Raw genomic sequence first — 144,179 nt, 5'->3', positions numbered from 1 at the left:
AGCTCTTCTCCTGAGGGCTGAACTTCTACTTTTGAGGAAAGAAAGGAAGAAAGATGTACCAGTTGACAGAGCAGGGTAGAGAGAGATGAGATCATGGATCCTTCAAATCCACACCACTTCAGTCCCATGCCTTCCTGAACAAGGTAAGACAGTAAAAGTACAATTCAAGGCCCTATAGCCCTGTAACTTGATGATTACTTTTATATCTTAGTTTGCATAGAATTGTGCCCTTAATGAGAGTTAGAGGACCATCTAAGTTAAAATGCCCATCTAGTGGGAATCAGTCTGATGCAATTATGCTGTTAGGATCATATTCAATGGTATTCCTATTAAGAGTAGAACCACTGAAATTAACAGGAGTTAAGTTGATTGTTGTTGGATACAAACTTCAATGTAAGAATATAAAGACTCTGAATTAATAGTGTCATTTCTTGCCTTGCATCGTACATCTCTGCATTAGAGATTTAGTATACAGATTCTGAATCGGAGTGGATGGGGACAGCACTTTTCATACCCAATCCACATGCATTTGTTTGAATGCCAGAATCAAGCCCCTGCACTTGCAATGGTGTTCAAATAAATGGGCACACATTTTATTTATTTATTTATTTATTTATTTATTTATAACATTTCTATGCTGCACCCATCGCCAAAGCCTCGGAGTGGCTCACAAAGAAAATAAATAAACAAAGAATAGAATAACATTAAACATTTGGAGTATCTCGGCCATAATTTAAAACCACAAAATAAAACAACTGATTAACAATTAAAATATTGTTTAAATAAAAAGGTCTTGGCCTGGCGCCGAAAAACGAATAATGACGGCGCCAGGCAGACCTCTTTGGGGAGCGCATTCTACAGGTGGGGTGCCACCACAGAGAAGGCCCTCCTCTGGGTATTCACCCTCCTAATATCCTTCACAGAGGGCTCCCGGAGAAGAGCCTCCTCTGCCAATCTCAGGGGGTAGGAGGGCATATATGGACGCAAGTGCTCCTTTAGATAACCAGGTCCCAAGCCGTTGAGGACTTTATAGGTCATAACCAACACCTTGAATTGGGCCCGGACTTCAATGGGGAGCCAGTGAAGCTGACGGAGGACTGGGGTTATATGAGAACAATGCCCAGTCCCTGGCAGCAACCTGGCAGCTCTATTTTGCACCAATTGAAGTATCCGGACCGTCTTCAAGGGCAGCCCCACATAGAGCGCGTTACAGAAATCTAATCGGGAAGTTACCAATGCATGTGTCACAGTCGCCAGGCAGTCGTTCTCCAGGTAGGGATGCAGCTGATGGATCAGCTGAAGCTGAAGGAAGGCGCTCCTTGCCACTGCTGTTATTTGAGCTTCTAATGACAGCTCTGGGTCGAGAAGCACTCCCAGGCTGCGCACCCTGATCCTAAGAGGGAGTGCAACACTGTTCAGGACAAGGTCCAGATCCCCCATTCCAAAGCCCGACCCACCTACCAACAGGACCTCTGTCTTGTCTGGATTGAGCTTCAGTTTATTGGCCCTCATCCAGCCCATTACCTCGGCCAGGCACTGGTTCAGTACAGCCACCTCCTCACCTGGATTAGTTGAGAATGAGAGGTAGAGCTGGGTATCATCAGCATACTGATGATCCCACAGCCCACACCTCCGGATGACCTCTCCCAGCGGTTTCATGTAGATGTTGAATAGCAAGGGGGACAAAATGGACCCCTGCGGAACTCGATGGCATAGCTGCCATGGCGCAGAGCCATAGTCCCCCAGCACCACCTTTTGGAATCAGCCATTGAGATAGGAGCGGAACCACTGCAAAGCAGTGGTAGAGTAAAGCAATCTAAAGCTGGAGAGCCACTATACATAGAAGGGACATTGTGGCTCCCCTGACCCAGCTCTTAGGCAGCTTCCTTGTCAAACTATAGGGATTCACTATCTTTCATTCAGCAGCATCTTGAGTTCATGAGTGTTCCTAGTGTATGTAAAACACAGAAAATTATACTTTCCAACTTTATTTCTTCCTTGAGTATACTGCAACTTCTCATCCACTTGCAGTGTAAAACCAAAATCAAAATGCAGGTGGGATGACCCACCTTTCTAAGAATATGCAATAGCTGTTTCAAGTCCTAAGAACTTCTAAAAATTATCTGTACGTTCCAAAAATGTTTGGAAATGTATTGCTTTTAACAGTGGATCACATATCATGTATGTCAAAGGCTAGACCTGGCAAGGGCCATGCGAGAAACAAATAGCTTTGTTTAAAACTTCTCCAAGGTACCTTCCATTGATAATAGATCCTGAGAGAACTGAGAGAGAGAGAGAGAGAGAGAGAGAGAGAGAGAGAGAGAGAGAGAGAGAGAGAGAGAGAGAAACGGTGAAAAGAATGGAAAGTGGTTTGTTTCAAGTAACAGAAGCAGTGTGGCAAAGGAAAAAAGAGAGGGGTGGCTTATGGTTCCCAAGATGTTTTGCCCTATAACTCTTTGCTCTCTGTGTGGTCTCATGGCTACCGCTCATGGCCAGAATTATCACACCAGGTGATTTCACTGCCCACACTTAACTTTAAGCTAGAAGTTCTCAAGTGATGACGTTCAGCTTAGCTTCAGATGATGTAAAACAAATCTATTTATCTGTAGAACCAATTCCAAACTTACCACGGAGTGAGATCAGAGCTGCTTGAAGGTGACCGTATGAAAGGTCCATGCATATACAAATTGCACATACGTAGGCTTTGTCTGTGTAATTCTGACTAAGCAATCAAACAAACAAGCATTTCGTTTATTTGTATTTATTTATAAAATGTATATCTGATCACAAGATACATTTATTATGCCAATGAAATGCACAGTAACTGCTCAGGATCATACATACCATACCTAGTGAGAAGGCCCTATTATGAGTTCTGGAAATCCAAACATTATTAGGTGACAGTCTAAGAGAATGTGCATTCTTGCTAAATAAAAAGAAAGAGGTCAGGGCAGTATTCATAAGAAGACATGGTCTTATTTTCCTCTCCCCAGTATGTGCATTCAGTTGAATGTGCAGATGTGCAAATTACCAAAACCTGAAATTGTCAAAATTCTAGGAATTCCACCCTTGAAGAAAGTTATGAATTGTATGATGACTTTATTGTTTTTACATGTTCAGATTTGTTCCTTTTTCCAGATACATGAATTTATGGTACATTTTACTCCCATTGACTAAAGGGCATTTGTGTGCAATTTTTTCACATACATTTTTCTAGCATACACATTCCTGAGCATATGTTTTTGATTCCACAAAACACATCACATGATCAGAAATGCATGTATGGACTTAGACTGCAGATTGCATTTAAGTCCAGATTTGGTAACATAAGCTGTAAATAGAATATATTGTGGTTCAGATGAACTGAAACAATTTTTTCATATTGCACTAGTGGATTATGTAAAAGGAGCCATAATGGAACAGGGTAAAGGAGACAGAAGCCATGATTCTTCATTCTGCAAATGTTATACATATGCAAGTAATGTCTCTACTTTCATCTGTGAAGTTTTGGCGAGTATGAAGGTGTTCAGGTTCCTTTGGGCATTATATAGCTTTTATAAAACACCAAAGCCTATTTCAGAAGTAGGCTTCTGGCAAACTACACCCAAGGAAAATGTAGTTGTTACTGATGCAGGTGCTGGCAAACTCCAGAATGTAAAAATTTTAAAAACATCTTTCTGGTATACTGTTGCTTGTGAATATTCGTTCGTGAGGAATTGCAGCTTTGTGAATATCTGTTCAGACAACTGTTCTTACTTCAAACACTAGTATCATTCAGTTTCAGCAAATGTTCCTACCCTCTCTTGGAACATGCTGATTTTCAAGTCTTCATGCCTGTGCATGGAGCTATGTTCTCTTAAGGTGATAAACACCTGTTCTGTATCTTAGTGTAGGGCATTCTATTTGTTTCCACCAAACTACTCTGTTTAATTTTACATAATATATGGTCAAAAGCAGAAATGGAACTGGCACTTGTACATTAAAATCTGAGCTGAATAAGAATTGTTTGTGTAGACCCCTTCCCACCTCTTCCCCAACCTGCCTTTCCTTTCCCTTCTATCGCCACTTGTCAGCCTACTGGTGATGATAGTGCCAGCAGTGACAATAGTGTTCTGTCTACAGAGAAAGAAAAGGAGGAAAGTCTCCTTCTATACTCTCCTGCACCTAGAATAGTATGCTGCAGTACATGAAGGCAAAGCACCTAGGTGGGTTCTGGAAAATGCAGTTTTCTCAAGTACCTCCAAGACTTTTAATTTTGCATATATTTCCACAAAAAGCATCAGAGATGGGAAGATATTAAAGACTTCCTTTAGATTCCGCATTTTCCTGTCCATTTTTGTTCTCAGTAGAATAAATGTGCTCTTTAATACCTAGACCAAAGTATGTTTCCCTGTTATGACTGTTACACTTTTTGTGAAATCTTATTAAATATTTATCTTGTAACTTTTATCCAAATATTTCAATATGATTAACTTAGTTTTTTAAATGTTTTTATAGCACGTCACACAACTAAAAGGAATTCAGAAGTGATTTACAACAAAATAATTAAAAGCAAAACCAAAAAAAGAAAAAAATCACCCCACACCAAATATAATATAGAAGTATATGTTACTTTTAAACCATGCAAATTTGCAATGTAAAATTATTTATATAGAAAAGATTTGGCACTGATGTCATTTTTAAGGAAAATGAATGATATGATCAAAATATTTTGAATGGAATATCTGTATAATTTTTATATAGATCGAATGTACCTTTCATAAGCATTCTTAGTAGGACACTATGATTTAGGAACCTAAAGAGATTTACCGATAAATTTAATAGACATTTGCAGACTGTTAGTATTCACACATTTGACCTATATTCTATAGTACTTTTCATTGTTCAATGTAAGTGGATCAAAGCAGATTTTTTATCTCAACACTACAAAAAAACTTTTGATTTATTTGTTTTAAACATGCAATTATGCTATAATTCAAACAAGTATTTTGCTGAACTTTAAAAAAAACCCTTATTTTCTCAGGTTAATTTGATGGCCTTTGGTGTCATTATCTATAAAGTATTTCAACAAACAGCCATGATAAAGCCAGAAGTTAGCTGCTATGAAAACATAAGGTAAGTTTCAACTGTGATACATATTTTAAATGTCAGTAGATTTTAAAGTAATCTCACCAAATGTAATTCCTTAAATCGAAGATCTGCTTGCTATATAAAATGCATTTTTTCTTACTGACAAATGTCTAAGGGTACAATTGTATACATCGATACTCCATAAGCAGTGCTGAATTCAATGGGACTTGCTGTCAGGTAGGTGGATATAGGATTACAGCCTAACAGTGCAATCCTGGTCATGCCTACGTGAAAATAGACATTCCAGGGAATTCAGTGGGTCTCACTCCCAGATAAATGTCTAAGGTAGGGATGGACAAATCTGCCAATTCTGATTTTTCATTTTCCAGGCTCAAGTGGATTTGTATTGAGCTTTAACAATTTATCCAAGTCTCACTTTTAGTTTGTCTAAAACACAGATTTTTAAAAAGTTTGCATAAAAATGTGTAGGTCTTTTTGTAGACATTTCTCTGTACATGCATTTCATATGGATTTTTACCTATACACACATATTCATATGCAGATGGAGTTGCAGAATTTATTGCAACATTTGGAGTAAGAGGATAAATTCATTGAAGCAAAAATATTTCCAGAGAGTACAAGATGCCAGAAAATTTGAGTAAAAACTAATTTTTATTTCCCTTAGAATTTAAAAAAAGTTTAGTAAGGTTTGATAAAAGATTTTTAGGACTATAATTCTGCAGAGCTTGGATGGGGAACAGTTTCATCAAATAGAATAACCAATTTTATTCCTGATGAAGAATGAGATGTGTTAGATGTAACATGAAGCTCGGTTATGAATGTTTACTCAGAAGTAAGCTCCATTGAGTTCAGTGGGACTTACTACCAACTTAAGACCAAAACCTAAGTCCTATTTATTTCATTAAAGGGGACCTAAACACACATGTGCTTATGCTTTCCATTAAAATCAATAGGACAGAAAATGGTTACCTTTGGCTTTTGCTTTCTGGACAATTTACCCTTTTTCTGGGAGAATATATAACTGGGGGATAGTAATTTTTTCTTCCTCCAGAGTTATTTTATTTTATTTCATGTGTTGCAGTGATTTTTCCATCAACTTATTCTCTTTAAAACTGATTTATAGAGGCCTTGAAAACCATTTGTGCTGGAAAAGCTGGAGTGTGCTACAGGGACCATTGAAAACAACTTACTGTTTTTGTTGCCTAGGAACACTCCTGAAGTTTCAACTCACTGAACTAGATTTATAGTTAGGATTTAGCAATTCTTTGATTGATCACTTTTTCTCCTGTTCCTTGCCCTATCAGCTCACACAGTGTGCTGCTTCTAATGAAATCAAAAAATTATTCATGTTTGGAAGAGCAACACCAAAAAAGAGGCGGGAAGAAAGCTTCCTTTGGCAGAAGAAGCCCAGAAACTGCTGGATTGAAAAATAAAAGGAATAAACTAATAAGTGAGCCCATTTGCAAGCAACATGCTGTAATTTGTCAGACTGCATGGGCAAAGCTGGGCATACATATACTACTGGGAAACAAAGAGTGAGAAAAAGATCAGGCTGTTTGGAAAACAAGGTTCTAACCCTCGCAACAATGTAAAGGGTTTTTTGTTTTTTTGGTTTTTTGCATTGCAAAAGCAAAATTCTTTAAATTTAAAGAGAATGTCTGGTTTTGCAACCAATACTATCTCTGAGGCTGAAACTGAGAAACAGCCCCTTTGAGAAACAGATCCCTTTGATATCATGCACATGTGCTGACCTAAGAGCATACTGTACATTTTTCCAACGTTTCTTAGGGAGTATTCTTCATAACTGACATATGTTTTACCTTGGGGAATTAAACTAACAGTAGATTTAAAATCAAATCATATGGCTCTGCAGTACACCAGAGAAAATAGATTTGAAGATTAAGACAGCCAATGTTTTAAAACATACAGTTTTATTCATTGGTGATTTTGCTCTAAAAGGAAGAGGAAACGATCATTCTGTTAACAGCACTGTAGCACACCCTAAAGCAGCAACCATGTAACTTCAGTGCAGTTCTTGCAGATATTTCTCAACTGGAAAAAAAATTACTTGCTTTGTTAAGTGTACCAATTATTCAGAAAAACAAGGGGAACTTACTAACTCTTCTGTTTCTGTCTAGGTCTTGTGCACGAGGAGCTCTTTCTCTCCTGTTTCTCCTTGGTGCTACCTGGATCTTTGGTGTACTTCATGTCATCCAAGGATCAGTGGTCACAGCATATCTTTTTACAATATTCAATGCATTCCAAGGGCTATTCATCTTCATATTTCTTTGTGTTTTGTCACGAAAAGTAAGTTTACTCTTTTTCCATAGACAAATTCTCTCTCTCTCTCTCTCTCTCTCTCTCTCTCTGTGTGTGTGTGTGTGTGTGTGTGAGAGAGAGAGAGAGAGAGAGAGAGAGAGAGAGAGAGAGAGAGAGAGAGTTACAATTTAGGACCAGAAAGTGCCTCCTTTTTTGTCTAGATGTGGGAAGAGGTTATTTCTCAATCCTGAGTTTTATTTTTATTTCTTCTTCATGTTGTTCTTGTTTTAGACAAACCAAGGAAAATGTACTAGCCTAAAGACACTCACCATCCTTATGAGTATGTTAATGTACTGATGGACAACCCTGGGTTGATCTCCAGATGTTCTGAACTTCAACCCCAGAAGCCTCTGCCAGCATGGCCAATGGCCAGCAATGTTGGCAGGTGATATCCAAAAATCTGGAGTTCAACATTCTGCCCACCCATGAATTAGAACACAGTTACGGCTTTTCTACTTTTTGGTAAAAGTAAGCAAGGGTAATAGTTGCAAATTTCATCCCCATTGCCCAGTAACAGTATCTTTAGAAGCAGCGTGTGAGGAAGAAAGTTTCCTTCTTAAAAACAAAACAAAACAAAACTAGACTGGGCTGCAATCAACATGAAATCAATATGCATAGTTCTCTTAAGTAAATAAGAATCCTAAACAGCCTTGGCCATGGAAAGTGGACAGAGAAAGCACAAGCTTCCTATGCCTGTCACACTCCCAACAAAACTCTCTTCTCTAAAGTTATTTAGTTTGAAGGAGCTACCATTGACACAAAAAGTGCAAGACAGAAAACAAAATAAAAAACAAAAGCAACACACTCCTTACCTCAGTGTTTTATGTGACAGTTTCCTAAAATTAATAGGAAAAGGACCTAACTGAATTTTAGATGCATGTTAGCATTTAATGAAAGTAGGGCTTTACAAGAATTGCATGAATGTTCATAAATCATGCAAACATATTTCATTTGTAATTGCAAAGGCAAACATGAGAGGAGTCCTTTTCAATTCCTGAATTTATAATCATATTTTCCAAAATGCAGACTGGTTTTCAAAAAATCAACATTCCTTAAAATGTGTACTCTTCCAAAAATACAGATTCACATTTTAGTCAATCAGATAGGAGAATATACTTTTCTCTCTATTCTAAATGTTCTCTTTTCCCATTTGGAAGAACAAAAGATAGGTAAAAAAATTAATGTGACTGAGAATGAGCTTCAAAGTTATCTACCAAAAATTCAGGTTAGTTTGAGAATTGCTGGGTCACCCATCACAAAGTAAAAGTGTGGAGGCTTCAAACCTCCATAATAGGGTGATTTTTGTCAGAATTTAAAAGCAGTGAGGAAAGGGTTGATCTCGCCACCTGATCCAGATCAGCTCCAATACTGAAAGGCAAGAGTGGCAGTTTAAAACTGCAGGTATGTTAAACACCAAAATATCTATTGCAAGAATGAGCAATCTGCAGTCAGGGATATTGGTAAATCATCATCAGAGTCAAAGGCATTCAAATTTCAAATACTCTGATCTGTGAATTCTCCAGCTTTTCTAGGGCCATGCAGATTCTGTAGATGTACATACCATTTTTATTATTTCTACAATTTTATACAAATTTAGTTATAAATAAACATAAAATATAAAAACTAACAAAAGTACACATTTCCCCCACATGCTAAAATGTGGAAATATGCATTTTTGAGGATTTCCAAATTTGGGGGCAGAATTTATGCATTTTCAAGAGTGCACATTCAAACAAGTATAAATTTGTGCAAGGGTGTGTACAACTGTGCAAATCCAATTCTATCACTGGGAAGCTAACAGAATGAAAGTACCTGGCAATCTGAAAAATGTGGATAAAATAGATTTTACTACATCTATGGTCTTCCAAATTCTGTTGGATTCAACTCTCATCATTCTCAGTCAGCATGGCAAATAGAGATAATGCAGCATGTACTCCCACAACATCTGCAGGGTAGCAGTTTGTCTATCTGGAGCAGGCAACAAAGTAGGAAAGAATGAAAGTTTGATGCATTTTTAAGCAAAAGGAGATATAAAACTAAAACAAGAGAAACCAGGAGAGACCAGACATTTTTTAAAACTATGTTAGCCATAGTGAGCAGTTTATACACCTACAGTCATTGCTGATGGGTAAGAGATAAGAAAATTCTCTCTCCCTTTCCCTCAGACGTGGGACTGAAATTCCATATGCTAATGATGAATTTTGTAGGGAGCTATTGAAAATCTTATTTCTTCAGAAGAATCATTCAGGAAAGCCTTTCAGAGGGAGCATTGTGGTGGTTGTAAGCATGTGATCTAGGTCCCAGAAGAGAGAGGAAACAATCTAGGCTGCGGTAAAGAGGCTGGGCAATGCACACTACCATCCTAGAGAAATCAGCCTGGAAGTTCTATTCATTCCAAAGAGCCACACATTCAAGTAAGGATATTAAAGGCTACAGCTGTACATGAATGAAGTAATTCAAGCACATACCCAATTCACAATCATGTCCTAAGACTCCAAAATCTGACTTACGTCTCACAGATCTAGGATTTAAGAAGCAAGGCATTTCAGATGGTACAGCAGTAATCCTATGAAATAATTAACGAGGTTTACTAACCGTAGTCATCTGATTCCAGACTGAAGCCTTTACGCAAGTCTCTGTAGCCTGCATTCTGAAATCCCCCTCAGTATCTTTCCTAATCCCCTCTAGGCCACATTATGTAAAACCTTTATAAAAGAATAAGCCTCTGGAAGATGCTTAAAATACATATATTTACCTGTTAATAAGCCAATGCGTTCATCTAATATTTTCATTTCAGATCCAGGATGAATACTCCAGGTTGTTCAGAAATGTCCCTTGCTGTTTTGGATGCTTAAGGTAAATTGATGGAAAGCTAAGATGAGCAGCACCATGGAAGAAAGGAGAAAACGAGAGGCTTTAGAAAAATTGCTATATTGTGAAAGTATGAAATGAGCTACTGAGCTGTCATCTCTCTTAAATCAATTACTTTCTCTCCAGTATGGGTATTGTACTTAAATGTGCACTCAGGCACACTATATTGTGTACAAACTGCATAGCTGTACAAGACAGACTGGTTGATTATGTAACACATAAGGCTTCTGAAGGAGCCCAGGACACTTCAGAGCTAATGGCTGTAGCTCAGAAGGGAGTGAACTCGATGGGCAAAGTCATTTTGTGAGTAGTTTTGCTATTAATGTCATATCCAGTGACTTGGAAATGAACATAATTTTGCTTATTGCTGTTTAAAGAGAGTAAATGCCATTAGAGTGTTAATAAAAAGATTTTACTTTTATCAAAGCCCAGCAATCCTTGTTGAAAACAGCTGGATTAAAAATTAGATTGTATGCAGTTCTTTTGTTAGGAGGTTTTGTTATGAGAACCTCTCATTCTTTGAAGGCATGGAGAAAGGCATTGTGGGTCTTCCCCTCCCCCCGCCATGATAGCATGAGCTAACCACACATTCATCTGCCAAGTGTAGGGATTCTATGTACATGCACAGGGTTGTTCCATTCAGCCATTTCTTCTAGCATGGAAGTGTCCTATGCATATATGTCACTTTTTCCTGGTCTGTGACTGTAAAATAAAAGCTAACCAACTAAAAAAAAGTCACTTTGCACATTCAGTCCATTTGCACAATCACTGAGCGTACTTCTGTCAGAGGGATATGGCTGGTACATATATCCTTAGTAGGAAGGGCTAACATATATTTTCAGTGTGTGGAGAGTTTTATATGGATCTTCCTTTTGTAGAGCTGCTTGGGCAGCAACAGCACAACTTATACATAGTGGATCCTAAGATGTTATTTGGCAATGAGTATGTGGCCCAGGGTCCAATCCATATATTCAGTGGGCAGTTCATACCCACTAGCTCATTACAAACATTTTACATATATATATAACAGCATTATGGTTATGCATAGGCCTTAGTGCATTTCTTTGAACATCTGAAGACAGCCTACACAGAACTCCAAGGATCAAATTGCACATTAGTTCCACTCTTCTCATGAAAGCAAATCATGAAATGCTTACGTTATCAGACAGTTGAGAGAGTTGGATGTACTGTTATTTCTTTGATAGTTTACAGAGAATTAATTTACACTTTCATCATCAAATATATTTTGGAGTTGAGGGTGGCCTTATGCACCCCATTGAAGTGTGAAAGCACAGCAGATCAAGTCTATAGATCAAACTTTTGTGTACCTTCATTGCAAATTGGACAAGGACTGTTCATCTATCTGACTCTTTGTCCACACATTCAGAAGTTACATGCCAAGGAGAAATTTCTAATCTAGAGTCTTAATTCTGTTATGTCACTTTTACTGCACTTCAATACTAGACTACAAATCATGCATCCAGCTTGAATCAAGCTTCCTGGTTCAGTTCCTACCATCTCTAGGTAGGGTTGAGAAAGAACCCTCTCTGAAACTCCAAAGTGGCACTCCTGGTCACTGGAGACCACACTGAACTAGATAGACCAATGGTGGGAGGACCAAAGTAACTTAAGTTGCTTATGTGTGTGATTTTAAAGAAGTCAGCATGGCTGACATGTTTGCACCTATGGGAACTTTCTTCCAATTGCAGAAAGTAGGAACAGGTGAGTGACAATTTTGATGGGGACCACAGCATGGGGAAAGGGTTAACATTTCCTTCCCTTCAAGACACAGTTCTGATCTGGCTCACCCACCTACCCATCCCAACACACACAGACTAGATATTTATATTTAAGATATTCCCTATGTATGAGCCAATGCTGTGACAGATGTAACATCCCATTTGGTCTTGACTTCATATAAAGCAACTTCCTGAGAATGCACAAGCCAGCTTCTATAAAACAATCACATTTGCTTCCAGTAGGAACCTTTTATGTCCAATTTAATCACTGGTAGACTGATTTCAAGTAGTCAAAATTCATTTGAAATCTACAAATAACAAAGAGTTTTCAGAAGTGCATGGTCTCTCCAGGAGGGTTCAGTAGGGAACAAAATTTAGAGAACTGTGAAAATGGCGGGTGAACATAAATGCTTGAATTTAAGTACAAAAGTGTTTGCTTATGGAATGAAACAAACCCTTTCTATTAACACATCAAAGAGCTGTGATTGTTCAAAAACCAGAGCGTCTGAATAGCTGTGTAGAGTAATAAAAATATCTGCATTATCAAAAGCTTGATTGTCCTCAAAGTAATTCCTCCTCCTTTAACATTCCTTCCTGTATGTGAAACTCTTTCAAAGATTTTGCAGCAAATAAGGGACTAAGGGTTAATTATCCTCACCATGAACAAAATGCTAGAAAGTTCAGGTAACAAGGGTAGTGGTCCAGAACAGACCCCCTCTAATCATAGCCTGGTGCAAAGGAACAATTGTGTACTTCCACCAGATTACATTAAGGCCTAGTTATCTCTTAGGTGATAAACCTGTGTCTGGATTATCCCACTTGAAACCAGAGCCACGTACTTTGAAATAAAGAATTGGGAACCATGGAATTGTTTGACTGCTGAACTGAGTTCAAGAACCCCTGTACAAAAATCATTACCGGTCCCTGTTGGCTTTTCACATTTCTTCATTTCTTTTTGCATCTGTAGTGGTAGATTTTGTCCATTTCTGGTGACCAATGGTTACAGAGAGGGGATTTTAAAGTATGTTACTCCCTTTTTCCTTTTGTTTTCTTTTGTTTTCTTTTCTTTTTTGGGGGGGGGGGGGGGCGCAGGAGTGGGTAAGGAGTAGCATTCAGTTATGTAAGCCCAGATCATCAGTCTGAATTTTTATAGCTCAGCCACAGGTTTACTACCTCAGCAAGTACTTAGTCTAAAAGTTTCAATGTTTCTTTCCCTAACATCAAGTTTCTACCAAATGGGATCTATCCAGTATATGGTCCATTTATTTTAGCATTTAAGCCACTGGGCAGCCAAGGTATTACAATATTAATGTGAAGTGAATTTATTTTACCTTTAAAAAAGAACAAATTGCCTAGATGCAGTGTTGCAAAGGGATTATTTTCAATAATCTTCTCACTCACATACCAGTTCTGTGAATTGTACTTAAGCACATAGTTGTTCATATATAGTGCAGACTATTTCAGACTGACCCACCCCACTTATCCTAGCCAAGCTGTAAGCAACCCAACAGGGCACTTGCAGGATTCTCCACAGCATAATTGACAAACTCTGGTTTACAACCACATGTTTCACTTATGGCAATAGATCTTCGTTTGTGCAGATTGATCTGTTCCTGTGTGATGCCAGACAAATACACACAAGAGGGCATTTTTAGCTGTGGCATTCAGACAAAATATTCTGTTCCAAGAACCATTTGTTGATGCCATCCTTTTTGCCTTTGGATGAGGGGGAAAGCATTACTACCCAGCTGTGTTTCTGACCTGGACAAACCTTGAATTCTCTATATACAGCTCATCCTCTTTGCTGTCACTCTCAAAGAGCACTGAGGGGAAATTTGAGATACAGGACTAGCTTCCACTTGCCTCATATTCCCTCTGTGGGCAGCTGGCTGCATGGAGCATACAGGAAGATGGCAAGGAAAAGGAGTGGGATGACTGTCACAAAGAAGATGCTTCCCCACTTCAGGAGGGGGCATCCTGGCAGAAAACCGATCCAAAGTGCCTACACAAGTTGAAGCTGGCACTATACAGAATGTTGCCACCATAAATGCAATTAATGATCTATAGGCAGAGATCATTATGCCCATGTGAATGTATCCTACCAGAATATAGCATGCAAGAAATGCTAGGATCTGCAAACCTACACAAAAACACACATACCTGGAAGCCTACAATCTTCACCTTCTTAGCAACAGCTGGACTGTTCAATTAGATCAGCGTAAGTCAAGACATGGCTGTAGCTTTGCAGTTTGCCTGACTGGAAAAGCTATTTATAAACAAAATGAATAGAAGAGAAAATATAACATGCTCAGTACACTGACACTCCATTTATCCTTGTGTAAAGTGTCAAATGCCAGCCTAATAAAGTTGTCCACAGCATCCCACTTCTTCATGTTGTGCTACTGAAAGGCTATAAGCCATGTTGATCTTATTCAGTTACTTACTTTAGCAGACTTCCCCTAATCCACCTTGTACAAAACAATTTAACCATGAAAGTTACACACGATTTTCTTGTGAAATACAATCCTATCTCTTTCAAGAGGGTGTTTCTACTCCACTTCAAATCCAGTGATGATTCTTAGGAGGAGGAAATGTTCTGTGTACATAAGAACGTAAGAAAGGTCCAGCATTCTGCACATCAAGTACCAACCAGAGGCATATGGAAATCCCAAACGCAGAGCATGAATGCAAAAAACCCCTCTTACTCATGTTCACTGAACCTAACATATGGAGGCAAGCTGCAGTGTTACTGTAGCAAAAAAGTAGGCATCATGACTAGTAGTCACTGATAAATCTCTCTTCCGTGAATTTACCCTAATACCCTTTTAAAGTTGATCACTCTGGTTGCCATCACTGCATCTTGTGATATCAAATTCAGTTTTTTCATACCATGTACTGTGAAGGATTAATTCCTTGTATATATACTGAATCCCTCACTATTCAGCTTCATTACATCACCCTGAGTTCGAGTATGATGAAAAGCTCCTCCCTAGACACTTGCTCCACAGAATGCTGAATTTTATCCATTTCTTGAAACTTAACGTAAAGAACACAAAGATCATGGCATTCTGTCCTATCACTTCCTGGCAAACAGGAGGTAGTGACAGAATTTATTTTCTTGGGCTCCAAGATCACCGCAGACGGGGACTGCAGCCAAGAAATTAAAAGACGCTTGCTCCTATGGCAAATCTAGACAGCATACTAAAAAGCAGAGACATCACCCTGCCGACAAAAGTTCATATATTCAAGGCTATGGTTTTCCTAGTTGCAATGTATGGCTGTGAAAGTTGGACCATAAGGAAGGCTGAGCACCGAAGAATTGAGGCCTTGGAATCGTAGTGCTGGAGGAGACTCCTGCAAGTCCTTTGGACCGCAAGGCAATCAAACTGGTCAGTCTTAGAGGAGATCAACCCTGACTGCTCTTTAGAAGGCCAGATATTGAAGATGAAACTCAAATACTTTGGCCACCTAATGAGAAGGAAGGACTCAGTGGAGAAGAGTTGAATGCTGGGAACAATTGACGGCAGAAGAAGAAGGGGACGGCAGAGAATGAGGTGGCTAGATGGAGTCACTGAAGCAGTTGGTGTGAGCTTAGGTGGACTCCGGGGGATGGTGGTGGACAGGAAGACCTGGAGGAATGTTGTCCATGGGGTCGCGATGGGTCGGACACGACTTTGCAACTAACAACAAAAAATCATATCTTCCCCTGTCTTAACTGTTGCAAATGAGTTGGTCCCGGACACTTTTTAACCATTTTATAGCAATCTATATGCTCTGCTAATTACATAGCAGGTAGCTCAGGTTTTTATTTTTATTTATTCTTGCATAAGTATAAGTGGCCCAATTTGACATCATGGAGACCCCATGCTCCAGGAAAGAATGACTGAGCCTCTTCTACATTCTTCTCCTGAAATCTCCACCCCCATTTGTGGAAGGGTTAACACAAGAACAATGACTTTGATTGATCTCAATGGAAATTTTAAAAAAAATCCTCCTCCTATTAAAGGGAGGATGGAGCAAATGGGGAGCTGTCATATACATGCTGATGAATGAACTGACCATTCTAATAAGCACTGTTGCTAATACTCCATTATTTCAATTTTGGCAATTTGTGGGATCAAATAAAAACTCTAGCTCAGGAGGGGAAATTTTTTGAAGAATTTCCTTAGCTGGGAGATTACTTTACCTTTCAAATGTAGGCTGTTACTAGAGGAATATTTTACACTAAAAGTCCATGGCCTTCTGGAGCAGCATCACAAGGCTCTTAGACCAGACGGGAGCAGCATTTCTCAGAACGGTAGACTATGTGATATCACAGGCACTGTAGACATTGGGCAGGGCTTGAAGACTGTATGCTCAGTCCTGTGCGCTTGCAAGCAAGAGTACACAAGGTATATTTACCATAAAACAGAACAATCACCATTCTGTCATATCCTATGTTGAAAAGATAAAGGAAACCCCTGTCCCCTTTTCTGCTGAGAAAATTCTTCAAAACTCCCCCCCCCCCCCCCCCCGTCTCCTGAAAGAGTCAGGAGAAAACAATGTGTTTTTCATTGGTAGTGCAAGAATTTCCTGAGAGCACGGCGCAGGGTTCAATGCAACAAAGCTTTAGCGGTTGCAAAAAGGTGGTGACAGTTTATTCATGTATTTATTTGATTCTTATGTCACCCAATCAGTCCATACAATATCTGGGCTGTTTACATATAATCAGTGCTGCAATGCAATACAATAAAATCAATAATAATGGTAAAACCAATGATAACCAACCAGATAATAAACAATTAATAATATGGATTAAAAATTAAATTGTTAATAATTAAATGGTTAAATAATTAAATAAATCTGCAGTTAATGTGTGCAAAGGTATGTGTGCATCACACATGATGTTAACAAAATATTCCAATGATTTGAACAGATTTTAAATACCTGGAATTGTATTCAATATTAGTTTAATTTCCCATTCATTTCAAGAGCTCTGCTTGAAGAAGGACTGATATTAAATAGCAATCAAATAGAAGGGATTGTCAAGTTACTAAACTCAGCAGTGGTTTTTATTAGAAAATCAGTCTTGTTATAAGTTCTAGGGGTTTTCCAGCCAACCTCCAGAAGGAGGTTAGACAGTGATTAGTTGGTTGGTTTTATTTGCTATTGACTTAAACTGGCTAATGAAAGATCTGAAGTATTTGACTATGCAAATAAATTATATCTCAGGAGGTTTAAGATTAAATGAATGAATCTTATTGCAAGTGGAAGACATTTTGCATCAGAGAAATGGCACTTGGAGCATTGAAATGTGTGCCCTACACAGAACCATTTTGATGTACACAGAAGATTAAATGATATCCATTGTAATACTGCCTTGTGTTCTCTCAAGTATCTTTTCAGTGAAACTCTATCTTCTTCAATAGCTTGCAATGGTGAGAAGCACATGAAAGCTACATTCACAACACTCATGTAAGAGGGCCATGAAAGGTTGGGGCATGCACCACATTATTTCTGACTATCTCAAAGATACATGGGACAAGGTTGAAGTACTTTCTTTTATATTGTATCCTATTTTCACACATATTGAATTAGAAATAAAGATTTTCTTCAAGAATATTTCTGCTAACACCTTTATATGAAGGTCACCATCCATCTTCATAATTCTACAGATCTGATATTTCAAAATAAATTAATTGATGCTGAGAGCTTCTTATGTCCATCCAGCTCTTTAGGATCCCTCCACCCCATAAGACCTTGGTACAAATGCCACACCTTACGATGGCAAAAGTGTTTAAAGTGTCATTACTTAGTCACAGAGTGCATTATTTTATTTAGAGGAGTCAAGATTAATTTCATGGCATCTGCAGTTGAAGGAATAACTGATAGTAGGCATGATATGGCCTTCTGCCCGAGGAATGCAAATCGTAACATTGTCATAGTGCAGCCTTCCCCAGCCTGGTGCCTGCCTAATCTGCTCAACCGTACTTCCCACTATAGCCAGCCATGGTAAAAAAATCAAAACGCCTCTCCAGTTGAGAAAATGCTTCTCCTTTTCCTAATGTATTCTGTGAGCTGAATTCATGAAACAACCTACATATCATTTTGGGAGACATGGGAACAGTAAGCCCTGCAGAACTCTGGATGGACCTGAAAGCTTATGTTGTGGATGACTTTCTGTGAAAAACATCTGAAGATGCAAGTATAAGGCAATGCATTCCCTGACAGCCCTAACTGACCTAAGTCTAAAACTACAACTTTGGATAGATTAAGCTCAGGGATGAAGGCATAAGGACATATGGAGCAGTCTCCCTCAGTCTTAGACTTGCACCTAAGCTGCATTTCCAGGCTGAGCACAAATATCAAGAGGAGAGGGTTCTTCTTCCCCTGAAGGCACCAGAAGATCAATAGGTACAGATCAAGGAGAGAAAGAAGGGCAAAATTGTACTCCATTCATTGGTTTAGATCCAAATATAGACATATATAGAGTAACAGAGCAAGTCAGAAGGGGCCTCCCGGACCATCTAGTCTGACCCCTGGCTCCAGCCAGCTCCACTCACGACATGCCCACCATGTGCATGTCTAGCCTATCCTTGAACACCCTCACCGATGGGGCCTCAACCACTTCCCGCGGAGGCCCGTTCCATACACTCAGGGTCCCATTTCGATGGAGCCGTTTCATTGAAAGTATACAACATATTAGTTACGGCTGAAGTCTTGTATCAATTGATACAAGATCGATTCTAAGTGTGGATTCTACTACCTGATACTGCATCTTCCGTCTTCACAGGCAGGGGTCCTCAGGAATTCATTTAGTCATATTCTAACTAGTATTAACTCCTGCCCCAGAGCTAGAATCTTGAGTGAGGGCTAGAAATCATGGTCCAAATCAAAGACAGCACAACTGCCTCATTTAGAAACAGTTGGTCCTTGCTTGTACATGACAACAGGGAAGGGAAAGCCTTTAAGCAGGGGAGGGAGAAGGAGGAGAATAGATTTCTGAATTACTGGGGACATGTGAGATGCAGCATACGATTGCACTTTGAAGGGATATCTCCCCTGAAGCTAAGCAAAATTGAAAAGGCATCTACCGAATCTTAAAAGAAATTCCAGTGTTATCACATATTCTACCTTTTTAATAGATGATTTGTATGCAACACTTTCAAGAGAGATGAGGGCATTAGAAGCTACTGAATCAGACACAATTGTCTTGTAGACACAGCATGAAAAAGTTTTGCAATAATGGAGAAGTGTATGACCCTAGATTCCAGCAAGATTTCTACAAAGCCACCCATCCTTGCAAGGTTTCTAACATTTGTTGAGGCTTCAGCACATGCTTTTGTCTAGACCTTTTGCATTGTTCACTTTGCCTTTGTCAAACATACTAATTTGTGGAGCTCTTCAACAAATAATGTGCTGTCCAAGATTATGATGTTTATGACACTAATAGCACACTGATCAACTGATGTGCATTGGTAATTATTGACTTCACAGTAGTTAAACTAGCAGAACTTTAGGACTCAATTGTATTACTAACTGTGCAAATTAACGTGGAATATATGGGGGGAATTTTCATGAAATGTCCATGTCTGGATTTTTCTGATATGATTATTGAATGTCAACCCAAGACATTACTATGTAGGGATGTGGAATTGAAAGATATTCACAAAGATAATTATGAAGGCAGTGTAGGACAGGTTTCCAATGGAGGGAAATGCTGAAAAACAGAATGTGGTCTTAAAAGTCAGTTTTGACTACTGCTGGTCAGACATCCAAGCAGTATCTATCATTATATTGATAATAATCCTGAAATAAAAAGAAATACAGCAGAATTAGAATACAACCCCCTGTATAGCAACTCAGAAATAAATTCCATTGAATTCAGTGGGGCTTCCCCCTCCACTTAGTGAATATACGACTACAGCCTCACCAAATATGTTTCATTTTGCTTCTTACAGAATGCAGCAGAGAAAATGTCAAAACTGTAACTATTTTCTAGATGGGGTATTACTCTTATTTTATATACTCTATCAGTACCTATTGGTATCAGTTCCATTTCCTGAAAATCACTGTCCTTGGTCATGGTAATTGTGCTCAATAGAATAACTAAATTCTTCCTTCACACGGGATGGAAGAAGAATACAGAAAGCTAAATCTCCTACTTGATTACTCACCTGACAGCAACAGCTGACAGGGTAGAGGAAAAGACAGTACTGCTCTCTTAGCTAGTATGCTGACAATTATCTGTTTGTTTTTGAAGAAGGCAAATTTTTATAAGCCTCCTAAAATACAAAATAGACTTATTTATATATTTGCTGACTTCTTCTTAAAACAAATAGCTATAATATTTACAGTGAGATTTTATACACATTCACTCTGGAGTTGCACCAAGTTTCATGGGACACTCTTCCAAATAAAAATGCAAAGAATTGCTGCCTAAGCACTGGAATAACCTCAGAATAATTCTTTCCCCCTCATTTGGTCAAATCTGTTTTAAGGTATTTTCTGCATATATTATTGTTTCAAATAACCTTATAAACATTTAGAGCAGGTTTAAAAGGAAATGCAGTCTTACCCTTTCCAAGAGGCAGGGGGTTCATCCTTCTGTTAGATTTCCTTATTTCAGTGTTCAAAGAAATGTCTTTGTAATTCTTGACTACTGTTTCATGATAACTAGCCATTAGTTTACTGGGATTTCACCATTACTAACACTGTTGGACCTAAAAACCAAATTACAGCTCCCACATCTGTCTTTTATCACAGCAGCAAAACATCTGAAAATTCTGAAGACCATCTGGACCACAGTAAAAATTGTCTCCAGGGACAAGTGTGCTATTAAGGCTGATGATAAGGCTAACTAGGAAGGGTCATGTGCAACAAAAATTCTGTAAATGTAGGATGATGCTTCATATAACATTTCTTTCACTAGATTTGTGCTTTCAAAATTATGGCCCTCTAAAACAGTCAGTCCCAACCTGGTGCCCTCCAGATGTTTTGGACCATACATCTGGGACAAGACAGTTGGGAAAGGCTGTATCAAAAGAATATATGTAGGGAGACCAATTCCTCAATTGATGCCTATTAGGTGGGAATGGAGCATGTGTAAACCTTGATTCCACAGGTTACATAGCTATGTGAGCATAAACAGTTATTGCCATAGCTATGTATGAAATAATAATCATTGTACTAGACAAAGGCTATCACTGGAATAGCAGGAGAAGGACCTTTGGGTGCTCTAATGTATGGTTGGCATCCACCACTCATGGGATGGGGATTGGAGAATAAAGGAATATGACATGAGATGTTTGAAAGCCACATTATAAGTTAGCAATTTGGTCTGTTCAGCTGGTATGTGGTAAGCGTTGCCATTTAGAAAGGAATGTCTGAGTTGTAGGTGTTGTCTTGTGGAGGCCACATTCACACCATCTAGTTTTCATAACCTCATCTACTATTTCTCCCAAATTGCACATTTCTACTGAGGCAATATGGAACACATGGTGAGACCTACTTCCATTGTAGCCCCCTGCATAATGCTGGTCCTTCTCAGACAGAAAACAGTGCAACTCCCTTGTGTGCTGTTTAATTGCTGCATTACTGTTGAGAGTGTAAGACTCTTGGCGCCTCCGTGCCCATCACTGGATTCAAACATAATATTTCCTTTAGGTTCTCTTTAAAATTTCTGTCATGAGGCACAGTCCTCCTCCCCAGTAAATATGCTGCTCCAGACTTTCTTTTCACAAAGCTTTATTGTTACACATCTCTATTGTCTCTGAGTTCACCCAGAGTGAAATGCTGAGCCCTCTCTGACTTCTCCTAGTGTTTCTCCTCTTTATATTCCTGTCATCTGCACATCACAGAGGCAGAGCACTCCAAAACCTAGTCCTTTTGTGATTTTCCCACTTTTGCATTGACTGAATATCTCACCTATGCTGTCTCCTAGCAACTGGTGTCACTTCCTCAAGAGGAGGGATCTCTATGTCAGACGGGCTGCTCAACTCCTGCAGGTCTGCTGTCGGTAGACCGGGGCTCCTCTCAGTCCGTGCTGGCAATTTCTGCTCTTGTTCACCTATCTCTTTGTTCCCACAGGCCTGTTGGCCATTTGTCTCAGCTTCCTGGACTAACAACTCCTCCCCCTTCTCCCCAGACATCCCTTGACCTTGATCTGACTCTGGAGCCGAGAATCCACAGCACTCTCATCTTCCCTGCCTGAGCTTGCATTCCCATCAAAGATACAATCTGCTCGTGTGCATTCCAGCACTTTGCCCTGGTGCTCACACATGACAATTTCCTGCCTGCCTTGCCATGCCATTCTGCTCTCTTTCTACCCAGTTATGTATTGTGCGCTAGACTGGGTGACAAGCTTGAGTCCTTTGGCTGTGAACATGCATTCATTAGAGCCTTCTACACATAAGCAATAGACATTTTTGATGCACAATATCATGACTGGCGGACATAGCAGTGTTATTTTGAGAATGCTCTGGGAGTGTCTTTCAGAATATTGATTCTGCCGCTGGTTGAGTGTAAGATCAAAACTATGCTAAGCCAGAATTAGTCATTGTCCAGTATACAAGGATTGTGGCATCATTTTCTCTGAAGTGCACAACTGCACCAACCAAACAAAACAGGACATGGATCTGTATCCGGTGTAGTGCAGTGCATACTGTCTACATATTTCCTTGGGAAAGGCAGGGATGTTTCTCTTTAAACCTGAATGTTAGATGCATCTGTTCCATGTTTGCATGCTACATTTTTAGCTTGGCACCCGCAAAAGCCATTCTTACAAGAAAGATATGTCTCTGTTGCATATTTGTTTAAATGAGTTAAAAAGTTCTTTGCTTTCTGATGACTCCTATCTGTCCCCCACCCTATTTCATATCAATGGATGGTAATTTTCTAGCAGCAGGTTCAGTATCTTCTGGTCAATTTTACATAGTCTGATTTCCCAGTGGCTCATGACTCATCACTGACTCATAGTCACATGTTAGTCATATATATTTGTACGTACCAAGATTTTGAGATCTGCTGAAACTCACTATGGAGTTTTGGTTATATTGTTTCTGGAAAGGCTCCTATTCAGATAAATTCTACTTTGTCTGGAGCAGCTCTTGATTTGTAAGCACCCTCATTAGAGCCATGAACAATTCAGAAGTTCCTATTGCAACATCTAATACAAGCATGGGTAACTGCATAGTGCCAGAAAGGTTAGAACTGGCTTGTTTTGCAAGATAGAATTGTTGGTTTGTTTTATATACCTCCCCTAGCTAGAAAGACTCTCTGAGAGGCTTACAAAGTTAAAACATATAAGCAGAGACAAAAATAGCAATATCACAGTAACAGCTGATAAACAATAATAAGAACAACCCCAGGACAAGTAATCAAATTGGTACAAAGGTACAGCAGCAACATTTAATAAAACCCTATTAAAACTACAACATTACTTATTAAAATGCCTAGAAAATAAAAAGAGTTTTACCTGGTGCTGAAAGGATTTGGCCCTTTTAGGGCTCTGTAGCAGCAAGGACAGACTCCTGCCTAAGGGGTGGAGCAAATATGCACTACTAGCTTCCCAAATTTTCCCCGTCCCTGAGCTAGCATGAATCACTTTGATGTGGCTGCTTCTTGCATGCACCAAGCAATGCCATGGAAGGGCTGGCTGGTGCATGTATGTCTGAAATCAGTTATCCCATGACTCTAAGATATGCATTTGGCATAAAAGCAAATCCCGTCAGTTAGATAGATGTACCTCCCATGTGATTGATTATTATCTATTCAGGTGTCCCAAACCTTAGCCTACTGATCTCAGATTGAAGCTACAACTATTTGTAGTGGTTTTGTAGAGGTATATTGACTCTGCCAGTGAAATACTACTCAAAGTGATATGAAGTTAGTGCTGAAACAGGTGCATTTTAAGCACTACAGGTAGATAACCTAATCAAAAATTTAGGGTCCAGGTTATAAAATAGCATTAGGGTGTGAATCAGACTATATGGTGATTTCTTAATTAGATGAAACTACCGTTAGGACAGAATATGGAGAAACAGCATGGTTTCAATACAGACAAAAGCATCAGACAAGTTTTTTTTTTAATTTCATCTCTATCTGTTCAATATACAGAACATATAAGGGAAACTGGATTAGAATCATCAGAAGAAGGCACAACAATGGTGGGAAATACACCAATAATTTAAGATATACAAGTGATACCATATGACTATCAGAAAGCAGCATTGAACTGAAAGGACTCCTGATGGAAAGAAAAGCAGAAAATGAAAAAGTAGAAATGGAACTTAATATTAATGGACAAAAAGTTTTTAACAGAGTGATAGAAAGTCAAAAACTTCTGCTACCACCTTAAAAATCCTTTAATAAACCTGGTTTAAACAATGAAGATATTGTTTATCACTATCTATCTTCAAGATTAAAAATATTAGCACAGAAGTTAGATGATATATGGTTTACCTGCTTGTGCTTTAGAACAAGCTGCCTCTGGAATCCCTTGGCTGCATTTGCCTTGGCCATATCAGAGGCACTACAAAGCAATTCAGGACTTCCTTAGACTTAAGTACACTATATTAGCTGTTTTTCAAGTTTAGAATAAATACCAGTATGTGTTTTCTTGTAAAAAAAAATCTGCTTCAATCCTCCCTATATAACACTGAATTGCAACTAGCTGGTAAAGAATGGTCTAGTCATAAAATTATGACATTTGCAGATGTGATTAAAGGTGGCAATTTAATATTCTTATCCGAACTAGTCAATAAAACTGGAACAAGATCTTTATGGTTTCAATAATGTCAATTACAGAGCTCCTTGTTCAAATATATGAGATAGAACATTGTGTAATTAATTAAGTATATTTGAAAAAAACAGTCATATGATCATAGAATCAGGCAGCAGCAGAGTTGAAAAAGGCCAGAAGGCCATTGCGTCCAACGTCCTGCTCAGTGCCGGACACCAAGTTTAACCATCCCTCTCAGAAGGCTATTCAGCTGCATCTGGAATGCCTCTAGTGTGGGAGAGCCTAATACCTCCCTAGGTAATTGTTTCCATTGTCATATTGCTGTAACAGTCAGGAATTTTTTTCCTGATATCTAGCCAGAAGCTGGTTTCCTGTAACTTGAGCCTGTTATTCCATGTCCTGCACTCTGGGATGATTGAGAAGAGATCTTTTCCTTCGTCTTTGTGACAAGAGTTCCAAGTACTTGCAGAGTGCTATCCTATCTCCCCTCAGACTTCCCTTCTTGAGACTAAACATACCCAGTTCTTTCATTCTATCCTCCTAGGGCTTTGTTTCCAATCCCTGGATCATCCTTGTTGCCCTCCTCTGAACTCTTTCTTGCTCATCTGCACCTTTCTTAAACTGTGGTGCCAGAACTGGACACAGTACTTCAGATGATATCTGACCAGTAATGAGCATAGGGGAACTATTACTTCATATTATTTGGAAGTGATGCCTCTATGAATGCAGCCTAACATAGTATTTGCCCTTTTTTCAACCACATCACATTGTTGACTCATATTCAGTCTATTATCTACAACAATTCCAAGATACTTCTCACTTGCAATTTTGTTGATCCAAATATTCCCCATTTTGTAGCAATGCATTTGGTTTCTTTTTCTTAGGTGCAGAACTTGGAATTTGTCCATATTAAATTCCACTCTGTTGTTTTCAGCCCAGTGCTCCTACCTATCAAGACCACCTTGAATCTTCTTTCTGTCTTCTGGGGTATTTGCTATCCCTCCCAGTTTTGTGTCATCTGCAAAGTTAGAAGGGATCTCATCCAAATCATTAATAAAAATATAGATGAGCACTGGATCCAGTTTTGTAACCAACTGTAGATCTACCTGATTACTGTTCCATCTAGCCCACTTTTTGCTAGTTTGCTAATAGCATATCATGAGGAACTTAATCAAAAGCTTTGCTGAAGGTATACTATATGTCCACAGCATTCCCACAGTCCATCAGGGAAGTACCCAATCAAAAAATGAAATCAGATAAATCTAGCAGGATTTCTTTTTGAGGACTCCATGCTGGCTTCTAGTAGTCACTGCATTGCTTTCAAGCTGTTTGCAGACTGACTGCTTTAATAACCTGCTTCATAATTTTCCCAGGGATTGATGTCAGATTGACTCTGTAGTTCCCAGGTTCTTTTTATTTGTTTGTTTGTTTGTTTCTCCTTTCTTGAAGATAGGGACAACGTTAGCTCTTCTCCAGTCATCTGGCACTTCCCCTGCCCCCCAGGATTTGTCCAAGATAATAGACAGCGGTTCTGAGAGTTCTTCTGTAAGCTCCTTTGTGACTCTAGGATGGAGTTCACCAGCACAGGAGATTTGAACTCATTCACCCCATTTAGATGATCCTTGACCATTTGCCTATCAGACTTGGACTGCCATCCTGCTCCTTTCATCAGGAAATTCATAGATCTTTTGGCAGAAGATTGAGCACTTCTGATATCAATGTACCATCCATGATGAGTGCTTGAACTCCCTTCTCTTTTGCTTTGGATGTATTTGAAGAAGGCTTTTTTGCTGCTTTTAGCTCCCCTCACTAGTCTCAGTTAACTCCTCACTTTAGCCTTCCTGATACCATCCCTACAATTCCATGCTACTTACCTGCATTCTTCCTTGTAACCCAGTCTTCCTTCCACTTGCTATACATGACCTTTTTTGTGTTCATGTAATCTGTAAGCTTTTGAGAAGCCACGTGGGCTTCTTCTGTGGTTTTTTAACCCTTTTTCCTTTTTGGAATTGTATGTAATTGTGCCTTTAGAATTTCCTTTTTTTAAAAAAATCCCCCAATCATTTTGGACTGCTTTTCTCACTATTTCATTTTATGTAGAATTTATTTAAAGTTTAGAGTTAGCTAGAGTTTAGCGATTAGAGTCACTTCCCATGGGACTTAGTTATTCTTCTGAATTCATTAAATTGGTTTTCCTAGAATCCAGGGTACATGTTTGGCTGCATGTGGCTTTTGCATCCTTCAGAATCAAGTTCTCAATTATGGCATGGTCACTTTCCTCCAAAGTTTCTGTAGCTGCCACTTCGTCCACAAGGTCTTCCCTCTTGGTCAATACCAAGTCAAAGATAGCCATTCCTCTTGTTTCTTCCTCCACTTTCAGCCAAAATATAAAACTAAGAGATCGTTAGCTAGTTTTTATCCAATTTTAATTGCAACAGATACTGATAAAGTAAATTATTTTAAGTTAAAATGAAAAAAAGATATTAAAGATTAAAAACTCTTTCAACCAGTGGACCTACATATTTCACAATAGTCCTAAAATCTCCCCATGTACTAACCTAAAGAAAACTTTTATAAAATACTGTATTGTTCTATATCAAAACACAAAAGTTGGTAAGGACATATCCCAGTGTTAGCAGTTCTTTTTGTAAATGTGGAGAACTTTTTCCATTTATGATGGACTTATAAAAATATTAGAGCTTTTTTGGAAAACAGTTGTGACTCATGAGTTGAATGTTTGGACATCCCATTCTCATGAATCTCTTGCATATTTTGCTTAGATAGCTTAAAGATGTTAAACGTAAGCATGTGGAAAGGGCAGAAAAACTTCTTAATGATGCTAAATTAGGTATTGCTGCTAAATAGAGACTACCTATTAATTATTCTATAGAAGAATGGATTGATACCATATGCTACATCACTTATGGTAAAGTAAATGGAATTTGTTCACCTACAGGAAGATAGATAGAACAATTCTGGATTAATGGACAACATATTGTATATTGGAAAATTAAGTATAATTTGCTTGGTGATCATTAGTGGTATATAGGTTTTATTTGTAATTGTGATTTTATTTAATCTGGGTAATATTCTGTTTGTATAATTAATGCAATGATAATTAAAAGAAAGAAAATGAAAATCATGACTACTGAAGAATTGCTCAACTTGAAATGAAGGAGTTGAAATTTTGCATACCTTTGCTCAAGCATGAATTCAAAGTGAGACTTAAGGCAAGAAATTAGAAGACAGACTTGGAAGGGTAGCAATGGAAGAAGCTAGACAAGATCATCAACTGTAAGGATATTTTACTGGAGACCAAGGTCAAGATCCTCCACACTATTGTATTCCCAATCACTTTGTATAGGTGAAAAAGCTGACAGGAATAACACTGGTGCATTTGAAGAGGAGAGGAGAGCATTGACAATATGCTAGATGGCCAAAAACACAAAACAATGAATCCTAGAATCAAGGCAAATCTTTCCCTGGGAGCCAATTGATGAAACTGAAGCTTGTATACTTTGGCCACATCATGAGAATGCGAGAGTCACTAGAGAAGACTAGAGAAAGTCAAAGGAAAAGAAGAAAAAGAAAATCCACAATGAGGTGGATCAATGTCATAAAGTCTCAGCTTTGTTTAAAAGAACTGAGCAGGGCTGTCAAGGAGAGGACAGTTTGGAAGGCATTCCTTCATAGGGTTGGCATAAGTTGGAGATGACTTGAGGGCATGGAACAATGACAAGCAACCATTCCTTGAATTTATTTTTTAACAACTTTCATATTTTCCACATTCCTGTATTTTAATAGGATTACATCCCTTGATGAAGGATGAACTGAGTAAGGAAATGCAACACAAGAAAATATAAAGGCAAATCTAGAACTGAGAGACACAAGGCATTGTAGCATGTTTATATAATTAATAAAAATATTGTTTGTATGCCTGGCACCACAAGGACAGGCTCCCAGACCATGGGACATTGCATGCTAGAGTTCAGGAGGAGTGACCAAAGAACCTGGGCTAGCCAGTGTGACCGAGAGAAGATTGAATTCTTGCAGAGAAAAGGTCAGGCATAATCCAAAGAAATTCCCCCTTCAAGAAATAAGGCAAACTGACTCTGCAGGGTATGGCTACCATTCCTCTGAATGAGCACGATAAATGAGTGAGTAAAGCAAAGGACACTGGACACCTAGAAATCATCCCATCAACCTCTAGCAAACACAAACAAAGTACAGACCTCCTTACCCATAGAAAACAGACATGGTCACATAGCAGAAAACTATAAAGAGATAGCTATGGTCATCATGAGCAATCAAGCACCCAGCAAGCCATAAGTCTGAGAAACCATGGAAATGTATGTGCTCCCATGGAAGAAAAAGCACAAGAAGCTCAGATTTAGAAAATGGAGGTAAGTAAGCTCTGAGTACAGACCCGGTAACTAGCCAGGAATGTGGACTTGTTGTACCTGGTCCTGCCCATGCAAGCAACTGCGATCAAGAGTCTACAGCACAGGTCAAGTGACAGACAGAAATGGATTCCCTCCCTTCTTCTCTTAGCTTCTCTCTATAAGACTCATAGGCAGGAGGCTATTTAGAAGCCAAGAGTAAGACTGGTTATATAATAAAAATGTACTTACTACTTCCTTGGGACGGGGCATAACTTTTCCTGTAACCTGGGGTGGGCTTATACACATACACAATGACTAATACTATTAAGGGAAATTATGTACACCATCATCAAATCCTAAACAACATTGGGATAAGAATTTGGAACCACTCTATAGTTTCTTCTGAATAAACTTTCTTTAATTTTGTGTTTGTGTGTGAGTGTGAGAGAGATAGAATATATGGCTAAGGCATGTTCTCTCCGACAGTGCACGCTAGACCTCAGCAAAAGATTCCAAGACCCTCAAGGCACCAAGATCCAAGTGCCTCTTTTTGAGGGGTATTATTCCCTGAGTGTAATTCTCCCTGCATTGAAAAGCATGCAAAAAGAACAGCTTTCAATCTGAACACAGTTTCATTGTTATCAAATCATCATATATTTCTATGTTATTAAATGAACTTTTCAGCTTTCAACCATTGTCAATAGCTACTTTGATTCCCTGCTGAAACAAGTTATTACAAAGGAGACAGCGCAAGAGGTTTTTCCTGCATTCTAATAAGAAGTAAATTTTATTCAAACAGCATTTTATTTTGTCCAAAATGTCCTGGGGGGAGAGAAGGTAAAAAGAGAAGAATCGAAGAGAGATTGTATACAAGAGGGATCCCCCATGTGACGCTCTCCCCCACCAGGGCCAAGGGGGTCACCCAGGGCTGCTTGCTGCCTGCTTTTGCTATGCTGGTCTTCTGCCATCACTTGGCCAATTTGGACTCAGGAAGGAGTGGGAGATGCATGGAGCATGAGTGATGAGCGAGGTCTCAGCAGCCTCCAGCACTGGCAATATCATGCACCACTGTGCTGCCTTCCAGCTTATTGAAATGACAACAGTGATGGATGTGGGCTAAAATGGAGCCTATTTCCATCTTCTCAGACTTGAGGTAGAACCAGTCAAAGAACTGTATTAGCTCCAGGATGTTCCTATGGCCTTGGCAATAATAGAGCATCTCAACTCAACTAAAGACCTGACTTCAGGTGTGTCCAAGATGTTTCTCAGTTATCTTCACTGCATACTCATGGATAATGAGAAGGTGAACACAAGCCTGCACTGGGCCCAGGACTGACTCCTACAGTAACCGACTTGTTACCTCTCCCCAATTTGATATGGTACCACCCTCTTTGAGTCTGATTCTGTAGCCAACTATGGATCCACCTGATGGTTGTTCCATCTAGCCCACTTTTTGCTAGTTTGGTAATCAGTGTCAGAGTCCAAGGCATGGCAGCAGTAACTTATGAACATCAGGACCTAAACACGTTAAACCAAGTACTAACCAATGTCCAATCCAAATTCCTAGCCAATAGAGGTAAGCACATGAGGAGAGGGTACCTTTGGAGCAGAAGTGGGAATAGAAGCAAGGCCGAAAGGCAGGGACGCAGGCACAGAGTTCACAGCAAAGGTTTCACATAGTAACAGGAAACCTTCATTGTTGAGGCAGCTCCTGGAGCAAAGAGCCAGTTCTTCTGTAGCTCTTCCCTCAGAGCTCCCAGGTGGTGGTCATAGGGGCCCTGATAGCTGTAGTAGCCTATGGGTCCCATCCTGCAACTACCAAGGGTGTTATTCTGGCCTTTGGCCAGAAGATGGAGCCCTGAAGCTGCCTCAAATCCTGACAATCAGAATATCATGGGGCACTTCATCAAAAGATATACTATATGTCCACAGCATTCTCACAGTCCATCAGAGAAGTATGCAATTGAAACAAAACAAAATCAGATTAGTCTAGCAGGATTTTTCATATGTTCCTTCTCTGAGGACCCCTTCTCAGAGAAGTTAAGCATCTTCAACTCTGCCCAAATCTGCTGTGTCCCAACATTTTTTATTCTAGTTTTGTTTCTTGGCATTAGGAATATTGATGGGTTGACTCAAAAGCATGTTGGGCCAAGAAGAGTATTTGAAAATAAAGGCAAACTCCAGGTGGTCTGATTGGGAAAACTTCAGGTTGAATGGATTCTCACCCTTAAAAGACTGGTGGAAACCTTGCAGCTCAGTTTTCTTCTGCATCATCTTGAGATTTTAAAATGCAGGAGAGAATGGTTAAAAAGAAGGTTCAAATAAAGAAGAAGGAAAACTAAAAGGGGGAAATTGGGATGGACCTGATCCCAAACAGTTATTGGAAACCTGAGCTCAAGCTCTACAGTGCTGGTGCCATAGCTGATGGAAGAAGCACAGGCTGGCTCCAACTGCTGCCACTGAGTGATGGGAATGGAGGTGTAAAACTGAATGTGAGGGCGATCTGGCTGTGACACCTGTCACCCCATAGATTGCCAGGGTTAACTCGGCCAATCTGACTGGCAGGCAGCTGTCCCCATCCTCCCTTCATGTGCATCCCTCCTGAAGTTGCACACTTGGCAGAAGAGCACTCAGACAGAAGGAGTGTGCCATTCTTCAGCCAAGGGCAAAATTTATTTGAACACTGCAGGAGGACTTATGAAAAGGGGTTGATGGCATTCCTATTAGAAAATGGAAAAACTGGGTCCTTGGTTTTGTATTTTGAAGGTGTGCTGTGCTGAAGGATCTACTTTAATATGTGAAGTCCAATGAGATAAATTGGTTTAAAAGAGACAACCAAATTTTAACATAAAATGTGAAGCCATCTTAGTTAACTATTTCATTTCTGAGTTGTAAGGAGCCAGTGATATGTGCTACTGCTTGTGATTTGAAATCCCAGCCATTCTCAGTTCTTTTAGGCTTGAGCAATTAACAGTCAGCCCTATAAATGAGACTTGTCCAGGAATTAGATTTAGAACAGCTACCAAGCATCAATACAAATATTAAAACAAGGGATAACATCTTTGACTGAAGACCTCCCTTCAGGTTCTCGGTAGAGATTTGAAAGGAAGAAAGGCTGAGGAAGAAGGCAGGGTGGGAAGACTGGTTCACAGGACTTATCCTTTTATTTGCCTCAGAAGAACATTGTCAATCATACAAATGTTTGCACAGCTTATTTTCACCTTTTTCATCTTTCTATACAAACTTACCTGCTTCAGTAGGTCAGCAAGTAGATTCCTCTTTCTTAATTGTAAACTATTAAGAAAATCAGTGGCATATATCTTACTCTGGACAACCTGCTTCAGTCACCGTTCTTTTCATGCGAAGTATGAGGCCAGTTTCCCCCTGATTCCTTTGAATGGAACTGCTCTCAGAAGAATAAGTGTTTTTGCTTGTGCATTAAGAGCTGTCTCCTGAAGTCCAAGCTGTCATCGCCAATATATTGGTGAGGGCCTGTCCAGGTGCTGAACTAGATAGGACAAAAATACAAGTGCAACATTGCAGCAGCTATATTTTCCCTTAATGTAGTAGATGTGTAATGACCCCATTGGTATACAGCTATATGCACAGAAAACTGTATCCATGTCAAAGTGAATGCTGTTTTTTCCAGGGTACCTGCCCACACAGAGAAAGTTTCAGTATGTATGTATGTATGTATGTATTTCTATTTATATCCTGCCTTTTTCCTACAAAGGGCTCAAGGCAACTTACATCATTCTCCTCCTTCATCTTATCCCCACAACAACAACCCTGTGAGGTAGGTACTATGAGTTGTATTCAGACTTGCCACGGATTGGAAAGGGGGAGCTGCTACGTATGTTTACAAAGTAGATTCTGATCTGGCAAATGATCCCACTAGTAGGAGGAGAAGCACAATTTATGCAGATTCCCCGTTGCCCCCAGTCCTCTGAAGGACCTTTTCAGGGGTCTGTTCCTTTTTCCTCAGAAGGAGCATCTGTTCAGCACACATCAGGATTCTACTCAACATGAAGGCAATGACAATGTCAGGGGCAGGGACGGTTACTGCAAAGCCGTTACTGTACTTTACACACACCACATTACTGTACGGTTACTGTACTTTACACACACCACATTCATTTTGCCCTTCCATGATAAATCTATGGTGGAGAGTAAGCATTCTACTGAACTATGGAGAGTGCATGACCATTGAGATATTTGTGGACTCCAGCTCCCATTAGCCACAGCAATCAATGTCAATGATGGGAGCTGTAGAATCTCTTAACTCCTTAATTAATCATTCTAAGGCATGGAGTGGGGGTTTTTCAGAGACAATGTTATGGTCCCAAAGTCCCAGTCTACATTACCAATACATGCTTAACTAGTGCGGCTTTAGAAGTCATTTGAGGGATGATTATATTGCAGGGCAAATATGCATAACACATAGTAGGAAAATAAGAATCCAAGAATGCAGGACAAGCAGAAAATACCTGATGTGAGTGTAACATGAATTATGAGGACAAAAGAATTTCCCCACTTTTGCCTGAAATATACTAGAGTAAATCATTTCAACCCCCAGGGTTTGGATTTGGAATGTCTCCTATAAGACTTTTCCCAAGCTATTCTTGTCTAGATGCATCTGGAATCTGTGAATTTTAACCAACGACCTACTATATATCGCATCTAACTGCACGTATATGTATATATCTGTGTATATGTTTGGGTATGTGTATGTTAGGCTGTGCTTTGGGTGAAGTAAGTATGAAGTAGTAACACCTACAGCATTATGAGTTTGTATTATTTCAAATACATATTTCGGTACCATACAGGGCAGTCTCATACTCATGATATAGGATTTGAGCACTACAGACATAATTTCCCTTAATAGCAATAGGCACTGATTATAAAACCACTCCAGGTTACAGGAAGAGATATGTCCTACCCTGAAGATAATCACAGCTGCTTTTTAAATTTCTGATTTCATGCAGGTTCTTTATGTTACATATAAGCAAGCATAGCAAAAGGCTTCTTTCAGACAGATAATGTCTCCTGAACCCGTCACATATACACGTTTCCCCCATCTCAATGGAATGATCTTCCCACTTCAGGCTTGTCTGGCACCGACTTTACAATCCTTCCAAGTACCAAGCTGAGACTGTGTCCTACACCATGACATTCAACAGCATTAAATAGGAATGGGGGAAAGCAACATTGTTAGCTGGCCAAACTATATGAACCTCTCATAGCTGTTTAAATTGCTAAGCCTTGCATTACATGATTTATGCTTTATGTTACATTTTATTGTATGTTATCAATCGGTGTACACTGCTTAGAAAGTTTTGGCTGTTGAGCAGTACAGAAATAATTATTATTATTATTATTATTATTATTATTATTATTATTATTATTATTATTGATGATGATGATGACGACGATGACGATGATGATTCTTTTCACTCTTCAGTGAAAATAAAGCTTTGAAGGTGGCTTTATTTGCTAATGCACCTTTTCTCCCATCTTACACTCTTTCAAGCACAGAGATGTTTTGGCATATTATTTAAGTGCCATCTGCTGGACAATACTTATAAAACAATATAAAGAACATCGCTGTCACTGGAAAGAGAGTGTTCTAACAAACTAAGAGGAGTATCTACACTTGAGATTGTTATCATCATTATAATGTCTGACTCACTGATGCTCATCACGGTTTCTACCATTATATCCCAGAGTTCTTCATGCCACTTTTTTTTCTATATACGTGATTTTGTTGTTGTTGTTTTTTTCCCCCTGAGATGCATACATAGCATGTGGTAAACATGTGGCCCTAGTGAGGTGTGGGGGGGCAGTGGCTTCAGAGGACTGGTGGGTTCAGCTTCTGGTGCTGCAAGGAGACGCACCCTGGCAAGTGTTGACTCCACAGCAGCAACTTTGGGAAGGAGACAAGATCCATCAGCCTTCATTCATTTCCTACCTTCCCCCTCCACCCACGTCATCTCTCTCACTCTCCCTCTCCGACTTGCCCACCGACTGAACAGCTCGTCTTATGGCTACACTGCCCTTAGCAGCCTTGCTATATTCCTGCAAGAGAGAAATGGCTGCCATCCACATTCTGGGATCTCCGAAAAGCGGCTGCTGCAAGCAAACGGCCTAACTGTGTCAAAAGAGGCCTTCCATGGGCCATGGACCTTCTTAAGCAGGGGCTTGCAGCATTTGAAGGAGAGCAAAGGTAGTGCTGGGTACCAAAAGGAGCTAGAGCACAGGCCTATAAGGACCAAAAAAAAAGTTCATCCTAATTTACATATGAAAATATATGTATATAATTAAAATGTTACTATAATTTAAATTTTTATATAAGGCAAATTAATTAACCTTATGCTTGCTTTCAGAACAGAACTGTGGAATGTCCCAGGCTGCACTTGCGTAAAGCTCATCCTACATGCACCCACAGCTTACATTGGTTTTTTAGGCCCAAATCCAGATGGGGTGCTTGAAGTACCAAGGCCAGCAAAGAACTGCATAACAGCGTAACCTTTTATCAATTAATTGCAAGCTGAAAATGGCACAATGACAAGGGGCAAGGGGAAATGTGAGAAGGTTATGTAGACCATAAAACCTATGCAGTCAGCCTGCAAACTTGCGCAGTTAGTAGGAACACTAAACAAAATGGAATTTAACTCGGTCTAAATCTTCACTCACTCCCCTCTCCATCACCAAAGAAAGCTTGTAGGCCAAGCCCACCATCCACATTGATGAGTTCAAGCCTTGGGCAAGGAAGCCAAGATGAAAAGATGTCCACACTATCACTCACCAGACAGCACAAGCCAGAATGGCCAGAGCCTAGGCCTGGAGGATGTCGCTTTGCTGCAGCTGACCTCAGACAAGGTGGGGAGGTGGACAGAGTGGCTCCAAAGGATGCCTTCACATTATTATTCATCATTATCATTATTACTTTTCTGGGATTCTAGAAAACATTTTCACAGTTCTTCTTTCATAACTTTTCTTGTAATCCTGAATTCTACAAATAAAAGTTGCAGTACCAAATTTCCAGCAACTTCATCAAAAAGGCCTGATGGGTCCAGCTGTATAGCCACCAGGCAGGGACTAGAAGACCACAGGAGAGGTCAGAATCCCAACTCCAAGACTGGAGCTGGAACTCTGACTTCAGAGCACCCTCCCTCCTCCCTTGCAGCTGGTATGGAAAGAGCCACACTGGCTGCAGCTTCAAGATCAGAAGACCAAACTTGAAACCAGCATTTTCTGGGCATTCCAGGGCATGGAAAAGACAGAGTTAGGCTCTGCCAGAACACGTAATATCCTGACAGTGCCTTGGCATCTGCTTCTCATGGTCAAGGCATAAAATTTACATGGTCAGAATTAGCCATGTACGTATATCTTTTATAGGGTGGGGAAGCATGGATCTGACCTTCCAGTTTTGATAAGATACCCGTAATCCTCTGAATTTAGAGATTTATGGAGTTACTGAACTCAGCCGGTCAACACCTAGGGCAAGCCCGGGTGGACCCCAGACCCCAAGACAAAAGGAACCTGAGATGAGACTTAGAGCCAAAGAAGCTTTATTCTAGTGCACTATAGAATAAAAGGACACAGAAGGGGATATGCAGCCCAAAGCAGTGTCTCAAAAGTTGCACCCGGTATGTGTGTTTTATACCCTTTGTAAGCAATTAGATCACTTAATACATATGTCATGCATCAGTACCTCAATGCATGCATCCCCTTCCCTGCTGTTAGCTTCAAAGAGTCTTTCCTTCTGTCAGGGACCAGCCATTTCCCATGTCTATTTCTTATCTGCTTAAGATTCACACAGGCTTGTCATGTTCTTACTCCCTGCACATTTGCAACTTTCATGGCGGCTATAACCAGTTTCCACTGACCCTCTGATTACTGTGTTTGAGGTCAGGCTAGCTTGTTGGCTGTGGGTTACACAAAGTTCATTTTGTTCTTATCCCCCATCCCTTCTGAGCCAGGAAATTCAATATGGCTGTGGTTTTTTCCTAAGTGGCCTCTCTCTGGCCAACTACTTTTGGGGCCTTTGTCTGGCCAACTATTTTGGGGTGTTTTGGGGTGCTGCAATTGGCAACAATGGGAAGCCACAGGGACTGTGCTGTCCAAATACCAAAATGCACAGTTCCAAGAATAAGGAGCAGCAAGGAATCAAGGATGGCGTCTTTCAATAAAGAATTGCCAGGAGACCTTTGGGCAGTGAAGAATGGAGAAACTACAGAGTAATGTGTTATATTTTGTATCTAACAGCACAATTCCAAACACATCTGTTAAATCAATCCTATTACATTTTCAATGGGACTTATTCCCAGTTATGCATGTTCAGAAATGCAGCCTGTTAGTTTTATGTTTGTTTATTATTAAAAGCAACAAATCTAATAAGGCTGAATTCCTATAGACGCTTGAACCTCAGGTTCTTCATCAGGGCTCATCACAACAATTTGTTTTTAATAATAGAACTGATACCAAGTTTATTTGACACTATAAATATCTGCAGAACACCTTTATTCAAGTAAAATCACTACCCTTCCCCATTAGACAACAGTTAAGCCATCAGCTGTTTAACCGTTCATCTCAGTTGTTAAAGGGATAGATCCAGGAGTTCACAACTCTCTTTTCACAACAATGCATAAAAGAAGAAAAATAATCTAAGGGTGCAAGCCCATGCAAGTTTAGAAAAAAATAAGTTCCACAATTCCCCTCATGTTCCTGCCACCCATGGAGGATGCTGATAGTTGTAGGGTTTCTTCTTGCATAAGCAAACATAGGATTGGGCCCTTGTTTATTAAAATGTTTATCTGTCATACATCTCTGCAGAGCACTTCAACCAGTACAAAAGTACCTTCCAAATCCACTTCAAATTACATTTTAGAAGATAGATCAGTAATAAGTTACAGCATATGAAACCCAATTCATGAAATACGGTTGATCTTTTAACTTTCCAAGGAATTCTTGCAGCTTTACTGAGATTCTCCCCCAAACTGATTGTTTCGCTTCTTCACTGCCAGCACAATAGGCATTACATCTTTTTGAACTTCCCTCATCCTGGCCATTTCCTTGTGTATAGGCGGCCAAGTGCTATCATACCATTTGGGATGCTAAGGGTATTAGGAAGTTGAAATAGGGTTCTACTGTCCATAAAAATCAAGGCTCAGTTCTATCATGCTTCTGGAGTACTGTTCTTGGATGTTCTAGTGATGGCAAGGATAATGGAGGTTTTGGTGGACATAGCCCAGTCTTCCAGAGCTCCAAATTAAATTAAATTAAATTTAAAAATCCACTTTTTGTTTTCTTCAAAAGAATTGCCAAGGGGAACAGGGATACACTTTATTATTTTCAAGCTTTTAACTATGGCCCAGAAAATTCTACATAGCTCAACTCTGCCAGTTCTCAAAGGCATCTATAAATACCCAAGGCTAGGCAGCCTTAGGTGGAGGATGTGCTAGACTGGCCTTGGTTGTTTCATCCACTGCTGCCTGCACAAGGGGACTATGCCACAAGACAGCCCTCTGTTTGTAAGATGTGTGATCTTTCTACTTGTCTGCAAAAGAGGAGAGGTAGAAACAGGAATGTGCTCCACCTCATATTGTGTGTGTGCATCCCAATCCAGATCACCTGGAAATGGACACAGATGCATACACCATATATCCATTATATATATAGTGGATTTGCAGTGCATGCCACAAAACAAGGGCATTTGCTCAGGTACAGTTACTGGAGCTAGCAGATAATGCTTCCTGTGCAGAACACCTACATAGAAAAAGTACCAACAAAAGTTAAATGGTTATTTTCATTCATCAGACATGGAAAAATAAGTCATAGTGCACTGCAAGTCAAGCAAACTGTGCCAAAATTTAGGGAAACATAGAAAGAAACAGATCCTGTGTGTAAAGGAGTTTATCTGTTGGGTAAATGCAAAATTGCACATTCCTCTAAACTGAGGAGGAAATGACAAAGTATTGTTCTTTTCTTTCTTTAGTTTAGGTATCCAGAAGCTGTAATTTGCATTTACACAGTGATCATTGTACAAGTAGAAACTCTCTGAAACATATATTCCAGTTTGGGAACACATGTAAGAGTTGTATTACTGGTTACGATAAACTCAAAACTGAATATGTATCACATTGCATATGGGTATGGGTTTAATGAGAATTGAATCAAACATATCAGAGGTACAAAGATAAAGCATATTGTAAGGTTCAACCCATTGCTGTGCTAGGTCACCAATTTACACCATCCTACTCACATGACTGTCCACTTTTGCCTTGAATGTTTCCAGTGTGGGACAGCCCACGACCTGTTTCCACTATAACCTTGCACAATCAAAACTTTTCCTGATATCTAGCCTGAATCTGAGTTGTTGCAAACTGAATTGATTATTCCATGTCCTACTCTCTGGTATCAATGAGAAGAGATCTTGACCTTCCTCTTTGTGACAGCCTTTGAGGTACTTATAGAGGGATATCATGTCACCCTGTAGCCTTCTTTTCTCAAGGCTAAACATGCCCAGTTCCCCCAGCTCTCCTCATAGGGCAGTGTTTCTAAACACTGGATCATTTTTGTTGACTCCGTCTGGACCCTTTCAATTTTTTTCTGCATCTTTCTTAAATCTTGGTGCTCAGAACTGGACACAGTATGCCAGATCAGGTCTGACAAGGAGGAGTACAGGGGAACCACAACTGCTCATGAATTGGAAGTAATACCTCTATTAATGTATCCCAAAATAGCATTTGCCATTTTTGCGGCTGCATCATAGCTGGGTCATATTTAGCCTGTTAGCCACAATAACCCCAAGGTCTTTTTCTTTTTCAGTTCTGTTGAGCCAAGTATTCCCCATCTAGTATCAATGCATTTGGTTTCTTTTTTCTAGGTGGAGGACTTCACACTTGTCCATATTGAATCCCATTCTGTAGCTTTCAGCGCAGCATTCAAGTTTATCAAGATCACCCTGAATCTTCATTCTTTCTTCCTGGGTGTTTGTCATTCCACCCAGATTTGTATCATTTGCAAATCTGATTATCCTTCCTTGTATTCCCAGCCTCCAGAGTGGAACATTGAGTTATTACTGTGTGATTTCTTTGTACACAAAAGTGGAAACATTTCAAAACTTAAAACATATATGTTTGACTCCATTTGAAAAAGGTGCACAAATATATGTACTTTAAAATATACAAAAATGTACAGATATTCTTTCATAAAAAGTAATAAACATCTACACATCACCAGCATGGAATGGACATGAAGCAAGAAAAAAAGATGGAATCTGTAGCATTGGACTAGAATGATCGCCCCAACCCTAGGTAGAAAAGACCCTCATGGAAAAATTTAGGGGCTGGAGGAACTCAAGGGCTCTGAATTTTGCTCAGGTAGATCCTTTCTAACCTATCCCTCATAACTGTGGGCTGTTTTGATCCATCATGTCCAATTAGAAAGGATTGGATAGGGCATTTTCTGAAGGGACAGAGAAGTGGGTGGGGACATGAGCCCCTTGAGAGGTTCTACCCAAAGAATTCTGCATGGCTGCCACCTAGTCCATTTGACATTTGTCCTAAACCTGGCTTTTTAGTATTTGGGCTGCTTTGAGAAGTTTGAAGGAATTTATATTTGGCTCCTATGACTGCCCTTTGAGAGTTTTCTTTGTTAAAATGTTAGTCTTTGGTTGCTTTGACTTTATGCTTTTCCATTGCTATTGTAAACTGCTTTATGCAAGTTACAGAATGACGGGATAGAACTATTTTAATAAATGAATACAACTGTGGAATTAAAATGCTAAGTCAAGGGAATTTAGATAGCATGTTTTGCACAGCCAGTGGGCACTTCTGTAAGTGTCATGCCTGTCATTCTGCCACAGTGGAAACAATTTGTGGTACAAACAGAATTCTGTCCACCTGCTCTAAAATGCAGGGAAAGTACTTTCTCAGCAAAGTGACACATGTGGAGGAGAAACCAGAAATTATGTCAGTGAATGAAGTCAGTGATTGCTTTAGCTTTTTACCCATAAATGCTGTTGGGTCACCCTGAAATTTTACAAAAAGACTGTATGTCGGCAAACTCTGCTTTTAAGCAAACTTTCATCAAGCCACTTTGACCTGTTCTCTGTCTACCTGTCAGAATTATTTGTTCTTTCATGATGCCCAGAACAATTGCAGTGTAACGGTTTGTTTACTCTTTTGCATCCCATTTAAATCATTTACTTTTATCACTGTGCAAAGCCGTTCAAGGGGAATATGAGATGAAGATATAAATAATACTGACCCAGAATAACAGCTGCACATTTAAAATAACCAGCAACAGATTTTTAACCATTCCAGTACTACTAAATGAAAAGCTGCTACAAAATCTACTAAAATGTGCAATATAGTCACAAAATTAGTTCACATTAAAATGGCAATGAGTGGAAGTGAGGAAAGGCTAATATAGTTGCCTACCTAATTTTTTAATACATTACAAATGGCTGGTTTTCAAACCCATTTCTGGGATCTCATGTATGCAGCTATCAAATTATTATACATCTGTTGAACTTTCCATGCAACAGGTATAACCTGGGCTTCAGAAGAAAAGTAGGGCCTTTGAAGACCAGTGTCCATTAAGCTGTTTATTCTAAAACTGCCTGACCACTATCTCCCTAAACTAGAAAACTACCCATCCATAACACCTCCATCTCATTGCAACTAAGTTTTAGTTTACTGGCCCTTATCTAGCCCATTTTTGATCCTAGACACTGATAACAAGAAAAATAGAGGCGAGTGATACCTGATGGCATGCTGAGGACACTTGACACTGAATCTCCAAATTGCTTGTTCAAGTGACTTTGTTCACATGATGTGAAAACGCATGGAGGATTTTTCTGTTAACTTTTAATCTATCCAATAATACAATGATTCACCTTCTGCCTTGATAGTGTTTCACACCTCACATATATACTCTTCCCCTAATTTGGAAGAGCTCATCGGACAACATCATCATAGAAAAGCCTGAAGCATCTTGCAAAACTTATTTGACTTTCATTGGGAAGATACACATGCACACATGCACACAGAGAGACAGGGGAAGAGGGAGGAGCAGCTTTCATATAGTACAACAGGAAATTTTATGAGTTTAGTAATTTTCATACCTTCCACTGCCTAAAGTCAAAGAGAAATGATGAGCAAAAGGCAGAATGTGAATGCTTTTACTCCACTCCAGGAAAATAATTGATTGATGGTGCATGAGCTGCCCTCCAGGACACACATGGAATCATTGGTGGGACAGAAAGCTATGTTGTGGACATGGAAACAACATTCATGCAATTTTAATGGATAATTCTTCATCAAGGCATTCACCTGTTTACACAGAGCATCATTAAAAACTTCTCAGAAAGTGTAATAAGGAACAGATTAAAACCAAAGCAGGTTTCCCCCCTAAGCATGTGTAGCAAACATTGCATTAGGAAATCAAGTGTATCCTTAAAAACAAGCAAAAAGCAGTGGGCTGGATCCAGAATAATGTTTCATGAATTTCTGTGTACTCTGGAGGAAGCAGGTGGGAAGCCTTCTGAGGATCCCCCAGCCCTCTGGCAAAGCATGAGAGGTGATGCAGTGATTTTCAAGACAAAGGGGCCATCTGTGCAGATCACCTTTCCTCCTCTTTCCTCCTACAAATAGCTTCTGATGCTTTCTATGGACAGAATTAGCTGTTCCATTCCTGGTTGGGTTATCAACTGACTTCTGGACTCCGAATAACCTTTTCCATTTTTGTTGGGTTAGAGCATTTTTACTTAGTACAAATAAAAAGAGTTAATATCAATGTTTTATCCATTGATATGATCCTTTCCACAGAAATGTTGGGGGCTTATCAACACAGATATATAGCCATGTTTGGGTAACTTTGTGGGTCTGAATGTTACAATGTAGGATGAAGCTCCACATTCGCAACCTGCACCATGACCCTCTTTGCCTGGCCTTTACAGGCCTAGATGTGGCCCTTTCCTCATTAATCCAAATCAACACATGTCTGCCTCAGACATTTTTCTCCACGCAGACATGAACATGGCCATCCCACACCCCAACCACCACTAAACACACACACTCATAAAGAGAAAGGAGACAAAGGAGATGAGCACAGTTAAATTAAGGTAGCATAGTCAATTTAACTGTAGTATCTTTTGATCGGCTGCCAGATTTTGCTGTGTTTATGGTTACTGATGAACAGATACTTTGGAACATTTGGCTTTCTATTTAGTGCACATAAACAGATGCAGAAAGGTGTGTTAACTAGATCTTATAAAAACTTGGAATGTGAATGTCAGAAAGATATTGGAATATGTCTGTGCATATCAAATGCACTGTATTCTCAGTAATATAGTGGGGTTAGTTTTGTGTTGTTGTTTTCAGAAGCATAGATTTCAGCAGTCAAAGGGGAAAGGCCGTTATGCACTTTTCCCCAGTGCAATACGAAATTTAGTACCTAACACATCTCAATTTTACCTTTCCATCTTGCATTATTCTTTGTCATTTGCCATTGGTTTGACTTGCCTTAGCTTAAAAGTGCATGCAAAGCTTGGGAAACTGTTATCTTGACTAGCAGAAAGGGACACAGCTAGATACAAAAAAGCATGAAATACAGTAGGTCACCCAAATTTTACAGACTTTCATTTGCTTGAATTACCTATGGAAATTAACACAAGGTGTATTTCTGTCAAGCACCTGTGACCACTTTACACACTGAAGGGGAATGGTGAGAAATGTAAATACATTTCTTTCTCTTGATAATGCTTAGGAGTCCTTTGTTTCAGCATAAATACGGTGCATATGTTGTGTGTATCTCTTTATTATTTGAACATGAATTAAGAAATAAATATGAAGGAAAAAGGAAGCATTTTTTCCTTCTTGGAGGGATCCCAAAGTGGCTTATATAATCCCTCTCCTCCTATTTTCTCATCACAAGCCCTGTGAGTTGTGTTTGGCTGGGAATCAGTAACAGGCCCACAGTCACCCAGTTAGGGAGGATCTCCCAAGTCCCAGTCTGACACTCTAATCACTATGCCACACTGGATCTCAATTATCCATTTATTAGAGTTGTACACTATTGAATTGGCAAATGCCCTTGGGGTAGCTTACAATCATGGTTCTGCTAAACCACCACCACCATTGTGGGTGGGGATACCCAGAGATGAGGCTCCCAAGATGATCTTAGCAACCAGGTAGACATATAAGGAAGATGGTAGGCCTCCAGATAGACCTGTCCTAGGCCACTTATTCCTGTCAATATCAGTACTAATTCTTTTTAAATAGGCCCCGAAAATCACTGGCCACTCATTCAGCACTGGAGCAGGATGCTCAAACTGGCCAGGCGCAATAAGCAGCCCCACTGCTCCGTTCTCCACTAATTGAAGTTCCTGGACGATCTTCAGAGATAACATGACACATAATGAACTTCAGTCATCCGAGCAGGAGGTTACCATTGCAGGGGTAACTGTAGCTCAGCCATCTCTGTCCAGAGCAGGTCACTGCTGGTCTGCTATATGAGTCAAAGCTTCATATCAGAGAGACCTAAACTCCCTTGATTTCAGTGGAGCTAAATCATGGGGAAATCTGCATGGAGGGCACTGTACTTGTTTGCTTTTGCGTGGAGGGAAAGTGTGCTGGTTCCTATGGTGTACAAGACCAGGAGCAAGTGGCAGCACCATGTCTTCTCCCTGCCTTTTTTGGTGCGGAGGCAAAAGGAACTGTCATTTTTGTAATTTTAATAAAGTATCTCCACTTTTTCCGTCCTTTGCACCTGCGCATACCTAACTAGAGGACAAGCTTGCACAAGAAAAGACTGTACAGTGGTACCTTGGCTCACAAACAAAATCCGTTCCACGACTCTGGTCATGACCTGATTTGGTCATTAGCAAAGTCAAATTTCCCCATAAGGTTCAATGTAAATAAGGTTAATCTGTTCTGTAATTTTTTTTAAATCACAGGGAAGACAGGCACGATCGCAGGTGCACAGGTGGGGAGACGGGCATGATCGCGAGCACACTCAGGGGGAGATGGATGCAATCGCAGGTGCGCTCGTGCAGGGAAGACGGGAGCGATTGTGGCCACCCCCCAAGCACAACTGTGATTGTGCTCGTCTTCCCTGCACAATCATGGCCATTCACCCCCTCCCCAAGCATGACCGAGATTGGCCCCATGCAGGGAAGACTGGCGCAATCACATCTGTTACCCAATGTGGAGTTTGCGACCTGAGGATTTTTTTAAAAAAAATTCTGTTCGCGATCCAATTTGGTCATGAACTGAGGTGTTCATGGTACCACGAGGTAGCACTTTACTTGCTTGCTTTTGGGAGGAAAGAATGAGGGTGCTGCCGGTCTCACTAGCTTTAACCTTTATAATGCCAATTATAACGAAAACAGATGGCAATGTCAGAAATAAAATTTCTAAACCAAATAATGATGTTAATGAATGAGGTATAGCACAAAAAGAAGTTGCTCTAACTCTGAAAACAAAAGAAAGCCATCCCTTGGTTTTCTTCCCAAATTATCCTGAAACTTCTGTGAAGGTGATAGCAAAGAAAAGCTTAAGTGAGCATCAACAAGTACCCCAGGAGTAAGCCTGAGCAAGAATTCTGTGAAGGAGTGTGTGCCTCTAGTTCCCACCTGAGTGACACCGAACTAGCTTTGTCTCCCAGTGGTGGCAAAGCTTCCTGTGCAAGTTGTCCCTTGCAAGCAGAAGCTTCTGTTGCAAACAAACACCAAAAACCTAGTCTGAGTTTAGACCCTGCAACTCTATACTTGAAGAAATGGGATAAAGAAAGCAAGCAAAACAGTACTGTTACTAATAGAGATATCCTTGTGTTTTCTCCCAATATACAGCCTGTTGATACAAGAAGCATTTCAGGGGTTGAAGCACCAGGTGCAATAAATGTTCCCCTGAAACCTGAATTAAGCTCAGGTTAATCTGTTAACCTGAACCTATCTATAAACATCCATCCCCTTTTACATGCTGTCAGATTACAGTCACAGAAGGGTAGACAAGATCTGGAACTGCACCCTTTCTATATGGGCCCAAATGTTGCTAACACTGCACCTTGCCAGCACCATAGTGCAAGGTATGAACCCACAGTAGACGTGTGATGTGGATATACAAACACCAATGCTTTTGCCCTCCAGCAGCGCAAGTTAAAAGGAACCCAGAGCAAGCATCCTGCAAAACAAATACTCACCCATAGAACCTGTGCTGCTTGCAGGACAGGCAGTGAGATGGCTTTCAATCAAGCATTAATAACCTTCCTTTATTTGGAGGGTATAAGAAAGGAAGACCATGAAAAGAAAAACTCAGATTCACTCAGACTAACAGCTTTCGTTTCTCTAATGCCTTACCGAAAGAAACCACCAGCTCAAATTCAGATGCATCAGAGAAAAAAGCCAAATTGCAAGCAATGATTGGCGATGACCTTTCAAACAGATTTAAGACCCAGTAATGGAAAGGTGAGATTGTAAGGCAGGCCTCTACATAGGTTACAGGCATTTGGTTGTCCTTAGCAGGGCATGAGAAAAGGCCCTTCGAAGCAGGAAGACACAGGACGTGCTTAAATCAGGCTTAGAGTATCCATGCCTTGCAGTCCAAAGAATGGAAAGTGAAGCCCCCTGTTCCTCAGGCTTTAGCCAATGCAGTTACTCAGCTACACTTCACATGCACAGCATCAGCGTCCTTTAGATTAATCCCTTTAGTTTTCTTTGTTTTTGCCTTTCAAAACAGGTCCCCTTTGTTCTGGGAAGACAACATTCAGCCACCCCTCAGAGGTCCAGGATTAAACAAGAAACATCCAGTTCTAATTGGTCCCAAGCAACCAATCCAACTGCATGTACAGACTGGGAAGTGGAATCTTTAGTCTAAATCTTTGCAAAAGAGAATATGCCTAGATTCTTGTAGTTATTGTGCCACTGTTGGCCTTTGTTCATTAGTGGGAGGAGCCCTTGACCTTTTGTTTTCCTTTTGCTATTTCTTACCATGTAGGTTTTTGACGAAATCATCCTGACCCTGCAAGATTTCAGAAAAAAATCAAAATGAAAAATGAAGCCAACATGAAGGATAGTACAGATGACCAGCATCCTGTTAATATCAGTTACATTGATCTTGCAGTAGTCAAATACTTGCAGAAGACCATTACCAAGAAGTTTCTACTCCTAGAAGCACATCAAGTTGGTAGCAGCTGCCTAAGTGGGCATGAACTGCTTGATACAAGCCTGTAAGTTTCAGATTGTTTGGTTACAGTTGAGCAGAGGGCTTCTTCTGAAGTGAGTCATATAGAAAGATCTTGTTTGTAGACAGTTTGTTTTACATATGAAAGCTTTTATGTTATTTTTGCAAGTTTTGTTGTTTACAGCAGAGGAGAGAGAAAGCAACATTATATTCCCTTTAAATATAAATTGTAATTGGATGTAAGGTCTAATTAGAAATTGTCATGATTGGCTGTGTTTCCTACTCCCAACCTATAATGCCATTAACAATAAATTAGATTTATTTTTGGGAGTGTCATAAAGTAGCTCACTTTAGTGTAAACAGAACCAACTAAAATAACCTGGTTACTAAACCTGGTATCTTCATCCTCAGGTTTGGAAAGGTGACAGGAAGACCCAGGAATAGGGTTAAGAATATTAATAGAATATTAAATATTATTTAATATTCTATTAATATACAATATTAAACACTGAACATTCTAATAGGCTTCTTAAAATGCATTCCCCTAAGGCCAAGGTGGGTTAAAATTGAACAAACATTAATGTGTTGGTTAACAAGAGTGAAATCTCTAAGGCACTTGGTCAATAACCTAAAATGTTTTCTTCTTGCTGCACTCCAGCTGTGACACTTGTCTTTAAGGTGATCATTTGTTAGCAGAGTGGAGATAACGAGGGGGACCCAGTAAGACTTTTGTTTCTTGCACATACCAGACATTATCCCTAGGCATCCTGCTAGGGATTTGCAGGATGAAAGGACAGCCTAGTCTTTATCACTTAGCAGTTTCCTGTGCTTGTGAGTACTGTCTGGTTTGCCAAAAATGTAAAGTCACAGCCATGTTCTGAACTGGATAAGAACCCTCAGGTTTGGATAGCCAGGAGACTATACCCCTGCTGTTCCCACAGGCATGGGGCCATGCTGCTGAAATTACTGAGTTTCTCCTGTAGGAAAAGCACCATACTGAACTTACTAAAGGACTACTGAAAGCACTGGGTCTCTTGCTTGATAGAGCAAGGTTTCATCATTGGATGCCTTGCCTCCCATAGTCAAGGATTCCTGCATAGTCCTGAGATCAGATGTTCCAATGGTTACTACTTCTAGGCTGCAGGAAAGGACTTCAGCCCAGAGAAAGGTTCTTATCACCAAACTGTAGCTGCTGTGGCCTCTTTCCTAAATGTATGTATATTTCAAACCTTGGGAAGGAACCTTCCCATGGTCTTGAAAACTAGGCTTTAAGCCCAGCTTTTCTAAGAATGGAGCCAATTTTCCCATTTAGGCACAACTTGGTGAAGGCTGGATGTCCACAACTGTTCTAAGTATTAACAAATCCATTTGCTCAGTTAATTTCTCCCAAAATGAACTTGTACATTTAATACTTCATAAACCTCAAGATATGTCCTATTGTGGTGCTCTTCTCTTCAGAAATGTCAAGTGTGGATTCCCTCCCCCCTGGCCAAAATATGTGGGTTGTGTTGGAACATGTGCAAGTTCGTGCATGGGTGTAACAAGAATGCATTCCACTTATCATAATAGAGATTATGTTTGCTTCAGTTTCTAGTCAAGCTTAAAGATAGCTTCTAGCTAGCAGGAGCTCAGGTGCCACATATCTTAAAACACACTTCTTGTTTTACAGAAACACCATAGTTTTCACTTCTTGTATGAAGGCACTCATTCCCAGCATTGTACTAACTCAGCTTGGTGTATCGAATTGTAATCACACTTCCCAGTTCATTGTATTAGGTTAGCACCTCCTTAGGTAGAATAAGTCTGGAGAAGAAGAAAAAAAGCAAGACTCACCTCATCAAAAGGAACATTTGGGTGACTTATTAAAAGACCCCCTGTGGTATTACAAAATGCAGGTTTGCTGTCATCTGGCTTAAAGATCCTTTCAGAAACCTGTCATTTTTATGTGCGCAAAAGCAATTTCTCTACTTAAACACTTTGATTCGAGCCTGAATGAAATCAAGTGTTTCAAAACTTTTTCTGAGGTGCCCCAAAGGCTCACTTCTGTACTGTGTGATGCAAAGGCCTATGAAGCTCGCACATGGCTCCCTTTCAGTGAGGCTCATAGAAAATGATCCTTCTTCACTCACTGCCAAGTTTTTGTGAAACTGAATAAAACCAAGGGAGAGGAAAGTCGGAGCTGAATCCTTCTTGATCACAAACAGCTAAGGTAGGAGAGGCCCCCTAGAGAAACCTGTCTCCATGATTACCTGTTCTATAATGAGGTTAATATATACTGTGGCAAGCAGGAGTGTTCCCAATTAATGAGGAAAGGAAAGGATGGAGAAGGGAAGTAGAACAGTCAAATTATTATCTATTGCCCACCAGATATTTTGTTTTGTTGATTAAAAAAAAGAAGAATACATGACTGCATGACCTTCAGTCCTGAAATGTAAAAAAAAAAAAAAAAAAATGTAGAAGCCTCTATTTGCCCATTCTATAGCTTGTCAAGCTCCTTTAATTTTTTTGTCATATTATCTCTTTCCCGCAAGAGTAATCCTTTCCTGCAAGACATCCTGCTAAGCATCTTATTTTATTCCATTTTATTTATTCCATTTTGATTCAGCCCAAATAATAAAAATTCTCTGGGCAGCTTGCAAAACTTAAAACCATAAAATGCAACAATACAATAAATCAAATATGAACATCCTGAAAAATTCTAGAATAGGATAAAAGCTAGCACCAGAATAAAAGCCAGCAGCAATGTAAAGGTGTAAACACTTAATTACACCTTATTTTAAGAAGGATTAAAAGGTGAGAGATGATTAGCCTTCACCTGGCATTAAAAAGCCCACTGTATTGGCACTAGTCGAGTTTTCTTGGGGTGCCACCATGAAAAAAACCACCTGCTTCACCTAATTTGCCAGGAGGACTGAAGGACAGGGTCTTAGTGTCATAATCTTGTATATGCTCAACTTTGCACTAAATTCTACAAGTTTCTCCTGTCTAGTCAACTATATGTTGATCCCATGTATTACTGCTTGTAATATGTGCAGACTCACCTGTGTGCACTTCTGTCTGATGACCCTGTAATTATACAGCTCTTTCCCAGAGATATGGCTCACGTACTGCATGTTAAGACCTGTACTCCAGTAAATGGGGGTCAGGGGGCAATATCTTCTTTATAGGGGGAAAACAATCTTAACTGCCGCATGGCTCTTAACAATGAGGGAGAAAAAAGAGGGAGAGAAAGGAGAAGGTGGAGAACTGGCATTTGCAAAATAAGGAATGGGAACACAGCAGGGCTGGCCCAGAGCTGCTGCCTCAGACAAGACAGTGCCCCTCTCCCACTCCATCTACAGAAGGTACCAGACTGGCCACTGAATCTGATTTCAACAACTGCAATAGCACAACTTCCTCCTCCACCCCAGAAAATGTTAGGCTGATTTAGGGAATGAAGAGCAGGTCATTCGATGAATTCTTTCTTCCAGCATCTTGTGTGCCATTGCCCAGCATCTGCTGCCCGAGGCAGGTGCTTTTCTCTGCCTAATGATCTGCCCAGTCTGGGAAGCTGTCTATGGGTTAACCTGAGTGTTGATGGAAGATGGCGAGCCACTCAAGGAAACAATGCATTGATCCAGAGAAAGATCAGGAGAAAGAAATGAAATAGATCCAAATCAGGTATGTTAATCTGGTTTCAGATGAATAGCAGACCAAAGAACTTCACATCATTTCTTTGATAGTCATTTGCTGGCTCAGGTTCCTCACTTCCTTACAGACTCCTGGTCACAAACTAAGAGTGATCATTTAGCTCACACAGAAGCTGACTGAGATGAAATACTAGCCCATGTAGCATTCCCAGAACAAAAGTCTAGACAGTGCCACATATGGCACTGTGATGCCAAGTACAAACTTCACATGTCTCTGTTTCTCTGGACACAGAGCCAGAAGGTTGCCTAGCTCTTTTTCTCTGTTTCCCATTCACTCTTTGTCTCTCTTGAATGCACATGAATGCAAGCACCTGTACACAGACAAATGAAAGAGGACTTGATTTCCAGAAATACAGTTGAAGGAGAAGAGTTGGACCTGCAGTTCCCAAAGAGGTGGAAGATGCAGAGGGATGCACAAAATGAGTCTACCAGTTCCCCATCCCTGATCTAGAATAAGGTCTCTAAAAATGCCAACACTATCCTTTAAAAAAAAAAAAAAAAACAAGAGAAGGGAACATGTGGTCCTCCAAATTTTGAAGGGTTGCAACTGCTGTAAGTCCTAGTAAGAATTGCCAATAGTTAAGAATGTTGGAAGTCACTGTCTGACAAGCATTCCCTATCTCTGGTTTAAAACCTGTAGAATGCTGTCAGAATTCCAGTGTTTTGTATGCAGGTAAATTTCCATTGTAAATGTTGCCAGTTTTTTCCCTAGTAAATCAGAAGCATTTTTCTCTAGTGAGTCCAAGTGTAGCATAGTCAACCTTGCCATTTTGAAAGCTTCTTAACTACTAACCTGCAAATGCTTGTATGGCTCTCTCTTGCCCGCTAGCTCTCGCTCTCTCTCATTTCCCAGGTGACTACTCTGGATTTCCAACCACTACTTTAATACTACCATCTTTTCTAAGCTTCATTAACATAGAATACTTGTTATTCTTTCAATAGGTGCATTTTAGGTATGAATATGTGCTCTGCCATAACTCCCTTTTATCACTTCTTACAGATTTCCCATAAGTGAATGGAAATGTATAGATGGAGCCGCTGATGTGCTTTCATGTAAGGCAGATTTTCTTTTACAGTGATACATTTCACATCCATGTTTCTTCCTTTTGCTCATCAATTACAGTTACTTGGCATCTTGAAGATGAGATGTCCTGGGCTTTTTCCAAATGACATTTCTTTGTCATTTTTGTTTCCAGGGAAAGTTCTGGCTTGATTTAAGTTGTTCATCTTGATTTGCAAAGATCTCCTCCACCAGAGGGTTTGGATGAAACCTAGTAGAATATGTCCCTGAGGCATTTACAGACTTCCTTTCATGCAGGGCCCAGTCTTAGAAGAAACACACAAGCACTCACAGAATGAAGGTTGTGCAACCTTGTGCTTTCTTCCAGAAAGCTTCTGCCAGTGGCACGGAAGATGGAAACTGCTCATGCAGCAGTCATGTTGGCCTCCATTCCTGAAGAGCTCTGCATGAACAAACTTCTTCTGGATCAGGTGCAAGCAGCAGCTGGTCAAGTGCCTTCCAACCTGGTAGTCTTAACTTCTGCCACAATCTCTTGCTTCATTTTGGATTGTTTTGTCACAGGGTTTTTAGGGTAAGGAATGCTTGATAGTGCTTTTCCTTTGTTTTCCTTTTCACAATATGAGTTCATCTGGGTTTCACTGCCATTATTATGAAAGCTCCTCCATCAAAGTTGACTTCAACACCTGCTGCTGTCCAATAGCCACCCTTTCAGAAGATTCTCTGCCACTAGAACTATTAGAGTTATCCATTATCTTCTGCTGACATTACCATTTTTCCTGACAAGTTTGGATGCATCTTAGTCTGGTGTCTCAGCTTTGACCAATTTGCTTTGGGTGATCCTGCTGAGAGACCAATCTAATGAAAGAATCTGGCCTCCTGGCTGCATTGCTATTGGCTGATGTTAAGGCATGAATAAAGGAGGAGTTGACTATGTAGTAATATAAATAAAAGTACAATTCTTCCATTTCATTTCCTCACAGAAAATAGCATATTTTAGAGAGAAACAATTACAAGTAAGCATTATATATAGCAAGATATATGCAAGTTTTCCCCAGATATTGCCTTCTCAAGTGAGGACACATGCAGAGGGTCAAATATTTTCATTAATTTATTTGTTTTCAAAATTAATAAACCCTTTCTTTATCCCCCAAAGGATTTCTGGTGTATATACAATGCCTAAAAATAGTGCAGTACAATGAGACAATTTAAGTCTCAACAAATAGAGCAGCATCATATCATGAGACTGCAATATTATGAATAAAGTAAGATCACTTGCACCATCATGGATAACTACCTTGCAGTGGTGAAAGGGCGTGCATAGCACAAAGAAGCTATGAGCTATGCCATGCAGGGGCATCTTCATTGCACACAACAATCAACATGTGTGGTGTTGTTAGCAAGACTTCTACATTCAAAGTTCTTCCAGGAGATACATGAGTTCTCACAGTGAGAAAGAAATGATCTGGCGTGGAGGCTATATTATGGGTCACAAAAAAAAGATGAGGAAAGCGAATCCAAAGACAGTATTATTTGCAATTTATATTTCTAGTTTAAGACTTTTTTTAAAAAAATGGTCCTGGTTGACACCTTAGAACTTCAGAATAGAAAGATTGACTTGTTTCATTTAACCTGCCCACTTAAACCTTTGCTAATGCAATGAAACTTTAAAAAGTCAATAAATCAATCTAAAAAATTAAGTCTGTAGACATCCAGTCTTCAGATTAATTCTGGAACAGTTTAGGTACTTCCATCAGCATACACTGGAATGTGGATTGGGTCCTCCTTAAAAACTGAGGTGGATATTCACTATTTTGAAATTAGTGAATCTTCTAACCAATTTGAATAATATTATACCATTTATTCTATTACATCCCAATTACAGATGTTATAATATAATTGCTATTAAATGGAAGCAGATGGACACTAAGTAACAGTAAGATTCAATAACATTATTAATAATTGGTCTGTTTTATCTAATGCCCTTTCAAAAGTACAAAATAACTATTTTATTTACTACTTTACCAACAATTCATAATTTGCTTTTTCCATTGCTGTAGAGCTTATATTTAAGTAAAGCTGTTCCATGGATATCAGATGCTTCTTGCAAAGCAAATGATTGTTTGATCAATCAATACGAACCCAAACTTGTTAATCAAAATATTTTCCAAGATTATCATGTGACTGAATGTGCTTCTATATGAGAGGTTGCAATCCATTCAGCTTTACCCTCACTTCCACAATTAAAATTTTTAGTTATAGCATTGACATTAACCCTTGTGGGTAAGAAAAGATTTATAATCTATCACAAAACTAACTTTGCAGTCTTAATGCAACTCAGTACAGGTGCAATTTTGATTCAAGTACAATCTAAACCCGTTCATAATATCTAGAGTTCTGTATTACAGCAAGTAACATGAAAATCTTGATAACTGAATAGAGAAAACATGAAAGTCTACATGAATAAAGCAACATTTTTTAAAAAAATGACCTTTCTGTATTTTTGGGTTGATGCACTCTGAGGAAAAAAATTAAGTAATCATTTTTTTTCCGGCATAACTATACTTCCTGTATTTTAACTTCTTATTTTCTTTTTCCAGATTATCAGCAACAAATCACTCATAAATATCTTCCTATGCCAATATTATTTTTCTTCTAAAATAAAACCAATGTGTTCAATTTTAAAATCTGTTGCATCATTTTAGACATATTTAACATAATATTTTCAGCATGTTGCCTATTTCTTTTTCCCCCAGGAACTGATCAAACTAGAAATAGAGTTTTATCATTCATTTATGAATTTGAAGTTTTAACTAAACTTCCAAGAAATAAGTCTTCAAGCACTGGAATAAAAGTTAAATGTAAAGTGGAAATTGGTTATCTTTCTCAAGATCAGAAAGTTATATTGGTAAGACAGTAAATTCAATTTGAAAGTTAACTTTCTCTATAACATTTTAAAGTTTGGTGGAAAATAAATTTACTACACATTTTGATGTCTCATGTATAATGCAGGCAACAGTCTTATTTTTTATGCATTGACCTAAATTCTTTTCACACTTTACCAATTTCTACCCACCTTAAGCCAACCTAAGGCTTGAAGGATTTGTTCTGCTTTGTGACCAAGCAAACAATAGCATATGATTTCAGATGTACAATAATTTATTGCTGAATAAATTCAATTGTTATCTAACTGTAGTGCCTAAAATTATTTAATCAAGTGAATTCTGTAGCTAGTAAACAGTTATATATTTTCCAAAAAAGCTAGATGTAACTGCACCTATGCAATAATTTGTTTAATGTAACAATTTCAAAGCTGCAGAATGCAAATTACAAATTATGTTCAACTCAGCATGTTTTAAGCTAATAGTTATATTTCAAATAATATATAAGATGCTTTCTATAAAAAAATAACTTTCCTATAAGATGATATATATTTCTAGGTATTTAAGTCTCTAGAAGTATTCAGTTGTTTCTTAAATTGTTGCCTAGCTATTTAAGTTGAAGGCAGAAAAGTAAAGAAGCATTCCATTTAGCTATGTAGCCAGAGTAGGTAACATTTTGTGGCCACATTTGACAATTTGCAAACTTGCCTGGCAGCCCCACAAAATTACTGCCAGGGGAGGCACAATTAGTCATGAAGCACATGTAACCTGCCTAAATTCTGAGCATCTGAGGCATAGGTAGAGTCTGAAACCCAACATACTAAACAATTCATTTCAACCCACACTGCTGGCCCCTACAGAAACCTATTTAAAACAAAAAAATAGGTTTTTTGGGGTCGGGGGAGGCAGTGCATTGCCCATTCCTGATCTAGAGCATAATCCCGCCTCTTCCCTTTATCTTGCCCTTGTGCCAAACATGATGCAACTGAGGTAGATGGCTCTTGGGTTATGACCTGGCGCACAAAAATAGGAAATGTGTTAAAAACTGGTATTTGTTGGACTGTATTTAGTTTGATGGATCAGAAATTATGCAGGTTTGCTTTAAGGATGAGTGCAGATGTCATGTAAAACACTCCTTCATTCCTGCTGTAGCCAGTTCATTCTTAAGAGTGTGAAAAATAACAAAGCAGCTGCAGCAAAGTGCCTGAAAAAGCAGAAAACTGCATTGTTTCCATCTCAGGAACCTGAACGTTTGTAGGACTTTTTATTAATGTTCTGCCTCAAGTAAAGGAATAGGAGAAAGCAACAAGAGTGGTGGTAGGCAATTGCTCTAGTGAGCAGACAGCAAAGGAAACAGTGCTTTGACTGTATTCATCAGCTGAATAGCAAAGTGTCCTCAAAGCAGAGTTGAAGAATAGCCGTTTTATTATGTTCGGTTTGTCTTCACTAGAGGGATTATTGAAGTTACACTGCCAGAGACTAAGTCAATGAAACTAAATGGCTTGGGTAGCTTCAGTTCAGCATCATTCCTAAAACAATTTATGATCTTCCGCCCTTAAGTAACCATTTCCTCTTACAGATCCTTTTAAATATAATAAAAGCTAAAGATTATGACCAAAAGCTATACTCAATATGCCAGTAATAGGATTTATGGTAGAGTGCAGTTTACATGACATGCCATGTTATCTGTCTGAGGGCCAACTATAGTTATACAAGAGTATATAATGGATTTCCTCAAGTATTAGTTTTTATTTGAAAGAGAATAATTGGATTTTTTAAGTGCTGCTTAGGAATAAGTACAGAACAGGTGCTTAATCTAGCTTTTGTGTCATTTGAAACATATCAGTTGCTTATTGAGATCACCTGTTTGTTTGTTTGTTTGTTTGTTTGTTTTTTCTCCTCCAGAGCTAACAAGCAGCTTCAGGGTTCATACTGGGAAAACAACTGGGGAGGAAAGATTTAAATAACCTCTCTGCTAGCAGAACAGATGCAGCACTAACTGGGGGCAGCATTGTAAGTGAGGCACTGTTGCCATTCTGGGCCCAATTTAAACTTTAAGTGAGCTATCCGTTTTACTAAAGCTGTTTAGGGAACAGAGCTTGGCACCGTGAATGGCTACCAAAAAGCTCATACTGAAACCTAGAAGGGATACACTGCCCTACTGACAATGGGACCACCAGACTTCCTTGAGCTGATCCAATCAAATGCGGAACCCCTGAGAGCTCCCTTAAAACATTAGGACTGCAAATCTCCTGTGTGATGGGTCCTTTGGGGCACAACAATTGCAGCCAGTAACCAGAGGCAGGCCCATGCATTCTTTCCCAGTTATCCCCAACTCATTTCAATGTTTCAGTCCTGGTCTTTCTAAATCAGAATTTGTGGTTACATACAAAATTGAAAATCCTGCTTTAAGGCTGGTTTACTAACCAGAGTCTGAGATTATGGTTTGAGATTAAACTAGAGTTCCCCATTTCTGATGTAGGGGAATTCTGGATTGATGTGGCAGGAATGAGAGGCCCAAGCCAATATGTGAAAGGAGTGTAACAAGAAAGTTCATTACTGTCTTACTAAAGCATACACTAGCAAGTTAATCCAAACCGGTATAATTTGATTTTTTTTCTCCTAAAGCCACCATTTCTCTAGAATCTTCTCCTCAACAGAGCAATCAAAAGCCATTTCATTCCACTTACTGATAAACTAAATAGATACATCAAACTCTAGGGATGTCAACCCGAATCCTTTCTAGGATGTCCTTTATTAATGAAGTGAAATAGTGCCCTTTTCTAAAACAATATTTATGATTCAGTGTGGCATATAAGACAATAAAGTTATTTCTTGTGCACCTTTATGGGCTTCCTCACTTTTTTCAAAAAACAAAGATACCGTTTCTGTGAGAAAGTACAAAATGTACAAAACCATCTTATATTTTCTTTTCATCTTTTCTCCCTTACTCATTTTTACATGACCATTTCTGCACAGTGAAATATAGATGCAAGAAACAAATGGCAAATAGTAAGCTAATAATCTTGTGGGGCCCAATTCAAAAAACCTAAGTGTGTGTCTGTATGTGTACTTAAAACATCCAAATTCATGTCATTTGGAGTCAGCTGGGTGGAATAACAGAAAATCTACTTGGCTTTTTTGTGTGTTTGTGACAGGCTCACTCCTTTGAAGGATTTGAATACAATGGTATAAATCCACTGGATTACTATGTTTCATCAAATGGATTGACAGATGTCTATGCAAAAGAGATTACAAGCATAGCTAAATTTCAGCAAAGGAATGGGAATATTAAAGATACCAAGTTTCCACCACATACCTCAAATTTTGCTTGTAACTTCTATCTTGAAATAATTAATGCTCTACATTATACCACTAACACTGATCAAATCACCTTCAATGTAAAAGAGGTAAATTTTTAATTTCAATTATATTTGTGATACTATTACTTTTATTTTTCCTTGATTTCATACTGTGTACTTAGGACTTTCTATTTTATTTATAAGTAGCATTGTTCACTCTCAATGTTACTTCGCCAATAGCCAAACTCCAATTGATGTTACTGTATTAGGAGTGGTTCTGTCAGGCTGAAGTGCCATACTATTTACCATGTAGTCACCATGACTTACTTCAAAAAAGTAATTCGAAAATGCACCTTCAAGGGAAGTCAGATATTTAGAGCACAGTCTAGAACACCGTATGCATATCCAAGGCTTTTTGAAATCAAAGATGCTCAACAGTGTGATCCGATGCATGTCTGCTCAAAAGCAAGTCCCCTTAAATACAGTGGTAGTTATTGCTCAGTAAATGTGCACAGGATTTCATATTTAGTACATCTAATGCTGTATTCTGGTCTTAGAAATATATACCAGGTTTTCTTCATTTATTTTTGCAAAACAAAACATGACATTCTTTTGAATAGTTGGGTGAGATTGAAACTGAAATATAGCTTTGCCTGAGGCTAAGTTCATGACTGAGATTTGAACCCAGCACATAACTTATGCTATTATTTTTATTTTAACTTGATTTCATACTGTGCACTATGTTAAGTAGACTCTTCTGTGTGACAATGGAATTTGAGCCATATAGACCATGGACGCATATATACAAAATGGAGGATACAGGGAAAAACACCCAAGCTAGAGCAGTTCAACTGAGATGAATGTTGAAATTCAAATCCTAAACAGAAGTTAATAAATAAGCTCTCATGCCAACACAAATGTCAGGGAACAAAGTATATTTGCAGTTGTGTTTGCCCATTCTGTACTGAATGAGGAAATCATGGAGAATAACAATCAAACAAAAGAAGCATGAGTTCTGATTTGTGGTGCTCCAACATAGAGGCTGGGAACCTCATCCTGGTTGTATGTGTTGGCACTTTGGTGACTTAGCAAGAATAAGGGCAAAGGTACAGTACAGTCTGAAAGATGTCTTTTTACAAGCAGTAGTGGGCAGGGAAGGTACCCTGAAAGTAAGCGATGGGGATTCTCAAATGTTAGACTGTTTTTGATCAAAACAATCAAATGACCTGATTATTGCTAATTAGTATATTATTTGATTTCTATTTGTGGGCACTTGAAATTGTATTGTGCTCGAGCTTTATAAAGGAAAAGAAGGCAAGAAGAATTAAATCACTTTTAAAGCACTTACTCTCCTACAGAATAAATATGGCTAAGTTAAAACTGTATTGGGGGATGTAAATCTTTAACAGAATGATGTCAGGACTACACTGTGCAAAACTGTAATTGGGCTCAAACTGACCCCAGGCTGTCATTAATTTTCACTTTTACATATATTTATATTAATCATGCCAACTTTGATTTGGATGTTGATATTCAAAAATGCTTGAAATTATTTTTGCTACAAGATTGAAAACAGAGCTAATTTAATTTTAAAAACAAATAATTTAAAATTATAATATTTGGTTTAGGAGAATGTTTTGGCACTAGTACCAGTGTTCTAGATTGTATTATACATTTCTTTCTATTCCTGCTATTTTTAACATCTTACTTGCATTAAGAATGCATCAGAGAATCTCATATAACATAAGTAGCCTGACCTTCCAGTTGGCTCTAGTATAGTAGCCTTCAAGGTAGGGGAATTAGAAAGCAATCCTATGACTGCTAGGCAGTATCCCAAGGGCCATAGGATGCCATGTATATATTTTTCTGAGGCTGAAGATGGAGCTCTAACACTGAAGAGGAAATTGACCACAAAGGACTGAGGCCTTCCAACAACATGGAGACCTCCATAGTGGCTTTCTCACCTGAGGTCAGATGTCCAGCCTCAGGAAGTGGGGAGAAATGGGTGAGCAGGGATATGGGAGTGGTCAAGTAGGGAGAGGCCATAGGACCAAGGGCTCCATATTTTTGAACCATATACCCACCTCTGAGACACACCTCAAAACACATCTAATAGTTTCACAGGAAAGAGTACATGGTTAAGGGCTAGGAGGCTATGCATTTCATGGGTTCCAACCTCCTATAAGGAAGTCACTATGGGGGTTTCAATGGAGGCAAGAGAGCCTTGGGATCCAATGTCGGAGCTCTGTGTCCATCCAGCACAGTTCTGGGTGGAATTTATATTCAATGACATCAGCTTTACCCACTTTATTATTACTAATTGTCAGCCTCTAATTAGATCAAGCAGGAGCAGGCATATAAAGCCTACCATAGGGTTTCCACAGGCTTTTCGTGTAGCTCCTGTTATTCACTGAGAGACAGCTTGCTTGGAGAAAGGAAGAGGGGGCATTTGGTGGCCAAATGCAGTTTATGTTGCACTGAGTTGCTTGAACAGACAGCATAGTGAAAGTGGCAAAGTGTCATTCCAATGCAAAATATCCACCACCCCACCCATTTCATTCAATATTGGGCAATTAATGAGGGTACTGATATGTCCTGGAGTGGTGCAATTAAGCTCATTAACTAATGGACATCATAAAACTTATGGACAATGCAGACTTGAAACACCTTGGGGGGAAAAACAGAATTTAAACTTAGTAGAAATTCTGATCATATACCAAGATTGCCCTTTGTATGAATACAAAATCATGTTATGATGTTAAAGATCTGAGTGAAACCTGCTAATGTAAGAAAGAAAGTTAAGATTCCTCAGTTCTTCAGCAGTGCTTAATTATTGCTCCTCTTCTGGCACATCTGCTCATCTACAATTCTAAGGCTTCTAACAGAGGAGTATGTGAGTTGCAGATTATGTGTAATGGGATTTTTAGGAGCAAAGTGTTAGGTCTGACTCTGAAATTTCTTGCTTTTGAGGTTTAATTCTGACTGATCAAATTATTTCACCACATTTTTTATTAAATTTTTCAAATTATTCTTCATTTACAATAAGTCCTAATTGGAAGTGAAAAAAGAACTTCCTACTGGGACAAGATATGACTCTACTGAAGTCTGCAGGGGTTTTTCAGTGATCTTTCAATAGAAGTCCATGTTTGAACCTTTGACAAGAAATGTATGTAAGAAAAAGAGCAAAAAGTGAAGAGGTTGATTAAAGGCACATATTAGAGCAGGATTATTTTAGGCAATTCCACAAGTGGATGAATATTCTTCATAAGAACCCATCTGTTTTATTTATTTATTTATTTTTCAGACCAGTAAGTGCAACACAACATACTTTGTGCCAAGTTTCAAGAATAATTAGATCTTCATTATCAAATCCAAGAATTTGAATGACTGTGATGAAAAGATTAGGAAAGTTGTTGGAGCTGCATATGTTACGCCATGTACAGGGTGCTCAAAGGTCAGTGTACTGTCCAGTTCAGGTATGTAAGTAGATCATTGTTGGTTGTTGTCCCATATTGCTATGTTAACATTACCATCTGCATATCAGTCCTTGTTGAATTCCAGAAGGGTGAAATTAAGGGAGAATATTATTATAAAAATTGCATTGTCCTTTTCTTGCTTTTCTAAATAAAAATTACAAGAACATACTTCTAGGAGTACTTGAAAGTACACTCAAATCATATTGAATCCTAAATAAGGCTTGCAAACCATGTGAAATTGTAGTCAGTATGGTGCAGTAGTTACACTGCTGGACGAGGCCATGAAACTTATTGGGTGACTGGGTGTGCATCTACTCTCAGCTTAAGCTACCTCAAGGGTTGTTATGAGGATAAAACAGAAAGGAAGATTATGTAAACCACTGTGGATTCCTTGCAGGAAAAGATGGAATATAAATATAATTAATAAATAAGAATGTAAATATTCAACTAAATATTCAACTATCCCTTGGACTGCAAGGAGCAAACCAGTCAGTCTGATCAATCAAGGCCAGATACTGAAGATGAAACTCAAATACTCTGGCCATCTAATGAGAAGGAAGGACTCACTGGAGAAGAGCCTAATGCTGGGAACAATAGATGGCAAAAGAAGAAGGGGACAGCAGAGGATGAGGTGGCTAGATGGAATCAGTGAAGCAGTTGGTTTGAGCTTAGCTGAATTTCAGGGGATGGTGGAGGAAGACCTGGAGGAATGTTGTCCATGGGGTCACGATGGGTCGGACGTGACTTCACAAGTAACAACAACAACAAAAGCTGAGGATTGGTGGGAGTCGTAGGATCTTTTTCCATCTCAAGGAGCATAGGATTGCAGCCTAAATGGATTCAAAATTCAAAACAGAAAAGAGAGATTAAGACTGAACAAACAATAGAACGCTCTTCTTGGACTATCCCTTTCTCCCCATAGCTCTTTTCCTTAGAAGCAAAATGTGATAGCTGTGGATGCAAAAGATCTCAGGTTAAATGCCTGGTATCCTCAGATCCAGGTAGGGCAGGAAAAGGCTGATCCCTGAAACCCTGGAGTGCTATTGGCAGTAAGCATAGGATCATAGAATAGTAGAGCTGTAAAGAGCTGAAGGGCCATTGGGTCCAACCCCCGGCTCAGTGGAGGACACCAAGTTAAACCAGCCTTCTCAGGTGGCTCTTCAGTTGCATTCTGAATGCTTCCAGTGTGGGATAGTCCACGACATTCCTGGGTAATTGGTCCCATTGAATTACTGCATGGACAATACAAATAGACCAGCTTTAATACTTGTAATGCAACACAGTATGTTTCTGCATTCTTTCCTTCTCTTGCCAAAGGATGAAAAAGCCTTTATAGAGAAAATAGGCTGGTTTGGAACCCAGAAAACAGAAAGGACTATATTCAGCATGTGCTCAGACAGCATGTGGTCTGCTGAACATAAACAGCACTAATCAGAATTACTGCATCCACTTACATTGTATGAATGAATAATACAACATATTGCATGCTGTATTACATGTTTTAATGATACGACTATTATAAAAATTACCTTCTATTGTCATTTTCTTGTTTTCAAGAGAAATACAAATTTCCAAGCCACAGCTACATTCAACTACAGAATGAAAATTTGACAAAAGAAAGAGAGAATAATGCAGCAGGTTGATATTCGGGAAAATGGGCAGCTGTTGAATGACTTAAATGGAGGAATTGCTGAAATTGATTCCAGGTAATCATACATCTGTATAACTGCTCAGGTATTACAAATGGTTTTAATTTATCACTTGATAATCTAATCAAACTTCCTGAGACTTCCTGTCAACATCTACTGTACTGTGTTTGCTAGAATTTCCTTTCATAACCCACAAATGATCCTAGAATGTCAAGGTTAGCCATAAATCTGAAGCATATGAAAAAAATAGCCAAACCTTTGCGAGCAGGTTGCCAGCTTCTGATTCATTTATTGCAAATGGATATTATGTGATGCATATCTTAAAGACATATATAATGCAGTTCATTGCAAAGACTACATACTGTTATGTTTGCAGTAAAATAATTTTAAACATGAAAACATGCTGGAAAGGAGGCCCTAAAAATAGTAGCAATAAAAATATCTCTTAGGGCCAAACTATATGCAATACTGTGTGTTCAAGCAAGGATGCTTAACCTGGCTTCCTTATTTAAAGAAGAAGCAGCTGAAGGGCCTTGATCTGCAACATGTTCAAAACAGGGCTCCTTGCCAGTTTTCTACTGAAAATCACCTCCTGCCTGGTTGCTTTTTGCCTGTTAAAGTGCTGTTGATATGAATAATATCATGTGTAATTCGGCCCTAAATGATAGTTTGGAAAACTCATCAGTCAAGAAATAACTAAAAAGTGTATGAGTAAAATGATTAGTTAAAAATACTTAAAAGATTTGTCAGACTCTGTCTAATATTGATAGTGTTTGAAGTTTCAGCAATGCATTAAAACTGAAATATGAGATTGAATAAAGGACAATAATATTTAAGTATGGATTATATATGTGCTGGTTTACCTCAAGCTTTTTCCCTTGAGGTAGGAGGAGAAATGTCCAGTAGATCCAATAGATAGTTTCATTACTATGAAATCAAAAATAGAGGTGGGGAACCTCAGGCTTAGGGGTCATATCCATTTATCATTCAAAAAGGTTGCAATGCACCTCCTGAGGATTAATAGACTGGCGATAAGAGCTTTAAGCTACATTGTATTTCTTGCTGCCGCCACTGCCACTGCCACTGCTGCTGCTGTGTGTCATTAAGTCATCAACTTATGATGACCATATGAGCTCAGTTCTTGTTAGTCCAAGGTTGTGACTTTCTATATAGAGTTAACCTGATCTAGAACCAACTTGTTTGTCTTTTTTCATTCCAGGGTACTTTCAAAACTCTCCTCCAGCACCATGTTTTGAAAATTTTCTTCTTGTCATCTTTTTTCCCTGTCCAGCTTTCACAGCCGTACTTAGTGATCCTGGCCTTGGTCTAAAATGAAAAACCCTGGTACTCAACAATCTTTTCTAGTTCCTTCATTGCTGCCCTTCCCAGTTTCACTCTTCTTCAAATTTCTTGGCCCTAGTCTTCATTTTATTGATGACTGAGTCAAAGTATGCAAATCCTTTCACAATTTCAATTTCTTCATCATTAACAGTAAAGTTCTAACATTTTTATGAAGTCATGTTTTTTGTTTTCTTAATATTCAAATGCAGTCCTGCTTTTGCTTGCTGTTCTTCCACTTTCATCCAGAGTCATTTCAACTCATTGCTGCTTTCTGCTAGTAAGATGATATCATATGCATATCTCAAATTCTGTCAATTTTCCTTATGATGGTTCAACTTACAGATTGAACATATAGAGACATAAAATGCATACTTCACTGACACTTTAGCCCATGGGAAGCCATTTGTTTCTCCATATTCTGTCCTAACTGTAGCTTCTTGTTCATGGTATATGTTACTCATCAGGACAATCAAGTGCTGAGGCACACCTATGTCATTCAGGACAATCCATAGCTTCTCATGATCCACACAAAGGCTTTACTGTAGTCTATAAAGCATAGACTGATTTTCTCATGAAAATCTTTGATGTGCTCCAACATATATTTGTGATATATTCTCTAGTGCCTCTTCCTTTTCAGAATCCAGGTTGAACATCAGGCATTTCTCACTCTAGATCAGGGGTCTCAAACTCAACTTACCTGGGGGCCGCTGGAAGTAGAGTCTGGGTGAGGCTGGGCCGCATCGAGTATTCCACCACCGCGGTGGTGGTGGACCGCTCATCCCGCAGCCGGCCCTGGAGCCACCGGCGCTTTGAAGGCCGCAGGGCCCCTCCCCGTGCCCTGCCCATCCCGGAAATTGGCCCACGGGCCACAAGTTTGAGACCCCTGCTCTAGATAGAGTTATATTCTTGTTGCAACACCTTGAGCATCACTTTGCTTACATGGGAAATTAGTTTAATGATCCTATGGTTGCTGCATTCTTTTGCATTTCCTTTTTGGGAAGTAATGTATATTGAATGTGTCCAGTATGTGGGCCATGTTTTGTTTTTCTTATTTGTCAGCATATTCTTGCTAGAATTTCTGAAGTAAAATACTTTGTGTTTGTCTGGCTGAAGATATCTCATTCTATTCCACTTTGGTTCACTCTTAAATACTCACAAGTGCAACTACTTTGAAGTTTAATCATTCCATTTCTTGCTTTACTGTTTCCAGACTGCCTTGATTCATACATCTTACACACTGTGTTCCTCTAGTATGTGTTATGGAACATCAGAATTTCCTTTCACCTCTATGCATGTCAGCCACTAGACATACTTTCAGCTTTTATCGAGTTGTTTCATCAGTGAAAGCATGTTTCTCATTTGCTCTTCTCCAGTACCTCGTTGAGTGCCTTCCAACATGGGATTCTCCTCTTCTGGTGCTATCTCTTCTTTCATTTTGGACTGTTTAGTCATAGGGTTTTCAAGGTACGAATACTCAGAAGTGGTTTACCATTGCCTTCTTCTGCACAGTACTAACCAGAGTTAGCTTGAGCATTATGGTTGTCTGTACAACATCCCCTGCTAGCATTACCTTCAGCTACAGCTGTTGCCCAGTGCCTGCCCTTCAGAATTTCTCTACCACCCTTATAGATATCTGTTCTCTTCTGCTGCCGTGACCTGAAGAGGATGGATGCATCTCCAGTTTTATCATTCTGCCTTGGGTGAGCCTGCCTAGTTAGACAGTCTGGCCTCCTGGCAGGATTACTCTCAGCTTCTGTGACATTCTCAGAGCCCTTCACCATGTCAAGGTGTGCCCCTAAGAAGGGACATAGCACTTTTTATACATGTGTTTGAGTGGATGACTGTGCGCATGTGTGTATGCCCTGCTTCTTTGCCTTTGGCCTCATCTACCATTGTTGAGTGGCATCTGAGAGCTTTTTCAGAATTGAATTCTGCCGTCAGGCTGCAAGAGGACTTTGGCCAGCTCCTGCTCTAAATTTCACGGGGTCTTTCTTCTCTAGGCAGAGAATGAAATTGATTGGTACCCACAACAACTTGCCACAAGTGCCTGCTGACTTGGAAGCAAATGGGCCACCTTTCTACATTTTTGGAAGTGAATTTCCTTCCCTTCCTATCCCGTTATTAAAGTTGAAGAACACCTCAAAGAAGGAGGTAAGGTTGCAAATCCAAATGGAATTTTGGTAGCATATTCATTGCTCAATGTCTTAAAATAATTATTATTATTCAACAGATTGATGATATATTGCAGTACTTGGCAGTGCATTCATAGGGGAATCCTGCCAATGACAACAACAACATAAAATTCCTGCAGCTTGTCACCTTTTGCGCATATCAAATGAAACAAATATTTTTGACTCATTACATAAACAGCACGCTGATGGCCCAAAAAAGAGGTAAGAGTGAACAGGAAGTAGTTTCATATTTGCAAAGCATAACTAAATCATATCTAAATTAAAGTGATTAGTGCTTGAATTCGACTGCTGTGCTTTTCCTGCAGATGCCTCATATTTCATTCAATTCCATTTGTTGGTAATGCCAATGCACTTAAATTCCTAAGGTATAAGACCGACCAAGGAGAATCAGCAGCACTGAGGCAGCAGAGATTCTGCTTTTGTTCCTTCATTTGTGCATTGCTTCTGAAGATGTCTTACAAGAAGCAATGGGAAGTGCATCACAGATTGAAATACTTTGTTTACTCTTAATAGTGTGCCTTTGTGGTACAATTCTGCACATGCCCACTCAGAAGACTCACTGAGTGCAATGTAACTTGTTCCCAAGTAGGTATGTATAGGACTACAGCATAAATTAAATTGCTTTTGCTTTCTCATTTGCAAACCTTGAGTGGAATAACTGAGTAAAACATCAAAATTCAACAGCATATACAATCAGCATTTTGAGATTATCTGTCAAATATGCATTTTTTTCTAACACTTCCAGCCCTCATCTTGTTCTTCTTCCAATTATATGGATCTTAGCTGCCTTACCAGCTTAACCTTGGGTCCAGTGGTGCTGTTGTTGAATGTCTTGTCAAACAACAAAATCACCTTCAGTCATGATTTTATGGTGGAGGAGAGGTGTGTATTACTGGGATCTGGGTGGGATAAGCTCTTCCTAACTGAGCCATCTAGATGCTCAGTGCAGGACAACACTGGCTGGAATGTCAGGGTTTGGGTTGCTGTGCTCTTTAGCAATTCCATCTCCCCCTTTAGGGTTCCTGCCCATTTAAGTGCCAATCTTGTTTCATTACATTGATTTGCTTCATTTACAAAAAATGGCAGCTTACAATCATAGATCATAAAATAAAGTATAATTAAAGAAGTAATGAAACAAATACATTAAAAATAACAATAGCAAAATTAAAAGCAAAACATTATTTCAATCTTCTGTTGAGTACCCAGGACAGATTAAGAATTCTTCTGATGTACCGCACACCTGCTGCTCTTCACCTTCTCCACCTGAGCTGAAGGAGGTGGTGATTCATTTATTTATGTAATGCAGCTGAGCACATTTTAAAACTTGAATAAGCAAGATGAACATACCATATTCAGTGTTTTGTAATCTTCATTGACTACTAGTCCAGTTTTCAAAATGTTAATACTAACTTTTAAAGACCTAGATGGCTTGGAGCTAGGTTACCTGAAGGGTTATCTCCTTCTGGGTAAACCTACCTAGACCCTAACATAGCCTCCAGAGGCCCTTCTCTGGATGACCCTGCCAAATTACTTGATCTGAGTGTGGCTTGTAAGGACTTTTCCTCACTTTACTTCATTTGGCAGGGGCATCCATGCAGCACCTGGTTCTGCTGGGAGCTCCTCTGAGATGCTTGTCTGCTGCCTACATTTGTGGTATTTGCACTTGTTATTTCCTCAAGTATTTCAGTTTTTTTAGTTCCTATTGTTTTAACTCTATTGTATTTTTAATTCTTTGTATTGCTGCTGCTTTTTTATTTCATACTGGAACTTTAATTCTTAACATTTTTAACTACATTTTATTGGCATGTGATTCATAGATTTATTTGACGCGAACTGCCCAAATAGTGGTAAAATAGATGAATATCTAAATTAGCTGAAAGTCCAGGTGTATAATATGGGGAAAAATACTGACCTGGGTAATAGCCTGCTATAGGAAATGCTGAGACAATATGTTGAAAGAGTTACTGGGTGCACTGGAAAAACTAAGAGCTGCTTTACAGATTCCAAGCAGTGTAATTATTATGTCTTGAGCAATTTTCTCTGCTTGTGGCAGCAAAGCTAATCACACTTCCAAAGCAGTGAGCACCACTAAACTTTCTGGGACCTACTTCTGGGTAGGTGTGTCTAGGAACAGGACTGCTAATCCCGGATGGCTGTTAATCCATTTGTAGCTGATTTTACTGATGCATATATTAAATGTGTGCAAAACACACACACACACACACACACACACACACACACACACACACACATATATATATAACCCAGAGTATGGTCTGAAGACACATAAGACATCCACCATGTTAAAGCTGAGCAGGTCTGGTGCTGGCCTGAGCTTGGTTTGGGGAACACCAGGGAATTACATGGAGCCACTTCAAGTTCCACTATGGCAGAAAGGTGGGTTATACAGATAAGAAAAACGAAAGATTATAGATCTGTTTATTTCCCTCTTTAATGATTAATTATGGCAGCGACCAACTGTTCTCTCCCCAGATCATTGTGACAGGGGTTCTCAAAGGCCCAGCAAGTCTGTATCGCTCAAGTATTGCCTTGGCCTATGGAACATTGCTGCACAGATATTATGTTGACTCAGGAATAAGCCCTGAAAAAATATAAAGGTGTAACAACAAGTTTTATTACATTTCTTAACCTAATAAATACAAAAACAAATAGCTTCCTCATCTTCTATTTATGAACCTTCAAATGAAAAGTTGTGTTTTGAGTACAGTGTTCAGTTTTTTTGCAACTTATTTGAACAAATTCCAAACTTCAATTTGAGAATAAATCAGTAACATGAGATGAAAAACAATTCTAATTAATTCCATAGCATGCTTTTCTGAGAGGTTCTCAAGATATTTACATATTATGGGCTTTCCAGTGGGTGTACATAGCACTCATGTACATTGCATCATGCTATCACTAGGAATCTTTAGCCCAATGCCAATAGCCTTAGATAGCACGATGGCATTTCCTAGAAAATTTGTCCTGCCACTTAGTGCACATGCTGCTACATTATGCTATGCTCAAAGTTACAGCACAACATAATTTACATTAGTGCTAGAGTCCAGTTGAATTCTGCTACCTGTGGGTTTATATAACCAACTAGCAGTATTATTTATAATTAGGGATATAGTATCTAGCTAGACAAATGCATGCCAGTCCAGCCTGTATGGACAGGAAGGAGAAACTCATCTGGAACATATGTGCATGCCTAGGATGCTGGTCATGCCAGAAATCCCTATATCCACCTCTGAACCCAGAGAAGTAGCCGTGTTGATTATTGTTGCGTATAGATTCTCTATGTATGAGGCTAGAGAATAAAATGCCTTGTGGTGCACTCATGTTTCTGGATGATGACTACAGACTGTTCATAACACTATCACCATAAGTTAACCCAATAACTTTTTGAATAGCCTCTGACTGGCTATTTGGAAAGTAAAGCAGTTCAAGAATCTCATGCAGAAGATCTTATCGTGCTTCCAAAGTCCTATGGAAATGTGGGAGTGTCAGTTGTCCTGAAACGCACCATGAAGTTCATTCCAACATCAGCTTCTTCTGCTGATTCAAGAATAGGCCATAATGCCATCTTAGCACTAAGAAATCTGGGCAAGAGATATCATCTGCAAGTAGAAAGAAGTGTATGGGGGTTTGTTGAGTTAATCGCATTAGAATCACTATGTAGCTATCAGTCATTTTTATATTGCATTTTTCTTTTCCAAATAGCAGTTGTAGTAGGACAGAATAGCTTTAACTTTTTCTGAAAGTGTCCAGAAAAAAGTCACAATATGCTCATGCATCCGCTCTTTCACTGCCAGTATGACAGTCTATTTAGGCATGCAATTAGATATAAAATCAGAACTCATATGTCTTATCACAAGGAATCAGTATGATGTATTGTTTTGCACATTTACAAAAAACTGGATGTCTAAATAACTTCAAAATCCTGTCTCAGGATACCTTATTAGCAGCAGTTCAAAACTGCCTCTCTTCTGTAACAGCAGAAACACAGAGGTCACATTCACACTTGATGCTCAACCATCCAGCAGTTTCCATGCAGTGTGCTTTCTTACCTGGGTGAGCCTGTTAGAAAATAGCATGTTTTCCACACATGTGTGATCCACTGCCTTCCCTTCCACTATCCCTTCCCTTCCACAGGTATCCCATCAGCCTCTGCAGTTGAAATTCTGTGCCAGGATGCACTGCTTCTGCCTACATTGCCTGCTTCTTCCTCATTTGCCCCCACACTCCCCTGGGAGTGTCCTCAGCCAGCTGCTCTTTGTCGTGCCGTGCCTTGTCTTGTCTCTTCAGCCAAAGCAACTGCATACTCACTAAAGTAGTACTTTTGCCTCTGCTGTCCTGTCATGCTTCATGCCAACCTAAAAGCATACCAGCTACTCACCCACACTCCTACCTGTTCCCTTCCCCTCCCTTGCTGCAGATCTTCCACGGCAAGACATGTCTATGCTGCCATGGGCTGTCTCCCACCTTCAGTCGTGCACATGCAGGACATCAGTCCGGACAGCCTGTGCCCTCGCTGCCCCCAACCACACCACAGCTGCAGCCAGAATCATCCAGTGCCCTCACCTCTGCCCTCAGAAAAAGCTGCTCCCACCTCCCATCTCCAGGCTCCCTTTTACATGGAGGCAGCTCTGGCTGGCACCGCCTCCTTTGTGCCTGGCTGCTCTGTGAGCGGCCTCATCTGGTGCTGCCCCTCGCCCCTCTCCATAGCCAGGCCTCCCAGAGGAATCACCCTTGTGTTGCAAAGTGTTCTGTTTCTGCAGCATCACAGGGACTTGGTTGCAAGAAAGGCTGGCTGTGCCAGAGAAAAAACTGTGCCTTGTGTTAATAAAAGCTAGCACTCTTGTCTGACAGTGCATGGGCTCTGCTGCTGTACAGCTGTACGCATATACTCACCCTGACAGCTGCATAGACATATGCCTGCATATGTGCTAGGCAATCTGAGAGCTGCTTCTGGGGCTGAAGGGTGTGGGGGAGAAAGGACTTGTGCCATGGCCCTATCCACCAACCCTACATCTCTCTGTAGGGTAGGCAGAACGACCTGACTGGCACTCTAGCATGAATACTGCTAGGAATTAGGCTGGCATCCATGATGGGATGGAAGCTACGAACTACCACTGGAACTTCCATAAATAGTTATCCCGGAGTGGGGAAGTACTGAGGGCTTGTCAACAGTCCTGGGGAATGCAAGGGACAAGGTTGGAGTAGAGAAGAGGGTGGGAGCCAGAGTGGAGCTCATGGGCTTTGGTGTGTGATCACTCTTTTGATGCAGCCCGTGTGCACCCTTATGTAGGTGCAACTTTTCAGAGGAGAGGAGATGCTTCTGCTGGGAAAGCAATGACAGAGCTACTCAAGAATTAAAAATCTCCATGTTTCCAGTAAGCTTTCCAACAGCTGTTGTGGTTTTTTAACAGTTCTTCCTTATATAATATGGCAAAATGCTGCAATGTGTATTTTTATCCTTTTTATTTATCTATTTATTTATACACATATTTATAGGCTGCCTATAACTTCTGAGGCTTTCCTAGATGGCTTACAATGGGAACTTAGGTTAAATGCTTCTAGTCGAAGAAAATTTATCAGAATTTCTGCTGCTTCCACAATAAAACTATGTTTGGAAGCCAAATTCATGTATGTAATGGTAGCAAGAAAGAAACAAATAAACAAAACACCTATTTTTTATCTATTTTTTGCAGGTACAAGTTGCTATTCTTTCAATAATCATGGATCACAAAACTGATGTTGTAAATCAACTGCTTTCTTACTTGATTATGTTTGAAACCAAACCCTCCCTTCCTTGTTGATTATCTTGGTTACTGCTACTTTAAATGAAACCAGCATGCAGGTGGAAAATTTCGTCTACACTCACCTGTCTGCATTGGCCAGATGCACAGATCCTGATTTCCAAGTGATGTACAGTTAATAAGAACTTTAATTTCATTTGAAAGGAGGAGCATACAACAAACTGAAATCACTAATTTGAGTGTAGTTTGATTTTATCTTCAGGGCTATTGCCAGCAGAATTTCTCTCAGAATACTAAAAACAAAGATGCAACAGCCAGCTGGTAAACGATTTAGCTGAGTATTCTTCTATGGATTATTCAAAGGTAAGACACATTTGTTCAATTATCATATATTACTTCTAGCACACAGCAGTAGCTTAACAAGTAAGGGGGGAGCCAATATTTTAATATTAATTGCTGTTTGCTTCAAAATCAAGAAAGGCATGTATCTTTATCTTTTGTTAACCTGGCATCATGGCATCCTCCTTATTTAACTTCTTCTCTAGTGATCCCTACCTGAGAATCAGCTGTGACAATTTGCTAGAACTGAATCTGTCTCTAACCTAAGCTATATCTAGGCCAAAATGTATATAAGCAATACATAATAATCCAACTTCACCAACAGATTTTGTAACTTAATATAAAGAAGTGATTTTAACATCCTTAACAAGTAAAAATGCAAGTTGCTTCATAGTTGCTAAATCAAGAGAGTTGCTGAATGACTAATTCTTTTCTGTTATTTAGATAAAATTCTGAATTTTATGCTGCAATCCCATACACGTTTTCCAAAGAATAAGTATTATTGAATTCAGTAGGATTTACTTTAAGACAGAGTGCACTAGACATACATAGCAGTGTACTCTTAAAACTGAGAAAGAAAATATGCAGACCTCTACCAAAAATGTACACTTTTTAGGCAACTAAACAACTATATAGCTGTAATATAGTTTTATATAGGTTTTGTTATAGGTTTTTCTATCCTCATATCTATAGTGTAATACCGATGATATGTTCAAAGCACTTTATAAACATTTCTCTATTTACCAAAGGAAATGCATGCATATAGCACTATAAACCAACTATGGGTTAGAAAAGGGGAGGTTGGAAGCAAGCCAAATAAGAAAGCTGGTGTATTCCAGGCAAAATTCCAAATATTTTCATAAAAGAAACCCTAATGGTAAATGGCCATGAAAACAGTAGAAATGTGCTTTGTATCTGTTGAATTCTCTCTCTCTCCTCCCCTCTCTCTCAATATTAACCTCAGTTTCTCTCTCTCTCTCTCTCTCTCTCTCTCTCTCTCTCTCTCTCTCTCTCTCTCTCTCTCTCTCACACACACACACACACACACACACACACACACACACACACACACTCTTACTCGGGGGGGGGAGAGAGAGAGAGAGAGAGAGAGCAGTAATGGGCATATCTTTTAATTTTACTTTCTCTTGCATTTACATATTTATCAAAATATATCTTTAGTTCTATCCATTGCAGATAAAAAGAAATGTACTGATCTGGATAAATGTCTATTTTAAAAAATAGAGCAAAATAAAGTGTTTAGCCATTTATGCAAACCAAACTCAGGATCCTGTAAAATTCTGCAAATAGGGTGAGCAACTCCACCATAAATGTCTCACCTGAAAGCCCCCTAATGCAAACAGGGTTGCAGTCAGTATTAGTTTGACGACAGTCCCAATCCTAGTCTGCTCTAGGAGAATCATTAGATACAGCCTTATGACAAGCTGAGCACTGCCAAATATGGCAGATGCATGCCTAATAAGATTTAATCTGTATCATTTCACCCTTGTAAACATTTATTTGAAAACTTGCTGGCACTGGGCAGTTAGTACCCATTTGATTTGGCATTACAACAGTTATATTCATCGTGTTAGATTGTTAGATGGTTTTGGAATTATTTGGCACACCAATGTATATCTTCACTTTGCCTTGAATAGCACATTATTTTGTTTCTCTAAAACTGTTAGGAAAGGTAATAATCTCTTCCAGTTCCTTATTCCTTCTGTTATAAGAAATGAATTTCTGCTTTTATTTCTGTTATTTATAGTGGTGATGATCATTATCATGAAGATCATAATGATAAATACCATTTCTTACGTGCAACTAGGTAAGAAATTCATTTTGTTGCCATTCTATAGCAATGCAGCAAATGTGCACCTCCTGGGTCAATAAGCAAGGCACGCTTACAAGTCTGGCATGTTGGGAGGAAAATTGTGCACAAAAATGTGCACACTAGAGCTCATTGCACATATAATGTGTACATTGGAAAAATATGAATGAATCACATTATTTCAGAGCAAAAGCACCTGCTAAATGTGTATACTTGAAAAATGAGCACATTTATATCCCACATTTATATCATAAGGAAGCTTGCATAGCTCCATTTTATCCTCACTACAGGAACTCTGTGGGGTGGTTTAGGCTGAGAGTGAGTGATTGGCCCAAAGTCACCCAGCAAGATTCATGGCTGAGGGGAGACTCGAACCCAGACCACTCAGGGTCCCAGTCCAGCACTCTAACCAGCACTCCATACACTGGAACAAATCTATTTGAAATAAATATTCAGAAAGAGATATAAGAATTTCCATGTAGACTTTTAAAAAGCCCTCAAACATATGCAGCTTAGAATAAGCTTAAACCTGAAATTCAAGAATTTCAGTGCTACTGAAGTTAATAGATCTGTCCATCCCTAGTTTTCACTAAATGTAAATACATCAGAATTATTATATAATCATTAGACAATAAATAAATGAGTGAACATATATAGGAAGGTGCTGTGTATTGGGCCATCTAATGCAGGGTTGTGTAAACAGTGTCATTTAGTAATTTGGGATTCTGAATCGGTTGTTTTGTGGCTTTTCCTCCTTAGAATGCATTTCATTTACTTCAGCATAAGATAATCCATACCTATTTCACTTGGAGGCATTCCTGCCCATTGAGCAGAATGGGGCCATGGATCTTTGCCTAAAGTAAAGGCCTAAAATTCAGTCTGCAGCAGCTCTGCAAAGTCTCATGCCTATATTATTCCCTGCCTTGTTACAGAGGAACCTTTTCAATTAAAGTGGTCAAAGCATCTATGCCCTTCTGAGCTTTGCTTCTTTCCCAGGAACTGCAGATATGAATATTCTAATACATCACAATTGCAAATCTAGCAAGAGTCCCAAGCCCAACTCCATCAAGTCACAGTAGTTTCTTCTTGCTATCCAGTAGGATTTATATATGGTATTTCTGGATTTGTATAATTTTATTGTATTGAACAATCCAGCAATTGAATAAATTAGTATTTGGAACACCTGTTCAGCTCCTTGGGTATTCTTTTATGCATCTTTATCGAATCTCTTCTGGCTGGTGCAGCAGTGAAGACTGTCCTGCTACATAAAGATGGGAGCCTGTTTCCAATATTCACAATGGCTAAAGCCAAGGCAAATATTTTCAGCAACATCTTTTATCCTCTGGAGGGCATTATTACTAATTACCTTGTTTCATCACTGCTCATTTATAATCTCTTCATATTATATCAGATTGACATCAACCCTATCTCTGTCACCTAACTACAGGACTATTCCATTAATAGGTGGCTCTAGCAACAAACATTGGGTACATTGGCCAGATCTATCAGGCTGCAATACTGTACATACATGTCATTCCTTCCTCTTCCTTGTTCCTAGAAGAAATATGATGAGCATCATATTTGATCTACATTCACAGTTAGCAAATGCTAACTTACTAATTGTAAGTTCATTCAACTGATTTTGGTGATGGTATTCAGTTGATCTTCAATATCAGATTGATCTTCCCCAATATTTATGGGCCTTGAATTTATTTCTGGAATGTATGTGTTTATTTTAAAATCCATTTGATTTACACTTATTTGTATAATATAAATATTCTATTATTCATAATCTGACAAATGCCATGCATAGCTTTTCACTTTTTCAATAGGTAACCACTTTTGTTTATTGCTTTCTAAGTTAATTCTTAGTTATGTAGAATTGACTCTTTCAGTAGACTTTTCAAAAATCCTTGGAAAAGGTTTAAATGTGTTGAGGCTGTTAGCTTCTATATACTTACCAAGAGTAAAATCCATTGAAAAGTGTAGAACTTCATTTTGAATAGACATATGTTGGCTCACTCCAAAAGTGCAACTGTTTAATTTGTAAAACACATGCAGAGAGAGTTTGAGAGAAAGAGAGAGAGACCCAAGAAGGAACACATCTCTTAACTGATTGAAGTGTTTTAACATAATATAGTGATCTAGTTTATATATAATATTTCAAACTCTTTTTTGCAGTTGTATTTTTTCTTCCAACACAGATGGGCATGGAATCTCGAGGAATGTTAGAAAAGGCATATGCAGCACACAAACAAGTCAAGACATCTCCTGTTTCACCAGAACTTCAAGAAAGGGTAAATGACAATCAAAAATATACAGCATTTATAGCTTTAAGGGAATATTTAAAGCAGCAAATGGCTTGGGCCCAGAATACCTTCCATACGAGCCTGCCTAATATGTAAAATTTTCTGTAAATGCTCTTATTTGTGTTCCAATAGAAGCTGAGTAGAACATTGGAGAAAGCATTCTCTATGGCAGGGGTATCCAACCCATGACCCTCAGGCCACATGCAGCCCAGGATGGCTATGTATACAGCCCGACACTAAATCATAAACTTACTTAAAATATTGAGATTTTTTTGTGATTATTTTGTAACTTGATTGAGCAGTTCTCAAGTGTGAACTTTGTAGATGGCAATGCTGAGTCACAATTTTGTGTAAAATAAATGTACATATGCTATTTGTACGCATGTGTGGATTCAGTTTTATGGCGGTTTGCAGTCTCCAGTGTGTTATGTTCCAAGCACAGACAGTTGAATTGACACCATCAGAATTATATGTGCTCATGGTGACTTGGCAAGTGAAATACAGCTATTATCAATAGTATTCTATACATTTTGACACTTTGTCTAAACACAGTCCTGTGAACAGCAAAAAAATATATAGCCTGGCTTTTTGATTTGATAAAGAATTTGAAAGCAAATTTCAAGATTTTCTGGAATATCTGCGACTATTTTGGAATATCTGCGACTCCATTTTCAGTCAACGTAAATATGTTACCTGTCAATTTTCAAATTGAATGCATGGAGCTGCAATCTGACATTCAACTTAAAAATTTGGTCAGGGACTTTTATAGGTCCTATCTTCTCAGAAACAAATATCCCTTGTTTCATAATAACACCTTATTCATGTTTTCAATTTTTGGCAGCACCTACATTTGTCAGCAATTCTCAAGAATAAAACACACTAAGAGTAAAATTAGAACCAAAATATCTGATGAGCACCTTGAGAACTGACTGAAAATTGCAGGTACTTCCATCAAATCAGATATTGTACATTCATTGTTGTTGTTTTTCAAATACAATGCCAAATATCCCACTAGTTTTATGTTGCTCTCTATTTCTTTTATATTAAAAATATCAAAAAAAAAAAACAAGTTTTATTTCTTAGAAAAAGTTGGGACCAAATGAGGTGCTGCATAATTAGGATTAGAAACAGAGAAACAGAGTGAGTCAGAAGGGGTCTCCCAGGCCATCTACTCTGACCCCCAGCTCCAGCCAGCTCCACTCACAACATGCCCTCCATGTGCATGTCTAGCCTTTCCTTGAAAACCCTCACCGACAGGGCCTCAACCACCTCCCAGGGAAGCCCGTTCCATACCCTCGGGGTCCTAACTGTCAGGAAGTGCTTCCTGGCATCCAAATGGAACCTTGGTTCCCTGAACTTTGCTCTGTTGGAGCACGTCCTGCCTTCCTCTGCAGGGGAGAAGAGGTCTCTACCCACCTCTGTGTGACATCCCCTCACATACCTGTATGTTGCCAACAGATTCCCTCTGAGTCTCCTCTTCTCCAGGCTGAAGAGACTCAGTTCCCTCAGTCTTGTCTCATATGACATCCCCTGCAAACTGGCCACCAGCCTTGTGGCCCTACGCTGCACTGACTCCAACCTGGCTATATCCTTTCTGTAATGAGGGGCCCAAAACTGAGCACAATACCCCAGTTGTGGGAGCACCAGAGTCATGTAGAGTGGCAGTAATACCTCTCCCGATCTTGAAGCCACACTTCTAGCTATGCAACCAAGGGTGGCGTTCGCCCTCTTGACCACCGCATCACACTGCTGACTCATGTTTAGCCTGCAGTCAACCAGCACCCTGAGGTCCCTTTCACAAGTGCTGCTCTCCAGTCACTTGTCACCTAACCTGTACTTATGACAGCTAGTCCTATGCCCCAAGTGCAAGACCTTGCACTTATCCACATTGAACGCCATCCTGTTGTCTCCTGCCCACTTCCATAGTCTGTCCAGATCCTTTTGCATCTGGAGTACCTGCTCCTCAGTTGTGGCCACTGCTCCAGTTTTAGTGTCGTCTGCGAATTTGATCAGCAGACTGTTCACCCCTTCTTCCATGTCGCTAATGAAAAGATTAAACAGGATCGGCCCCAGGACAGAGCCCTGGGGGACCCTGCTTGTCACTGGCCGCCATCCCGATGATTCCCCGCTAATGGTTACCTTCTGCTTTCAGTCAGTCAACCATGCCCTAATCCGCCGGACAGTGCTTTGGTGTATCCCAAAACTGCTCAGTTTCTCCACCAGGATATCATGGGGCACTTTGTCAAAGGCCTTGCTGAAATCCAGGTATACCACATCCACTGCATCCCCTCCATCTAGCCATCTCCAAACCTTGTCATAGAATTCCACAAGGTTTGTCTGGCAGGACCTGGTTTTGCGGAAGCCGTGTTGTTTGGCTGTCAGCCTCCCTTCCCTATCTAGCATCACTAGATCTCTCTCTATTATGAGCCTTTCCATTGTTTTTCCTACAATGGACGTAAGGCTAACCGGTCTATAATTCCCCATGTCCTTTCTGCTACCCTTTTTGAAAATTGGGACCACTGACACCACCCTCCAGTCCTCTGGAACTTCACCTGTTCTCCACGAGGCCTCAAAAATGGAGGCCAGCGGGCATGAGAGAACCCCTGCCAACTAAGTACTCTCAGGTGGAACCCATCAGGGCCTGGCAACTTTGTAATGTCCAGTGCCCTGAGGAGCCCCTCGATTTCTAGGGGGGGTGACTCTAATCTGTGCCCCTAAGTCCCCAGCTTCATCTAATCTCCTATGCTAATCTCCCCTGTCCTGCTTTGGGGAGAACACAGAGGCAAAATAGTCATTTAGCCTCTGTGTCTGTTCCCTCATATCAGTCACTGGATCTCCTTCCTCCTTATTTAGTGGTCCCACCATTTGTCTCCCCTTCCTCTTCCTATTATTATGTGGATTATTATGAGAGGACTTTTTTTTTTTTTTTTTTGCTTATCTGTAGTGGAGGATATCATGAAAATTATGCACAGACTTTTATCTATTTATGCATTTCTTTTTGCTCATCAGCTTTTGTTAGTGTTTGTGTATTGAATGTGTGGCCCAAGACAATTTTTCTTCTTCCAATGTGCCCCTAGGGACTTAGGAAGTCTCCCTGTGGCCCTCTTTGTAGTAAGACTTAAAAAAAAATCAAGAGGCATTTAACTTGCCAAGTAGAGGTTCTTTTGGTGATTCCAACAGCTATACACCAGATCCTAGGTGTTTTAAATTGGTTTTATCTGAGCTATCTACTAATTCTGTTTTTATTCTTTTGTTCAAGTTTAATTTGGGCTATTTTGGTTTTGGTGTTTTTAATCACATACTGTCCTACTGCCTTTAATTGCATAGTGCCGTAATGAAAAGGCAGTGAAAAGATATAGTGTGTGTGTGTGTGTGTGTGTGTGGGGTGGTGTATTTTAATGAACAAAACTTCCAATATGCTTTCATTTCTTGTCACATACAGTCCTCTGACCAGACAACAGCACCATTTGAACCATTTATTGAATTATATTTGAAAATATTAGACCAAGAAATCATTTCTGGGATGATAATGCCTAAAACAAGCCAGAAACTACCACAGGTGCCTCACTTTCATTATCAAACCCATAAATATGAAATTATTTTCCATCCTATTTCACCTTTTATTTCATTAAACCCATGTACATTCTTGCTTTAAGGATTTTCTTGGTTTTGAAAAATTTGGTTATTTTCCTGTTGGCACCCACCCTCCCTTCCCACCAATAGACAGTTGCTGCTATGGAGTGGTATTCAATTTCCCTTTGTTTAAAAAGGTCAAATCTATCTTTGCAGGCATACCATGGAAAAGTGACCAACTCCTTCATAAAATATTTTTTAGATGTCCTTAAAATGATTATAGATTTCACATGGAAAGGTATTTAATTACCATAGAAATGTACCACATTGTGCCTACAGGCACTGGACTTCCTTGGCCAACAGACATGATTCATTCCGCACATGAAAATCTGGATGGAAATGGAAAGGCAATATCATTTTCCAGGTCCACTGGCAAACTAGAGCTCCATATAATTCAATATAATATAATATAATTAATATAATATAATTAATATAATATAATATAATATGAGCTCTAGAAATATATATAATATATTTTGCTATAAGAATGTTACCATCTCTTTCAAATGGTGCAAGTAATTTTTGGGAAAAATATTACCCAAGCAGAAAAAATGTGATTGTGATCCTGAACACATTTACTTAGAAATTGTTCCATTTCAAATACCTTGTGAATCAAGATTCCATGGGAGGAAGGGGAGTATTATGTTAACATTTTCTAAATATTTGGAACACTTTGCTCAAATCAGAAATAAATGGGGTTCAAGCATTTCTCATGGCTACCTGCAGAGCAAAATAGAAAACTTTGTGAAAAATTGCAGCTTGGAGAGAACATTTTTTTTCCAGAAAAAGTATCCCATTTTTCTCTCCATAGTTTCCTTTGCAGTAAAGAAAAAATGGCAGAAACAGGAGGTTTACCAATGGAGGATGGCTTTATTTGAACCTGTCCCGCACCCCCATAAAATTCTGGGATTTAGGCTGTGTGATGCACAGTACAAAACTCATCTTGCCTGGAAGCATCCCAGTTGTAAGCAGAAGTTTTGTAGAATTATACTTTGTGTTAGGGAAGCGATTGGCATTATGTATATTTTCTCTTCTCCTTCCCTCTTATCAATTTTTTGAGCAAGAAACAACTATATAGAATAGTAGAATTGTATATGTGCATTATTGTGTATATACCTTACTTTACATAGCATTTTACAGCAGAGGTCTATTTTTATTTGCTTCCTTTTTTAATAAGTTTTATTCTTAATAAACCTAACAAACAAACAAAAACAAACTAAAAACAACATCAATCATCAAGAACATCGGACCCGCTGGGTCAGCCCCCCACATTTTTTCTTTTTATATTAAACTATAAACATATTTAAATCTATGCGTAGTCCCATTTCTCTAGCCAATGATAAAAAGAGTCCCAGGTTTGATAGAAGTCTGTATCTTCTTTCTCCTTCAGAGACAAAGTCAATCTGTCCATTTCTGCACAATCCAAGATCTTTTTTTAGAATCAGTTTGTCAGTAGGTGGTTCTTCATTCTTCCAATGTTGGGCAAATGCAATCCTTGCCGCTGTAGTTACATGTAGAGTCAAATACATTGTTCGTTTGTTAAGATCATCAGGTATAATGCCTAATAAGAAAACTTCAGGTTTAAATGTTAGAGATTTTTGTAACATTTCCTCAAGCCATTTGTGTATTTTAATCCAATACTTTTTTGTCTTCTCACAGGTCCACCACATATGATATAAAGTACCTGGTTTGTGTTTACATTTCCAACATTCATTTGACATATTCAGGAACATCTTAGCTAACCTATTTGGTGACAAATACCATCTATAAAACATTTTATACAGGTTTTCTTTATATGAAGTTGCTAATGTTACTTTAATATTTCTTTCCCACAGCGTTTACCATTTCTCTAACTCAATATTATATCCAAAATTTTGTGCCCATGTTATCATAGTTTTCTTAACCTGTTCATCTTCTATTCTCTTATCATCAGCAGAGGTCTATTTTTATTTGCTTCCTTTTAAACAGTTCAGTTAGAGGTTAATCCTGAGCCAACATCACTTCTGACTTTGCCTGACACAATTAAATTGAAGACAGGGATAAATCTCAGGTAAATAAAAGCATTGCTACATAAAATCATCAAATGCAATGTGAGGTAAATGTGTCCCCAGGATGCATGGACTCTTGCATCAACAGGAGTCATTATACCTGAAATTCAGGCATTGTGGCACATTGTCTGTATATCTCTCTGTGAATGTTGAAGTTCTTGCCAACTTTAAGGAAAATACTTGAAATGCCATCCTGCAATCAGGAAACTGAAATAAGGTAGGTTCAAGAAGCTACCATTTCCCAAGACATCTGAAATTAGTTGTTCTTTCCTCTTTTGTTTCTGTGCATTACTCAGTGGGTCATGAAAATTAGCACTGATCTTCTTATCTGGTGAATGAAATTTATTTTAAAGTTAAGCACCATAGATGAGCAGTTTCCAAATGGACAGATTTATAAGAGGACTCAGTACGTTGAAAAACCTGTTTAAAATGATTGGCATGTTGTCCTACACATATCTACACCAAAATAAGCCCTGCTGAATAAATGTAAATGTGTATAGGAACGTACTTCAAAATTGGCTTGATATGTATTGTCTCTGTTTTCTCATAGCTGATGTACTTGCACAGACTTGTTGTATAACCATATTTTCAGAAGCATATTTTTTATACTACACATAATTTCTTAGCCCTTACTGGGTCTATATAAGTAGTTTGCTTTAAAATGTGAAAGCACTCAGAGTTTTTTTTAATAGTAACACTGGACAACCATTTATTTGTTCATTTAAATACTTTTTAAACAATATTTTGAATTTAAGTGTGTTAATACAGTGAACAGATATGTTTAACAGTGTGCTCAAATAGAACAAACATTAGGTTGGATCCAAGCTTATTTATCATAGTGAGAAGATCCACTAAATGAGGCTTAATTTAGTAGTGGCTACTTTGACTCACTGATTTCACTATACCTGCTCTAAGTACGACTGTCTCTGAATCCAATCCCATATAAACAGCAGCAGACATATCAAATAAAGTGGTCAGTGTAAGAATAACCTCAGGCTTGCTTTGTATTAAAAAAAAAAAAAAAAAAAAATTAAAAAAAAGGGGAAAGGTAAAAAAAACCTCAGGGTTTCTTTTTAATAAAAAAAAAAAAAAAAAAAAGCTCAGACAAATAAGGTCACTAGTCTGTTGCATTTTGACCAAGACAGCATTACTAGCACTACCCTAAATTTAATTTTAATACATTTGAAAAAGTCCAATGCAAATAACTTTGGCTCACATGTGTATCTTATTTGTGAGCCTGAACACAAATGTGACTTATTGTAATATCTGAGAGCATTTATCTTTTTTGCAAGCCAACCTAAGTGTGCTTGTGTATAAACTGTGAAAGTGTTGAAATCAATGCATACAAGGTCAATATAATAACATTTTTGTGCAACATTATATCAAACAACAGATTTTTTTAAAACAATCAGAAGAAAGTACATTTTCGATGGGAGCTCCACGGACTTGCCATATTAAAGGACCTCTTTGTTCCACTTTGTTTCTTTATTCTCCCTACTATTATTGTCCCCTATTGTCATAACACTTCATCTTTTACCTCACTGACATCAGTTCTGTTTAGTGAGAAATATTAGTCTGGCACAGTATGCTCCCTCTTGGCCTTGTTTGTTCAGTAGTTAATATAAAGCCGATACATAACCTAAACAGGGGAATGCATTGAGTTTGATTCTCAACATTTACTATTCAGTCTGCTGAAATCAGATTGATGCAGCCCCTTCCATTCACAGAACACGCCTAGGTACAGCAGAAGCTTCCTACGTGTAGTAGAAGATAGCAAGTGCCAATCTTTCCCATGTTTCCCAACAGCCCTCCTATGTCGTTTTTCATACCACTGTGGAGAATTCCAAGCTATCTAGACCAGCCAAGGGCTTCATGGGGAAAGTTTTACATGCATTTTTTCCCTGCCCATTTCCTCCAGGCTGAGCTGAGCTCACTGAACACTTCTCTGGATCTCCATTTGAGGGTAATGGTTGCCACCAATGACAAATCGCACCCAAGTCTCTGTGTAGTGATATATATTGATTAAAACATTTTAAGCCACTATTCATCCTTGTAGATACCAAAAGTTTGTACAAGAGTGTAATTAAAATTATGCAGAATGCAATAAAAACACTAAAACCAGATAATCATACTCAAAGGTGGTAGCTAATGCAACAAAACAGAGAGATCCTGTGATAATGGAAGGTCTGTTTTTGGTGTTTTTTTCAGATGGTCTTTTCATAAAGGAAAATCATCAAGCAATCATTCAGTTAGATCCAGACTAAGTTAGGAAATTAGTCCTGACTAAGCAGCCCCAGTAATTTCATTGGGACTAAAGTGTTATCTTGATCCAAACTATTAAATTAAGAGCTTTTAAGGAAGCCTCTAATGGGCCATTTACCGGCAATATATCCATCTATTGTATATCTGAAATTTTAAAGTGTAATTTAGGAAGTTAAGCAAGTAACTTTAATACATTTATACCAGTTGCTTTCAACCGCCAGTCTGCAGACTGGTGCCAGTCCACAGATTTCCAGCCAGTGGCAAAAAAAAAAAAACCCTGAGGAGGAGCCACAGAGGGGTGGCATATAAGAGCAGCAACTGAAGCTTAGCTGCTCTTCCCACTCACTCAGCACTGCTGCCTTCTCCAGGGGAACTGATCTCTTTCCCTCCTCCTGCTACGATCTGCTCGCTCGGTTTCCCTGGTGATGGCAGCAACCCTGAGAAGCTGAGAAGAGCTGCACTTACATGCAGCTCTGAGAATACCAGTGCCATCACCAGTGCCACCCCCTCAGGACACTGTGCAAGTGGCCCCAGGCTGCCTGGCTCTGGTCTTGCGCTGCCTGACAAAGGCGAGTGGCGCAGCCACCTTCTAGGTGTTCCCACTGATCATAGCTCCTTGGCAGGCGGCGCAAGCCCAGAGCCAGGCAGCCTGGGGCCACTTGCATGGCATGCTGAGGGAGTGGGGGCAGTAGCAGCATTTCCATCCCTTTAAGGTTGTCACCCCTCTAGGAACAGACTATTATCTGCATATCAGTCAGAAATCAATGTTCCTTCCATCACTGTAACAGTATACTGGGCATCTATACCCTGAAGATCGGTCTAGTATATGGCAAAGCACTTGTCCGAGGTGGCTCAAATAGCACCTATACCCTGAAGAACAACCCAGTATTGTGGCAGAGCCACACCACCTGTCTGAAATTTTAATAAATGGGCTGGCATTTAGAAAAAATGAATTTTACCCATGGAAATATTCTGCTAGTACAGGAAAATGAACAGTTCTTTTATCTAGGAAATGCACAATTCTCTCTCTTTATTTCCTCCCTTGAGCAGCAATCACAGAACATAGAAACTTCCATAGTTACCTTTAGGTTTAGCTTGTAACTTTTCCTCTTCCTTGTTAAAACACCAGAACTGGCTATTTAGTGACTTATGTTTGCGGTGTTGTGCTACTGTGTATAAAATGGCATGTGTCAGCAGTGATACAACTGCATTTGTTGATTCTCCGTGGGGAAGAATTGATCATCCAGTGTTGTTAAGAGGCAAAGGTTCCTATAGACTTTTAAAAAACATTTCAAAATACTAAAACAAAAAGCCTGAGCGATGGAATTCCAATGATTTCTGCCTGGAGACATGGCCTGCAATGTGGTGAATGTGAATAATGTGAAAATAATGTGAAAGCCACTTTCCTTTAATCTCTTCTGCCCATTTCAACTATCTTAAAAATGCAAGTTGATTTGCAATTCCTTTCATCTGCTCAGTTTGTCTGAAATAATACTTTGGTTCTGGTTTTTTTCCTGAAGGTTCTAGCTAGGCTTAGCATGGGATGTGACTGTCATGCCCTTTACTGAAACAGAAGACTTGGAAAGAAATCCCACAGGGTAATACTGCATTATTTATTTATTTTCATTTGACAAAGGTGTTCCATATGTAGTGCAACTGCATGCTCTCTAAGTACTCCCAACACTATAGGCACCAACTGAAAGAAAAGCGAGAAAGATAAAAGGAATGCAGATCCACCTTTCAGACACAAAAGATCAGGTGTTCTTCAGTTTCATCACTGAGTGTGAAACAGATTATATACTCGACATGAGGATACCAATTGCCTCTCAGTTCACAGCTAGACAAGTCTCACTTCATCCTATCAGTGTTCTCAAAACAACCCTGAGGCAATAGTATCAGTCACTTGTGTGGAATACTAAAAGTAAAAATGTAAGTTCTCCAGTCTAATGCCTCTCAGGGATATTCTAACCTTGCTCCACTTCATGGAAGAGTGAAACATCCTTCCAGCTTGATCTGAAACAAAAGATAAGCTGGCACTTCATAGAGTCTGCCACTGTTCTCATACTGTGTCCTATCTTCATTTATGCTTCCAAAATAAAACTTGCCTGTCTGTTAAGGCTTCACATATAGAACCTCTTGCTATTTTCTTCTCCTCATTCCTTCTGGCCTTGGTCAGTTTTCAATATCTTTCCCTTTGTGGCTTGGACTTATTAGCTACATGTGACAGGGGCTCCCAATGCTGCAATTAACTTCAGGTGAACTAGCAAGAATCTGTGTACTCCCCCTCCCTGAAATATATCAACACTTCTTTCCCCTTTGATCATTCCTGAGTTTGACATCCGCCAGGGCATTAATATGTTCAGTTCTTTAAACTGCTAGAGAATAAACGGACCACTAGTGCTGCACAGTCAGCTCTCTTTACGCTTACTTAACATGTGGATAAATCCCACTGAACTGAGTTACAGAAGCTTGTGAGTAAACATGCAAAATATATGGCAGTGACATGGTGCGACAATATATTTTCATGTTTAGTAGGAATGACTTGTATCTGTTAGGTGACTGCTGCAATGAATGATATTGTCATGTTAGCTGCTCACCTTGGTATCCAAATAATTCTTAATTTTATCTTCATCATGACTCTGTGGTGTAGCTTAAGCTAAAAGAAAGCAACTTGTCTACAGCCATCCAGTCAGTATCCTAGCTGCAGCATGAGTATTCAACCCTGAATTTTGTACATCAAAACTCAGTACCCAAACCACTAATAATATTTCTAGATAATAGAAATATCAGCAATGTAAGCTCTTTGGCACTTCATTTTGTTACTTTAACAAATTAATAGACTAAGATTTTCCTCCTGAAATAACCTTCCACTTGCACAAACAGTATAAAAATGTTCATTTTTTGTTGTTCCAGGCTGGGGAGTGGATTAGGCACTTCTCAAGAACATCTCAAAGGGTTTATAACAGATGCTCACATAGTCATACCTTCCTACTGAAGCTTTTTCTTTCTGCATCTTTGAATCCATGTTTTCTGCGGAATTGACCCAAACAGGATATACATCCACCATTGAGCTTTGGAATCTTGCAGCCGAGTAATCAATGAAACCCTGATGTGGGATTGAATACATCTCAGTGGCTTGCTCTTTTACTTTAAAATGAAATTAACAGCTGTTAGAATCAAATGCCATCCCTGACACTAAATGAAATGAAGTCTAATAATGTCATTCGAGATAAACTACACTATGTTGATTTTGCTTAAACTAGGAATAGCCATGGCTAAATGTACAATTTGTAAAGTAATTCACAAGGAATAGTATTTGCTGTCAAGTCCATATTGCAATACATAACTCAGGTCTTTTTAACATCCTTGTGCTGCTTCTTTCTGTTCATCCTGAAGATTTAACACATCTGCTATCACTCATAATATTGAAGAGGCACCAGTTACTAAGTCAACTCCTGTTTATTTTCCTGAAACAACTTCTAACATGTTGAAGCAGCCCTTTGATTCTTCATCCACTGAAGGAAATAAAAGAATAAACTTTTTAGATGAACTTTTTTTTCTTCAAAAATGGTGTAATACTTTTATAGAGAAGAGAACTGGTGTGTGTTTTTTCTATTTCTGTGATTTAAAAATAATAGCAGAAAAAGCCTTTTCATCTGTATTTTAGTTTGTAATTAGTCCTCAGTAATATTTCTTACTGAGTTGTTTAATTTTTTAAAAAATAATATATTCTAGGCCAATTCTCAGAACAATCAGAGTTTTTTGTGCGATTTTTTAAAAATATTTCAGTGATTAAAACTGGGGTGAGATTTGTGGAGTTGAGTTACTCATTGTTTCAGGGAGGGATATATACCAAGTAAAATAAATGGTTCTGATTCAATGAAAAATAGCTTTGACTAAATCCTAATTGGGTGGATCCAGATGTTAGGGTAGACCCTGTGGATTGTATCCAAAAGTGCTATTCCACTGACAGTGGCACTAACATATGTGGAACTATGAGGGAGAGATCCCACTTATCCTGGCTCACTGCAGCTCTGAATGTGCTCTCAAATCTGCCCTGGAGGCTGGGAAATCCTCTGGAGCAATCTTCTGGATGGCGTAGAAGCGTGCAAGATGGGGAGAGAGGGATTAAAATACTGTTATCCCAATCAATTTAATATGCAATTTAAGCCATTGGAATAGTAAGTGCATGACTAAGTCTGAATCCAACCCATGATTTTAACAGGTTAGGACTACAGGGCGGTACTTATACTATTCAAGCTGGATGTAAATCGATGAAGTAACTTATACTGGAACTGAAGTGCTGATCACAGAACTGCATTTCCTCAACCATCGATTCATTCACAGTTTTATGGCAGCTACAATCCAGTTAAATTAATGCTAATTTGAGAGATAAACACACAGTCTGATACAGTCGGATATTTTGTCTACTAATACTAGAAAAGGTATGTTGCCCACCCAGGACACAGTTTCTTCAGAAACCAAGACAACAGAAAAGATTCATTCACCAAGGCAGTCAGAACATCATTTAGCTCACCTAAATAAGTGCTTTGAAATCTGTACCTTTGGATGTAAAGCTTGCATTGAATTTTTATATGCTGGATGTATTGACAGGGGTTCTCTGTCCAACATACTTAGTGAACATGCTTTAAAATTAAGCAACTTGCCAGGTAAATCTTGATTGTATTCTACTGTGTGTTGCTTTATGTGGATATTTTGAAGGTTCAGAACATAACCCAAGTTTGAAGTGCTCATATGTGTGGCATTATAATAACACAGCACAGCAAAAAGTATATGTCCTTGTGGTCTCACATTTATCTAAATGCAATGTCATACCCTGGTGTATTCTGAAAAGATTGATTCTGAAGAGTCACTGTTTATGTATTGCTGGTCTTGGACATCCAGGCTTCAGATCCTTAATAATCTGAAGTAAATCTTTGGGAATATAAACAGACTATGCTGGTGGACAGCAGTAGTTCCTCTCCCACAATCCTGTTTTGATCCCATGATTAACTTTAAGAAACTTATTTATCAGCCCTTGCACCACCCGAAAGAGCTCCGCCGGACGGCATTGTGAGGAGGCAATGGAAGCGGAGAAGAATTTCTTCACTGTCCTCACTGCCACAGCATAGGCCTGATAATGAGCTCTTAAGTGTGTTCGGACGGATTCACCCCATGATCTCCTCCACCTATGCTCTAGACGTCTCCCAACCTGCTTCATCGCCCGTAATTCAGGTGTATACCAAGGAGATGAACAGGCTCTGCCAGGTGGGAGAGGACGCTTGGGAGCGATCGTGTCAATAGCCCTGGTCATCTCCCCATTCCACAATTCAACCAGGGCATTGACAGGATCACCAGCCTTGTCAACCGGAAAATCCCCCAGAGCTTTCAGGAATCCATCAGGATCCATCCGGCTTCAGGGGTGGGCCAATACAGTCTGGTCTGCACCCTTACAGAGGGAAAGGCCGCTCTCGAGCTCAAACCTTATGAGGAAGTGATCTGACCATGACAAGAGCATCAAACTTAAATTCCTCACCCTCAGATCACCCTCTTCCTGCCCCGTCGAGAAAACCAGGTCCAGAGTGTGTCCACGTTCATGAGTCAGGCTACTGACGTGTTGAGACAGCCCCATGGCTGCCATGGAGGCCATGAAGTCCTGAGCCGCCCCCGTTAGAACCATCTCGGCATGGAGATTGACCAACATCCTGGGAGTCCTCAACACCAGGTCCGAGACGATCTCCGTCAGCTCAGGCAGGGAGTCTGTTGGGCAGAAGGGTGCATGGTACACCAACAGAATCCCCAATCTGTCTCAGTCACCCAACACCAAGTGGAGGCACTCCAGCCCCGGCCCCGAGAGGACAGGAAGCCCCACAAGGGAAATAGAAGCTCGATAAACCAGAGAGACCCCCCTCCCTTCCAGGCGTGTTCAGTGCTGGACCAGGTACCCAGGCGGGCACAGTTGTGAGAGGGCGACATCCGCCCCCTCACCCGCCCAGGTCTCTGTGATACAAGCCAGGTTGGCCCTCTCATCCATGATCAAATCATGGATGAGTGTTGTCTTATTTTGGACCAACCTGGCATTAAGCAACAGCACCAACAGGCCTGGGAGGCAGCTGACAAGTCTACCTGGAACCCGCTAGTTGGGGGAATAACCAGAAAGAGGGACAGGTGTTAACCATCTGTCCCTCCTTCTTCTATGCAGACCTGTTAGAGCCCCAACGCCATAATGTCCATTGCCCATCACCACCCCAATGGCGGCGCCCACACGCTCCCCAGGCAACATCATAGTACAGCATGAGATGCACCAATTAAAAGCAACCTAAAACCAACAAAATTACTAAAAACATCCTACTTAAAACCACTGCTAGCCCACAAACGAAACCAAGGCCAACTACCAGAGCCCCAGGCCAGCCTAGCCCCCCACTCGGCCCCCAAATGGCGGCGTCACCACCCTTAGGCCATCGCCTAAGTTTATATATATAAACTTCTATATATCATGACCATGTGCTAGTTACTATTGTCTCAAAACATCAAATGGACTATGACATGGCCTATTGTCAGAGATACAAACCCCCTTTCTGTAAGAGTGGGGTGAATGTTTGAACTTTGTTGGTAATATTTCCATAGCCATTAAGAGGGAAGAAGTAACTGTAACAAAAACTTTTTAAATGCAATTTTACATAGAAACTGAATTAATTATACATGTGTAGAAGATGAAATGACAGCCCTGTGAGCATTATTTGTCACTGTTTGCTGTTTGTAGCATACTCCCCAGGCTGGTCGTTTCATCTGCACTTGTTCTCTGTGTAGCTGTATGGCATGGTTGAATTGTCATCTAAAGTTGTCTGTGTTGGCAAACTACTGTTGAAATGCAAACTTGTACAAAAATAATCTGAATATAATATGACATTGGAAAGGTTTATTGCAAAGAATAGCAAAATGGACTTTTCCTGTGCCTGAAAGTAAAAATTGCAATGCAACCATGGTGGTCAGAAGTAGTTCATAATAAATGATACCCCACACCTATCAACAAACCAAAGTGGTAAGGTTCATAAGGAAAATGCCCAAAGGCTACATTTGAGAAATGTTCATTTGTTGGATTTATTGCTAGTTGCAAAGTCACACCCGACCCAACGTGACCCCATGGACAACATTCCCCCAGGCCTTCCTGTCCTCCACCATCCCCCAGAGTCCACTTCAGCTCACACCGACTGTTTCAGTGAGTCGATCTAGCCACCTCATTCTCTGCCATCCCCTTCTTCTTCTGCTGTCAATTGTTCCCAGCATTAGGCTCTTCTCCAGTGAGTCCTTCCTTCTTATTAGGTGGCCAAAGTATTTGAGTTTCATCTTCAAAAACTGGCCTTTTAAAGAGCAGTCAGGGTTGATCTCCTCTAGGACTGACCGGTTTGATCGCCTTGCGGTCCAAGGGACTCGCAGGAGTCTTTTCCAGCACCATAATTCAAAAACCTCACTTCTTCTGCACTCAGCCTTCCTTATGGTCCAGCTTTCATAGCCATACATTGTAACTGGGAAAACCATACCCTTGACTATACGCACTTCTGTTGTCTCTGCTTTTTAGTATGCTGTCTAGATTTGCCATAGCTTTCCTCCCCAGGAGCAAGCGTCTTTTAATTTCTTGGCTGCAGCCCCTGTCTGCGGTGATCATGGAGCCCAAGAAAATTAAATCTGTCACTACCTCAATTTCTTCTCCGTCTGCCAGGAAGTGATAGGACTAAATGCCATGATGTTAGTTTTCTAAATGTTGAGATTCAAGCCAACTTATTGGATTTATTACAAGCTATTGCATGAGTTTTTTCTATTTATATACTTTCAGCTGATATAAAATTGAGAAGTTACAATTGACTGTTGAAGGAGGTGCTCGTGCTGCTGCACAGTTGGTGCATTTGTTGAGAAATGGAAAAGAAGAGTTAGAGAAAAACCCAATTCAGGTACATCTATGGTGTGTTTTGAAAGCAATGCATTTATATGATCATGGGAGGATAATATCTAAATCTTATAAGGGCTGCAACACATGTATTTACAGGCTTAAAAGAATATTTAAAAAATATTAGTTGTACACAGTCTGAGTGGGATGTCTTAGTCACTATTCTTCCAATATAATAATGTACTCACATTAATTTTGAATAAATAAGGATTTTGTGGATCATGGAAAAATTCACTATTGGAAGGATATGTTGGTTTATCAATCTATATTAAGTGCGTCCTTATAACATAAATATTCTGGATTGGCCATACATATTTTTATCCCCCAAAAGTACAAAATAAATCAAAAAGCCTTGGACAATAATATTGCAATAAAAATGCCTGGAAAAAGAGATATATGTTTGCTTGACAATGAAAGACAGTGTGGGTACCAGGCAAACGTTCTTGGAGAGGAGATTGCATAAATGGGGTGCTACAATGGAAAGAACCCTATTTTCTCAGGCTATCCACCTAAATTCAGTTGGAGGGAACATCTCTGGGGGAGCCTCCAAAGGTAGGCCAAGTTTACAGGCAGATAAAAGGGGTAAGAGGCATTTGGAATGATGACTCTTGATTTTGATTTGTTTGTTTGCACATTGAGTTGTTGCACATTCAGTTCTTTAAGGCCTCAAGTTCTTTTCATTAGAAATATGAAAAAAGTGTGAATTCTGGAAAATCCATATGGCAATCAAACAGAACTAAAATTTTCCCCCATCTGTCCCAATTGAACAGATGCAGCCTAGATGGCAGGTGTGTATAACATGGTCCATCTTGGACCTACCTGTCATGTAGCCATTCAAGTATATGAAACTAGGTACACATAATCTCACCCATGCATCTGGAAAATTTAAGAAAATCATAATTCTCTTTTTCTGGTTATGTCCCCTGCTAGGACGGAAGGAACGGCTATCACTCCTGTGAGGGTTCTGACAGTTCCATGAGCAATGATTCGCAGGAGTGGGCTTTGAAGCAAGCATCAGTTGAAAAGGGTGGACAATATCAGCAGCAAGAACATGATGAGAAGGACCAATTTAACCGAGAACATTTTACTAAGACAAGTAAGAAGGCCTGTTCAGCTGCTGAGATTAGCAACAGCAGTGGTGGTGACAGCAGTCCCACCACTAGCAGTGGCAGCCACAGTGACAGCAGCAGCAGCGCTGACAGCAGTGGGAGCAGAAGCAGCAGATGCAGCAGCAAAAGGAGTGACAGCAACTCCAGCAGCGATGGCAACAAGAGTCGAAGCAGCAGGCACAGCCACAAAAGCAGCGGCAGCAGCAGCACTGACTCCAGCGGCGGCAGTGGCCACAGCAGGCAGAACAGACTTGCAAAGAGAAGAGCACAGTGCAAGAAACATGGCAAGGCTGATTCAAGGCAGGGCAACGTGGAGAAGGGGCAGGCACACCAGGCAAATAAGGAAAGCAGCACTAAGGACAGCAATAGCGGAAGGCGATCAGAGCAAATCGAACATTCCAAAAGGTCAGACAACCCTATCTGGAATGTTTTTTCTTTGGCAAGTGCTTTTTTCAAAGCTGCTTCCAAAAGTCAATTTATCCATTTCTTCATTAAAATGCATTTGAATCACCATTGTTTCATGGATTTTTGCAGCATTTTCCAAAACTATCTATGCTTAGTGTCAAGAAAAGGCACTTTAAACAGGTAGGTTCAATATTTTTGATTCCGAGAATTGATTTCCCTGTAAAGGAAGATAAAAGAATTTGTTGTATAATTCATCCTTCCAATTTAACTAAAATAAACAATATTTTTTATTTTTAGACCTTTTGCTTGGAATAATATTTGCTCTGGTCTCAATAATAACTAATATACTTGTTATTGGCATCCTTTTTGAAAAAAATGTTTTGTATTTAACCTGTCAAAGCATAATCCCTGCCTGTCTAGCCTCTTTCTGTCTGTCCGTCTGTCTTTTAATTTATTTATTTATTATTTTACTATTACAAAGCAAACTCACAGTAGCAGAGCCAACCCTAACATTAGACAGGCTGATGTAGTTACCTCAGGCAGGTTCAGTGGAGAACAATGTCTCACCATTAGTATTAAAGACAGATTGATTTGCCTATCCAGATAGAGTTAGTACATGGAATGAGAAGCAGGCATGCTGTCTGCCTTAGGCAGCAAAATGTCTTCATGCAGCCCTGGCCAGTAGATAAAAGCAAGTATTTCATCTTACAGAAATACAGATGATATTAAAGAATAATAGCTTAAATTCAAATCAATTGAATTGCCCATAATAATAATTAATGTTGTACTAAATCCTGGACTTTATTATCTCAAGATAAAATAAAGTGATGCAATTTTCTATAAAGAAACTGTTTACTGATCTCTCTTTTATGAGGTAAATTATATTAGTTAATTTCATCATCCAGGGAGTATCCTAAATCCTCATATAGTAACATCAATTGTTGGAAAATTAACTCATTTTCATCTATACATTATTGTCATCTGGGCAGTCATCAGTATTTAAAGAATAGTTCTGACTTCATCACGTGGGACTATATTTTTAACTTTTTCCAAATGAAACTATCAATATTAAATTAAAAATGCTCATCAACAACAACATTTTTCATAATTTCATCCTATGTCATCCTCCAAAACTTACGACCATAAGGGCCATAAATCATGGCATATATTTGAACAACTGGAACCACATCACCAACATTTTCCTTTTCCTGCCTAAAGACTCCTAAAGATAATTGTTAACTAGCATTGTTTATATAAATTAAGTAAATTTATAAATTTTCTTTTATTTGTGCTCAAATGTGTTAAGTGATTTACCTTCCTTTTTCCATTTAGTCAAGCAGATGTTCCTTATTTTAAAGTTAACTACAATATCATAACATTGACTGTCTCTAATGTACCCCATTTGATATTATTGCTTCAAAGCTAGAGCAATCTCTAAGAGACCAACATGTAGATATTAAATTGGATCTTCATGCCTAATCTTGCATTATTGAAAAACTGAGATACAGTGTTCTATTTCCCTAAGCATGTAATGATAGCTTTTTAAAAAAGTGACAATTGTTAAAGAAATTTCTGAATTCCGTTATATATTTACCCTAATAAATTATTTTCTCCTAAAAATTCAGATTACTCAATATTGTTTTATATTAAACAGGAGTAAAAGTTGGTAGTCCAGAATTCACTTTATTCTTATAGAGTGAATTATCTATTCACTCCATTCTTATAGATCTATTCTATCTATTGTATAGATAATTCATTCTATTCTTATAGAGTGGATTATCAGATTTATATAAATTGCTAATATGGAGGCTTCCCCTTATCATTTCTATATCCTTTATTATAAAACCAGAATGTGTTAATACTAGTCACTCATTTCCTTTGGTCTATCTTAGTTCCTTTACCTGATATAAGCCATGATTTTAGGCAGCAAAGAAGCAGTATAATGCCATTTAATACGGTAAGGTGCTAATAAAATATTGTTGCACTAATTGTTGCCTTTTTGCTGTCTGATATTATTTTTGCCATTTATTAGTACTCCATTCATCAACAACAGAATATGAAAAATTAAAAAGTATTCTTGGCCATACACTATTTTATTTGTTGATATTTTCCTAGCCCAATACATTCTGCTCCATGGCAATTTCTCAAGATCAAAATCAATTACTTGTTCATTGTTAGTATAATTATAGGCTATGCAGTCTTTCAAGATAACCATAATCCATATACCAAGATATTTGACCGGGGGATCTCTTCATAAGAGTGAATATATTTTAGCTTCTCCTCCTTTTCTAAATATCTATTCAGATATAAATAAATTGATTTTCTACCCTGCTACTTGACTAAAATGTTTAAACAACCCTAGAAATTCCCCAAAACACCTTCAGAAGATCCTGTAGTATCAATGCAATATCATTAGTATACTAATTAATTAATTTTACATGATTAATTAATTTTACATAAATTTAACTCCTTGCCTTTATTCAGAAATTTACAGCAAGAGTTTCCATTCCATAATGGAAATCCAAAATGCACATGCAAAAAAGAAAGAAAATAGTAGTAGATAGTACATATCCCTGACAGATAGTGGTAGTGGGGAAGATTTACACTATATCAATTTACATGCACAGAGGCAGTAGTATTTGTATATATTAATTTGACCCATTGGTGGTGCTAATGTGGCTGCCCATTACTCTCTGAACTCAATTGATTACAGGTGTCCTATGGAGGATTAATGGAGTGCAGAGGCAAGAGTTGTCATCCTTACATCCTTTAAAACAGCTAGACAGCTGATTTCCATCAACTGCAAGAAAGTGGGAAGGTACTCCAAGTGTGGAGCCAAGCTTAAACACTGGAGTGAGTTCCCAAGAATGGAGCTGTGCATTGAATTAAAATTTTCCCATAAACCAAATTTATGCAATTCTTGGTGATAATCATCCCATACTATATGTTCAAATGCTTTTTCAGCATCTAAAAAAGTCATATAGGATTTTTATTTGAATCAATTAGTCACTGAAATTGAATTGCGCAGACTCTGAATATCCATTTACAATTTTTCTTACTAAAGCCTGTCTGATCCTTTCCAATTTATCTATTAATTATGCTATTTAGTATGCTTTTAAGAATATTTGTATTTTGAAGTCTTGATTAAACAAAGCACCAACTGATAGGATTCAGTTTTAGTTAAATCTGCATCATATTTAGAAATAATTGTGCTGTACTCTTGCCAGGGCTTTGTTTTGTTGAAATTTATATCTGCTCAATACTACATTGCATAAACTTCCCAATATAGTATTTTAAGAAATTTTGTTATATTCTGCAAACCAACTTACTGATTTTTGTCAAATGTGCCAGAAATTGTATTTTTCTCCCACCTAGTCTATCTCCTGAGCCTGTGGTACTTGGACTATTCCAGCTATTGTTCATTGAGTAAAGAACAAATGCTATAAAGAATCTCAGGAATTCTAAATTGGAACTTTCAAACAAAGTTACATATTTAGGTAATCCAATATAACATTATAACTGCATAAGAAAAACTATGAGAAGATTTGCCTGAGGCAAATTAATGGAAAATAAACTATTAATCTGATTAAAACTAATTTGTCTAATCAGATCAGCTAGAGATCCATACAAGTGTCTCAACATGCTTCTCATATAGCTTGTGTGAAACAGCGCTGATAATATCATTGCATATTTCAAAGCTTTATTTATTTATTTATACATGTATTTATAGGCCGCCTACAACCGCCAAGGCCTTCCTAGGCAGCGGTTAGATGTTTCTGTCTTGTGTGAAAACTTAGCAATCCTGTAAATATTTCACAAATGCTCACAAAATTGTATTCTATCTGGACCTTAGCTGCTTCAAATTCCATTCTTCCTTCATTCTATTTTGTTATACATCAGTATAAAGACCAAAGTTTGCATATATTTTGTTAGGCATTGGTATAAAGTCCAAAAATTAAAAGCTAATCTATCTGACATGATGGTGCTCAGAAACTGGTAGACCAACAGTTATGCCAGTATAATTTCATACTATCAAGTATAGGTATAGATGGCTACATCTTTAGAGTGCTAAAAGTATGTTTGGGTCAAACCCTGTTGCAATCTGTCTCTCTAAGCATTCACCAGCTTCCTATTGTGCTCAGCCTATTCCTATTGTGCTCTCTTCCAAAGAGAGCCACTAGGAGAGACAAAGTCCTCAACATTTGATGAGCCCTGTTGCACAACCAGCAACTTTCAAATGGTGGCTTTCAACTCAAATGCTGGCTGCTCCTCATGCAGCCCCCCAAACTGCTCATAGCATCACTCTTGTGCATAAGAACCAGCCACTCTAACTGCCCGGAGTGTCACTCAGTATTTGAGAGATGCTAGGAGCAGTCAAGGAGGCTACACCAGGAGCAGCTATTATTTGAACAGTTTTTCCTCATGTGCAAGAGCACTGAGTAGAGGTCGATTCCTTGCAAACTCCCCACAAAGAGTGGACACCCTCAGCATGACTGTAGACTCTGGGTTGCTGGAAAGTGGACTGGATTGTGGGACCAAGTCCTGGTACTCCAATGGATTCCCACCCCAAGAGAAATTACTCACACAATCCTGGTCTGCAATGTTGTCATAAGCCACTAATGTATCTGCAATGTGCTTTCAGAAACAAGAAATGAAGGCTTGGAAATGAAATAATATTTAACTGGATAGTTTGACAGTTCTGTATCACAGTGTTCTTTCCCTTCCCCCTCCCCGCAATCTCTCTCTTTCAATTTTATATTCCATCAGGCAAATCAGGAACAGTCAAGTAGTTCATCATTTGAAGAAAAAAAGCACCTTTTTACAGCTGAAATTGGACCTGTTCCAGCAATCTGTCATTTGCATTCTGAAAATAGGAATTTTGTAGCAGTTCTTCCACATCTAAGTGTCCAATCAGAGAAATCAGAAGGACCCAGGATAATAATATGTTTACACAAACACCAATTATTTATTTCCAACCTAATTTAAAGCTTCCACCTCTAGTAGCTATCCGAGTATCCCCTCAACATGCAAGCAATTTAAACATGTGGTTACATGTGAACACCAATGACTAAAATTATAGGGCTGTAATCTTTTCCCCCTAGTAATCAGTGCTACTTGTTCTAAGATTTGCCATCTGTACCCCAGGGATCAATTCCATGAAAAGCTACTGGTTGGGGCATCTAATGAACTGCTCTTTGAATAAGAATGTATGAAGCTCAGTTTCACTGGGGTCCAAATCTGAAGTCATTCTAGTCCAATTTAGCATCCTACTGCAATTATGTTTTGAGGGCCAAATGAAAATTACATGGATTTTTGTGCACATTTAAAATATTTTTCTCTGAAGGGTTCCTTGTTGGATAAAGCATATTTGCTAATTTATGTATTTTTGCATATTTTTGAAATATATGTATTTCCTGTTCACATGAGTTTTTCCTGCTTTTTGATTTTTTTAAAATATATGTGTTTGTATGTACTTCTTTGTGAACTCTATGACTTCAGAATGTGCAACAAACTTCATACCTGTATTTTTTAGGTTCAGGAAGTGTGAATTTAGCTCTGAATTGTAAACAAATTTCTCATTCAGCCCCAGTGATAAGTATGAGATTTTAAAGAGCTTTGTAAAAGAGGGAAGGTTAAAAACACCCACTGTAATAATCTGCTTCAAAGACTAAACCATTGCACAATTCTCTGAGAGGTTATCTTAGATAGTCAGCTGAATAAGATATGCGTTAAAGCTATGTCATTTTGTGTGCTTGTTTTTCAGACTAAAATCCATGAAGAGTCACTTATACCTTATTTAACTGTTGTGGCTGAAGCAGTTAGGACTGACAAGGAAGAACAGGGCTACAAATTTTCAGTGTTCACAAAGAAGGAAACCTACAATATTCACATCAGACTGGTTCCAAGTGAACTTGTTGAAAGTAACTTTAGAGCATGTTTAGATGGTATTGTGTCACCTTTCTCATTCCAGTTAATGATGTAATTTTTATTTTACTATTATTTATTTTTGTGATTTCTAAGTTACTTTTCAGCAAACTAGCAAAGATGCACAGAATGAATGGTTGAAATTCAATGAAACAAATTCAAAGCACAGTGCTATTCCCCCCACCCTTCATGTATTCTATACCCCAAACAAGATGCAGGCCATGTCTTGTGCCTTGCTATTTGGCCAGAAAACTGTTTTTGGCCAACTAGAAAAAGTGCAGGAGAAGGGGAAGGAAGAAGGCTGGGATGTAAATAGGAATTGCTGTTAAATCTTTTGCCCCAGTCTCTCCCCCCCGCCAATCCACCAGCACCCCCATTTTCTACTCTTTGGGGCACATTTGCATCAGCTGACAGTTCTTTCTGCATCAGCTGTGAGAGGTCTTAGCCTTCAGAGTCCCAGCTTGGAGACTGCAGAGCTAAGAGTACTGAACGTTCTGGTAATCTCTAAATTAGATTCCTGCAATGCACTCTACATGGGGTTGTCCTTGAAGATGGTTCACAAGTTTCAGCTGAACGTATAAGGCACAATCTGGCCCAGATGCATTGGCTGCCAATATGCTTCCAGCCCCAATTCAAGATGTTGGTCTTACCCTGTAAAACTCCACATACCATGGGACTGCAATACCTGTCGGAGCACCTATTCCAGCCCTGATCAACCCAGACAGTGTGCTCAGCCTCCAGGGCCTTCCTCCATGTGGCAACCCCTTGAGAGGCTTGGAGGGTGGCAACTAGGTTGAGGGCCTTTTCTGTGGTGGCCCACCATCTTTGGAACAACCTTCCTGTTGTGGCCTGCCTTTTGCCAAATTTGCCATTTTTCTGGTGCCAAGTTAAGACATTCCTCTTTGTGGAGGACTTTAAAGTGCCCTGAAAGAATTATCCAAGTGCCTTACATTTATTCTTGGCCAGGTTTTTTTTATTGTCTTTTAATGTATTTTATGCCGTTTTCAATTAATTTTGAATTCTTGTTAATGTCTTATTTATTTACACATATTTATAGGCCGCCTATAATTGCCAAAGCCTTCCTTGGTGACTTGCAATGTAAAACATACCAAGAGTAAAAACACATTAAAAACCAATTAAAACATAATAAATTAAACATCTATAAAAACAATTTAAAAGGGTAATAGCATACAGGCTAAACGTTAAAAAAATTCCTAAAAAGATATATTTTATCTGTTGTATTTTATTCTTTGTATACTTTGTTCTAATCTGCCCAGAGAGCTTTGACTATAGACACTATATAATTGAAATAAATGAATAACTAGATAAATAGATAGAAAAACGACAAATAATCCTATGTCCACCCCACTCACCCAGAAAACATCAGGATCAAGCCATTACAAATCACATCAGGAAAGAATTGCTACAAAACAAAACATGGCAACAGCAAAAATGTCAAATAACAATCCCTGACTGGTTAGTGAGTACAGATTAATCCAGACTGAATATTTGCATAACCTTCCTAAGCCTAACATTTCAAAAAATAATTTTTAAAAAATTATCAGACCTGAAATAGTTCATATAGCCCATCTCCTTTTGAATAGTCATGTTGACTATTGAAAAGTCAACTAATAGTTGACATGTTTTGCTTCATCTTGTCCTCCATTAACTTAGCTAGTGTGTGTGTGGGGGGGGGGGGCAAGGGATGGGGGTCCATGCATACATGTGCAACCTGCTGAGCTATCCCTTTTACCCCTTCTGATCTGAATACAAAAGCAAAACACTAAGATAACTGGGTTCCTGGAAACTTTCCAGCTCTTGAAAATGGCTCAGAAACTGCAGCTTGTGCAGAATGTTGCACAAATTAATAACTGGGACCCAAGGGTCCAAACATAAGCCCGTTTTAGCCTGTTTGCACTGAATGCCTGTTTGCCTCTGAGCACAATTCAAGACCTATAAGGTCTTACTTGGCTTGGAAGCACAAGCACACCTCTCCCAACCACAATCTACAAAGGCACTATGCTCAGCCTCTGGGACCTCCCTCCAGATGCCTACTCTTGAGGGAGATTCAGAGGGTGGCAGCAAGGGGTGGGCTTTCTCTGTGGTAGCACCCCATCTGTAGAACAATCTCCCCACTGCAGCCTACCTGGCGCCAACTTGTCATTTTTCAGTGCCACGCTATGCCAAGGTCTTTAAAGATTTATTTGGCAACCCAGGAGCGTCAGGGGATTACCCATCACAGATAATCTTCATTTTTTATGTATGTTTTAGCTGCTTAAACGTTGTTTTAATGCTGTCTTGATTTTATTATATTTGTACTGTATTGTACTTTTTAATAGATTATTGTAAACTACCCAGACAACTTCAGTTATGGGACAGTATAGAAATACAAATAATTGATCCTGATAGGGTTGGATGAACACTTTGAGAATCTGTCCCTCCAGATTCCATGGATTGTGATTGACTCAGTCCTGCATAATGAACCAAGTCAAGAGGAAGTTCACAAATGTTCACACACCCCAGTTGTGCTGCTGGAAAGTTTCATTATGGGAAAGTCACAATCCACGTATTTCCTACAGATGTGAGTTATATGGAATAACAACATAGGACCCACAGTTACAGTTTCAAAATCTAGGAACATTATGAAGACACGTTCTGCTCCAAGCAAGCCATTAACTTTGCATTTCTTTCCTATAATATTTGTTTTACTTTCTATTAAAGAGTTCTCTGAGTCTGGGAAACAGATGCCGGGATTACAAATTTGAAGTAAAAGCTTCTGAAGGTACACTTGAGAGGCACAGAGCCTTCTAGCTACTCATAACATCCGCAAAGGTGCCATCCATACTGCAAAAAAACATTCTTGGTATATCAACCATATGATTACTCATTCTAATTGATGAACATTTGGTTTAAAACAGTAAAAGAAACTGACTCATTCACAAAATTCATATCTTGATATCTTCGAGGGCTATGGAAGTCCTTCCTGGTCTTGCATATATTCATGGTTTCTCAGCAGGTTATCAGAAGAATCCTTCACATGAGCTTCTTTTGAGAATGGTTACATTGTCTCCAGATGCAACCGCTGCAATCATTAAAATTCCTCAGGCATGAAGTCATTTCCCCTTTTCTCTTTTCTTTTTTTTTTCTTTTGTGTGTGTGTGTGTGTGTGTGTGTGTTTGTTTTTATTTGGCTTTATTGGATCAATTCAGTGGACACATGTAGGAAGATCCAGGGTTTTCAAAGAATTAGCTACTGAAATCAGTGTAGAGGTACAAATGGCAAACACTCGAGCCATGCTCTGAATTATCAGTTCCTACTGCCCAGAGCTGGATTCTAACATGCTGAGGACAAAATATATATCAATAGTATTATATGCATGCCCACACACACGCACACACCTAGAGAGAAGGAGGGAGATAGGGAGATAGAGAAGACAATGTAAATTTATTTATCATTTATATATTTAAAACTTGTGTAGACTGTCCCATTACTGAAGACTCAGGGTGGTTTAACAATACAAATGTATTTTTTTTAAAGACAGCATCCTAAAATTTAACCAATAATAAAACCTCAATTAAAACAGTCAGGTCTTAAAACATTGGGAAAATAAAAAGGTTTTGGCCTGGCACCCCCATTGTGGAGTTCGCTCCCCAGAGAGGTTCACATTTTTTTCTGTATTACTGCCTCCTCGCAGGATTTTCCTCTCTCTTTTCTCTCCTATGGTTTTTTTCCCCCCCTTTTGGTGTGGGATGCAAAACAGTTCACCTCATAAATGTGCTTTTCCTGGAAAGAAACCTGAAAGTTTCCAAAGAATAGATTCGTGAATATTTTGAAATACAGCTCCCATACTTTCCAGGCAAAGTGGCTATCAACTATGCTAGGAACTATGGGAGTTGTAGCCCAAATAAATCTGGAGGCTATCTGTTTAGAATTATGATTCTTCAGACCAGTTTAAGAATTTTTCAGGGGAAAATGTGATAAAGTTAAGGTTGGAAGGATGTCATTTCACAGTCCCATGTGTGTGCTCTTCCCCAAAAGGGTTGGGTTGGGGACCCATGGTAAAATGTGCCCTAGGATTAGAGAATGGACCTATTAGTCAATCAACCATATTCCCCATCTTCCTCCCTATAAACACACATTATTTTGGAGAAATAATGAAAGACACTATTTATAAGAGGAAAAGCAATTCTGAACACTTCTGAACACAGAATGGTAACAAAGCCATGCTCTCTACCAGTTTTGATTCCAGTATGGAGGGCAGTCCAGTTTGCCTTGAAAAACACCAAAAGTGACCTAGTTTTGCGCAGGGGTCATTCAAATCCACTGCACACTTTTAACAGAAATATCTCACTTTCTGCAGATTTTTTTAAAATTCTGACAGAAGGGATGCTTTGTTTCCCAGGACTCCTTTTTGCTGGAGCAGTTAAAAATATGTCATTAGGCTTGTATGTTTTTTTTCCCTTCATCCCTGACACGTGTTGTAGAAATGTGGGGCTGGTATAAAGGAAAGGTGAAATCAGTTCCCCAGAAAAAGTAGGCTCCATGAAGTCTTTCCCATTCTACCCATCAATTGTAGATAATCTCATTTGTAATCTGTGTAATATGGACTAGCCCTTACGAAGTTCTATTGAACATCTGTTACTGAATGCATGAAAGAAAATAAATCTTACACGGGCTTTTCTTGCATTTAGATAAAATTGAGTGGTTTAGCTTAAGCACTAAAACTAGGGCTTTAGGCAATTCGAAAGATAGAAAAGGTTTTTCTTTATGAGATTAAGAGCATGCTGGGCAATGCGTCTTTTTCTGTCCAAATATGCCACCTGAACATTAAATCAAGGTAAGATTTGTCTACAGCCATATTGATCCTAATGTGTTTCTTATTTGTTTTCTAGGTAACTTTTTACAAGGACAACCTCTGTTCTCCAGTTTTCTTCTCTGCTAGTCCAATGCTATGTTATCAGTCTCCAGAAATAATAAAAAAAAGTTTAACTTTTTATATTCATTTTCATTGTTGGCCCATGCAGATCAAGGTAAATAAATATTTATTTGGCATTAAGCCACTATTTGAACCTTATCCTTAGCTTTGTGCAGACATATAGGACTTGATCCTGACTTCCTCATGGTTAGAGTAGACCCATGTGAAACAGCAAAATTAAAGTTAGTTGTAACTAATTTAAGCCCTACTGATTATACTGTATCTAAGCATGACTAAATCTGGCTCGAACATACTATTTCTGCTTCAACACCAACACACACCAACTTATGTATGTCTACTCAAAGGTAAATCATTTAACTCGTTATACTGCTAAGGCAGAGTGTATGAAATAGAACTGCAGTAGCAGAGTATTCCTTGTCATATTACTTAAAGTACTTTTCTTGTGACATATCCGTGTAGCAGTCATTCACATGCCTAAATGATACTGCGGAACAAAAGGTGATATATTGTCAATCACAAAGAATTTGTTGTTCAAGTTCATCCTGGTTGGAAAGTATACAACTTAAGAGACTATTCTAGACTTTTCACCTGGCTATTGCATGATTATGACTGGACATGTTCAGAGTTGACTGACACTTATATTAACTATCTTATCAGGTGGGTAGGTAAAGAGAGAATTACAACTTTTGACAAGACAATATTCAGAAGTACTGTTGAAAATAATGACTGTGACCTTCTAGTAGCTCAAGCCTGCAGCAAAAATGCAAATTATAACCCACAATTCCTTATATGGACGACACAGATCAGCCCTGATCATCCAAGGAAGGTTATGCTCAGAGTGTCTTCAACCTAAGTTTTATTAAATGTAACAAATGTATCAGATGAAAAGGAGCAGGTTTAGATTATTTCTATTGGTTTTTCAGGACATTTTAAAAATAATAATGCAAATAATTTTTATTGTGAGCCCAGCCTATCCTTAGAGTCAGTCCAGGCATTCATCATTACAAGGCTTCCCAAGATTTTAGTTTCTAATTTTTCACTTTAGTTCCTCTGCATGAAATGAAAATTGAGTGATCTTATATCCATGAATCCTAGAATATCAGTATCCTTGCTACTAGTAATGGTTTCAGAATCTGAAACTAATCAAGATACAGCTAGAAAGCTCATATGACTATGAGAATCAATGTTCAAATTTCAGATTGGCAGCAGGGTTGGATGACAACTGCTATTATCTCTGATCAGTAGCTGTATTTTCTGTGGCATCAATTGGCCTACAGTCATGCTTGGAGCCCAACAGGTAGCCTACCTATGGCTTAGACAAATCATTGCCTCTAGGTCCGCCCAGCACACAGAGTTGTTTTGTGACTCTAACAGCACTTTGGCCTTCCTAGGGGAGGGGCAGTGAACAAGATAAGCAGGCTCTCTTCTCTGCATACTGCCCCACTGCCTACAATAGAGTTCAGACAATTTACAAATGTTTTAAGACTGAAAGGCTCTATTTTCAAATGTTCCTTGAGAGAAAATTGGAAAATAGCAAGCCAACTATATATGTGTGTGTGTGTGTGAACATTATCTGCTGTTAGGATGCTTAGTTGCTTTGTTAAACTATATAGAAAATGGACCTTATATAACAACTTCTATAAACCTGGGAAAAGTGCTACCATGTAACAATTTATGATTTAGCTATTATTCTTGTTTGTTCTTATTGGTGTTATTAATATTGACACCTCTGTGTGTATCGCTTTTCAAAGAATTAAAGAGATGTGTGCATTCCATGTTCTTACATAATACACTTTTTGCTTTTCCTATCTTTCAAAGTTGTATTAAAATCTTGCCTAATTTAGAAAAATTACATGTGTTGTGTAATGGAAAACAAATGCTACCAAATGGACAGCTGTGTGCGAACTGTGCAGGTACTTCATCTTATATCTTTTCTTAAATCACACTATGTTCAATTCACCTGAATTAAGTCTAGCTACTCTACTAATTATGAAGTGATCCCTTAGCTTATTATATTCTTAAAACCTATCATTTAACAGGTCTGCTATAAGTATATAAGAAAATACACAATGAAAGCAAGATGTTTAGTTAGTATTGATCAATAATGTTGCACCTATTGAGCCTACTTCCTACAAAATTGATGAACAAATATGTACAGTACTGGCAGTACAGGTTATATCACTGAATATAAGACCATCAGAGAAATCTGGAGGGAAAAACAAAACGTGTCTTGTAATGAATGTAAAATGGCCAAATGTAAATGAAACATGAATGTGTTTTTATGTTCTGCTGAAAATTATTATTGCTGTAGAATTAGGGATGCCATTTTAAATTACTCCATCTCTTCACAGAGAACATTGAAATTTGCAACATTGACAACACTGCTTGGGTCATGGCTCTAGAATATGGCCAGGTAAATGTGACTTACAATGCTATTGCACTGAGTGTAAGTCCTAAATCTCTTGTTCTAGAATTTTCTGCTTCTTTTCTTTCATGGGAATATTCTTAACGTATTGCATTATATGGAAATACACATGAGCAACTGCAATAAATTTTGATTATTCATACAGATCAAAGTAACTTCAGAGATGAGAGGCAAGATCTGTGGGCTCTGTGGAGACAACAATGGAGAAATAAGGAATGAAGGCCAGATGCCAAATCAGCAGCTTGCAGTGAGAGACATTGATTATTTATATTCCCGGAAAGTATCAGGCAGTTGTGCTACAGGTCAGTTAAATCTGGAAATGGCAGCAGCAATTCATAGTGAATGCTTGATTCAAGAGGAAGTATTATCTGTATTCCATATATATTGTAAGGTTGATGTTAGTACTTTAATAATATTGACCAGTGATGCTTTACTTCCAGAATGTCAAAACAAAATCATTACTTCTGTATTAGTGATTTGAAGGAAAGAAAAATTATGAACTAAATCAGCTCTGTCAATACACTGTCGATGGAGAAAAAAAATATTGGGTCCTGCTTCCTGACTCCTTCAGGGAATATGCAAAAAGTTAGACACATTAGAGAAGAGTTCCTACACCATCATTCTTACCAGTCCCATTCCCCCTGCTCCCGCAACCTTCCCAGAACTTACTTTAGTTGTGAGAAAATGACAAAAGAGAAGACTGTTAGGAAGGTCTTCACTAGTGACAGAGGGCTTAACACCAGGTCCTGAATTTATTTATTTAAAGTTTTTTATATGCCGTCCCCATTGCTACACAGCCTCGGGATGGCTCACAACATAAATAAATAAAACAAATAGAATAAAATTTACAATTACAATTTACAATTAAAACTTGGAAACACATTCACTGCATAATTAAAACTATAAATATTAAAGATTATTAAAATACTGTTTGAATAAAAAGGTCTTGGCCTGGCACCAAAAAACAAATAACGACGGTGCCAGGTGGACCTCTCTGGGGAGCACATTCCACAGATGGGGCGCCACCGCAGAGAAGGCCCTCCCCCGGGTACTTTGCTTCCTAATATCTCTTACGGAGGGCTCCCGGAGGAGAGCCCCTGCTACCGATCTCAATGCTCCTGAAATTTTCTGTGCCTGTTCAGGAGCATCTATTGTAGCCAGAGTGCATGAGGAAGGAAATTCTAGTGACTTTATGCTTAAATGAGTTGAGCCAAGAGACATTAGTAAACTTTTCTATAGACACCTTGGAGACTTTCTGGTAATTCTGTGTAGAAGAGATGACTACAGCATATGAAATGAATTCATTTCTGAGACAGTTTGGTAGGTATATTAAAATGTTTTTTGCTTAAACACTCAGCTCCTTCTTCTTATCATGATTTTCTAAGGCTACAATTGGATCACATGTTGTAGGTAATACTCTTGCTGCTTCCCCCCAGCATCTGCTGCCTTAGGTGCCCACTTCATTCTGCTTACTGTAGGGCCAGCTTGTTCTCACCAATACAGTGTCTCTCTTCACAAAGAGACCTTTCCTAGAGCAATTCAGTCCAGTTTTTGCCTCTGCACTCATTCTCTGAAAAGAGTGGATAGTTCAGACCTGTGTGTGAAATTCAGCTGCCATTGCACCACTCCCTGGGGGCCTCTTGTTGCCTCTTACAATTTTGCAACCAAGTGGCTGCATTGTTGAATGAATTGCTCTTCAGCAAAGGACTACATCGCTTGCTAAAAATGCAGTGCAAAGAACACTGTGCAAAGCCACAAATCAAATATATACACACACAGAAACGTATATAATTATTTTAATACTATAGAAGCATAATATTGCTTACTATATTTATAATCACAAAAAATGATTGGTGACTCTATAGTATTAAAAGCTCCTGATGAAACTGAAAGAAAATGAAAGAAGAAAGTGAAAAAACAAGACAGCAACTGAGCATTAAAAAAAAAAATCATTACTACAGAAGAGTTGCACCATTTTAAGGTCAACAATTAAGAAATTGAAATTGCAAAAGATTTTCCATTTCTTGGCTCAGTCATCAATTCAAATTACTCCAATTCAATTCAAGTTACTCCAGCCAAGACACTAGAATACTGAAACTTGGAAAGGCAGCAAAGAAGAAATGAAAAAACGATCATTAAATCATCAAAATGATCATTTCACTGGAGACCAAGGCCAAGATCATCTGCAGTACTTTATTCCAGATCATTGTTTATGGGTGTGAAATCTGGAAAGTGACAAAGCTGACAAAAAGAAAATTGATGTGTTTGAAACATTGCACTTGAGCGGAGCTTTGTGAACAGCTTTCTGGGCCAACAAAAAGATAAGCAAGCCAGGACTTGCCCTGGAACCAAATATTACAGCACTGAAGCTGTTGAAGGCAAAGCTCACTAAAGAAAAATACTAAGAAAAACCAAAGGCAGAAGAAGATCAAATATTAGATGGCTCAGTTCTATAAAGAAGCAGGGTTGTCCAGGAAAGGACATTTTGGAAGGCACACATCCATAGAGGTTATCAGAAGTCACAGATAACTTGACAGCGTGTAACAAGTATTAAAAGAACCCAAACGTTCTATTTTATTATCATCATTTCTTGGTTATTTCATTATTAATTAGGTCATTGTCACTAAATTCAAGGTGGATGTATCACTGCTTATTTTATAAAAGTGTCCACAGTCCTTAGAATATATATTGCTTTGGATTCTGTCCGCAGTTTACCAATGGTGCTTTTTTTTTTTTTTTTTTTGACAGAAACTGAAATGACCTTGTCTGGGTCTGAGAAGACATTGGCAGTACAATTCTGATGACAGACAGGGCCTTTCGAAAAATTGCCCTGACACAATACTTCACATTAATCCTTCAATGCTCAAATTAACTGAACAACTGAACAGACTCACTAGAGTGCTATGAAAACACATTTGCATTAATTATTAATCCAAACTGAACTAAAATCAAGAGGGCTGTGCATTGTATGATTTTCCTAATAAATTCACTGCATCAAAGGTATATGCATGGTCTTTTTATGCCCAAAGCAATCAGGCTGAAAATTTTTATAGAGAGATAGAATCATTTAGGATATGTTACTTATTGTCAAATCCAATGTTTTTCAGACTAAAGGCCAGTTAATATAGTTTTCTAGTATCTGCTCAATAAATTCCTATGGCAGACTGACAAGGCATAGCATTTGCTTTTATTAAAACAGCTATGGTGTTATTTCCCAGATAAACACAGCAATATTACCACTAAGTCATAATTTATTGTAATATATACAAGTTTTAAAGACATACACTATCACCAATCCTTCCCCAGTACAGCCATGAAGAATTGCTTGGAAGAATTTGTTTTCAACTAACTACAGTTTCTTATGTCTGAACAGGGACAAAACTAATATTAGTTTTAACTATAGCTTATCTAAACAAGTCAATTTCAAATTGGGGTTGATGACCCTAGCTTGTTTGGATAAATTGGCTAAAAAAATTGAGATTCCAGTTTGGCTGACATAACAATTTTGGTGAGTTAAAACTGAAAGCAAAAGTTTCCAGTCTCACAATTCTGTTACAGGAATAGTGTGGAGGAATGAGGACAGTGATGCATGTCACAGTAAGCTGTGGTTTAGTATTATGGTCACACAGGTCACCTGCTTGTCTCTTCCATTCAGGAGACATTCCATTTCTTACTACCAGACAACTGTGATTTTTTTCAATTATTTTGGCCAGTTTTGCCTTGTTTGGTTACACTAACAAAACCAACGTATGTCCCCCAAGGCATTGTATAGGAGGCCATAGGTTTCTTCAGATTCCCAGATATGATGACAGAAATAGAGCTTCAGCCTCAGAACTGAAGACCCACACTTTGATTTCCCCACCTATCACAGGCAGTGCAGAAAAAAACACTGGGTGATTTTGTAATTTGTGTATATATCAATAGTGGCACCAGAACCATAAACTCCCAGACCAAAACAGACTTGCAGGCCAGGACCTTAAATTCAGGAAGAAGGACCTAATATCCTTGACCAGTCTGTGTGAGAGAAGAATGAAGGCTGAAATTCTTGCGGACAAACAGTCAGGCATTTCCCCTATAAAGGAAATTAGACAAAACAACCCTGTAAAGCAGATGATCCATTGTCCAGAAACACCTGGAAATTACCTTATTTATAACTCCTAGCTAACATACACATAGGACTCACCTTTTAGCCAGCAAAACAAGAGTTAAGACCATGAAGAAGCCTTCAAGTTCCATTCCAACAATTAGCATAAGCTTGGGACACTTGGGATCCCATAAGCTTGGGATCCCATAAGCTTGGGATCCCATAAGCTTGGGATCCTTCCCATAAGTCAAATGTTCATAGAGAGATGGTACAAATATCAGGGGTTAAAAGGATTCCCTCCCTTTCTTCCCTTTCTCCCCTGCAATTTTTGTGATACTCGGGCCCTACTGCTAAGGAGCAGGTAATGCCTCCCTGTGGCTCTTCTCTGGTAGTCTCTTTCTATGTTAGGCAGGAAGCCGTTTCCCTCTTTAGAAACAGAGAATAAGATTGGGATGTAATGGGAATATTTGCTGTCTGGCCCACATGGAGCTAAAGATTGTGCCTGCTGCATATTTTTTTCTGATGAATGAACTTCCCTCTTCCTTCCTCTGTGTGTGATAATGTGAATGCAAAACCAGGGTTTGTTCTCTCTAGCCACGCATGTTAAACCTCAGCAAAGGTCCCAAACCTTTCAAGGCAATCTGGGGAACAAGTGACTCCTTTTGAGATGCATTGCTCCCCAAGATTATCTGGTGCGACCGTTCTTCAAAACTGTAGAAATGACCCCAATGAAAGTTCAGGAAGGGGAGGAGCCCGGCATGACCAGGATATAAGACAGTGCTTCCACCTCCTGGCAGTGCTTCCATCTCCTCCCCTCTTCCTCAAAAGCACCAGCTAGCCAATTTTCAAGGAGGTGGAGGAGCAAGGTGGAAATCACCTCCACTTCTTTTCCTATTCTCAAAGGATGTTTACAATCTTACAAGGTCAGCAGTTTACAGACATAAATCTTTTTCCTTTAAGGCACATTGTCATTTTGCAAAAATCTTAGTTTTATATCGTTTAAAATCTGTGTCCACCCCAGCATATTACATTGTGAGTGTTTGAAGATTGATATGATTATATTCCATTTTCACTCAGATGTGCAACAAAAAGTATTTCATATTTAGTATATTTAAAAGGGGGTTGATCTGAGATGGATCAACTTGGCCTTCCAATGATTGGGCAATATGGAACACATTGAAAATTACCATGATTCACTGCATAGATATAATGCATAGACTATAGATTAAGTCGCCTTGAGTTCAAATGGGTTTAATCCCAGGTATATAGGTTCCTGAAATGTCTCAGGTAAAATCCTGGTTTCTCAGACCATGAGAATGCAAGCTTGGATCCACAGGGAGACCTCTATGTTACAAACCTCAGCAGTTTTATTAGTGCGAATATCCAGAAAAAACCCTCTGCAGACACAAACCTACAATAGTGCTGCCAGGTAGAGGTGCACAAACCAGCTACAAGTTTCCAGAACATACACAGAGTGTTTTGTAGGTTTCTAGTCACATACGTAGGAATGAGGCAGATGATGAGGGAAGAATCGGTACATACCAACAGATAAGGTAAAGCTTCAGGGGAAAAGGCTGAGAATGCTGGTTTTTTGTTTTCCTAGGCAAGAATGACAGAGACACTGCAGGTATGATTTTATATCACAAAGGCACATATAAGCAAGCTTTCTTTTTAAAGATTTACTTGGCTTTCCCTGACAAAATGCAAAATGAGCAGTAATCACAATCATCTTTCATATAGAAACAGAAACATAGAAACAGGGCAAGTCAGAACGGATCTCCTGGGCCATCTAGTCTGACCTCCGGCTCCAGCTGGCTCCACTCATGACATGCCTACCATGTGCATGTCTAGCCTATCCTTGAATACCATCATGATGGGGCTTCAACCACCTCCCGTGGAAGCCCATTCTATACCCTAGCAGTCCTAACTCTCAGGAAGTGTTGTACATGAGCGCTCAGATGAGATTCCCAGGTGCGCACAAGAGATCAAGGGCTCTGGTGGAACGATGGCTCAGGCTCAGAAGAGGGGGAGATGATAGTTGTCCCAGGAGTGGCTCGGAGTTCTCACTCTGATAATGGAGTTGTTGAGACTAGTGAGGCCCCAGGTAGCCAATGCCTCCTTCGTGGCCTCTTCCACCTCTACTATTCTATGATGCTATGATTCTATGAAACATGGCACAGGTGTCGCAGCAGCCAGCAACACCTGTGGCTCCTGCCATGGCCACCTCCTGGTCTGACCTAGGCCACCCTTCGCAGCCCCTACCTACTTCCCCCACCTTGTCTGTCCTACGCTACCCTTACCTGATTTTCCTCACCTTGTTCTCCCAGAGAGAAAAATACAATAAAAATAGAATGAACAATTGAAAAAAAATGACCCAGGGGAAGAGAGTCCCCAGACAGCCCAGGCTGCAGCTAAGGGATGGAGGCAAGGGAGGAGACCCTTGTCACATCGCCCTTAGTGCATCGCCTGTTGGCGGCTCCCCCCACCCCACACTTTGTCACACGCTCAGCCTCCTTGCGCCTCATGCCTCCCTCACTCCACCTCCCCCCGACCTGCAGTCCAACACTTACCTTCTTCCTGGTTCCCTCACTGTTCACACACACCCTCCCTGGTTTGTCCGCACGAGGCACAACGGCGGCAGCTGCCTCCTCCTTTCAAGGCCTGAGATATTAATACATGAAGCTATTGTATTAACACAGTTTCTCAGGATCATCTCAAAGCACCATGTTCACACCAGGATAAGTCAAACTGTATTAGATGTGCTATGAAGACAGTTTTCAGACCACACGCAATTATCCCTCAGGAGTATCTACTATTCTGGTTATTATGAGGAAGGAAAAGAATCATCAGAACTGCTCTGAAAATATACTGCTTTCTCCCTAAACATGATCTCCAAATGTTCCAAGCCACATGGAATGCACGCCTTTGAATAATACTTCTCTCTCTCTCTCTCTCTCACACACACACACTATCCCGATCCCCATTTACTTCTACTCTAAAACTGTCTCCACTGTTACCTTAGTAAACTGCAAGCTTGTGAAACTTCACTTCTTTTGTTTCTTGGTAATTTTAAAATGGAGCTGAGCCCCTCAGCATCATAACAGAAATCCTGCTGAAATGCAGTAGTGAAGCAACATAATTGTTTTATATTTATCTTATGGCTTGTCCCTGTAGTTTGCCATAGAGAAAGTAACTATTTGATTCTCATTCTGCCAAGTTCACTGGGAAATGCTATCCAGTTAGCATGGTTCATTCAGAGGCTGAGCTGGTGCATTCAGAATAAATGTAACTTGGAAAGCTCAGCGACAGCTAACTGGTTCCAAAATAGAGGTGAAGAGAACATGCTGAGAGGAAATAGCAATGATGCAGCAGTTGCTAGTTTTACCTTTAGTAAATCCACTCATTTCCAGTCAAGCAAGGTTGTACTCCTGAAGTGACTTCAAACAGATTGGGGGTGAAGGGTTGGGGAGTGGCTTCCATGTTCTAGGGAAAAGGGCATTAACCAAGACTGGTTTGCTTCCTTGTATTCCACCCAGGACTGATCCACATTATTTGGCACATTTCAAACATTATTCCCATTTTTAAAGAGCTGCTTTCATTTTTTTGTTGGCCTGTCTGAAGATGCCTATTCACGTTCATTACTGGCTCCATGCTGAGATAGCTGAGCATCTATGAAAAGGCAGAAGAGATCCACAGATGCTTCTGGCTGTAAAATTCAAACATAATGAAATCTAGTAATGTGCTTCAAGCTGGATGAGGAAAACTCCCACAAAAACCTGTCTTCCTGAAAGATTTTTAAACCATACTGGTGTTAGAACTATCAGCATGTCAGAATTTATGTAGCATACATACATGAGAAACATGCCTTGTGTTCACACTAAAAAAAGAAGGGGGGGGGGAGAGGATTTATCCTAGATCTCCTTTTAAAGAGAGAAGGCCAGGTTGATGGCCTGTAATGTCGTTCTTCAAGTGGTCATCTGCGCATTCAGAGAGGGCCTCTGTGCCTGTTGTCTGGAAGATTCTACATCTTAGCATTAGTTTGGGTGAAAGCCCCTCCCCTTCCTGTTCCATACATCCAGGGGGAGGGGCTCATGCCCATTCCCTCAGTGCCTATAGGTCCCAGGACCAAGGGAGGAGTGTTATACTGCCCTGGTCTGACCCCTGTGCCCCCGACAGAGGGAGGCTAGCTGACTTTGGTTCAACACCCAGTGGGTGCACACTCACTATGTGAGTGCACAGATGAATTACAGGTAAGCAACTGACTCCTTTCTTCATGGTCTCTGTGTATCACACATACAGCATCCTCTGGAGAGGAAAGTGGGATGGTGAAATGGTTAAGAGCATAGGACTGGGACTCAGAGGATCTGGGTTCGAGTCCCCGCTCAGCCATGGAGCCAACTGGGTGACTTTGGGCCAGTCACAGACTCTCAGCCCAACGTACCTCTCAGGGTTGTTGTTGTGGGGATAAGATGGAGGAAGAGGAGGATGTAAGCTGCCTTGAGCCCTTTGTAGGAAAAAGGCAGGATATAAATTTAAAAAATTAAATAAATAAATAAATAAATAATCACTAGAGGGTAGCAGCAAGAACAGCTCTGCCAAAGGGACAGTCTGCTCTTGCCTGGACATTTAACCAGTAGGGCTTGACAAACGCTGAAGGTATGGACCATATTGCTGCTTTGCAAAGGTCTTTTAAAGGAATTCCCATGAAGAGGGCTGTGTATATCACCATTGCTCATGCGGAGTGGGGTCTTAATGAGCCAACAGTTGTAGACCAGCCAGCTCATAAGCTGGGGATTTGGTGTTTGTTACCCAGGCTGCTAGTGTATAAAGAAGGGCATTAGCACCTTTTTGGAAGAGTGTGTGCAGAAATCAAAGAATGTGTTGTCATAGTATCTCATGGCTTAAGGGCCTCCTGTTGTACAAAGGTGGTGAATGCCTGCCATTTGACTTGATAAGACTTTCTCACTGGTGGTTTCAGGGCAGCACTGAGGGTGGTTCTGACACATTGTGACAGAATATAGGCTGTGGGGGTTGGTTGGTTGGTTAGTTTGTTTCATTCCACTTCTGTGCCACCCCATAACCCAAAGGTTCTCTGGGTGGCTTACAAATGCTGAAAACAGCATATAATACAATTGATAAAAGAGATAAAATAAGTAAAAACAGTGAAATCAGTATGGTATAATGGTGTTTATGGTGTCATGTGCCATTATGTGAAACTCAGAGGGTTGATGTCAGGGTGGAGGATTTTTCCCCAGTCTTGTGTTATCAGACCTGAGCTGTGAGGCAGATGGAGGAATGTTCCATGGCAGAGCCATACAAGTTGAGTAAAGCACACAGATGCAATATGGTGCTCATTTGCCACTCATGCAATTGAGGCTCATGCAACTGAGTGTCTGCCCGCATATTGTATCTTCTGGACTCTTGTCCATTACAGGTCCCCTGACTTTTCAGGCCATACAGTTGCTGCTCATCTCAATACTGGTGTTTCTGTGGTGACAATGATTGATGGTGCTGGGGAGGAGAAGCTGATGCCCATTGGCAAATTGTGAGAATTGGGCCACATAAGGCAGCTGTTCCTGTTGAGTGCAAGGACATTAAGGTGTGTCTTGTACAAGTTTCCCAATGGGCAAAGCAGATGAACAAACCACTTTTGTAAACGTTGCAATTGGAGCTTTGTGAAGAGGAACCATTGCCACTTTTGTGGATATGAGCCTGAGCAGATTTTTGTATTTTGTGGCCCATAATGGTCACTCTTGAGTTTGGTGGCCATCTTGAGCAGTACAGATGCTCTGTATGTTGCGAAGGGAGCATTCTCTGAAGATAAGTTGAAGAGGCCCCTATGAAGAAGATGTACTGGGTGGGGGCGAGAGTAGATTTCTCATGGTTTATACAGTCACAGTCTTTGGGAGAGAGCAGGTGATGTGGCCAAAGAGTGGTAGCTCCACCTTAGATATCACAACTAGGAGCCAGTCATAAAGGTACAGGAAGACTGGTGCTCCTTGGACAGGTGTGAGCAGACCACTGCCATGAATTTAGTGGAGGCTCTCAGAGCACTTGAAAGCCCAAAGGGGAGTACAGAGAATTGGAACATACCATCCCCAGTCTAGATGTATAGAAAGTGTTGACAATTGTGGTCTATGGTAATGTTGAAGAAAGTGACCTTCAAGTCAATCAAGGCAAGCCAGTCTCCTCCTTGTGGGAGAGGTATTATGTTCTGGAGGGGGACCCTCCTGAACTTCCTTGGAAGTCCCACGGGTGGCCTGCTGGGGAGTGATGGGCGACACTTACCCATGGAGCTCATGACGGTGGTGTCGCAGGTGTGGTTGAGTGCGGCGGAGTGGGAGTGGGCGTGGTGGTGTTGGTTGTAGTCGTGGGAGTGGTGGTGGGGTGATTGATGCCTCTGAGATCTAGGATTGGTCTGAGTCCCTCATCTCATTTCAGTACCATGAAGTAGTGAGAGTCAAAGCCTTAAAAATGGTCAGAATGTGGGACTCTTAGAAGGTAGTGAATCAACCTGCCAGGCTGCTGACAGGAACCGACCATTACTCTCACATACTGCGAGTGCTCTATCAGCTTCCAGTAGAAGTCCGGGCCCAATTCAAGGTGCTGGTTTTGACCTATAAAGCCCTAAATGGCTTGGGACTAGGATACCTGAAGGAACGTCTTCTCCCTTATATGCCCTCACGCCCCTTAAGATCTACAGGAGAAGCCTTGTTCCGGGAACCCTCTCTAAGAGAGGTGAAAAGGTCATCTACTCAGAGTAGGGCCTTCTCTGCTGTGGCGCCCAGACTCTGGAATGTACTTCCCAGAGAGGTATGCCTAGCACCAAGTTTATGCCGTTTTTGGCGCCAGGTCAAAACCTTTTTATTTAAACAGCATTTTAAAATTTAACAACTTTAACATTCAGTCTCTCTGTTTGCTTTGTGATTTATTGTTTTGTTCTGTTTCTATTATTTATTAGAAATTGTTGTTTTAATTGTTCTTTTAAATATTGTAAGCCGCCATGAGATTTTGTATAATAGCATAGCATGCAAAAGCTTTTAATAAATAAATAAATTAATTAATTAACCTTCTCCTTGACAGGTAGTGAATCATCTTCCAAGATCAACATTAGGGACAGACTCATGCTATTTATGGTATCAAAATGTGGGACAGCATCAAATGATAGCATCTCTCCATAATGGATAAGCCCCAGGGCTCAGATTTATTTATTATATTTATTTATTTAAAACTTTTCTAGACTGTCCCATTACCAAAGTCCTGGGACAGTTTAACAATACAAAATGTAAAAAAATTAAAACACAGTGTCCTAAAACTCAACTAATAATAAAACCCCAATTAAAATAGTCAGGTCTTAAAACATAAAGACCTGATTTTGGGAAAATAAAAAGATTTTGGCCTGGCGCTGAAAAGAATAAAATGACGGCGCCAGGCAAACCTCTCTGGGCAGCAAATTCCACAATTGGGGTGCCACCGCAGAGAAGGACATTCTCTGGGTAGTCAGCCTCCTAATCTCCTTCAGGAAGGGCACACAAAGAAGGGTGTCTGCCCCAGATCTTAAGGGGCGGACAGGCACATATGGAAGGAGACATTCCTTCAGGTAACCAAATGTTATCACTTTAATGCGGGAAGGAACAGAGAGAGATGTCTGACAAGATTGGTGGTGGGTGGAGGAACCTGACTGGCAAGGACAAGCAGCAATGGCATTCTCATTCTCCTCTGGGTGCGTTCACACTTGCTTGAAGTGAACCATGGTGTCATGCCTTCTGGCCCATCCCATGGAAGCAGTTGGTAGCAGGTCATGATGGCCTCGGAGTTGGAAACCATTAATCTGATGTTTTAGCTCTGGAAATAACAGAGTATTTCACATTTTAAAAAAGTCAAATGTACAGGCCTCTGAATAGACCTCTAAGGGCTATGTTTACACCAAAAAAAATTGAAGAAATGCAGGTTTAATTATTGGCTTGTTGGGTTTAGATGCATTTATGCTGGTGCATGATTCTAATATATCTTTGCTATACAGTATGCAAAACTTTCAACAAAAATTTCTCCAACACCTGTCAGTTTCTTGTCTTTTCACAGTCCCAGTGAACTCTTATAGCACCATAATTTCCTTAAATGTGTCTTCCTTTGCCCCACCAAGTAAATCTGTATCATATAACCAATCAAACTTGTGTACATGAAACATCACAAGCACAAACAAGCTAATTCAGAGTGAATTATATTAACTTATAGTTATATTAACTTCATTTGGCCCTTGTTCCTGGACACAAGTGAATTGCCCTGCAGCCAACAAGTCTCTTTCTTCACCCAGACAATTAAATTGACCTAACTGGGATAGGAGAGTAGAAAGGGAATTGACAGCTGTGCTATCCACTGGTGGGAGCTGCAAAACTCTCATTCTGGACCACTATCTCCATGTCACCCCTGCCACTATGTCAGGTAAAAGAAGAGGAACCTAAATATGTGGACAGTGGAAACAGCTAGCCTTATAGCACATGCTTTCACCTCCTTTTAAGAACCCTTGAAGTTTTATCACATGGGGTACACTCTTGAAAGAAGAGCACTTCCCTTTTTGATACAACCATACTCATTAGTAAATATAAAGCATCACTAAAATTGAATTGTGGTGCTGGAGGAGACTCCTGAGAGTCCCTTGGACCACAAGGTGATCAAACCTGTCAGTCCTAGAGGAGATCAACCCTGACTGCTCTTTAGAAGGCCAGATACTGAAGATGAAACTCAAATACTTTGCCCACCTAAGGAGAAGGAAGGACTCCCTGGAGAAGAGCCTAATGCTGGGAACAGTAGATGGCAAAAGAAGAAGGGGACGGAGGAGAATGAGGTGGCTAGATGGACTCACTGAAGCAGTCGGTGTGAGCTTAAGTGGACTCTGGGGGATGGTGGAGGACAGGAAGGCCTGGAGGAATGTTGTCCATGGGGTTGCGATGGGTTAGACACGACTTCGTGACTAACAACAACAATAAGGCAACTAAAAAGTTGAACAAAATTTTGATTTATCTATTATGTTTATGTATTGATAATATTTTTCTCAGCTCTTACTTTATTAGTATTCAATTACATTTATGTCTCATCTTTCTTTCATCTTGCAAAAGAACCCAAGGTACCTCACATAGTCCTCCCCAACTCATGTTATCCTCACAACAATAAACCTGCAAAGCGTGTTAGGCTGAGTGACCGGCCTGAAGTCACCCAGTGAACATCATGGCTGAGATAGAAGCAGAATCTCCCAAGTCCCCAATCCAACCCTCTAACCACCATGCCACGCCACGCCACGCCGCTCTTTAAGATTTCACTTTCTTTTAGATTTCAGCTGTTCTCCTACACCTACTTCTTTGGGAGAAAGCCTCATTGAACTCAGTGAATCTTACTTCTGTGTAAAAAATGCACATGATTGTCCTAGAGGAACATTCACTGCCTATTAGGAATTCATGATAAACAATATTCTCTCCTGCCCTAAAGATGATTGTCAAATGTTCTAGCCACATGAAATACAGACCTTTGCATAATTCTCTCTCTCTCTCTCTCTCTCTCTCTCTCTCTCTCTCTCTCTCTCTCTCTCTCTCTTCACACACACACAATTCCACACACCCTTTTTGTGGGGGGGGGGGGGAGAGTTTTGGGATTCTTGGGAAATCAAACTTAGATCCTGTAGCTTCCAGTCCATGGAAGGGCCAATCAGATCCAAGCACAACTCCAGTTCTACTTCTAATCCATTCCTAATGGTAGAGCTTAGGCATGTGAAATGTAAAGAATTTCTGTTATATAGAGGAGGCTCCCATGTTGCCATTGTCACCCCCAAACACTAACATAAAATAGAAGAAAGAAGTTAGAAAATGCAACTCAAAGTACTTATCCTCCCTTTGATAGTGCTGAATTATGAGATCCTCATGCCATCTAGTGGTTCTTTTGGGTTACTCACCCCACTTTGACTCAACATGTTTTGCCAGTTGATTTGCAGGTTCACAAGCATTTCAGGCAACTTGATCCATATTCTCATCCACCTCTTTTTAGTTCAGAATCATATTATTTTAAATGCTACAGAACTGCAGACACCAATTTCCTCAGCATGCCTATAGGTAACCAGGCTCTCCCCAAGGTATCTGCTTTTGGGTGTATGATAGACAGAGGTATACTGATCCCAGCAGTAGTGGAGCAGATAGTCCAATTTTCATGCAGGATGGGGAGAAATTCAAAGCTTTTCATGATTCTGTGCTTAAACTAGCCAATGCAGAGTGAACATGCAACACTATTTTTCCCTCATTCCTTCTAACTCTTCCTTATTTAAAGAAAGATGTTATTTCAGGAAAAAAGTAGCTTGCCTCCCTCCTGCGAAACACAGGAAGTTCCAGCAAGTCTCCTGATAGATAAAATGTTACTAGAATTACATACACATGGTGGGGGGTGGGGGTAGATATAAACTCTTAGCAGTGCACAAATCCTTCAGAGGTTCACATCCTATAGCATGAGTCCTAAAACTACAGCCCAAGGGCCAGATACAGCCCACCATGGTCATTTACCCGGCCTGCCTCAGAGCTTTTGGACTCATTCAGAGAAAGCGATCTCTGAGAGAGTCTGAAAGCTCTGAGCTGGCGCATGCGTTCTCTGAAAGCAGAGAGCCAACACACGCCAAATTGTAACAGCTCCCTTCAACTGCGCGTGCACCAGCTCTTCCCCCCTACTGCACATATGCGTTGGCTCTGAATACAGAGCAGGAATATGGAGCAGGAATACAGAAGAGAAGAGTGCGGGAGAGAGAGAGAGAGAGAGAGAGAGACGAAGACACTAAAAAAGGTAATAAAAATATTACTTTTTAAATCTGTTTTTAACTAAGTGAGCCACATCCCCGGGCTGCGAGCCGAGCCACAGCCGCCTTGCCAAGCATGGGGGCAAACAGGCTGAGACGGAGTGGGGCTGCCCCTCCCGCGCCTCCACCGTGACCTTCTCTGGGCAAGCGGCTGCCATGCTTTCTTCTCCCACGGCAGGGAGAGGCAGGAGGTGCCCCTCTCGGCCAACCGCAGCCCCATCCCTTGCCTCCCCTCACCTTGGGAAGCAGCCATCACCTCCCTCCCCATGGCCCTCTCCCAGCCAGGGGAGCCACCCCGCACTCATCTCTCTTGCCTCCTGCTCCCGCTCCCCCTCCTGGAGCCAGGCGAGCACCTGCAAGGGGACCTTCGTCCGGCAGTGAAGCGGGGAGGTGGTGAGGAGCCTGGAAGGCCTTGACTGAGGTGAGCGTGCCCTCATGGCTCTTCCTCGTGTCGTGCTCTCCCTTTCGGCAGGCGGTGCAAGGTCATCTTGGGCTTCTGCTGCAGCCTGAGCAATCAGAGCAACCATTTTAAATTTTTGATTATTTTTAATTAATTTTAATTTTAACTAATTTTTAATGTGCAGTGTGCATAGGAATTCATTCATATTTTTTCAAACTACAATCTGTCGGCCTCCCTCAACAGTCTGAGGGACAGTGAACTGGCCTCCTGTTTAAAAATGTTGAGGACCCCTGTCCTATAGCCATGCAAATGTTTATACAAGTTCATGGAAGAGCCTGAGGTATGTCAAGAGTTACATTACTGTTTAATTGATCTACTGTTTGGGGACCAGGGCAAAAGATCCTCCCATAATGCTACTCATGAATCAAAATAAGGCACAGACACTGTCATTTGTTTTACAACTGAACACCAAAAAACCTTGGGAAAAGAAGCAAAAGGCAGAAAATAAGAGATGAGCTGTCAGCGGTACTTTATATTCAGCCAAGCTGAGTAATGTTCCTTTGCTGGTGTTCTTGCTGAGTTGAAGACGAAGTAACTGCCCAGCAATCCTTAGTCTTCTGGATAAGACATCAGTCAACCTGACCATCCCTTGTCTCTGCAGCCACAAGGCCACTGACCCTTGCAGAAGAGGACTTTGTAGCAGGAATGGGGGAAGCAAACTGGATCTCTAGTCCTGTAGTTGAACAAGTTTTGCTTGGGCAGTCTGAGAACAAGAGGATGCATCAGGCTGGTGTTAAGTGATGATCCTGAGTATCCTCTTTCCCCTGTTTCAATTTAATCTGGAAACGTCTTGCTTGCTTGCATCTGTTCTTTCTAAGGTAGAAAGCACTGGGCCATGTGGCCAATTGAGGCAGATTCCTACAAAAAGGGACTACAGGAATTGGTAAGAATCTTCTTTTAGTCCATTTTCTATAAGAATTTGCCAAAAATTTCAGATTGCTTCATATTCAACCTGAAAAGAAAGTGAGATTTTAAAAAGGAATGTGGGAAGAAGTAAAACTGGTCCAAGGTTTCGAAACTTTGCCCTTAAGAAGTCTGGGTTGGAATCCCATTGAAACCCTAACCATAGCCCAGTTCAGACATTCTAAAAAGCATTATCAGCAGTGCATGAGTTCTCCAGTCATACTCCTCTTCTCCATAGTGTTTCTCACTCTGTAGAGCTTCCTGTATCCCAGGTTCTCCACACAAGTCCAAAACCTGGAAAATCTATATTCAGCTGTCATGAAGAACCCCTAAGCATAGGCTTTGCTTGGCATAAGTGCCATGCTACATAATAGAAACTTCATTTACCTAATTAGATATTGTTTTGGGACCCTGAGAAAGATGGGCAAAGGACTGGGCACACAACCTGGGATCCCATCTGCTAAGACCAGTCAGCAAAACATGTGCTTAGTGTTACGATTAGCTTCCCACTGCTTAGTCACTGCACTGTCACTGCGCAACAGCAAGCTCCTCTCCCAGAAGTAGTCTACATAAGCTGGACGTCTTTCCTTATTTTCCCTTATGTCTTGTTCAGACTACCTGCTTGAAGGTGGTTTGACTGTCTGTTCCAGCTGATTGAAGCCTGCCTCATAGGCTCATCCACACAGAGTGTTAGATGTGCTTGCTAAACCCTTTGCAAAGCTAGCCAGTAATTTTCTGGTCGATACAGTAAAACCTCCTTGTAAGTAAACCTGGGCCTGGCATACCAATTTCTTGGGATCACTCACTCAAACCTCTAGCCCACATCTCGGGCAATCCCCATCGCACCCCACCTCCTGCCATCCTCCCATGGACATTCCCAGGGACTCTGTGGCAGAAGTACATTGTCTCCCCAATACCCAACACAGTTGTGAGAACTTCTGCACTCACCATGGCTCCCCCGCTTTTTTTCCCACCAGAGGTCACTTTTTGAAATCTCTGCTTTAAAACCTGGTGAAAGTACTCACACAGCATATCACAGGGACTTTTCTGGTTCATTACCCTACCCCCATTTTTAGTGCAAGAATTTTGCAGAAATAGTTTTGAACATTTTAATCAAGTTTTCTTCCACTAAAAGAAAAGAGTAGTTCAAGTGCAAGCTTGCACAGGGCCACAATGGCAAGCCTCACCTGGGCAATGTCCCAGGTGGTGTTTGCTGTCAAAATGAAGCCAGCATCCACCATGGGCACCAACCCAGAAACAGCTGTGAAAAAGTGAGCTGTCAAAAGAAACAAATGGAACCCTGGCTCATAGAACGGGATGGCCAGTAGATCACCCTCTTTGCAACAAGATTTTCTAGGGTTTCGTTTGTTGTGGTGTTGGTAGCTTTCAATCTGACTCATCACATTCCTCACAATTTTCTACCTTTTCCCAAGATTCAAGGTACTTGGAAAATACAAGCCATGCCTTTTACAAGAGTATGGAGTGTTGACAGCTAGCTGTCAAAACTGCAGTTCATTTTAAAAGAGATTTTTGAAAGGGCTAGCCATGGCTTTTTGGCAGGAAAATATGAATTCATGCCTGCATCTGCTCCTGTCAAGAAATCCTGAATGGGTGTTTTATGAATGGAGGTTTATACAAATATTTAGTCTGCACTTGTTGATGATGTATAATTCTTAGCCACCTCTCTCTCTCTCTCTCTCACACACACACCCACACACCCACACAGAGAGAGAGAGAGAGAGAGAGAGAGAGAGAGAGAGAGAGAGAGAGAGAATACACATTCATTTAAACTAATATATATTCAACGCTATGGTGCTGTATTATTTATCTTTCCCTGTATTGTTTCATGTCTATGTTCAATAGTATGGTAGATAAGATGGGACATAACCCTGTTACCGAACTGAGCCACTCAACAGCCGGGGCAAACCCTGGGTGGACCCCAGACCCGAAGCCAAACAGAGCCTGAGACAAGACTTAGAGCTAATAGCAGTTTTATTCTAGTGCACTATGGAATAAACGGAGACAAGGGGGAGATGCTTCCCAAATCAGTCTCGAAAGAGGCACAGAGAACATACATTATATACCCTACGTCATAAACATGTTGTCCAGACACAAAGTAAATTCATTTCCCCATTATTCTTTGTTCTATTTGTTAGTTTACAGAAAACTGTTTATTTATCCAAAGATTCCCCTTCTCATGTGTCTGTTGATTATCTCTAAACTATTCACACCTGCTTTATGTTTCTCATCTACTAGTAATTTATAATACAATTTGCTACTTTTATTGAGGTTTCACCCAGATTCCAACTGGTCCCAGGCTCCAAAGATATTTCCCACTTGCCCTCTATGACATCCAGTTCACACAGGGTTCACTATTCTCCATTCCTCCCCGCTCCCTCCTGGACAGGAAGTACAACATGGCTGCAGTTCTCTGGCTAAGTGGTTAGCCTAAGTGTTGGTGAGAGAGAGTGTGTGTTTCAGGTGTGTTTCGGGTAACAACCCCTATATTGGAATACTTGATATCCACCAGCAGTATCTTCAGTCCAGGGGAACTGTTATCAGGGTCTCTGAAAGACCAGCCAACATCCTGTTGCATTCCCAATCCCTATAATGGCATTGCTACTTCCCACCATTATATGACAGAATCAAATGATGTGACCACAACGTGTAATGAGTTTCTCTGCTCCATACTCTGTTGTCCTTCAAATGTGCCTGGTCTACCTATGAAGCCAAATGAAGCAAGGCATTATATTGTGAACCACAAGTTGGAATCATATAACAGTGCTCTTCATCATTTTATATTTAATGAAAGTGAATCATCAAAAATTGAGTAGGCACAAGTACAAACTTCCAATATTCTGTTGCAATTCATCTCGTCAACAATATAGGCAACAATGTACATTAAAAGAAGTTCATCTTGGAACATGGCATCTGTAATGTATTTGATGAGTTTGGCAATTGTGTGGAATTTCAAACCACTCTGAAAAATGATTGTCACAGGAAGAGGTGAAAAATGCTTAAAATTGACATATGTACCCCTTTCTACTCCAATTTTCAGATAGGTATCTGTATTTAAGATATTTTGATGAGAGAAAACTACTGATATACTTTATTCAGACTCAGGTGGATTGTAAGGCCCCTAGGAAGGCCTCGGCAATTATAAGCGGCCTATAAATACATGTAAATTGTTTTAATAATTAGTATCTTATAGTTTTATATTTATTGTATTTTTATATCTTGCAAGCCATCCTGAGTGCTTGAAGCAATAGAATGGGGTATAAACGTATGTAATAAATAATAAATAATTTGAGGATGGCAATGTTCCGCGAGTTTGCTGAAGTTCTGAGTCATGGTTCAAATGTTAGTCAGGTTTCTCTACCCTATTAAAGCCTACAGCAGCCACTCATGACAAAGTTGTATTGTTCATCTACATTTTGAAGCCAGAAGGCTGCCACAGCTCCAGTGTTTTCAAAGGAATTTATTTGATGAATGAAGAGATAAAAATGTCATTTCTAGACATACTTTAATATGCTTGGTACACTTGTTTTTGTTTTTTCCTCAGCCCCATGTTTCCTAGTTCATAAGTATCTGTTTAGCTCTGTAGAGTTTCTCTGCATTCTGACAAGTAGTGGGTAAAATCAAGATATTTGCACAGAAACAGAAACTTCACCTGCTGGCTTTCTAGCATCTGTTTTCAGTATTTTATACAAACCATGATGATATCATGGAGTTGTTAAATATTAAGCCTTTTCTCTCCCTGAGCTCTAGAAAGTAGGAAAAAGAAGTTATACAGCTGGTAATGGCTGGATGAATTGGGTTTTATGAGCAGCAAATCTGTAAAAGACATTCCTTGAGATTAGCCTAGTGGTAGTTCTTCGATCTGATGTTAAGCTTCAAGTCCATTCAGGTCAATGGAATCTTTTTGCTGCAAAGAGTCAACTATGTCCATGCAGTTCTGTTGTCAATGTTCTGGCAGTCAGTGAAAGGTAGCAGGAAACTGAAAATTTATACAACAGTGACATGTTTTTGAGTCACTCTGCCTGAAAGATCATTAACAGAGAGACAGAAGTGAAAAGTGATGGCATGCTAAAATCTGAGCAACTTAGTTTAATGTAAACCTTTTTGAGCATAGACAAACATCTCAAATCATGTATACAGATCTACTTAGTTAATAACAAAGCATTTGGTGTCTTTTCCTTTTTCCTCAACACTGTAATTGTACATTTTAAAAAAAAAATGACAGAATTCAATCACTTAAAAATGCTGATTGAAGTCTAGAGTTAGACTCAATTCTACAAAGCAAGAACATTGGAAGCAAGTGTAACCCCAATGAAATACTGGTACAGCCCAAAAGGGTGGGACTAAGATAGAGTGGGGCAATAAGAAATTTCAATCAAAAAGAGTGGGAAAGCTGGAGGGGCAGGAGTTGCTGTTGCCACCAAGGCCCTTGCTGACTTGGTCTAGATATAACTCCGTGTTGTGGAGTGAATCCACATAATGAATTCGTGTATATACAATTGAATTGGCGTTTTATTCCAGGGTTTTGAAGATTCTGCACATGCAGCTGACTATTCTGTGTTGTGGATACCTGGACCAGTTGAAGCAGGCATTTTAGATTCTTTTGTCTGAGTGGGATTCAAAAGGATACTTTGCAGCTTTACAGCCAGGTTGTTGCTGTTGTTTAATTGTTGCAGTTGCCAGGGACTTGGGTGAACAGCTTGTAGTATTTTGTTACTATTATAACTGTTCATACTGTTTTGTTATAAAATTGATAATGAGAGGTTCATTTTATATGTACAGCTGTGTTACAATGTTCATTAGTAAGCAAACAGCCCCATAGAACATAACAGTGTCACACAAGCAGATTAGAAGGCACGGCCCTCAGTCAGTAATAACAAATATTGTGCTTGCTTTCCACTTATCCTCCATGCACTCAGGCTTGCCCTTGATCTTTTTCAGGCTCAGATCCAGAGCCTGAAAGTCAGGAGTGCTTGGAAAATCGCCCTACATTCTTCCCTTCCCTTGTATTGCATTACAAAGCCTTTAATTTTTACTGTTCTGCTAGAAAAGTGACTTGTCCCTTCCGTTTGCCGCTTTGAGATCTATTAGGATATTACCAATAAGTGTTCTGATCTTTCCATAAACGTTAGCCTACCTGCAGTGCTCTAGATTATTCATAAAAGTACCAATTATGCAGAAGTTAAAAAATTATCCACAGAAGGAGATGCAGGGGAGAATTCAGCAGAAAAGGCAGTGGCCTCCACAACCTGGTATACTCCAGAAATGGTGAATTCAACTCTCTTCCGCCCCATCCAGAATGGCCAATCGGCAGCAATCCCGGCAGCTAGAGCCCCCGAAATCTGAAGGGCACCAGGTTGGGGAAGGCAAATTTAGATTATTTATTCAAAAGAGTGTTACACAAAGAGAACACAATTATTATATGGCAGGAGTATAGAATCTCTTTCAAAAAAAACCCACGACATTTCAAGGAGACTCAAGAGGACCACTTTTCAGCAGTTGTACCATTAACCTGGCACCTTGTAGATTCCCAAAATCATATAAATTGTTCCCATAGTTTTTTTTTTTTTTTCTAGATCAGGAACTCCAAAGAGTTTGGGAGGCCACAGAGGTCTGTAATTTTAAGACAAAAAAATACATATCACATTCAGTCACCTCAGTTATTTATATAACCTCAAAAATACCAACCAAAGAAAGTCACCATTAATTATAAACTCTTCTGAGAATGAGGCAGAATGATGGAAATCTTTCATGTGGAAGATAATTTTCAAGAAACCAGAGGAAAGTTTTTTAGCTTAGTGCTAGCTTTAGAGCCTCCCTTGAGTTTGACACAACTTTTCCCCCTGCCCCCCAAAAAATGCATGGCCGAGGATACCAGGTTGTCAACATACCTGATTATTTGGTTGTTTATTTAAAAGTTTTGTATCCTGTCCTATACACAGAAGTCTCAGGACGGTCCAACAACAATGGCACCGCATCATATCTGCAATAAAAACCTGACTAAAACTGAAATTCTATCGTAAAATAATGGGAAAATTAAAAGGGGTTGGCCTGGCCTGGCACCAAAAAGACTAAAGTGTTGGCATGAGGCACACCTCCCTGGCAAGCATGTTCCACAGCTGGGATGCTACCACAGAGAAGGCCCTTCTCCAGGTAGCCACTTTCTTAATCTCTTTCAAAGAGGGCTCCTGAAGAAGGACCTCCAACCCAGATCTTAAGAGGCGGGCAGGCACACAGTGAAGGAAACACACCTTCGGATTCTGTTGCCATTTGCAGTAGTTCAACAGGAACTGTTTGGAAGCTATACTACAACTCCTGCCACTGATGAATCCAGTTGCACTGATGAATGAGAAATAGTTGCAGAATGTATTCTCCCCCTGCAGTAATGTGGTTAAATTCCCTCACACACATGCAGCAGTTCTTACTCAAAAAATAGGGCAAAAATTATAAAGGGATCATGAGTAAAACCAAAACAGATGATTTATTAGATAAATATGAATATAAGCATGTGAAACAGCATCAGCATATGCAAATAGTATTGTTCCAAGTAAGAAATGCAGAAAAAGTGAAACAAAAGTATCTAAACTTACTAAACAAAAGTATCTATGGTTAACCAAAGTATTCTGCTTTTAATGCTTAGGTGTGTATCTTCTACTTGGTTAATTACACTGAAATGCAAAAACCACAGATAGCAATCAGCCTACATTCAGTAAACTATCAATACCTATCAATAAACATATAAAACTGAACATTAGGAATTTTCCTTAACAGTAGGTAAGTTAGAAAAATAGCCTTTCGCTAAGCGTAACATGTGCCTCACTGCTGTGAGTATGAGGATATCAATATCATTCTTGAGATCTAGTTCATGAGAATAATTCTTAACAGGAACTATTTGATTCAGAGGAATGCCAAGTTTTTCTTGAAATAACTGCATCTGTAGAGAAAATGAAAGACAATTATCAAGAGAACCATCTTTTTTATGTCCGACTGCTTCCAACAGAAGTTTACCCTGACAATGGTACACTGCTCTTCTTCTTAAATTTGTGATCTGCATGGCACAACAATCCCTCACATACAGCCAGCCCTGGCGAATTATCATGTTATCTGAATCCAGCATACTTCCTGCAGGGTGGTCTATTTTTCATGACCAAGCTGCCCTGAGAAACTAGGTTGTTTTAAGGCTGTTCCCATCCATAATAGGTTGTGCCATCTACAGTATCTGGCAGACCAATCTCACCATGGTCCCTTGCCACACTTGCTAACCCAACCCAGGCTATTGGCTCAGGCATCAATGACCCTTTCTGTGGTTGCTGTGGCTTCTTTCAACTTGCTTTTTTGGAGATAGCTTTTTGCAATCACCAAAGTGACAGCCAGCAACAGCTCCTCCAAAGCAGCATAGCCCTCAAGCAGCAGCCAGCATGGTTTATCTAGTCTTATCTTCATTGTAATTTTTACAATTTTCCTCTTAATATGTTGGAGGCATGCAAGTGTATCCTCTAACCACATAAACTGCAGGACCTTACATTGGAAATGTCCTGTCAGAACAAGTACCATCCATGGACAATGACAATGCCAGGCTTCAATGATGTTACTTTGTTTTCACTTCTCTTCATACCAGGCAGACAAACATAAAATAAAAGCATGAGAATATCTTTGCTTGCAAGAGGGGTAATAAGTAGATCATCCCCTTCACAATGAGACCCTCGAGATTTTACATCTGGACCTGACACATCTCCTACCCTCTTCCTAATCTTCTGGGAAAGTGGAAAACTGCAGCCTGTGAAAAATGCTTGTCATCCATTGGCAGAGCCCTCTCCCCCATGGGCAGTTTGAAAAGGCTGCCAGGGTCTACTGAAGCAGAGACTGTGAGAGCCAGCTGTCCAGTCAGACAATCCCTAAAGAAAATGACTAAAAGGATAAAAACTGTGGCAAGCTGAGAATGGCTTGTGATCACAGTGAAGAAGATACGTACCATGCCAGTACCGGTCAAGCCTAAATGCCATGGGGGACTCGCGGAGGGGCTGATAAGCTTGGCAAGGGACTTTTGCAAATATTGGCAAACAGCTAGATACCCGATAGATTGTCCTATCATGAGCCCAGTCTCTGTTTCCTGTTCTTTAACCAGTTACCTTGCTATAAAAGGGTAAATATTTTGCTAAATCTGTTCATTCTCTGGTGAGAGGCTTTTGGCAAAATACTTCTGGAAGCACTTGAAGTAAACAACATCTACTGTCCACCTGTTAACTGGTAATGGGAGCTTCTCCCAGGTGTTTTATTTATTTTATATAAATTAAATCAGCTGGAAGGTTCTGAACTTCATATCCAGGTCAGAAACCTGCAATTGTGCTCCAATATATCTGAAGGCTGCCCAGGTGAGGATGTTGTACAAAAAATATTACTTCAGAGTTTTCATCGCTGCATACAAGGCTGTATATATCCCTGTCAAAGGATCCTGATTATTTCTGCCAAAACACTTCAAATCTATTTTGATTCGATATTGCCTGTCAAATTTTTAAAAAGCACACGCATTTCAATATTTTAAAGACCCAGAACTGCCAGAAACGGTGTGATAACAAAATAAGCCCCAAATGCTGAAAACAGACTATGAATGAGGCCTCTTTGATTTATTCAGCTGGTCCATTTATTCCATGCAGAAGCCTTTAAGATGTGGCTTGGATAAGCATCCATTCCATTGGGTGGCAAAACAGAATGGAGAAGCAAATATATTCAGTGCAGAGTTACAGGTACATGGGAGTTTATCTCATGTGTCTTGGGCTTCCCATCCAGGTTAGAAGCCTGTGGTTGTACTTCAAGACATCTGGAGTTGTTTGGGTGAGAAAGGATGCTATAGTACCTTGTTCTCAATTCATATTCAAGATAACAAATAACATTTACCTGCTTCACAACTGCTTTGCTTCTGTACACATCTGAAACATCTTCCTCAAGAAAAGAGCAAATTGCATCAACTTTGGTTAGTACAGCAAGCACCGGGATGTCTGTGGAAAGACAAGTTATACAAATGATGCTACTACAAAGCAAGGGTAATTCAGACTCTTGAACTGTGATTAGACATCACCACTGTTTCTTAGCAATACTTTTAATTAAACTTTGTAGAGCTGTGTTTTACAGAACTATGTGTGAAATATTCACTTTCACTGGAGTCCTGTGGCAAGTCAAATGTTCAGCACTTTGAATGGTGAACAGACTAGTCCTGAGTTTATCTGTCATTACCATAAATCCCTCATCTACTTGGTAGCAGGCTGTCCAGTCAAGATAGAAGCATTACTCACTTTGTGCAAGACAACACTAAAATATTGATTTCAGCATTCACAAAACAATTGCATGAAGAACTCACCTAGGATTTTGGTTTCTTTCCGAATCTGTCTCAACTTTTGTTCCATCTTGTCAGACAGAATCTCTACTGTAGACCCATCAATAATAAGCACAACACAGTGAATCTGGTCTTTCAAAGATGGGTTCCTGACATAGCCTGGAGCATTTGGCTGAATAACAGCACATGGATTAAACTGAAATGGGAAAAATAATTGAGGATGCTTAGGACAGGAACAGATTCCTACAGGGAAGTTCCTTGAAAAGACCCAGCAACTAAACATGTATAACAACACATGAAGATACAGAATATATTTGTGTCCTAAAGAGAGACAAACTCCTTATGGGAAACACAGGGCCAGTTCACCCATAAAGCAGTGTCAGGTGCCCACATCAAGGGGTAACTACTCTGCCAGCCACTCTCTTGCTGTGATATTTTCTGTAATGAGCTGCCCAGCTTTTACTTCCCCTCTGAAAGTCTGCAACAGGTTTGACTGACATGAGAACTAGCCAGTTTCGTAAATCATGAAGATCCTGCAAGACTCACAAGGTATTGCAACTCTCCATTTTTCTGGCATGGTGATGACAAAGGTGAGGGACCATTGGTGTGCATGCAGGTGGAGAAAGGAACGTGATATAGTGCTGTGTCTACAAGTATAAGACATTGAAAGTGAGGAGGAGAAATGTAGAGGCAGGAAGCCGCACATGTTATCCACTTCAGGAAGGAGGTACACCTGGAGCTGGAGCTGGATGTTTTATACATTTCAGTACCTGGTTAAAACTTTTTAATTTACCCATTATTTTAGTTGTTCAATAGGAGGCTATGATTTTATATCAGTGTTTATTCAGATGATAATTGGCTAGTGGTGGATTGTTTAATATATTACACATTTTAAAGTATTTACTTTTTTAATTGTTTAGATTACTCAAAATTTTAGTATTATTGTGAATATGTTAATGGTTCTGTTTTAAGCTTTTTAAAATTATTGTACACTGTTCTAAGAGCAATTGCTAAAGAACTGTATACAAAAACTTTAAATAAATGAATAAATAAAATAATGGCATACTCTTGGGAATTCTGGATTGTGATTGCCTTTTACGTTCATTCCTTTTCCGTAAACTCTACCCCTTGTTCTTCCCCCTCCATTTTAGCTTGTTGGTCCTCTATTTCATGCACTTTTAAATAAGCTCAGTGTATTTATTTGGCTTCTTTGAAGGGATCTGGTGCTAACGTCAGTACCCAGACCATGTGGTAGACCACTGAGGGGGCAGCTATGAAGCTTTCTGTGCAGGGTGACCAACCATCCTTTAGCGGGACAATAACAGAGCAATATGTTACACCCTAACATGCTAAAGACAGTCAAAACTATGGCAAGGGATTAAACACACACACAGAAGTAGATTGATACTTATGCATTCAACCTGGAGTAGTGTGCTCAGTTTTGGGCCCCTCATTACAGAAAGGATATAGCCAGGTTAGAGTCAGTGCAGCGTAGGGCCACAAGGTTGGTGGCCAGTTTGCAGGGGATGCCGTATGAGGTGAGACTGAGGGAACTGGGTCTCTTCAGCCTGGAGAAGAGGAGACTCAGAGGGGTATGTTGGCGACATACAGGTATGTGAGGGGATGTCACATGGAGATGGGTAGAGACCTGTTCTCCCCTGCAGAGGAAGGCAGGACGTGCTCCAGCGGAGCAAAGCTCAGGGAGCCAAGGTTCCATTTGGATGCCAGGAAGCACTTCCTGACAGTCAGGACCCCGAGGGTGTGGAATGGGCTTCCACGAGAGGTCGTTGAGGCCTCATTGGTGCAGGTGTTCAAGGAAAGGCTGGACGTTCACATGGTGGGCATGTTGTGAGCGGAGCCGGCTGGTGCCGGAGGTCAGACTAGATGGCCCGGGAGACCCCTTCTGACTCACTCTGTTTCTATGTAACCTTGTACAGGCTGTTCTGTGAACAACTTCCCACATTGTCTCAATGATGTTTAGCATGGGATGGAAGGCCACAGAAAAAGAGGTTAGGTAGCATCGTGGGAGGGATATTCCACATGAAGCATGCAGAACTGTCTTCATGAGACTTGTCTATGAAAAGTTGTCCTTACAGAAATACACATGTGGAAGGCAGTCCTTATTGTGCGTCATGTCACAAACCACAGCTGCTGTGTAGCTGGTGTGGGAATGATGGCAGCAATTCTGAACTCTGCATCAACTAGCAAGTAGATAGAAATCCAAAACAGAAATTCCAGAATGAACATTTCCTTATCTAGATGGTGTAACACGGAGTTAGGTGATGCCCACCTACCTGGTATCGATCTGGAATGTGGCCTTTTAAAATGTTGGGCACATCACCAATGTTCAGACCAGTTCCTTCCTTTTCTTCTAATCCCATGCTGTCACAGAAGATAATAGGCACTGGCTTCCCATCTTCACTTTGAACTTCATAGTTCCTATACTTTTTTTTTGAAGGAAAATGAAAATACCACTTCATTTTCTCTTTTATATTTGTGAGGAACAAATAGCAGCTATTAGTCAGAATTGTAACTTCTTGGGTGTTTTGAAGTTGTGCAAAATCACAAAAGTGTTGTTATTGTATAGGTTAATAAGAAGGTCCAGTAAGGTTGTTGGCATTTACTCAGAAGATAAACTAGTGCCTTTAAGAATTATTTATCTAAAATGCAGCCATGAAGGTACAAGAAAAAATTTCCTGCAGTATCCTGATCTACATGTTTGCTGATTAAAATGGTTCAGGGTTAGGGCTAAGCTTGAATCCCTTTGTACCCCTTTCTAAAACAAATGAGCAGGTACATCACCCAGGACAGTGACCAGCTGAGGCGTCCAATTTCCACACACTTCCAAAGTTGCACAACTGTCCTTAATTTAAAAAAGAACCCTATGGGTTTCCTAAACAGTTTTCCAAGCACTGGCAGCTCCTTCAAAATGCTCCTAGAGGGCCAGGTGTCAAGTCAGCTTTCATGATCTCCAAACAAGGACAGCAAAGGGTAGAGGAACAGAAAAGCAAGTCAAACACAGGTCACAATTATGGCAGGGAGAGGAAAATAAGTAGGTCTTACTGCAGGGTCCTCTGGGATACCCATAGAAGAACTGAGAGGAAAGAAAATGAAGGGTAGGACAAAGAACCCAATGTGAGTCCAAAGTTGGGTGTACCATGAGTTTATTACACCAGGTAATCTCAGCAACACACTTCCAAAGGAGATTCTTGCCCTCTAGATACCTTGAAAGGTTTGGGAACTTTTGCTGAAGTTTTAATGCCTGCTGCCAGAGAGAACACATTCACACACACACATACATGGCACTTATAAAGCAAAGAAGAGCTTATTCAGAAGAAAATATAGAACAGGTACAATGTTTGCCCAGACAGCAAATATTCCTGCTGCAGCCCAATCATATTCCCCATTTCCAAGGAGGTGAAGAGCCCCCTGCCTAATAGCTTTATACATAGAATGAAGCACGCAGAGAAAGTCCAACTCTCTTGCTTGTCTGCCAGTTTTACTACACCATAGTCTCTCAACAGCAGTCCCTTGCTTGCACAGGAAGGGCACAAGTATTCCACATACCAGGCTGGGTCGCCAGGTTTGTGTTTGAAACATGCCCCCTACCATTTTCAAGGTCGCTGGTTCTTATACTGTCTCTCTCTGTACTGGGTTGTGTGGAACTGGGAAGGTTTCCACTGTATCTCAGACTAATTGTTTGATGGGTTCATGACTGTGATATCTACTACTGTCTCCTATGTGACCATGTCTGTTTTCTAGAGTACTTTCTCTGTCAATGGAGCAGTTTCCAAGTACTGACGCTTCTTTCCCTCATTTCTTGGCGACTCATTGTTCTCCCTCAAAAAAGGGCTCCATCTTCCAGGGTCAATTTGCCTAATCTCTTCAAGGGGAAATCAGTTCAGGTTATGCCTGACCTTTTCTCTGCAAGAATTCCAGAATTTATTATCCATCGCCCAGTCCTTTGCTCACTTCTTCTGAATTCCAGCTTACCCAGCACATTCTATGGCCTGGGACCCTGTCCTTGTGGTGCTAATATTGATATGAATTATATACATGCACTACAAGTCAGTCACAGAACAACCAAACAGCAGTGGCTTATTGCCAGTGTGAGTCCTCATGCTGTTCAGTAAGACAGGATCTGGGAGACAGAGAGGCAAATTAACATAATATCGACCACATACTCCTTACGGGATTCAATTTTAATGCAAGGCTTCTAATGTACACAATTACTATTTCGATCCCATGTTCTTCAAATTCTGAGTCACTCTGAGATTCTGGCCAGGAAGCACAGTAATGGTCTACCAATAAATCAATGAATAAACCACAGTTTTGTTTCTATTGCAGTAGATATTTCAATATGCAGCGTTCACTTAAGTTCAAACGGAACTCCTGCTTGGTAGGTAAGGATGAGGCTGGACGATGGGTTAATTTTACATAAGTTTGACAGTAGAATTGTCAATAAAACAAGTACAAAGAACCAAACTTTGCAGAGAAATGTCTCTGAAACATTTGGAAAAATACTTATCAAAATATTCAGGACTAGAAAGTACTTTAATCTTAGATTAGAAGTTTAGAGTTACCTGCATAGTCACACTTGTGGAATCTGAACCTGCTATGGCATTACTTGTCACATAGCCTTGATAAACAGAATTCACGGAGTTGAAAAAACTGGACTTCCCTGCTCCAACTGGTCCAAGGAACAGAATGCGAAACTTTGGCACTGAATTCCAGGAGGGTTTGAAATTCCTTATTTCATTCATCAGCTTTTCTTTTCCCCTATTGAGACAGAAAAATACCTCTATGTGTATTAACCAGTTATGTGCATTAAAACATCCCTGAGCATATTCATGTATGCATGTATACAGGCAAAAATAAAAAAGAAGGAAACCCTTGTTACAAATTAGGAGGGAGAAAGGCTGTAACAATCAGGGAAAGAAAAATAACTTGATAAAAACCCACTAAGAACTTTAATAAAGTTGTTTTTCTGTTCCCACTACCCACTGTTTAAAATAATTGAGTGAAAAACTTTGTCATACAAAAAAGGAAGTAGTAGTAGTTAAGAATAAAACTTTTTCCATTTTAAGAGAAAGTTAAGGTGCTTAAAAATTTATTCATGCACCAAGAAGCACAAGAATTGAAACTGAAATTGCCTGTCCTTAACATTGCACCACGAAAGGCTTCTAATGTACATATTAGAAGGTAAGGACAGGAAACCTGGAACCCTTCATTTATCTTGGAGTTCAGCTATCCCAGACCACACAGTTAACTGTTAGACATGACAGGCATTGTAGTCCAAAGTGTGTTGAGAATACCAGATTGCTTACTCAGGATGTAAACAGGAATCATATACCATACAGGCAGGATTCACCTCCTTTTGTTTGCTGACTGTTACCAAAGGAAATTGTAGGTGTGTGATGCTTAGTTGTAAGTACAACTAAACATATGAAACTCTTGGCTTACTCCAGTTTAGGTGAGGTGCCTTAAGTTACCATTACCATGCTTCCTGCTAAATGAAGAAATGTGCATGTGTTCCAGACAGCATAACCAAGCAAAAATGATGTTTTTTTACTCTACCTGATGTAAGGCTGTCAGAATGATGACTATGCAGAAGCTGAAAGGCTCAGAAACACTGCATTCTCCACCAAGACGTAACCCAAAAGTTGCTCTCCAAGTTTGTTGAAATACAACTTCCATACTGGTTTAGGTGATGGGACTTATAATAAATACTTCTGGAAGGCACCACCACCCAGATGTGAAAGCTGCCTTAGTTCATCTAAAGCCACTTGAAATGACATCAGGATCTTTTTCACTTTCAAAGTCACAGCTTGTAACCCAAATATGTTCAGATTATTCACCTACCCAGCTGTCCATTCAATCATCCTGTATGGATTTTGCAGCAGAGCACCCACACCTAATGGAAAACATCAGAAAACTATGAGAATCCAAATCAACTGGCTTTGGATGGGAATTATTTTCTATTTATTTCAACTTACCTTCAACTCGATAAACTTCACATTCCAAAAGAGCCCCACCATTTCCAAACAAGTCCTCTGCATGGAATGCATAGTTGGCAATATTAGCATTTGCAAAGACTGTTGCAGTATTTTGATGCATGAGTACAAGTGCTCCAGCTCCAAAGTTAGGGCCTGAGGCAGAATTGTCATATACAGCCTGATTTGCAGATTTGAATGGGAATTTTAGTGGGCTAGGCTCCTTCTCACTCCCTTTCAATCTAAAGAGAAAACTTTTGTCATCATATACATATGTCCCACGTGAAGTATAACTCTCAGCAGAAAAGCCTCCGAAAATGTAGCCACTTGAATTGTATGCCACAGCTACAGTGGGGCCTTGTTGATTGCATATGTTATGAAATGCGCTAGCAGTGAAGCCATGCACAGTTGCCTTGAAGAGGAGGCTCAGGTTATCACACTCCAATAACTGCAGTAGCACTTTTTTCTCCTCTTGGGTCAGTCTGGATTTGACATCAACCATGGTTAATCTAAAAGAGAAAGAGGACAGAGATAGTTGTCAGGTTGGATACATACATCTTAATTTGCATTTCAGCAGCACTTGGAATATGTGCTGCTGTGCAATAGAATCCAGCACATACCTACTCTGAAGGAAACCTCAAAAGGTGTTTGTCCTTGGTGCCTAGGATCGCAGCCTTAACTGCACATTGGACAGTGCCCATTGAAACATCAAGGATAGCCAAATACTTCCATACTGAAACTAGGTCTGCAGGGGCACCTCAGCCCATCACAGCTGAAATAAGCCACAGTGACCTGTGGTAATCGTGCAAACCAACCCACAGTGACTGTTGTCCAAATTTGCGATGCTAAATATTGGAGACAAATTTCACACTTTCTCCAGCAAGACCAATCCTTGATTACAGCACACTCCCATTAAATCTGTTTCAAGCTGTTTCTAGAGCTTAGCGGTTAATCTGGTGACAGGCATTACTACACCAGTTTAACATTTTTTCTTCTGGCTTAAGAGAATTGTGGAGCAATGCTGTGCCACCTGGTAAGTAGAACTCAATCTTGTAAACTTACATATTAATCTTCTCTTCTTGGAAGGATAAAATTAGATTGCAATATTAAAATATGTACACAATTTTTCACTGTCCAGACCTCAAACTGGAGGTGTGCACAGGGCTTAGCCTACCTGAGAATATACCACATCAGGGAAATATAATGGGAGTGAAGCATCCTAAACTGCCAGAAATCCATTTCAATCTCACAGTGTGGTTTGCAAAGGGAAAGTTAAGGAAAGCTGGGGCGGGGGGGGATTCAGTCGGTATGGCTCTAAATGTCTATTTTCCTTCAACTAGTGATGATTACAGGAAACCCCAGTTGCTCAAGCAGCTGGATCCTACAAGATATCTACTTGAAAGTGTCCCTCAGAGCCAAAGTAGATGTCAAATTTTATGCTCACTGCTGGATTTTTTCCCCAGAGCAGGTACCAGTTCTCTCATGACCACAGCAATGGAGGAACAGGGAACAAAGGCACACACCACACGATGTCTAATTTGGCCCTATATTCAGTGTGCCCTGCTCCCAAGTAAATGGTCACAAGATTGCAGCCTTAGCCACACCAAACACTTTAGCTGATGACACAAATCACAGCACACTTGGACAATAGTCCCCATCAAGTCCAGACCTCGACTGACATTTGGTGACACTAGCACAGATTTATGCAATTAGTCTGAAATCCTGAACAAACTTCCTAGCGTCTAACTTCCACATGACACAGTAGGCTTTACTTCTGAGGGATAAACTCCACAACAGCAACCTTGTTTGGGAATGAGTTGATTTTTAACACTAATTCATGGGTCGTCAAACTACTATCTGCGGGCTGCATATGGCCCGCCATGCTCCTTTATCTGGCCCGCCTCAGAGCTTTTGGACTCGCTAGGATCTCCGAGTGAGTCCAAAAGCTCTGAGCCGGCAAAGGCATACTCAGTGGGGAGATGGCCACAATCGCAGGCACACTTGTGCAGGGAAGAAAGGTGCGATCGCAGTCGTGCTGGGTGGGGGGGAGATGGCCATGATCACAGTCATGCTGTGGGGGGAGATGGCCGCAATTACACCCGCCTTCCCTGCAACAGCATGCCTGTGATCCTGCCTGCCTTCCCTGCACAAGCACGCCCATGATCATCCCTGTCTTCTCTGCACGATCGTGCTGGGGGAGGGGGGATGGCTGCGGTCGCACTGGTGCAGGGAAGGCGGGTGCAATTGCGATCGTGCTGGGGGAAGGAGGTGGCCGCAATCACGCCCACCTTCCCTGCACAAGCGCGCCAGCAATCGCACCCTTCTTCCCTACACAAGTGCAATCACGTCCATCTTCACCCCCCCCCCAGCACGATCGCAGACATTGTAGCTATACCCCTTGACTATGGACATGCATTTCTCCACCTCGTCTTGGCCTTCTGCTGCAGCCCAGGCAAGCAGAGCAAACATTTTTAAAATTTTAATTATTTTTTTAAAATAATTAATTGTAATTATTTTTAATATGCTGTGTTCATAGGAATTCATTCATATTTTTTTCAAAGTATAGTCCAGCCCCCCAACAGTCTGAGGGACAGTGAACTGCCCCCCTGTTTAAAAAGTTTGAGAACCCCTGCTCTATTCTGTACTGAGGCCCCTGTCTGTAACTTTCACTGCCTATTCATCCTTTGCGAATGGATCAGTTACTGGGAAAGAAAATTACAAGCATAGGCAGAGCCATCCAGATTGGGACAACTCTGGGGGTGTGGAAGGGGTGGGTTAGAAATCTAATCAATCAATCAATCCAGTATTATTGCCTGATTGATTGACTGATTGATTAGATTTCTAACCCACCCCAATAGCCATATGGCTCCCTTGGCAAGCTGCAACAACAAAAATACATAATAAAATACAATATAAAAACAGAGATTACAAAAATAATAAAACATTAAAACCAACATAAAATGTGCAGCACTTATAACATACCCCACAGTTAAAATACTGCTTAAAACAAATTAACAAAGCACCATTGAAATAAAAAGGTGTTTGCTTGATGCCTGAATGCAGAGAATGTAGAGAAGGCCAGGCAAGCCTCCCTGGGGATGCTGCCCAATCTGATTGGAGAGGTGGAGGCCAGGTCAGCAGAGATGGAGCCAAGGGATCATAGGAGGCAGAACAGTCTTTGAATCCCCAACAGGCATTAACTCATAACACAGAAAGGAAGAACTGAGGCGCATTCACTGTAAGGCTGCATGCAAAAGGGAGAAATCACAGTCTCACAAAGGCACATTCTCTTGTCCCAGGAACAACTTCTATTCCACGGAGATTCATAAATGTGCAGCACAACCAAAGAAAAAGCAGGATGCTGCCATACAGAGTCACATACCCAGGGCCATAATGGGCCTCAATTCACATACAATAGACACATGCATGCACACTACAAGAAAGCAAGCATAAGCAATATGCAATAATATTTCAAATACATCTTCCATACATCTTTTAGGGGAAATCATCCTCTATGCTTTCCTGGAAGCAAATGCCTTCTATCTCTCCCATGCTAGAAAAAAGAAATACAGCATACAGAAACAGAAAACATGTAATTACATACCTCAAAATGAAGGGTTTTATACTTCCTCATTCCCATAAGGCCTGGGCTGTTAACAAGAGATTAACTTTCACCCTGTTCACCATATGCATGATGCAAATTTTCAATTTTTAATATGATATTCATGGTCTTTATGTGTGCATGGGGAGCAGGGCGACACCTATCAGCAGTGAGATCAGAAGGAAACTTAGGGAAGGGAAATTTAATTTAATTAAAACATTTCTATGCTGTTATTTGCAACAAGCCTCAGGACGGCTTACAGTGCCGGGACGTATTCTTCCTTCCAAATCATAATTAACTGCCCCATTCCAATTGTCCTGTATTTCCTTAAGATCAAATTAATAAAACTAACCCAAGCCTTTAGTCGACTAGATAACAACTCTGGACTTCACAGCAGTGACGTCAAGTAGTCACACACACAAGCGAGGCGGGAACACAGAAAGAGGGAGGGGGGAGCGGTCTCTTTCCTTAAAGCTTGAATTCTTAAGTGGGGCTAAACATTTAATTAGGTGAGACTTACCTCTTAACAGATCTGCATAGGATTTCTCTATGCACCCATTAAGCATTACCACCCCTCTTAAACGCCTTCGCTCTTAAACGTATACACACACCAATTTAGCCAGGATATGTAAGGACGCCGAGAATGCAGCGCGTCAGTATGCAAAGCAAAGAAGAATCTGCCGAGGGGAGAGCAAGGAAAATTCTCATTCCTGGACCATAAAGAGAGCCACATGTCCGACACATAGAACAGCCGCGGCTTCGCTTTCTCTAAAAGGGATTTTAAACTAGCCCAAACTCTTACCGCGGTTGATCTTGCGTTCCCGTAACTGCTGCCACGCAACCTTCTCAAGTTCCCGAAGATGCCGGCAGCATTTGCAAATGGAGAAACGAAAGTGAAATTGAAGAGATTTCCAGGAAGCGGTTCTCTTTCTTTGTTCGCAGTTCTCAGAATTAGGTTTACATTTGAGTCTGCTAGAAGCCTCGCTGAAACCTGTCTTACAAAATCTTTTCGACAATGGGAGCTTCTTTGCTGGAAATGCAAGGAAGTGGATGGGAACTTGGGATGGGAACTTGCCATATATGCAGTAAGGACATGCAGTTAAAAAATGTATGCTGAAATACAGAGAATTCTGAAAATTAACATTCCTTTGAACGCTAGGGATATGCTACTGAGT

At 39.8% G+C, this 144,179-nt stretch overlaps 3 protein-coding genes across 9 annotated transcripts in view; 2 read left to right on the top strand and 1 right to left on the bottom strand.

Moving 5' to 3' along the window:
* ADGRL4 (adhesion G protein-coupled receptor L4) overlaps positions 1–12,569 on the top strand; it is a 119,824-nt gene extending 107,255 nt beyond the window's left edge. Inside the window, exons 14-16 of the mRNA XM_044432606.1 lie at positions 5,024–5,115; positions 7,230–7,398; positions 10,208–12,569. Coding sequence (XP_044288541.1) covers positions 5,024–5,115; positions 7,230–7,398; positions 10,208–10,270 — 324 coding nt within the window. The 3' untranslated portion in view covers positions 10,271–12,569. The remainder of the gene's footprint in view (positions 1–5,023; positions 5,116–7,229; positions 7,399–10,207) is intronic.
* Positions 12,570–47,193: 34,624 nt separating this feature from the next.
* On the top strand, positions 47,194–110,587 carry LOC123024486 (vitellogenin-1-like). The gene is given in 31 exon segments (XM_044432238.1): positions 47,194–47,357; positions 51,943–51,953; positions 54,775–54,926; positions 58,059–58,310; positions 66,938–66,983; positions 66,986–67,061; positions 67,166–67,236; positions 67,239–67,336; positions 69,354–69,443; positions 70,274–70,506; positions 72,717–72,791; positions 74,727–74,786; positions 75,981–76,101; positions 76,994–77,190; positions 88,438–88,642; positions 89,504–89,711; positions 91,669–91,685; positions 92,892–92,990; positions 93,917–94,163; positions 96,393–96,457; positions 100,265–100,479; positions 102,784–102,835; positions 103,147–103,270; positions 103,273–103,288; positions 103,392–103,530; positions 105,821–105,906; positions 106,019–106,201; positions 107,180–107,274; positions 107,713–107,774; positions 107,932–108,088; positions 110,535–110,587. Coding segments are annotated over 31 exon segments (3,669 nt in total).
* Positions 110,588–127,567: 16,980 nt separating this feature from the next.
* On the bottom strand, positions 127,568–143,906 carry LOC123024595 (interferon-induced protein 44-like). 7 transcript variants are annotated; one of them, XR_006414957.1, is made up of 10 exons: positions 143,807–143,884; positions 143,525–143,681; positions 139,407–139,912; positions 139,273–139,324; positions 137,994–138,189; positions 135,705–135,854; positions 133,435–133,606; positions 132,975–133,075; positions 130,331–131,013; positions 127,568–128,101 (listed from the first exon to the last, which is right to left on the bottom strand). XR_006414957.1 is itself a non-coding variant. In XM_044432528.1 (9 exons), exons 3-9 carry the CDS (start codon positions 139,903–139,905, stop codon positions 128,093–128,095), a joined length of 1,179 nt encoding a protein of 392 aa, XP_044288463.1. In that variant the 5' UTR covers positions 139,906–139,912; positions 143,525–143,681; positions 143,807–143,884; the 3' UTR covers positions 127,568–128,092. The 7 variants fall into 7 exon arrangements, 6 of the variants coding, with proteins under 6 accessions (XP_044288463.1, XP_044288464.1, XP_044288460.1 ...); XM_044432528.1 differs by lacking the exon at positions 130,331–131,013; XM_044432529.1 differs by lacking the exons at positions 127,568–128,101; positions 130,331–131,013 and adding an exon at positions 129,398–130,062.
* Positions 143,907–144,179: the final 273 nt, after the last annotated feature.

This window comes from Varanus komodoensis, unplaced genomic scaffold (assembly GCF_004798865.1).
Source record: "Varanus komodoensis strain SLA01 unplaced genomic scaffold, ASM479886v1 scaffold24, whole genome shotgun sequence".
Taxonomy (NCBI): Eukaryota; Metazoa; Chordata; class Lepidosauria; order Squamata; family Varanidae; genus Varanus; species Varanus komodoensis.
The sequence above is the reverse complement of the archived record's forward strand: the minus strand, read 5'-3'. Positions and strand labels throughout refer to the sequence as shown.

What these genes read in the sequence shown, in the direction of transcription:
- LOC123024595 (XM_044432523.1), bottom strand. Translation starts at nt 139,905, where the DNA reads ATGGTTGATGTCAAATCCAGACTGACCCAAGAGGAGAAAAAAGTGCTA. An exon ending in CCACAAGTGTGACTATGCAG is followed by an intron (nt 135,855 to 137,993) that starts GTAACTCTAAAC and finishes TCAAAAAAAAAG; the next exon opens with TATAGGAACTATGAAGTTCA. An exon ending in GCAAAGCAGTTGTGAAGCAG is followed by an intron (nt 131,014 to 132,974) that starts GTAAATGTTATT and finishes TTTTCTCTACAG; the next exon opens with ATGCAGTTATTTCAAGAAAA.